The following is a 143001-nucleotide window of genomic DNA, read 5'->3' as shown; positions in this document are numbered from 1 at the left end:
GCACAAATCATACCTATTTATCACAAATCCCCCATTTCTTTTTGATCATTGTGATTCGTGCTGTATTTAAAAAGCTCTGCCCTGATATCCTTTATATTCTTTGGAGTTTTGATTTTCTTGTTGTCTCTTTTCAGCTTCAAATATTTCCAGCATCTCTATTACTGCCTGTAGTCTTTCACACTCTCTTTCAAGTTTAGTTAGCATTTCCTGGTCTATTTAAATTTTTTTAGGTTCTTGTTCTTTAACAGGGGTCAAATTAGCTTTTAATACCATTATAGATCTTGGTTTTCCTTTTTCTGCTGATTCTGAATCTAGAGACATTATTGTAATCTGCATCTCCTGAATCACTGAGTGAATTAGCCTAATAAAACACCAAATCATACAAGGCAGAAACAGTAGTCCCAGAATTGAGCATAACAACATGAATTCTGACTTTTTCCTCCAAACACTTCCAAAGAGGTTACCCCACCGATCTGCTTTCAAGATTGAATTCCACTTTTGTACTGGGCACATGAGCCACCCTTTTAATTTCCTCTGCAAGTTCTGTGATAGCTTCCCCATAATCATCAATTTCTACACAGCACTCAAATTCATTAAATCTCCCACAAATTCCTCCTTCTTTTGCCAACAGAAAGTCTAGAGCAATCCTGTTTTGGTACACAAACGCCCGCATTTGTGTATATTGCCTGGCCAACATTTTAAAAGCACCAGAGGTGTGATTTGACACCACCTCCGCTACTGCTTGGAGCCTTATTAATCTATTCAACAGGTGAACTGGGGTTCTATATCCCCATGACCCATCCTGAGCCCATCTTGCTGGGTTATAATATGCTATAATTTGTTCTGCAGGCCACTCGTCGTCCCCCCATTTTTGGTTCCCTACTGCTGTTGGAAAGTTGAGACTCAAATCTCTTTTATTCCACTGCAGGGTTTCATACAGCGCAGTTCCTAACACATTGCTCCTAGACCTTGGTAGAACAAAGAAGGAGGGTTGTATTATTCCCAAGGTACAGGTTCCACCCCATTTTTGAGGTAACTCACTGTATGCTCGTTGCCCACAAATCCAATATATCCCATCTGGGGCTTTCCATTTCTTATCAGTTTTCTCCAGTTGTTCCCAATAAGACCTCAGGCCTTTGATGGATTGGTAGGGGTTAGTTTCAGGACTTCTGTACCAGCATAAATTAATCTGTTCATCCCATTCACAATTTATTTCTTTTATTCAAATTTTTGAACGATTATCCATATTAACCACCAATGTGGATTTACAAGGAGTATGCCCTACTACTTTATTACATTTCCTTCCTTCTCGAGTTATACAAATGATTCCAATTACTTGATGGCTTAAAATCCATCCTTCAGGTCTCTTCAATGTTCCAGCAATTTGGGTGTGGTTCCACTGTAAAGATTGCTCTGGAGCTAAGCTCTCACCTTTCCTCGGCCATCTTTCAGCCATTTTTAGACCTCCACAAATCCAACATTTTGATAATCCCAATTCTGTAACAATCTCTTGCATCAATCCCACAGATTCTTATTTGAGGCTGGCAAATCCCAATCTTTGTAGTACTGTTTTAGCTGTTTATACAATTCAACCAATTCCGTGGACTCTTTTCTCCTGTTCTTTCCTCTATTCCCCTTTGATTCTTTTTCTTCTTTTATTTTCTCTTTCAATTTTTCTTTTAGTGCCCGGTTTCCCATGCCTATACTTGGTTCTTTTCTATTATCATCTCTTTCAAAACAAAAGAATCTTTCATATTGAGGGCAAATTTGATCACCATGGGGATAAGGAGCTCGTCCATTATATCACAAATTTTTCCCTACCCAATACATCTTTCCTTCCTTAATAAAAACATCTATAAAGCTGCTGTGATTGTAGCAGGCAGAACTGTTGTATGGGTGTGTCACAAACACAGATTCCATCTTGTCCTTAATCCACACAGGGTGATTGCAATAGTCACAAATATTGAATCTGAATCTACTGGGACTTAGTTTTTGCCTTGTTTGTTTCTCATTGCCAAAACTCTGTCCAGTGTGGCCTTCTGGCTTTGGCCAACTGCCCAGGGTACCAGAATGATCATAGCGAAAATAATCCTCAGGAAGTCTACCTTTTTACCATTCTCAAGGCCCCTTGGGTTGCAACCAAGGGCCGAGATGCCAGTCTTCTTGGTAGCAAAGGTAATATCGCAGGATCTAGTCACTGGTGCTTTTAGTTTCCTTGGTACTCATAGCCCCACAGAGTTTGCTTGTCTCCTTTTAAATGCCATTTCCCAGTTCTGGCTGGTTAAGAAGAAATAATTAAAAAGAACAGGGAAAAGATTAGGCCGGAATACCATAAACCTGTATTTTCCAAAATTTCAGGGATGTGCCAACCACAATAAGATTTTTCTAATTATTACCTGTTTCAAGGGCAGGGAGTGCATTAAGTCGCCGCCTCCAATAGGCACACTCACAGAGCCAATATGCCCCTGGAATGTGCCTATGATGTGGTGTAGAGACTTCTTCTCCACAACAACTATCAATTATGAGTCACTGGTCTATAATATTATGAGTTGCTTGTTCTCTTATTTATGCTATAGCCAATATAGCAAGAACCAATTAATCTAAGTTCTCTGTTAATCCAATTGCTGCTGGAAGAGTCCCGTCTCTTAGTCTCAAAGGTATCCCAAAAAAAATCACTAGCAATGTGTTCTACAGTTAGCTGGCTAAATACATAACCATAGCAAAACAAGCAAATCAATTGTCTCTCCTTCTCTTCCGTCTTAGTTACTCTCCACCATGAGTTAAAGCAAAGTGTGCAAACAATACATATCCACGGATGACATCTTAAACCATGTTTACCGCACTCCCAACATTTTACTTGTCTCTGAGCTCTTTTAACAACAGGTGTTATCAATCTCAGTTTCTGAAATTGCAATTCTGTAATCAATTCTAATAATGTTGCTGGTGGGTGACCCTGGAGGAGATCTTCGATCTTTTAGGCTGTTCCCACCAATTCAGAAAGTCTTTTATTCTTTTTCACTGGCGTTCTTCTGCCTCCGAACTCAAGGGAATTGCGGTCAGCAGCCACTCCAGGATGCCTAGTTCATTCTTAATAAATTGGGGTTGATATAAATTAACTTAAATCTCACCATATTATCACATTCTTGGAATTACATGTTCCAACAATATTTTAGCTACCGTTTGAACTGTAGCCCGAGCTGCTGGAAATGCTTCAACCCACTGACTTAATTGATCTATTATAACTAACAAATATTTCCACCAACCCACTTTAAGCAATTCTATAAAATCAACCTGGATCTTCTCAAATAGCCTGTAGGCTGTTTTGCATCCTCCAGAGGGAGGGCTCCTCAGCTTCTTCTTATTTACCTTTTAACAGGTGAGACACCCCTGGGTAATTTGCTTTCTAATTTCAAATATCCTCATACACCCATAAAATTTAAAAAAGTGATCACAAAAGGATCTTGCTCCCCAGTGTGTCCGTCTACGCAAGTTATCTAAGATCTAATGTGCCACTGGTTTTGGCATCATAATCCTGCCATCAGGAAAAACCCACTTTCCCTTCTTAAGTGTTGCTACTAATTTCCTTATAGCTGCCAGTTCTGCTAGCGGAAGGGAAAGTGTCTCCTGCTGAATTTCTATTTCTGGTAAGGTCATGATTTCAGTATCCCTTTTTTCTTAAGGTCCCTCTTTTTGCTTCTTCATCAGCCAAATTATTTCTTTCTAACTAATATTTTCTTTGGGCCCTTGAAAGCTTCAAGTATCTGAATTATCAATCCCCCATGTACTAACCCTTTCCCTTGAGTGTTTATAAGTCCCCTTTCCTTCCAAATTTTTCTAAAAGTATGTACTACACTAAAAGCATATTTGGAGTCTGTATAAATAGTCTCCTCTCACCCTTTTAATATTAATAAAGCACAGAGTAATACATAAAATTCACAGGCTTGTGCTGACCAGGAGGGACTAAGGGGAGCAGACTCCTTTAACCTAAACTTTTTCCTACTTCACCTGAATGCCAACCCATGTCATTAATTTCTAGATTATCTTCTTCAGTTAAAGAATAAATTTTAAGTTTTCCTTCACAGGGTTTTATCTGTAAATTTAAGGCTATTATTAGATCTCTGCCTAACAAATTATTCTCGGCCTCTGGTATCAACAATAAATCATTTACTCCAAATTTGTCATCTGTTTCAATTTGCACTCCTTTCATTACAGGAACAGGGAAAGCCTCTCCCGTAATTCCGATTACTGAAACTCGCTCATGACTTATCCCACATCCCTGGGGTAATTTTGTCACTGTCGACTGAGAAATTCCTGTATCCACTAAAAATATAACTTCTTTTCTCTGAGGACCTATTTTTAGCTTTATTATCAAGGGCTCTTCTGGTTGTATTTTGGTCTCCTTCATTAAACAGAACTCCTGACCTCTCTGATTCTCCTGAGTTTTCTCATCTTGCTGTTTCTTTCTGCAATGTTTTTGCAGGTGCCCCTTTTTATGACAATAAAAACAGGTAGGTCCTGCACCCTTAAAGCAGGACAAGAATTTTTAAAGTCTTTTCTTGTGGCGGGAAAAATGTACAGGTCCTGTGTTCCTAAAAATAGATCCTGACATCTGCTGTTTGTTTTTCCCTGCAGATTTTTCTGTATTCAAAGCTGCCTGCATTTCTTGAACTGCTGCCACCAAAATTCTGGCTTCTGTTTTTAGCTTTTTCTCATTTCTCTTTACAAACACCCTTTGTGCTTCTCTCAGTAACTCTTGAAGTCCCCTGTCCTGCCAATCTTCTAATTTTTCCAGCTTCTTCTGGATGTCACAACAAGATCTGGTCACAAACTGAATTTTTAACAGAACCTGCCCTACTGCAGTATCAGTATCTATACCTGAATAGAATTGCAAGTCTCTTTTTAATCTTTCTAACCATTCTGCTGGGGACTCATCTTTTTTCTGATGCTCACTCAAAGCTTTTCCTATATTATGTCCCTTAGGCGCTGTCCTCTGAATTCCTTGATTTTCTTCCCTTCGGGATTCTCATTCATCCCAAAACCGTATTATCATCCCCAGTGGTCTGTCCTGAGGAATGCTCCCCCCTCTGAGAACCCCCCTCACGGTTCTCAGATCCCTCAAACCTCTGCGAATTTTCCTACAATCTGCAGCCCCTGGGTCAAGGAACTTACTTTCTCCCTGACCCATTTCTGGCAGCAGCAAACTAAGAAATCCCCGGTACCAGGAGAGCCTTAGTTTCCCACACTCACTTCGTGGCTCAACTTCCTCACTTACTACTCTGTCACACTGCCTTTTCAATCTACCTGTTCCACTCCTATCTCTCCCTCTGCAATCTACTTGTTCCACTCCTATCTCTCCCTCTTTCTCAATCTATTAGCCCCGTCCTCTCACCATCTAATCACATACTAAATTGCCTGCTACCAACCCCTCCAAGGAAATTGAACCTATTCATTCACTCTCTTTCTCAGTCTCCCTACTGAGTCAATCCCTCCTGCTCAAGGACCCTCCCACAGGTGCCTGGACCAGGGATCCCCTCCTTCCCCCTGGATCAAAGCCTCCCAGGGTCCCCACTCGTTCACTTTTCACTTCCCTCCTTTCCTGGCCGGTCTCCTCTCAGAGGGCACGAAAACGCAGTACAGGGAGGTCCCGCTCACTTCGGGGGTCTGGCACTGCCCTGCCCCCGTCTCAGACACTCCACACACACACACACACACATACAGCCGCCCCCCGACCCAAAACCCCGTGATACTCACAGTCTCCTTTTCTCACGAGGGTCTTCGTGCACAAAGCAGTTTTCTATGGATAGTCTCTCTCCTATAAGCCGGCACTCTGATGGGAGCCTCTCTTGCGTGCTCTTAAAAACTAATTTGCTTATGCATTATTGTAATAAAACCTCTCTTTTCCCAAGGGAGAGTGGTCTAGCCTTGGGACCACTTAAAAGTCTGGTGGGGAGCTCCTTCCCAAAAACTATCCCCCTCCCCGGAGTTGAGAGAGTCACGGATGTTGGCACCAAAATTGTTATGTTTGCCCAATTATCCTATCATAAAAAACCACAAACAATATTAAAATTAGTAACAATTTTAATTGAATAGTTAAAATAAAAAATATATAAAATTGGATACAATATAATTTGATTAAAATAAGGGATAATTTGGTTCCAATAATAGTGCATAAGCAAAAGATAACCACAGGGTACAGAGGGCAGGGTTCTGGGACCCTTGCAACATCACGTACAAGCTTGCCAAGTGAAAATCACCTCTTATATGCCATGTGTCAATACCATCTCCTCCCATTTTCGGTTCGTCGTATCTCTATCTCCGCCTTCATTACCACCTTTACCGCACATGTGCCACCACTCAGTTTGGTGGTCACACAAGTCTTTGGGGGTCGTCACTGATGAAGGCTCTGTAGTCTTCTTCTGTGTCCTTTTATTCATGTTTGGGTTACACATGCGCACCAAGCCAGTACAATGTAAGCCAAGACTAATGTATCACTGCATCTACATATCAAGGCAATAAATCCCTTATAATTAGCATTTTCTGGGACCCAACCAGGTTTTTGCTCATTTTTAGCAACTGCATCTTCAGCTTCTTTCCTGTGGTCCTTGACAACATCTGCTGGGAAAGAGGGGGGGTTGGAGTCCCTCCTCTCCCTCTCTTCTTTGGCATGACAACTTCTAACTATTTTATTATTCCCAAATATTAATTACTGTATCAATATTGATTGCTGTTTCAATTTTTATCAGCACGAATCATACCTATTTATCATATATGTAAATTGCAGTTTAATGAACTTTACTTGAATTCAGTTTTGACTTCTGAAGAATTAAAAATCCGAATGACAATGACACAGCCTCACCTTCCCTTAGTGATATGTGAAAGGCCAGAACAAGAAGAGGGAATCTGGTGCCTGCTGAAATCAACATGTACTGAGAAATTATTGTTATTGTTGAAAGAACAGTTTAAATTTCAGGAGGGTCTCTTGCTTTGGTGAGCCCTCATCCCTCTGTGATACACCTCACCTCAATGTAAACTTCAGGTGGTTTGGGGTTTTCTTTTTCTTTCTCCAAAACACGAAAAGATCAAAATTCTTGGTAAAAACAGGACTTCTACTTTCAGTCAAAGGTAAAGAGAAGCTATGCAGAGCTTCTTCCTAGATACGGATAAAATACCCTGGTGATCTTATCACACCCTGTTCTCAAACTTTTGGGACCAGCTTCTACCCTGGAACACCATGACTTCCTTGTAATCTGAAAGAGGGAACAAATCAAACCTCAAGAGCTGGTCCTACCTTTAAAACCAGTGTTCCTCCCACCAGAAACTGCTTTTCCCGTTGTGATAGATGAGTCATGTGATGATTGACTCTCACAATTAATAGAAAAATATCATGTATATAAGTTAAGAAAAGTTTTATAGATTTATAGTTATGCTGCACCCCATCCCGTGGTTATCAAGGGACAGCTGGGAGGGGTGGCTTGTCACTATGACTCCCAGATGTCCCCAAGGGGTTGGGACATCTGGGAGGGCTGGCTTGTCACTATGGCCACACTTGACCCCCAATCAGGATTTAAGGAAGAGATCTCCACCACTGGACAGCAAAGAGGGGGTTGATGGACAAAACTTTGGGAGGGGTTAAAGGGTTAAAAAGGGAAAGTCTCCAGTGTGAGGGGGCTGAGCACATGGCGAGGAAAATCTTTTGCTCCTGCTGCTGTAACTTTTTTTCTTTATTCAGTCTTCTGTTGTATTTTTGATGAGGTTTAATAAACCTTCCTAAACTATGAAGAGTAGCTATATCTCACACTGTGGTCTGCAACCCTCACTCTTTATTACAATAAAATGCCTCTTTTTATTAGGTTTACATCAGTTCCATATGAACTTTTATGAGCTTTTATGCCTTTTTATCTATATATGTTTAATACCACTTTCTGCTTATTGTAACATTCCAGGAATCCCTTTTGACTCTTCTCTCCATATTCCTGCAGAAGGTCAGGTCACTGTGGATTTTACACCAATAAAAATCCAGGTTGTTCAGATCCTAGGTGTGATGGGCAGGCACAATTTCCCTGCTGACACAGGGATTGAAGACAAACCCCTCTGTTGTCACTGAGAACAAAACAAAGGAGGAAGTTTCTGCCCATTGGAAAGTCCCCATTTGCCCTGAAGGACTCTGCCTCTTCTTTCTCAGCAGCAGCTCAGCAGCCGGACGCCAAGGACAAGAGAGGGAGGGGTGGTTGATTTGTGTGACAATTTAACAGCCCTTGCAAACAAGAGCTGAGTCTGTCAGTAACATCTCTGCAGAGGCAAGTCCTTGCTGAGGATGCAGAGCTGAGTCACTTGTGTTTAGTTTGCATTGAGTTAGTGGCACGGTGGGTTTTCATGCTGCAGGTGTGGCCCCTGTGACAGCAGCCTGTTCATCCTTCAGGGGGTTTGCACCCACAGGGACAGTGCTGCTCCTGCCAGCGCACCACAGTTTGTCCTCATGCCAAAAAGTCTGGGCAGAACTCCTTAAAGGAACATTTTCCTTTTGCTCTCAAACCAAAGATTTAGATGTAATGGTATAATAGAAACAAATCTTTTCCCCTGTTGTCTGTTGGGACAGGAGGAAAATCCTGTCACATCCAGATAGCAAGGCACTGATTTCACATCTGCTCTGGAAATGACTTGCAGGAGCAAGTAAATAAAATTCTCTGCTAGAACAGTGAAGTCCTGCCACTCTAAATCAGTGTGGTGCCTGAAGGGTTTTGTAGCAGGGTTGCACCTAAGTTGATGCTCAAGAAGTTTATGAGGTCCAACACAGACGTAAGGTTTGCACAGCAGGGTTTAGGCTAACAGCTAAGGGAGCATAAATTAAATGGTCTTTCCAACCCAGAAGGCTGATGAGAATTGTTGGTATTTGTGCTCTCCTTCCTTGTTTAAAGGATAGCAACATATTTGATGAGATTTTGGAATTGCAGCTAAAAGTCATGGCCAGATTAAGTCACCTAAGTGGTTGTTGTGCATTTCTAATTGTGGAGGTCAATATCAATGTAGCTGCTTCTGGTAATACAAAAAGCTCTTTCAAGACACTTCTTAAGAGAAATGCCTTTTTTCTTTTCACTCTTAACTGCAAAGCACCTCCAGGATGAACAGCAAACAGGTTATCTAAATTGTCCTTCCACAATAACAGAAAACTTCCCCTTTCATCAGCCTGAATTGCACAATTCTCATCTGTATGAAGGAATTTCATTTAGTCTCTGCTGTAAAGAAGTGATTTCTATGCAACAGGGTTGATAAAGGGAGGACCCAAATTAACAAGAGTGGTATTTGTTAATGCTGCCATTACTCATCACACACTTTAAACAAACCACACCACCCAGCCCAAAGCTAATATGGCTCTGTGTTAAACATTTCTGAGGGATTACACATCCTTGTGTGAAGATGGAATTAGGATTTAAAGCCAGTATTTTTGCATATACAAGCATTGTGCAAGAACATTGCATCTTCAAAATGGAAACCAAATATCACCTGTACAGGGTAAATTTTGCAATAACATGAATAGACTTCTTCCATCAGGTTCACAGGCAGCTTAACCAATTCTGTGCTTGCAGATAATCTGTTCCAGCATCTTTTGGGGCCTTGAACCAGGAAAGTCACACTGAAATACTTTGGGACCATGAAAATTTCTTCAGATCCAAACCAGTCTCCAGGTGAGACAAGTGACTGCAGACATCTCCAACAACCCAGCGGAGGCCAGGTTTGCTGTGTTCTCTTTGTCATTGTGGGTTTGTAATTCAGAATCACAGAGGGGCTTGAGTTGGAAGGGGCCTTAAAGACCCTCTAGATCCAACCCCCTGCCATGGGCAGGGACACCTTTCACTAGACCAGGTGGCTCAGAGCCCCTGCGAGGTTTGGCAAATACCCAAGGACACCTTTTCTCTGTTTTGCAAGGTCAGATTTCCATGCTCACTTTCACAGATGGCTCCAGTCTCACACAGAGCATTGCTGATTGGTCACTCTTATCTCCACAGCCCAGCAGAGATCCTGTTTTGGATGGCTCTCACTGCTCCTAAGGCCCAGGGATCAGTCACTGCCTCTCCTCCTTCTGCTTTCCCTTCCAGGATCAGAGATTTCCTTCTGCTTCCTCCACGTCTGAGACAACTGGAGGAGATGAGGGGCTGAGGATGTGGCTTCTGACAGAGAGTTGATAACGCTCAGCTAAGTATTTTATTCTCCTGCCACTAAGCAATCAGGCTGCTGCTGAAATTCCTCCTGCTTGGAAAGGGCTGGTGTGAGCAGCAGGAATTGTTGCTGGCTGGAATTTTCCAAGAGCTGGACAAAAGATGCATTTTGTGGAAGGGCACCAGCTGCTCTTGGTCAGCAGCACAAGGTGTGAGGTCCCCTTTGAAGGCCATCCCTGCTCAAGGACAGCCTGGCCTTCTCCAGTGCCCAGAGCACCTTCCAGGCTTTCAGGCTGGCCTCGTCCCTCACCCCAGAGAAGCAGGTTGCTGTTGGAACTCTCATATCCACAGTTTCTGGCTGGATTGCCATGTCTTACCACAGACAGCCCTGGACACACCAGTACAGACTCCATCTGCAATAAAAGGGGACTTTGTTCCAGCTTTTCCCTTGGACCAGCGTGCAGCAAGCCCACCTGGGCCTCATTCAGGTCTTTGTGGGCTGGTAGTCAGCTGCTGCTGGGAATTTAAAGCTTTTGCCCTACTTCCCACAGCAAATAGTGGAGCGAACCCAGCTGCACCAACCCCCGAATTTCACTCTAAAAACCACAATTTTCATTTTCCTCTATTCAAGCCTTGAAGAAAACAAACTTTTCTTGAGTGAGCTGGAGGCACAGTGTCCTCCAAGATCATTCTTGAATAGGACAATATTGCAGGGGAAGATTGGCAAACCCAGAGTTTACTGGGGCTTAGGAAGCTTTGCTAAACCTTCCCACTTGCGGTGCTCTTGCACCTCCTGAGCTCCTGGAGCCCTCACTCAGCTCAGGCACAGTTTGGACAGAAGGGGATGGTTCCGTCTGTCACATGTGGGGACAGGAGGAGGGAAGACTTTGCAAACACTGCCTCAAGGGCAGGGCTGTTTTCATTGATGGTGCCAAGTGGTAGTACATCATCTTTGATTAAATGTGAGGTGCTGAAGGGCAAAAATTCTCAGTGATAAGGAGAGAGTGTCTCCACTCACACAGCAAGGTAAGTGAAGGAGAAAGAGCAGTCTGTATTTTATGGGAGGTGTTCAGTTTTTCACAAAACCTTTTCGCAGAAGACGTGCCTAGGCAGGGGTGATTCAGAGCATTTTATCAGCCTCACAGAGCATCCCCACATCTGCTTTGCCACATTTTCTCTCTTTTTTTCATTGTGAATGATTTCTCCTGCCAGGATTGCTCCTGCTTGGAGTTCTACTCTCAGTGGAGCCCCGGAGTTTTCTCAGCTGCCTCTGCAGCGAGTTCTGAGCCAACGCGGGGCTCTGCTGCCAGCCCAAATCTGCGCTTCCCCTGCCCAGCCTGAGTGCAGGTGGGGCATGTGCTGGGCATGGCCGGAGATTGGCATGGCCAAAATCCTCCAGCATTTACACCTGCTCATGGCTTTGGGTAGCACAAATGTCAGAACACCCATCGCAGCTGACAAATGGCATTTCTTGCAGATTGCTACAGCCACGCTGCTGATCCACAAATACACGAGAATCAATTTCAGTTGAAAAATGTCATTTATTACAAAGTGCTACACCCACACTGACAATACAGAACTATACTATACAAATCTCAATTTAGGTTAAAAACTGGAATTTATTAGATTATTACAACCTGTGTATGTAATAATATACAAATACCAACCTCAGTTAATTTCTTGTCAACCTCTACAAAAACTCACTGTACACAAAGATCAATTAGGCGTTTAACAACCTAATTTATTACATATTACTACAAGGATTAAGCCCATCTAGGAATAAAAAAATACATCCATAGATATGAAAATAGAATTACATACATAAACAGATAAATATACCTATACAAATAGACTTATATACCTATACAAATACCAATATTCCTATTTTAAAAGCCATATAACAAAAATCATATCAAAGGAGATACCTACACCACTGTACCCATAAGAAATAGATATTAACACAGATATAACAATATCCATGTATACAGAGATAAACTGATACACATATATGTAATTTCAAACATATATGTATATATACAAATAGAATGCATTCATAACAAAATAAATATACATAAATACAAGAATATACACATGGAAATAAATCCATATAAATAGCAACCCACATACAGAAATACAGATGTAATAATCCCTGTCTATGTTCAAGTCCATGTATCTGTAAAGAACACTAAAAGCAGAGGGATCCCAGCTGCCCCATCTTCAAAGCCTCTCGCTTGGTCTCCTCCTCCCGTGCAGAGCAGCTCTCCTGGACAGGGACAGGGACAGCAGATGGGACATCTGGGAAGCAAAGGGAACACTGAGTGAGTATGGGGACGTTTCACTTGGCAGCAGCTGCACTTCCATTAGGGAAGAGGAAATGTCAGAGCCTCCCCAGGGGGTCAGAAAGAGAAAGCAGCCGGGCGGGCCGGGCTGTGGTGAGCGCAGCTGCGGCGGGACTGTCCCGCAGCCACGGCAGAGCCGGCACAGCTCCCGGGCCCTGCGGCACAGCTGCCTTGCCCAAGGACAGCCCCTGTGCCAGCCGGGGCAGCTGCGCTGAGCAGCCCCAGCACGGGCAGGGCCCGCTCCTGCCCTGCCGGGCAGTGCCCACGGCCACAGCCCACGGCAGCCTCAGCCCCACCTGCCTCCCCGGGCCTGTGGCCTCAGCCGGGCTCTCTCCAGGCTGGAAGCAGCAGGGCCCCGTTCACTTCTCTCGCTGCTGGCCTTCAGCTCCTCCCTGCTGGCTCTTGTCAGTCTCCGGCTGTCCTCAAGGTCTTCATGGCAGCTGTGGCAAAAGCAGAGCCTCTGGAATTGCTTCCAAGGCCTGGCAGAGCTGCAGTCCCGGAGCCCTCTGTGCTCCCTGCTGGCCCCCTCCATCCCCTCATCCCCGCCATGCTCTCGGTGAAGCCCCAGCCGCCTTCAGTTTCTTCAGCCCCTCACATTCCTCTCACCCCCCTCAGTCCCTTCTGAGCCATCCCGTCCCCTGAGACCCACCACCATGCCAGCCTGTGCCACTTCCCTGTCACCTCAGTGCCACCATGGCCCTCGGCTGCCCCACAGCCCTCAGCCCCAGCAGCAGCTCAGGGTCACTGTCCCTTCAGCGCCACAGCCCCCTCAGCCCCCTCAGTCTCACCGTCCTTCAGCAGCTCCTCAGGGACAGTGCCTGGGGCCAGCGGCAGCTCCCACCGCTCCAGGGACAGCCGGGGCTGGAAGTGCTGCTCCGCCCGGCCCGGCTGCCAGCTCGGACCCAGCACAGGGACAGGGGACACAGGGGGCACCGGGGGAAAAGCAAGAGGTGAAAAAGGCAGCTGAGGGGGGAAAGAGCTACAAATGCAGCCTAGGCCTACACAAACAGCAATCCTTCCATCTGTCTCTCCATCTAAACATTCTTCTTACTATATAACTATACACATTCATAAATGTAACTTCATATATATATATAAATATTTTACTCTACACATAGAAAAATCTAACTCTGAAAATCTACAAATGTAAATATATTATAAAATATAATTATATCATATCTATACCTATATACATATCCAAATTTAACTACACAGATCTATCAATAAATGTCTATATAAATAGAACACTATCATCTATAAATGGAACTATAACCACTAATAAATAACCATAGAAATCTATAAACATATCTACAAGCAGAGGAGTTCTACCTGCCTGATGGTCACAGGCTCTCCTCTGTCTCTTCCTGCCATGCAGGGCAGCCCTCCTGGAGATGTTGGTCAGATGGCATCTGGGAAGCAAAGGGAACGCTCAGTCAATATTGGCCCTTGTGCACCTTTCCTTTGAGCAGCAATTGTCCTTCTACCAGGGGCTGTCAAAGATGGCCTGAAAGGCAGACGCTCACTTGGCACTTTGAAGCAATCTGCCCTTAAAAGAACAGGGACCATTCCAAGGGTTCAAAAGTGTGCTTCAAAACATTGAAGTATCTCAAAGATCTCTCAGCCCCTGCAGTGCAAAGGGCACCCAGGAGAGCTTGAAACACAGACAGTCTCAGCTGCCACAAGAAAGCCCAGCCTTGTTCTTTCTCTGAGCTGACAGAGAGACCTCAGTCCTCACTGAAATGGCTGAAGCTGAAGGTGCTGGGAGCTGAGTCCTGAACCAGCTCCATTACCTGCCATCTACAAACTGCCCTCTGCAGGGAGCAGCAGCTGCTCCAACTCGACCATCAGCTCTGGCAGCAAGGGCTGGGAGGGACAGAGCTCCCTACAAGGCCTGCAGGCTGCACCAGCTGGGCTACGGAATGGATCCACAGTGCTCCTTCTCACCTCTTAGGCCTCCCTAATCAGGGGTCATTCAAGCTTTTCCTTCTCATACTGGAGTTACAGTGATTTTTCAATTACTTGGCCTCTGATGTTGTGCTCCTTGTTTTTCTTGTGGGCCAGGACCAATACCAGCAGACTGGTACTACATTTAGTCAGTGATTTGGACTTCTACCCTGACTTTTTGCTCTTTTTTTTCCCCTGTTCCTTCAAGAGTCGCTCAGCCTGGCCTCCCCTGGCACCCTGCAGTAAATTTATCCACCAACTTCAGCACAAAATTGGGACACACGGCTTGGTGACACAACTTGCACAAGGTCAGGTTTATTCCCTGCTCTCTGCCCCAGCAGAGGACTCCGTGTCAGAGCCTCTGGAGAAGCGTGGAGGGCAGGGCTCAGGGAGGTTGTGCCAGCGCAGGATTTGAACTCAAGGCACCAGGAAGCACCAACCCTGCTCAGAGCAGCCATCTCACAGCTCTCTAAACCAGTGTGGGCTCTGTCCTTACCAGGCTCCTCGGGCTCCTGGGAACTGTTCCTGCAGCTCTCGGTGCCAGATGAAGCTTCCTCTGCTGCAGCTCTGTTCACACGCTCCCCTCCTGAAGAATCAGGGGCAACACCAACATTGCCCTGAGCAGAAAAACAGAAAGAAAGGAACCCAAAGATCACTCACTATTTTGCTGGAATCATATCAGGGATACAATAAGTGTCCTTCTCCACTCCTAAAGGACATGGAGCACAGAGGAGGGAACACTGCCCACATGACAAGCCTTTTAAACTCAGGATTCAGGGGGCCAAGGTGATGCCTGGAGGACACACATGGGGAAGTAGTAGAAGGCTCCAGGAAGCAGCAGCTGCAGCCCAGCCCTTGCTTTGCCTTGGCCTTCCCACCCAAAAGAGGCACAGCCCACATCTACTGCAGCTGCAACAGAGGCACCTCTGGCATGCCCCTCCCTGCACGGGACATTTGGCCTTCAGTTCCACTTCTCCAAACACTCTTCTCCTCTTTCCCAGCAAGTAAAACCTCTTCTTCATTTCTTTTTCATCCCCTCTTTTAGAAATCCAAGAAGAATTCAATACCAAGAATAATTCAATAGCTAAATAATAATGAAGTAATTTCAATTAAAGAAGCCTTTGCTTCTCAACCGTGTAACAACATTCAAAAGCTCTCAGTCCAGCCCTTTTATCCCAATCCAATGGAATTACCTGCACAGAGGGAGATCTTTCAGACAGGGACCTCCTGATCTCCCGAATCATTTTCTCTACGGCAAGGCCCAGATCTGCTGGTGGCCATTCCTCCTCCCCAGGTGCGTTCTGTGCTGAGCTGGAGGCCATCCATGCTGCACAGGCTGCACTGCCGGGTGGAGTGCTGGGCCCTGAAGTGCCCGGGGTGGCTGCAAGAATCCAAACACATTGGTCAGGCTCCACAACGTGGCTGTGGGACACAGAGCTCTAGTGCTGCTGTGGACCAAACATCACGGGAAGCACACAGCAAAACCAGGCAGAGAATCTTTTGGCCTCCTAGGTGCCCCTTCCTAGTAGGCTTGACAACTTCTGGCCGAGAATGGCAGAGCCTTGTGGGAAAATACTTCAAACGGTCACTTTTCAGGACCTTTTGGAAAAACAAGGTTATAACTCTTTTCTTACCTCGTGCGTCGTAGGCTGGGGGCTGCTGCTCCCTGTGGAGCTGCTGGAAGCTGCAGGGCTGCATGGCGAGCACCTCCCGCTCGGCCGGAGGCAGCCGCTCCCCGTAGAGCTCCTGCGAGCGGCTGCGGGGCCCCTCCCGCCCGAGCGGCAGCGGCCGCTCCCCGTGGAGCCCGAGCAAGTGGCAGGGCGGGATGCCGAGCACCGCCCGCTCGGCGGGCGGCGGCCGCTCCCCGTAGAGCTCCTGGAAGCGGCTCGGCCCCTCCCGCCGGGCCGGCAGCGGCCGCTCCCTGTGCAGCAGGTGGAAGCTGCAGGGCGGGCGCCGGGCGAGCAGCGGCCGCTCCCCGGGGTGCTGCTGGAGGCGGCCGGGCCGGGGGCTGCGCAGCTCCCGCCCGTCCGGCAGCGCCCGCTCCCTGTGCAGCAGGAGGAAGCCGCTGGGCGGGCGCCCGGCCGGCAGCGGCGGCCGCTCCCTGGGCAGCGGCGTGAAGCGACCGCGCCCGTGCCGCCCGTCCGGCAGCGGCCGCGCTCCGGGGAGCTGCTGGGAGCCGCGGGGCGGGCGCCTGCGGCCATCCCGGCCCGCCGCCGGCCGCTGCCTGTTGGCCGCGCTCCGGCGCTTGATGCGGAGCAGGAGGTCGGGGCGGTCGCGGCGAAAGCAGGGGTTGCTGTAGTGGAGCCAGGCCCCGGCATCGCCCGGCGCAGCCGAGCCGAGCCAGCCCGGCACCTTGCGGAAGCCGTAGCGGTAGAGCTGCCGCACGAAGCTGTGGAACTGCGTGGCCCTGAAGGTGTGCGGGACCGGGGCCGGCCCATGGCCACGGCCCCTGTGGGCGCGGCCCGAGCTGAGCAGCTCTCGCTCCAAGAGGGAGCGGTCGATGAGCAGCCCCTGGGCGCGGCTGTCCCAGCGCACGGAGCGGACGCGGGGGCTGTTCACCAGGCGCCAGAGCTTGGCGGGGAAGGTGCGGGCGCTGAGCCCGGCGGGCAGCGGCAGCTCCGCCATGGCATCGGTCGCCGACTGTGGCCACAACGCCCGCAGCGCAACGGCCGCGGCTGCGCCGGCGGCGCGCGGCCTGAGGGGAGCACTGCGCTCGGGCCCGCGGGGCCGCGCGCGGCAGAGCCGGGGCTGCGGGCACAGCGCGGGCGGGGCGGCTCCGGGGCTGGCCGGGCTCGGCTCGGCTCGGCTCGGCTCGGCTCGGCTCGGCTCGGCTCTGCACGGCACGGCACGGCACAGCACAGCAGGTTATCCCCACTCTGCATCCCGTGCCTGGGTCACCATCGGGGACAGAGAGGAAGGACATTGCTCTGTTTTGGCTGCGAAAAGGATGAAAAGGGGTGATTAGAAAACATTCATTTGGTCTCCTTTTCCACAGACTAGCTGGTTTTATTTCACTATGTCTGCCTGTCTTTGGCAGAGTTGGCACATTTCTCGTGATTCGGAGTCAGCTACAGCAGCAGGAATGGGAAGCAATTTTGTTAGCATTGATATCAAAGCCAAAGTGCTGCCCCATGGATGGATGTTGCTTTCTTCAAGGGATTTTTGGCCTAGAGCTGTAGCAAACTCACACTGGTGTCTTCCCAAGCAGCGTTGCCTTTGTATTTCCACAGGAATCACCTCTTCCTTTTTTTCCCCCCATTTGGGGAGAGCTCCAATGCAAATGCCTCCTGCAGCCAACACTTGTCACTGTAGACTGACAAAGGAGATCTGGCAGTGGGGAGAGACTCCCTAGAGCTGCTGTGGAGAGCTGAAGGGGGAAGCTTTGTCCCTTAGTCTTGAAGTCTTGTTGGGGAGCTGCTCGTGCTCTGGGGGACGGACACCAGTGGTGTTTATCCAAGCCTTGCAAGTTCATTCCTGTAAAGAAAGAAAGTATACGGACGCCAGACAGAGAAACAAGGTGTATGGGAGAGAGACGGGGAAAAGGAGAGGGGTTATAGAGAAAGGAGCCCTCCGCAGGCAGAGATCAATCTTCATGGAGGTAATGATCGATGCTCAGTTTATTGCAAATCTCAGGGTACATTTATATGCAATGCAGGGTTCAGCAACGGGAGAATACTTATAAGTGGTTACAAAGTGTTACGTGTAGGACAAAGAGCTAACATATCTTTGGTCAGGTACACAGATTGGCAAAAGTGTCAGCAGAACATTCTGCCCCGTATCTTCTCTTCACATCCCTAGAACATCTTGCTTCACATCTCTTTTCCTGGGGTACATCTTGGCAAACTTCTTTATATTGTTTGCCCAAGGGCAGCATGCTTCTGGTCTAAGGCAACCTATGCAGGGTTGTGCATCTTGCTTCTATCCAGTGTCTGCTCAAAATGCTCTCTACATTCCTGAGCTTCCTGACACACCACAGAGACTTTGGGGTTGGTGTATTGGCAAACAAATTTCAGTCTGGGAACTTTTTGAAGTTCCCAGTTCTTTTTATTTTTTTTCATTTCCTCCAGAAATACTGTCATAATCTAATGCTTCCAGAGAATCTTTTCCTACCTTTTGGGAAATTCCTTTTGCTGTCCTCCCAGACCAGGCCAATTCCCAGGGCTCCTTCCCAAAGTGAAGTACAGCCCATGGCCTCCACTCTCCAGCTGGAACAGAAGGAAGCACAGAGTTTGCTGTTGTGGGAGAGGAGCTTCTCTTTCTTGCCTGCTTTCCCTTTGGGAGAGGTTGGTGTGTGCTCATTTGATAAAGGCAGGTTTAAACTCTGAAGCAGTAGTGTTTCAAACTGCTCCCTTCTCCAGCTCTTCTGTGGGTATCCTTGGACAAAAGGCCTTTTGGTGGGAGCTCTCTGTGGCAGGTTAAGGAAGGAGGTTGATACTTCAGGGTTGTGAATGCTGAAAGCAGCTGGTTTCTGGAGGTGTCCAGGACTGGGAGTGGCTCCTTTTCTCACCTGCCTGCAGAAAAGGAAGTAGCAAATTGGGAATTTCATTTGTGGAGACGGCCGCCAGGGGTGTTTGCCAAGAGATGGGCTGGCAGAGAGGCAGGTCTCATGCTAAACTGGCTGTGTGTTTGTTTTGATGGTGGAGAGGGTCAGAGATGCAGACACAGACACCAGCTGAAGGAATAATGTGATTTACTGTAATGCAAAAGTGCAAAAAAGAGTCAGGAAAGGATAAGCTAAGCAATGCACCTCAGCATTATTACAATAGGGTCCTTCTGGTGATTAAGGAAGATCCATCACCAGGTAGCCCAATGGTTTCCCCTTCATCCAGAGCTGCACATCAGCTGGGGGAAGCTGTCCCAGCCCAGTCCTGCAGAGCCACGGCCGGGAACCGGGAAATCCTGCGGTGCCTCCACCTTTGGCGGCCACGAGGCTCCCGAGTGCGCTGTGAGAGTAGCCCGGCTCCGACAGTGCTGGACGAGCAATGTGCAAGAGCTTCTGCTGGGGGCACAGCTGGTGTCATTCTCCTCTTGCTTTTCTCCCCGAGCCTGCGCAGGGCTCAAGGAGGAACCAAGGCCAGGTGTGGCCTTGTCCATTTTCCTCCTGCAGAAAGGTGGAGACGTGTTTCACCAGTGAATGGATGCAACAATCCTTTTGATAATAACACTTGGTCAAGGAGCAGGTACTTAGAACATTGGCTTGGGAAGGTCACCTAGAGGGCAGCTTTGGCTCAGGTCTTGTTGTTGAGGCTTCAGTCAGGGTCTGTTGTTCAGGCCCTTCAGTATTTTGTGGTGCAAATCACATCTGTGCAGAGCTGGAAACAAACAAGTCTGTCCTTAGCACATTTGAGACAGGCAACAGGATCAGCCCTGCAAGGCCAGGCTGGGTCCAGGAGCAGAAGGCCAGCACCCTGCTTTGCCCCCAGGCAGCCCTGCAGAGCAAGCAGCCCCTCCTGCGCAGGGGCTGAGGTGCCCAAAGCTGCCTCCCCGCTGTGCAGCTCTGCAGAGCCCGCGGGGCGCAGGGTCCTGGGAAGCCAGGGCAGCCCGGCTGCCTTGGGGCACAAGGAGTGGCCCAGAGAGAAGCTGTTGCCCTTTGCTTTGGAACTGTTCCTCAGGGTTTTGTCATTAATCCACAGTGTCTGATGTGTTTTCCTTTCCTCTCCCAAGTTTAACACAGCTTTTTGAGAAAACTGACTGATGTAGCTGCTGGTGGTGGTGGTGCTTTTGTCTGCAGGTGAGGGCAGGTGATTTGGACCAAGGACGGAGTCCATTGGTAACACCCCAGCTTTGCCAAGTCAAGAAAACCATTCACAATTGGGCTACCAGTGCTGAGCAGTTTTCGTAGGTTTTGGAAAGCTACCACCTTAAGAAACCCAAGAGATTTTCCTCCAGGAGGATACCAGCAGTAGCATGATGCCAATGTTTTCCACCCCTTTTCTGTGTCTTTTAAGAGTTCCACAGTGGACAGCAGGAATGAAATAACCTGTGATAATGTGATTTGAGAGCTCTGTGTTGTTCATTGCCACATGAGTGTTCATGACAAGCTGGACACCCCACTTGTGGCTCTGTTGAGTTAAATTCAGCCCAATTCTGTGCAAACAGCAGCCCCGAGATGCTGAGAAGAGCAAGCACAGTGGGTGGGTGTGCATGCATGCACCCAGGGGCTGACTGCTGTGTGGGCAGATGGTTTTGCACTGTTGTAAATCTTCACTCTCCCAAGCTGAAAGACTATTTCAAACATATATGTTAAATAAAAATCTATATTAAAAAAAAATTGTCCAAAAATACATGTGCATTAAATTTCATGCATATTATATTGTATATATTTTGACTAATATAATATAATATAACATAATTAATAATATATAATAATATAATATAATAACATATTATAAATATTATAATATATTGAATATATGAGATCATTTTTGAAGCCATTGCTTGTGGGGAATATTAGATGATCTCCTAGTGTTTGTACATTTTTGCTTTCTGCTACTGCTGATCCTAGCAGCAACTCCCTGTCAGTTTTTCCAGGTCACTTCACACAAAGGGATTCCATCATTTCAGTGCCTGTGAGAGCTTGGCACTGAAATGCCAAGTTGATTCCCAGCTCTCCAGCCTCCTTCTGGATTTTGGGGCATCTCAGCACTTGTGTCCATGGCCCTTCCTTCATCCCCAGCCTGCAGCAGTCACAGTCGCTGCTGCCTCCCCCTTGCTGCAGCTCATTTGCCAAAGCTGGATCAGGATCCCTGCTGGCTTCTGGTCTCTGGGATGAGCTTCAGGGGGACACTTGGAGCACTTTCCTAAAGAGCTGCCCGTGGGATGAGGGATTTGTCCTCCCTGGGTGGCTCCTGCTTGGATTCTGTGCTCATGGAGCCCCGGAGTTTTCTCAGCTGCCTCTGCAGCGAGTTCTGAGCCAACGTGGGGCTCTGCTGCCAGCCCAAATCTGCGCTTCCCCTGCCCAGCCCGAGTGCAGGTGGGGCATGTGCTGGGCATGGCCGGAGATTTGCGTGGCCAAAATCCTCCAGCATTTACATCTACTCATGGCTTTGGGTAGCACAAATCTACACTTACTTCAGTTGAAACATTGCATTTCTTGCAGATAGTTACACCCGCACTACTAATGTACAAATACACAAAGATTAACTTATGTTTAAAAATGAAATTTATTTTAAATTGCAACATCTGTGCTACCAATATAGAAACACAGAAATATCAATTTATGATTAAAATCTAATTTATTCTGAGAATTGTGCCATGTAAATATATACAGATATCTGTTGTATTCATATTGTTGTATAATTATATTTCCTGAGTCTCATACCTTCTTGGTGGTTTTCTCACAGCAGATCTTCACAGCAGTGGTGTTGTTGCTTCTCGGTCAGGGCTCCTCTCCAAGGCTCTCCCTGACCACCCCGCCCCGTGGGACAATGGACTCTTGGTTCCATGAGGTTCCTCAGTCCCAATGGTCTCCTTGGATCCACAGTGTCACAGTGGCCCCTTGGCTCCATGTGGCCAGGCTGTGTCACAATGGCTCATGGTTCCATGAGGCCACACAGTTTAACATGGGACCCATGGATCCATCAGGCCGTCCTGTGTCACAATGGAGTTGTGGTTCCATGAGCTCTCACACTGCCAGCAGCAGTCTCTTTGGTTCTGCAGTGTCACCATGGACCCTTTGTTCCATGAGGTTCCGCAGTAGAACACAGTCACCTTGGTTCCGTGAGGTTCTGCAGTGTCACAATGGACCTGTGGTTCCACCAGGCCCTGCTGTGTCACAATGGCCCCTTGGTTCCAAGAGGTTTCTCAGGGTCACAATGGTCTCCTTGGATCCACAGTGTCACAATGGACCATTGGTTCAATGTGGCCCCAATGTGCCAAACTGGATTTTGGTTCCATGGGGTTCTGCTGTGTCACAAAGGACCCTTTGTTCCATGAGTTTGCTCAGTGTCACAGCTGACTCCTTGGTTCTCTGAGGCCCTGCTGTCACCAAATCTCTGAAATATCAGAATAAGGCTACCAAACACTAAATTGCTATTTCAGAGAGAATCATTTATTCAGGCTTAAGGTTCAACATGGGATAACTCCTAACCTTATGTGGACATGGAATTCTACCAGTGTGTTGCTTATATACAGTCCCTAAATGTGAATTACAACTTACCCATTTCCATAAAACCCACCCCAAGTTCCCAGATTCAGTCCTTCTTTTCTCAATCCCTGCACCCTTGAGCCAGATGTCTTCTTCTTCTCTTCCAACCATCCTTGCTGGGAAAGCAGCCCCTGCATGCCTTGTTCCTGTGCTGAAAGTTCACAGGCCGGCTAAAAATGGAATGAACCCTTTTGGTATCAGCCCCAGGCTTTGTGTGGGCAGGCAGAGGCAGGCAGGAGGCAGAGCTGTCAGCAAAGGAAGGGCCCAGCCAGGTGGGGCAGCCGGGGGATGCTGACAGCCTGCAGGGACAGAGGCACAGGGCAGGGACACCGTGGGACAGCCTGGGCTGCACAGGGCACAGGGATGGGCAGCAGCTGCAAGGCCCTGCCAGAGCCAACTTGGGCAGCACTTTGGCCATGGCTGCTGGCCCTGGGCCTGAGGCAGGAGCAGGAGACAAGTGACCCTTGCAGGGCTGGGGCCTCATTGCCTCCTTGTCCCTGCTCAGCAGCCTGGCAGGGGCCGCCCCATGCTCCTGCCCTTGGCATTGCACATCCCCACATGCCAGTGCTCATCCCGGGAAGAGCCCTGAGCAAGGAGGGAGGGACAGGATCTGCCTGGCCAGGGGCTGGGGCTCAGGCCTTGGCCCTTTGCTGTTGGAAGCGAAGGGAGACGACCCATCTTTGTTGATCAGCATCGACTCCAATTTATTGATCAAATCAGTCACTTTTTATAACAGTTTTAATTAACTTCATGCATATTGCAAAATTCGAGCTCACGATAGGCTACAGAGAAAACTCTAACCCCTCCTTTTGTTCACAATACCTGTGGCTTGTTTATTGAAACCAAGACCAGTGTTCTCACCGTGATATGAAAAGTTCTCAAAACCTTCATATCTGTTCCCAGAGCAGCTATCAGTTCCCAGAGCAGCCACGGACAGAATGTGTACCTGTTATGAGAAGACTGTCTGAGAATCTTGTTGTTTATAAAAAATGTGCTTGAGAACCTAATTATTTACAGAATCAAGCCTGGGAACTGCTGCTTTACAGCTGCCTTTTACTTTTCCATCAGCTGTATACCTTCATGGCCTTTTTCGTTAAGCCATGTTTGAACCAGGCTCTCCACACTTTGCATTCCTCAAACACATCCAGGTTTGCTCAGCACCGAGACACCTTTGCCTTGCTTGTCCCCAGCTGGCATCACTGCCTCCAACGTTCTGCTCTGCCTGGAACCTGGGGACAATTTCTCAGTCGTGTCCCTCTGTGGGACCCATTAAACCTTCAAGAAAATTTGGAGTTTAAATTTAACTTTGAGTTCTTGAGAAGTGTTTTGAAGACACTCACAAGGACTGAGTCTGATGTAAACAACAGCAAAGCCCTGAGAGGGTCATTAAAGTTTTCCTAGTCCAGTTATGGAGAAAGATTTCAAAGAGCAGTAATAAAATATACATTCCTATTTTAAAGGGTGTCTTTGATTAAATTTCTCTTTAGAGCAGAGGTGATTGCAGCATCCTGTGATTGATATTGACCCAGGGTCTCTCCTCAGCAGCTCTGGCCTGCTCACAGAAGCTGTGCCTGGAGCTCTGACCCAGTGTGGACAACCTTGCTCTACATTTCCCAGCCCCATCCTGTCTGTGCTCACTGCCCTGGGCCCTGCTGTGCTTGCAGAGCTGGCTGCACTCAGCCTCAGAGGGGTTTTCCCTTTTTGTACTTTTTGCAGCCATCTCAAACTGCTGAGTTTCCCCAGTGCAAACAGACACACTGCTCAGGTGTGTGCCAGCCCCAGGTGCCACCAAAGGCACTGCAGAGCTGCCCTGGGCCAGCTGTGAGGGTGGATCATCAGCCCAAGCTGCACTGGGCCCTGCAAGGGGCTGTGGCCATGGGCACTGCACTGACCCCACTGCTGGGTTTGGCTGCCACGGCCACCGAGAGAAATGAAACTGTCCTTGGAAACACTGGGGAGGACTGGGACATACTGGGGAAACTGGGGGATATTGGGACAAACTGGGGACACTGGGAATGCTGTGGGAGACACTGGGACATACTGGGAGTGACACTGGAGAGGACTGGGACATACTGGGGAACACTGGGAACGTTGTGGGAGAGACTGGGACATACTGGGAGTGACACTGGGGGATATTGGGACAACCTGCGAACACGGGGAGTGCTGAAGGGGAATCTCTGTGTACTGGGAATGGACTCTGGGGGTGCACTGAGACAGACTGGGACATACCAGGACATACTGGGAGTAATACTGGGGGATACTGGGTCAAACTGGAGACACTGGGGCCATTGCAGGGAGGACTGGGGACACTGGGGCATCGTGTCGATGACACTGGGGGGAACTGGGAGGGACTGGTAATCAACTCAGGTGTATTGGGAGGGACTGGGCTGTACTGGGAGGGACTGGAGAGGTTGAATGGGCTGTTCCCGCCTCCACCGCATCCCATTTGCTGAGACTCCCGCCCATCATCGCCCGAATCCAGTATCCCATTTGCTGAGACTCCCGCCCATCATCGCCCGAATCCAATCAGCGCCACAGAACGCAGACTCGGGGACGGCGCCCACGGTAGCCACAACTCCCGTCATGCCCCGCGGCCCGATTGAGCCCCCTTGGAGTTGGGACTGCAACTCCCGTCATGCCCCGCACTCCACAGAACCCCAGGATCCGCCCCCCCTTTGTCCCTTAAGTATCCCCCAGACCCTCCAGGATCCCTCAGCGCCCATTCGGGACATCCCAAAAGCGTCCCCGGACCCCCTGAGTTTTCCCAACCCCACAGATGCCCGGTACAGCCACTTCCTCTCCTCTCCTCTCCTCTCCTCTCCTCTCCTCTCCTCTCCTCTCCTCTCCTCTCCTCCCCTCCCCTCCCCTCCCCTCCCCTCCCCTCCCCTCCCCTCCCCTCCCCTCCCCTCTCCTCTCCTCTCCCAGAGCCCCTCAGAACACCGTCCGGCGCCTAAAACTCCTGCCGTGCGCTGCGTCCTAAAGAGCCCGGTTAGAGCTCCCCAAGATCCCCGCAAGTGCTCCCGAACCGTTTGCGTTCCCCCGAGGACCTCAAGTCGTGGCTCGGACGCAGAAGTTTCCCCGAAGAGCCTTCCTGCGCCTGCAAACGCCGCGTTCGAGCCACTTTCGGGACTACGGCTCCCATCATGCTCCGCGGCGCATGTCCAGTGCTGTTGGAGCCGGGACTTCATCTCCCGTCATGCACAGTGCCTTCACTGAGAGCCATTGCAGCTGCGCCTTGAACTCCCGTGATGCTCGGCGGCCATGATAAACTGCAATACACCCGCGCCTTCAACTCCCATCACGCCCCGCGCCCCACAGAGCCCCGCCAGAGCCCCCCAAGGGCCCGCCCGGACCCTGAAGGGCCCCAGATTCACCTCCCTGACCTCCAAGGGCGTCGCTGGACCCCTAAGTGCTGCCCCGGACCCCGAACTGTCCCTCGGAATCCTGAGTGCCCCTCCAAGTGCCGACCCGGCTCCCCCAAGTGTCCTCCAGACCCTCAAGTTCTCTCTGAATTCCCTCCCCAGACACAAAACTGCCCCAAATGTGCCCCAGAAAGTTCTGCACAGACCCCAAATGGCCCTTTTTACTGTGTCTGTGAAAATGATAAAAAAAATCACAGAAGGATTTTAAATGGTACTAATTAGCATAAAGAAGAAGAAATCAATAGCCACAGTGCTCAATGAATTAATGAAGGGAATTATGTTACTCTAGAACCAATGACCAATAATTTTTTTGCTTGCTAAAAAGGTATGGACTTTAAAATATAAATATTACAATTTGGTAATACAAATAAAGAATAATACTATTATAAATAGGAAAAATAATTTAAATTTTATGAATTCAGTAAATTTTCTTTTTAAGGGGAAAGGCATAATTATTTTTATGTGTTGGGATGTCAGTCTGTAAGAGATGGTCCAGAGATCCCTCATCTGCCTCACAGCTGCCGTCAAGGACGGAGATTGAAGCCCTCCCCAAGGACTGAGACTGAGACCCTTCAAATTCTAACCCAGGGGTGCTGGCCTGACTGGAGCGGGATGTCTGCCATGGGAAGCGGGATGTTTCCCATAGGAACCAGTCCTGAAACCACGGGCCCCGCTCACTGCTGGCACCGGTTTGTGCTGTTCAGAACTGGACTGTCTGTACCTGCTCCCAATGGATTTATGCTCCACTGTTCCCTCCATGTGCCGTCCTCCTCCCCTCTTGGCGGTGGATTATAAAAGAGCCCTGAGTTAACCAAAGACTTTGAGACTCTCTCCGATGTGACCAGACGGATCTATTGGCCCGACCACGAGGATTTCATCTCTCTGTTGGCAGCTATTCCCCCCTTCCTTTTCTCTGTCTCTCTATCCTTCATCTCCTTTCTAATCCTTGTGTTGCATCTGCTGTGGGCACTCCATAAAAGGTGCATTTGTTTTGGTTAATACTGAAAGTCCCCTGCTGTGTGTCTTTGCACCCTGAGATCAGTGAAACGAACCATCGTAACCCCTCTTGTACCAGGGGATTGTGGCACGGCCTGATGGGGTTGCTGCCCACAGCACGTGAACGTGATCTTCTTGGTGGCGACTGCACTGCTTCATCTGCTCTTGCTTTCTGGTCTCCCTATCCCAGAATTACCTTTGCCACCTGCGTTTCTTATATTGTGGTTCTCTGTAGTTCCTTCAATAGTCAGCCCTTCCTAAGTTCACTCTTGGAATAGGGGATTATCACCTCCCCATCATATCGAGTGCATTTGAATGCACTTGAATGCATTTGGCTGCATTCCAAATATGGTCCCTGTTTTTGATTTACTGGGGAATCCCTGTTTGTATTTTCTACCTCTGTCGAGGCTGGTATTGAAGGTACTTGAGATGATATTTCGTGTTCAGATTCAGGTGGTTTTTGTTTCTAATCAGGGACACAGCCTCACAACCATGAGTGCTGCAGCTTTTCATCTAAGGCACAAAATGGCTCCCTGTCTCTTGTTACAAGGCCTGGATGGTGCCAAGGAGACCATGGTGATACTGGGGATCCAAGGAGACCGTGGTGACACCATGGACACTCATGGAACCATGGACATTGTGACACAGCAGGGCTTCATGGAACCAAGGAGTCAATTGTGACACTGAAGAACTTCAGGGAACCAAGAGTCTCTTGTGACACAGGGAGTACTCATGAAACCCTGGACACCATTTTGAAACTTCAAGGCCTGATGGAACCAAAGGGTCATTCTGGCACTTCTGAGCCTTGAAAGCAAAGAGACCACAGTGACACAGTGGGGCTCTGTGGAATGAAGGGGTCACGGTGACAGTGTGGAGTGTCATTGAACCACCTGTCCATGTTGACACTGCAGGGCCTGATGGAATCATGGACACCATTGTGACACTACAGGGCGTCATGGAAGCAAGGGGCCATTTTCACACTCTGGGGCCTCTTGGGATCCAAGGGCAGTTGTGATACCATGGAAATTATGGCAACTGTGGCACCATGAAACCAAGGAGACCATTGTGACCCTAGAGGACCCCATGGAACTAAGGATTCATGGAACAGTGCAGGACACATGGAACCGAGGGGCCATTGTGAAGCTGTAGGACCAAAAGAGCCCATTGTGACACTGTGGGCCCCCATGGATCCAAAGGTCCATTTTGACATTGCAGGGCCTCATGGAATCCTGGAGACCACTGGGAAACTTTGGGCCCTTGTTGAATTAAGTGGCCCTGCAGGGCCTGGTGGAACCAAAGAGACTCCATAGAGCCAAGGGTCCATTGAGACCCTGTGGTACCAAGGTGTCGTGGGTTGACCCAGGCCAAATGCCAGGCATCCATGTGGGCTGTTCACTCACTCCCCTCTGCAGCTGGACAAAGAAAATTTAATAAAGGGTTCGTGGGTTGAGATAAGGACTGGGCGAGATCACTCATCAAATACTGTCCTGGGAAAACAGGCTTAGCTTAAAGATATGAAAATCATTTATTACTAACAAGGTCAGAGCAGCAAAAGGGGAAATAAAATAAGCCACTCACCTCCCTCCTTCCAGCTCTGCCTCCCACCTCAGCAGTGCAGGGAGACAGGGAATAGGGGTTACGGTCAGTTCATCACCCATGGCTTCTGGCCCTGCTCAGGGAGAGGAGTGGTTCCCCTGCTGCACCGTGGGTCCCTCCCAAGGGAGACAGTTCTGCAGGAGCTTCTCCAAGGTGAGTCCAGTTCAGGGGCAGCAGCCCTCTGCAAACTGCTGCAGTGTGAGTCCATGCCAGGGACAACAGTCCTTCCCAAACTGCTGCAGCATGGGTCACTCTTCCAGGGGATGCATTCCTCCAGGGACAGGCTGCTCCAGCCTGGGAGCAGGGCCCCTCTCTCCATGGCTCTCCTGCAGGGTGCCTGGGTCTCCAGTGCCTGGAGCACCTCCTGCCCCTCCTTCTGCAGTGACCTTGATGTCTGCAGAATTGTTCTTCTCCATGGAGACCCCATGCCAGGGGTGGTTGCCATGGACACCAGCTCAGGCCTGCAGCCACGGCCCGTTGCCATGGCAACCATTGGCAGCCCCATCCCCAGGCTCATGGGATCCCAGAACCACAGAATTGGCTGAGCTGGGAGGGACCCATCAGGATCCTCCAGTCCAACTGCTAGCCCTGCACAGGACACCCCAACAATGCCAGCCTGGGCCTGGCAGCGCTGTCCAAACACTGCTGCAGCTCCGAGAGCCCTGGAGCTGGGACCCTTCCCTGGGGAGCCTGGGCAGGGCCCCAGCAGCCTCTGAGCAAAAACATTTTCCTGACATCCAACCTGAGCCTGCCCCGACTCAGCTGCAGCCGTTCCCTCCACTCCTGTCCCTGGGCACCAGAGGGAAGAGGTTCCCACAGCCCCAGCCAGGGACCCGCTCCAAGGCTGTTGCCATGGCCACCAGGGCTGGGACCAGCTGGGATGCTCGGTGTCAACGGGCCGGGGTTCAGGAATGGGATTCCCCAATTTCCTGCCCCCACTAAAACCGCCCTGCCTTCGCTGCCCTCCTGTCTCCCATGGAAAGCAAAAAAGGCAAAGATTCTGGGCTGGCATAAGAACAATTTAGTGGAAACACCAACGAGATAAGGAACAAACAGGAACAAAAACAATATTGATAACAGAAGGGATAAATAAAACTGTTTACAGGGAAAACTAAACATAACTCACTGGGTCTTCCTGGCCACAATTTCCCAAGCCTGGAAATTTCACCCTTCTCCTCAGGGAGAGAGAGAGTCCCTTTCCTGCCCCTGGCAATGGCCTGAGGTGGGAGTAAATGTAATGACAGGGCCATAGCCAGACCCTCATGTTCTTCCATCCCACATCACACATTGGCAGGGGCAAGAAAAGGTACAGGTGTCTTCCTAGCATGGATCACAGGGAACATGGATCACCAGGGCTCTTCCCAACGTGGGTTCTCCCATGGGGGATAAAGCTGGAGCTGGGCATGAAAGTCTTCCTGCAGTTGGGGCATGGGCAGGGTTTCTTTTACTGGTGACTCCGTTCGTGTCTGGTCAAGTGAGAGCTGCTGGAGAAGCTCTTCCCACATTGGGGACACTCATAGGGCCTCTCCCCAGTGTGGATGCACCAGTGGGTGATGAGGGTGGAGTTGTGCTTGAAGCCCTTCCCGCAGTCAGGGCAGCGGAAGGGTTTCTCATCTGTGTGAATCCATTGGTGCTGGAGGAGATGAGAACTGGTGTGAAACTTCTTCTGACACTCAGGGCACTTGTAGGGCTTCTCCCCATGTGGTCATTTGGTGGATGATCAGTTGAGGCCTTCTACTAAAGGTCATCCCACATTCCCCACACTTGTATGGTCTTTCCCCAGTGTGGATCCTCTGGTGGCAGCTCAAGAGAGACTTCTACCTGAAGCTCTTCCCACATTCCCCACATTCATAGGGCTGTTCCTTGGTGTGGGTCTTCTGGTGGGAGATCAGGTTTGAGTTCTGCCTGAAGCTTTTCCCACATTCCCCACATTCATAGGGCTGTTCCCTGGTGTGGGTCTTCTGGTGGGAGATCAGGTTAGAGTTCTGGCTAAAGCTCATCCCACATTCCTTACTCTCGTTAGGCCTCTCCCCAGTGTGAATCTGCTGGTGCTAGAGGAGACTGGAGTTTGTCTGAAACCTCTTCTGACACTGGGGACACTCGTAGGGCCTCTCCCCAGTGTGGATGCGTTGGTGGGTGATGAGGGCGGAGCTGCAGCTGAAGCCCTTCACACACTCCCCACACTTGTAGGGCCATTCCCCAGTGTGGGTCATCTGGTGGCTGATCAGGGTGCTGCTGTGCCTGAAGCTCTTCCCACACTCTGAGCACTTGTGGGGATTCTCCCCATCATGAAGCTGCTCATGGACCACCAGCTCTGAGCTCTGGCTGAAGCTCTGTCCACCTTCATGGCTCAGGGTGGGTCTTTCCTCCTCAGAGCACACTGGGCTGGGTTTGCAGCCCCTACTCCTGTGGAATCTCTGACGCATTTCCTCCCAGTTGCAATTCTGCACCGTGGCCCTGCTCAAAACGGCCTCTTCCACAAGGTTCTGCCGTGGGGATGTGTCCTTCTTGGTCTCCATCCTCAGCTCCTTCTCTGGGGGAGGAATGACAAGGAGAGGATGGGATTTGCCTCCGTGCCAGAGGGAAGGGGAAGGAGATCCCCCCAGTGCATCCCCAGAAGGACGGCGTTGGCAGCAGGGTTGTCCTGCGCCAGGGGCCGTGCTGGGCTGGGAGATGGAGCAGGAGAGAGGGGGAAAGGGGCACTGACTTCCTCCTCACCTGCCTGGGTGTCCTGGGGCATCTTCCTCTTCCTTGCAGTCTCTCCCTCCATCTGGCTAAATTTTAGGAAAGGGAAATTTTGTTTTGGGAGGAAAACAAGAAATGAGCACACTAAATTTTGTACCGGATTGAAGGCAAACCAGGGGGAGAGTCTAAGTCAGAATTCCAGTTCAAAAACAAAATTAGGATCAAGGCAATGATACAGAAACACTGCCTTAAACTGACAGAGTCAGAATATAACCTGACACCCTGTTGGTCAGGGTGCTGGCTGCAGTCCCATTAAATGGTGGCTGCAGTCCTGTTGGAGTGATGAACATGATTCTGTCCAAGAAGTGATGCTGTAGAAGGGTCTGGTCTTCCTCTGAAGGTCCAGTGGTGGTTCTGGAGCTCTTGTCCTCTGGGAACCCAGTAGGCAAGCTGCTGCAAGCCTCAGCTTATATCCAGGTAGGAATTCTTGGATCCTCCCCCTGGGCGGAGCATCCCACAATGGGATGATCGAATTTTATCAGTCCTGCAGTGACACTCAATGGCCCATTCACAGAAGATATCTCCCCTGGAGGGCATTATCAGGTGTGAGTCATGGAAGAGATAAAGAACACTGCCCCACCTGCTTATAGCAGTTGATGAACATGGGGATTGAAAACATGCATTTGGTTACATCTTGCATTGCAACCTGAAACAGCGGGGTAATCCTGCTCAGGGAGTGAACACCACCCATCTTACCCAAACTGGCTCAGGTGTAAAACCCCCACCCCAGGAAGGCCACAAACACATGGGACAATGTCACACACTTGCCCTGCCCCAGGTGAGGTCTCTGTCCCTGTCACTCTCTTTCAAAGGCTGGAGGCTTTGCCAAATGTTTGAATAATTTTTCTCTTTGTCCCTGTCACCTTTGTGACAGCTACACAGAGCTTCCCCTTCCTTTTCATAATCCGTATTGGGCCTAATTTCAACGTTTCTTTCATCAGAATATGCCAGCAGCTGAGCTGGAGCTGTGCAGGACCAATGGAATTTGGATTTGCCACAAAATAGCTTCTATTGTAATTTCATAAAATTTGGGGATTTGTTTGCATTTCCATCACAAGTGACTTGTGGGAAAAGCAAATTCAAGGCATTTTATCTAGGATTAATTTTGATTTCTGACAAGAAACAACATTACTTTGTCCAGTGCCCAGGGTTGATCGAGGAGCCTCTGTGCCTGTCACTCTGGGGTGTGCTTCAGGAGGTTTTACCCTGTCCCAGACCATTCCCTAGGGGTTTTGTCCCAGTCCCTATCACCCCAGGCCATTCCCCAGGGGGTCTCCATCATTCTCACCCCAGGAAATGCCTGGGGGGTCTCCCTCCCTCTCACCCGTGTGCCAGGGGGTGCTCGGGGCAGTCTCTGTCCCTCTCAGCCCAGGGGATGCTCAGGGGTCTCTGTCCCCTCACCCTGGGGAATGCTCGGGGGGTCTCCATCCCTCTGGCCTCAGGCAATGCCTGTGCAGGGCTGGGGACCAGGGGCTCTGTGTCCCTCTCACAGCTGAGGGTGCTCGGGGCTGGGGGGACTCTCTGACCTTCTCACACCTGGGCAGGCCTAGGGGGTCTCTGTCCCTCTCAGCCCTGCTGTGACCCCACCCAAACATCATTGGGGTCAGAGGGACAGAGACACCCCCAAAGCCCCAGAAGGGCTGAACTTGTGGATGGAAAAAGCCCAGCTGCCCTTTTCTTCTGGTGCCTCCTCCTCTCCTCAGCTGAGGATGTCAAACTCCCCAGGAGCCGGAAAATTCCCATTCCCTGTTTCCTTGTAGCTGCAGCCTGGAACATCCACTCAGAGTGAAGAATTTTCTGATAGCTCTGCTGAATGACAATGGCAAGAGGTTTGTGAGAATGGGAAGAAAATGTGTTTTGATAGTAAATGAATTGTGCAAAATTATTTCGTTCTGACATATTCCTTTTCAGTCAGTTCTGGTTTGTTTTCAGAGTGCCACCTTCTCAGCTGATTGTGTTTGTGCCTTCCTTTCTCTCCTACCTTTCTTTGCCTGCTCTGTTTCTCTCTCAGCATCTCCCTTGACCCAGGGCAGCTCCCACCAAAGACCCTGCCCTGGTTTAATTCCCAATCCAGGACCGACAACAACCATGGGTGAAGATATGAAGGCTGGCAGTGAAACATCACTGTAGGCTCTTGCTCCACTTGGCTTTTGGCTCCTTCTTGAGAGCTTTTCCTTCCAGGGCAGGAACATCTTTTCCTGGCAGGGAACTGGAATTCCAGCCCCTGGGAGTGTGTGCCATGGATCCCAGAGGGGCATTCCCAAGCCTTCCAGGACACAGGGAATGGGGATTTTCCTGCTTCTGGTGAGTTTGACATCCTTGCCAAAAGGAGAGGAGGAGGCACCAGAAGAAAAGGGCAGCTGGGCTTCATCTTTCCACTTGAATTAGGTGGGGGGGAAATCTCTCCTCCTGTCTGTAGCTGCTCCCACAGGGATGTGACAGCTGATATCAGAGCCCCGAGGGTCAAAGTCAGGGCTGCCCTCAGGGAATGCTCACCTCATATTGAGGTGGGAGAGTGGGAGCACCTGGATCTTGGAGCACCCAGCTGCCCCCCCTGTGTGGAGGTGCCTGAGGAGGGCTGGGACAATGCCAGGGACATCCCGCAGTGACATCCCCCCTATCCCACTCTGGGTGAGCTCAGTCCCAAACCTGACCCTGATCCTGGTCTCAATCTCACTCCATGTTTAGACACACTCACAGTTCTGTATTTATTCTCATCCCAGTGCCAAACTTGTTTAGCCCCTGACTCAATCACAACCCCAGCCCTAAAGCCAATCCCATGTCTAGCCTTAACCCCAATCCCAGCTCTAATCCAAATCTCAGCCTCAACTCCAAGCCAAGCCCCAATTCCAGCCCCTTCCTAAATCCTCAGCCCCAAACCAAATCCCAGGTTCTGCCGTTCTGGGGGTTTGGGGGTGTCTCCGTCCCTCCGACCCCGATGATGTTTGGGTGGGGTCACAGCAGGGCTGAGAGGGACAGAGACCCCCCCGGCCTGCCCAGGTGTGAGAAGGTCAGAGAGCCCCCCCAGCCCCGAGCACCCTCAGCGGAGAGAGGGACACAGAGCCCCTGGTCCCCAGCCCTGCACAGGCATTGCCTGAGGCCAGAGGGATGGAGACCCCCCGAGCATCCCCGAGGGTGAGGTGACAGAGACCCCCGGGCATGCCCTGGGCTGAGAGGGACAGAGATGGCCCCGAGCACCCCCAGGCACAGGGTATGAGAGGGAGGGAGACCCCCCAGGCATTCCCTGGGGTGAGAATGATGGAGACCCCCTGGGGAATGGCCTGGGGTGACAGGGACAAGGACACTCCCAGGGCATGGGCTAGGGTGACAGGGACAGGGACAATCGTAAAAAATTCCTCCTGAGCGTCCCCCAGGGCAAGAGGCACAAAGACCCCTTGAGCATCCCCAGGGCACTGGACAAAATAAACTAGGCATAAATCAAACTTAATCCTACATAAAATACTTTGATGAATATTTGATTTTCCCGAGAGTCACATGTGATGGAAATGCAAACAAATCCCAAACAGGAATAAACTGACAATAGAAGAAATTCTCTGGCAATTCCAGGTTTCATTGGTTCCTGCACAGCTCCAGCTCAGCTGCTGGCAGGTTCCAATAAAAGAAAAGTGGAAATTAGGCCCAATACAGATTAATAAAAGGAAGGGGAAACTCTGTGTAGTTGTCACAAAGGTGACAGGGATGAAGAGAATAATGATTCTCACATTTGGCAAAGAACCCAAGCCTGTGAATTCCAGAGTTATTTGGGAATTAGCTACTTGAATTGCGCTTTTTGTTGGACTTTAAGGAGCCTTGTGTTCCTCACCATGGGGTGAATGAACCTTGTCAGTCTCGCTGGTAACATTTGCTCCCTTTTCTCCAGTGATTTTAACAAACTTTTCAAGGAAGGACAACAAAATATTTTCTTTTTCACTGGCCACCTCTAACAGCCATTTTCCTCATCAGTTCTCCCATAAGGTGCTCAGAGGAAGCTGTGTCCAAGTTTCCAAGAGTTCCTCCAGAGAGAACCATAACCTCCTCAGAGGAGGGAACCATGCTCTTGTCAAAGGCACTTGGGGTCAGACAACAGTGCTCTGAACCCACTATGGCAAAATAATGTCACAATCTGCTTAAGAAACTTGTTGGAGAGATTCCTCTGCCCCAATTAAGATACTAACAAGACCAAATCCAAGGTGGATTTTATTGAACAGTAAATGTGAGGTAGAGAGAGAGTTAGAAAGAAAGAGAAAAGGGGGGAGAGTAAGGGAGTTACAAGGGACAGAGGCCTCACCTGGAGCAGGGCCAACTGTGACATTGTCCCCTGTGTGTGTGGCCTTCCCGGGGTGGGGGTTTTACACCCGAGCCAGTTTGGGTAAGGGGAGTGGTGTTCACCCCCTGAGCAGGGATTACCCCACTGTTTCAGGTTGCAATGCAAGATGTAACCAAATGCATGTTTTCAATCCCCATGTTCATCAACTGCTATAAGCAGGTGGGGCAGTGTTCTTTATCTCTTCCATGACTCACCCCTGATAATGCCCTCCAGGGGAGATATTTTCTGTGAATGGGCCATTGAGTGTCACTGCAGGACTGATAAAATTCGATCATCCCATTGTGGGATGCTCCGCCCAGGGGGAGGATCCAAGAATTCCTACCTGGATATAAGCTGAGGCTGGCAACACCAGCAGCACCTTGCCTACTGGATTCCCAGAGGACATGAGCTCCAGAACCACCAGTGGACCTTCAGAGGAAGACCAGATTCTTCTACAGCATCACTTCTTGGACAGAATCACGTTCATCACTCCAACACGACTGCAGCCACCACCCTGACCAACAGGGTGTCAGGTTATATTCTGACTCTGTCAGTTTAAGGCAGTGTTTCTGTATCATTGCCTTGATCCTAATTTTGTTTTTGAACTGGAATTCTGACTTAGACTCTCCCCCTGGTTTGCCTTCAATTCGCTACAAAATTTAGTGTGCTCATTTCTTGTTTTCCTCCCAAAACAAAATTTCCCTTTCCTAAAATTTAGCCAGATGGAGGGAGAGACTGCAAGGAAGAGGAAGATGCCCCAGGACACCCAGGCAGGTGAGGAGGAAGTGAGTGCCCCTTTCCCCCTCTCTCCTGCTCCATCTCCCAGCCCAGCACGGCCCCTGGCTGCAGGACAACCCTGCTGCCAACGCCGTCCTTCCAGGGATGTGCTGTGGGGATCTTCTTCCATTTCCCTCTGGCATGGGGGCAAATCCCATCCTCTCCTTGTCCTTCCTCCCCCAGAGAAGGAGCTGAGGATGGAGACCAGGGAGGACAAATCCCCACGGCAGAACCTGGAGGAGGAGGCCATTTTGAGCAGCTCCATGGCCCAGGAATTCAATGAGGAGGATAATCCCCGGAGATTCCACAGGAAGAGGGGCTCAAAACCCAGCCCAGGGTGCGCTGAGCAGGAAAGACCCACCCTGAGCCATGAAGGTGGACAGAGCTTCAGCCAGAGCTCAGAGCTGGTGGTCCATGAGCAGCTTCATGATGGGGAGAATCCCCACAAGTGCTCAGAGTGTGGGAAGAGCTTCAGGCACAGCAGCACCCTGATCAGCCACCAGATGATCCACACCAGGGAATGGGCCTACGAGTGTGGGGAATGTGGGAAGGGCTTCAGTTACAGGTCCACCCTTGTGACCCACCAACGCATCCACACTGGGGAGAGGCCCTACGAGTGTCCCCAGTGCCAGAAGAGCTTTCGGAACAGCTCCGATCTCCTCAGGCACCAGCTCATTCACACTGGGGAGAGGCCTTTCTGCTGCCCTGAGTGTGGGAAGGGCTTCAAGCGCAAGTCCCACCTCATCATCCACCTGCACATCCACACTGGGGAGAGGCCCTACGAGTGCCCAACATGTGGGAAGAGGTTTCAGACCAGCTCAAATCTCCGTCTCCATGAGCAGATTCACACAGAGGGGAGGCCCTTCCGCTGCCCTGACTGTGGGAAGGGATTCAAGCATAAGTTCACCCTCATCAGGCACCAGCGCATCCACACAGGGAAGAGGCCCTTCGAGTGTCCCCAGTGTGGGAAGAGTTTCACCCAGAGCTCTGACTTGACCAGTCACCAATGGAAGCACTGGTAAGGGATCTTCTGTCAGTGCCCCAGCAGAAGAGCTTCATGCCCAGCTCCAGCTTCATCCCTCATTGGAGGACCCATATTGGAAAGAGCCCTGGTGATCCATGTTCCCTGTGATCCATGCTAGGAAGACACCTGTCCCTTTTCCTTCCCCTGCCAATGACATGATGTGGGATGGAAGAACATGAGGGTCTGGCCATGGCCCTGTCATTACATTCACTCCTACCTCAGGTCATTGCCAGGGGCAGGAAAGAGACTCTTTCTCACCCCAGGGAGAAGGGTGTCCTTTGCAGACAGGAGGAAATACATTGCCGTGAAGAGCCAATTGTTGATGTTTTAGTTTTCTCTGCAAATTGTTTTACTTATCCCTTCTGTTATGAATATTGCTTTTGTTCCTGTTTGTTCCTTATCTCATTGCTGTTCCAAATAAATGGTTTTTATCCCAGCTTAGGATCTTTGCCTTTTGTGCTTTCCATGGGAGGTGGGAGGGCAGCGATGGCAGCGCGGTTTTAGCAAGAACAAGAAATTTTGGAATCCCATTCCTGAACCCCGGCCCATGGAAACTGAGCATCCCAGCTGGTCCCAGCCCTGGTGGCCATGGCAACAGCCTTGGAGCGGGTCCCTGGCTGGGGCTGTGGGAACCTCTTCCCTCTGGTGCCCAGGGACAGGAGTGGAGGGAACGGCTGCAGCTGAGTCGGGGCAGGCTCAGGTTGGATGTCAGGAAAATGTTTTTGCTCAGAGGCTGCTGGGGCCCTGCCCAGGCTCCCCAGGGAAGGGTCCCAGCTCCAGGGCTCTCGGAGCTGCAGCAGTGTTTGGACAGCGCTGCCAGGCCCAGGCTGGCATTGTTGGGGTGTCCTGTGCAGGGCCAGCAGTTGGACTGGAGGATCCTGATGGGTCCCTCCCAGCTCAGCCAATTCTGTGGTTCTGGGATCCCATGAGCCTGGGGATGGGGCTGCCAATGGTTGCCATGGCAACAGGCTGTGGCTGCAGGCCTGAGCTGGTGTCCATGGCAACCACCCCTGGCATGGGGTCTCCATGGAGCTGCCAAGGGACTGACCATAGCAACAGGGGGCTGGGGATAGTTGCCATGGAAACTGACCCTAGCAACAGGAGGCTGGTGATGGTTACCATGGAAACTGACCATAGCAGCAGGGTCCTGCTGATGTTTACCTGCTAAGGATCAGATTTGTCACAGGCTTTCTGAGGTGTTCCATGGGGCCTTTTCAAGAGTCTCCAGGCTGTTCCAGAGCTGGAATATCACAGGTGGAGACAGGGGCTCCATGGAGACCTCCCAGGGCTTTCTGGTGATGGTAAACAGCCCTGTGGTCAGAGGCAGTCACAGCCATGGTGACATCCCAGGGGACCTTGGGCTGCAAAGGCACCGATCTGTCACAGGCACTCACAGGGGCTCCACAGTGACATCCCAGGAGTCCCCAGGCTGCCAAAGGGCCGGAATGTCCCAGACACTCACAGGGGTTCCTGTCATGGGCACAGTGAGAGTTTCAGGAAAAATCTTTATTTCTTTATTGGAAGAACTCCTGCTAAATCATGAGGTGGAGAAATGACACTGAACAGCCACCATGGATCCTCTAACCTATGCAGGGCCCCTAGACTTCTAATATATTTTCAAAGAGAGGAGACTGGGAGTGGCTGGATCCGATCCCAGCCCCAGACTTTGTCAAAGGTGTAAAGGATTGGACAGGTGGAATTGAACCTTTAACCCAATTTGTCCCACAGAATTAATGATGGACTACCCGATAGATTTATATAAATATTCCTCTGATTGATTCTAATAATGATTAGAAGAAAGAACTTAACCACATTCATTTACTGCACAGTTCAGGAGCTATAACAATTATTAGAATATAGCGCTCTAGGAAGCAGTTTTGAAGTCAACAGGGCCTTGCTGGGGTTGTTGGAGCCCATCGCAGGCAGAGCCTCCTGCTCCAGCAGGAACTGCCTTTCCTGTGCCATGAGCAGGGCAGGTCCCGCTGCAGGAAAAGCCCCAGGCCAGCCCCAGCACAGGGAAGGGCTCAGGCACAAGGGCAGAGTGCCGTGCTGGGAGCTGTGCCAGGGAGAGCCTGAGGCACCAAAGGCACCTTGGCAAGCAGCTGCTTGCAGGCCATGGCCAGAAGCCTCCCTTGGCAGCCCAGCCTGGTGGCCACCACTGCAGAGCTGCTACCTCAGGGCTCATTCCTGGCTGGGCTCTGAAAAGCCACTTCTGCTCCAAGAGCCTGACTGGGAAGCCATTGGCCCCAGCACCTCGGGGACAAGATATTAATGACAAAACTCTTCATGGCAGCAGAGCCAAGGCAGGGACAGAGCAAAGGGGAGAGCCAGGCCCAGGGGACAGGGCTGCCATGATGATGGCTGTGAGGTCACTGCCTCTGCAGAAGCCTGGCTGCCCTCAGCAGACATTCTAGCCAGAAGCGTTGTGAGGGCTCCCAGTATATCAGAGAACTCACAATAGGAATTCTGTCCTTGGGGATGAGAGGGTTTCATTGGGTCAGGTTGCACAAAGTTGCTGCTCTTGGACAATTCCTGGGACGGGGAATCCACTTCTCTGGAAAATCAGCTGCAGTTTCGAGCCACCCTCTTACTTGTAAAATATTTCCTCCTTCTAAGAGATATAAATCCACCCTCATGCAGTTTAAAGATATTTGCCCTTGTTCTGTCATTGCAAGATTTGGGAGAAAATAACTTTGATCACTATTTTTCCATTTTCTCAGACCTTGGAGAAGACACAAAAATCTCCCAGGATGGGGTTTGGAGGCCTCATCACAAAACTAGCTGGTAGAGTGTGATGGCTCTGGGCTCAGTGGTGTGCAGACTGAGGGTAGAATAGGAGTAGCCTGGGAGGGATGGAAGGGTGGTTTCAGAGAGGCTGGAGCTTTTTTTTCATAGTGGGAATGAGCCTAAAGAAGACATATTAGCACCAAGGGCAGCTGGGGAGGCCCAGAGTGCACACCAGGAGAAAGGAATTTCCCTGCCAGGGCAGGGCTGCGGTGCAGCATGTCCTCCAGCAGGAGCCTGGAGCAGCCCAGGATTTGTGTGGGCAGGCAGAGGAAGGCAGGAGGCAGAGCTGTCAGCAAAAGAAGGGCCCAGCCAGGTGGGGCAGCCGGGGAATGCCGACGGCCTGCAGGGACAGAGGCGCAGGGCAGGGACACCGTGGGACAGCCTGGGCTGCACAGGGCACAGGGATGGGCAGCAGCTGCAAGACAGCCCCGACAGAGCCAGCTTGGGCAGCACTTTGGCCATGGCTGCTGGCCCTGGGCCTGAGGCCACGAGGGGACAAGTGACCCTTGCAGGGCTGGGGCCTCATTGCCTCCTTTTCCCTGCTCAGCAGCCTGGCAGGGGCCGCCCCATGCTCCTGCCCTTGCCATTGCACATCCCCACATGCCAGTGCCCATCCCGGGAAGAGCCCTGAGTAAGGAGGGAGGGACAGGATCTGCCCGGCCAGGGGCTGGGGCTCAGGCCTTGGCCCTTTGCATTCCTGAAACACATCCAGGTTTTGCTCAGCATCAGGGACACTTTTGCCTTGCTTGTCCCCAGCTGCCATCACTTCATCCAATGTTCTGTTCTGACTGGAAGCTGGCGACACTTTCTCAGTTGTGTCCCTGACAGAAATTTCTTCAAATACAAGAAACTTCAGGGTTTCAATAGAACTGAGTTCTTGAGGATTTTGTGACATCAGCGAGGGGGTGGTGACATCACAGAGCTGGCTGTGCCATCACAGATTAGGGTGTGAGGCCATAGAGCAGATCCTGTCAACATAGAGGGTGGCTCTGTGGCATCAGAGAGTGGGTTGTGACATCACCTGGTGGCTATGGAATATCTTAGAGCTGGCTGTGATATCACAGAACAGATTGTGACATCACATGGACAGTGTGACATCACAAAGATAGCTGTGTGACATCACAGGTGTAGTGTGATATCACAGATATGATTATGTGATATCACAGGGCCTATGTAACATCACAGAGGGTTGTGTGACATCACAGGGGCAGTGTGATATCACAGGGGCTGTGTGAGGTCACTGGGGAGGTCACTATGCCCTGGGCCCCCTCACAGTCCCCTCCAGAGCAGTCCAACCCTGCTCGTGTACAGCGGGGTCCCCTGTCCCCCCGGGTTCCCCCGCCCCGCAGCCTCCCCCAGAGGATGTTCCACGAGATTGATCCCAGAACCTGACACGGGGACGGGGGGACGGGGCCCTGGGGGTGGCACAGGGGAACAGGGACCCCCGGCAGCGTCCCCATGTCCCCCAGGGCCAGAGCTTGGGCCAGGGCTCCTTCACCCTGTTACGAACGAGGGCTTGAGAGCGCTGAAAAAATCCCCAGCAAGGGATCAGTAAAAACCAGATTTAATATTAAGGGACAACAGCACAAAGTTCCTTGGCAAGAGTCACTCTGCTCCTGACTGGACACTTCAGGCACACCAAGGAAACAAAGGAACAACAAAACCAAACCAAATCCAGGCAATCAAACCAGAAATTACCCGAGAACTGTCGCTGTGTGTCTGTGTGTGACACAAGGACAGCGAGGGCAAGGATGAAAGGAATACTGCCTGAAAGCCTAACAGACAGAGCTCAAACTTAACAGGACTTAACTTATACATTAACCTTAACTGATACTTTCAACTTCACAATTTAGCAAAAGAGCAGAGTGTAACAGCATTTAATCTAACTCAAACCTATGACTTTGCAATTTAACAGCGGAATAACACTTTACAATATTTTGCGTAACAGATAACTTATATTAAAGGTAACAGCTTAGCAAAAGAACAACTCTTAGCAGAATTTATCTTCACTTAGCCCTTGTGACTTAACCTGACCTACAGGCCTGACTGACTCAGCTATCCAAGGCACTCAAACCCCTCAGAGAGCAGCATTTCTGCCACATTTCCTCAGCACAGGCACTCCTCTGTGCACACAAAGTGTCGGTGCAAGGCACCTGTGAGCAATTCCCCTGAGGGCAGGAAATGCTCACTGTGGATCCTTTGGCATCTCCCCAGCAGGTGAAGGGCTGAGCCTGGTGGAGTGGGGGGATCGGCCCAGGCTCTGTGGTTGTTGGGGATCCCCGGGTGCAGCAAACGGGAGAGTTCCCGGCTGGGAGAGGCCCCACTCAGAGGGAGTGGCTGGCCCAGGAGAGCTCCAAGGGCTCCTTTTGGAGCGCTGTTTGCAGGGCCCCAAGAGAGGGGCTTCAGTCCCAGCAATGGTTCATCCTGGCCGCACTTGGCACCAACAGCTTTCTTTGGCAGGGTGAGAACAGGGATGTTGTGCGACTGAGGGAACAGAAACAGTTCCCGGAGCTGCTCCTACAGAAAGCAGGAGCTGGTTGGGCAGCAGCAGTGCCTGGAGTGTTTGTGATGAGCTGCAGAGGAGCTGAGCCCAGGGGCTGTTGGCCAAGGCCAAGGCCCAAGGAGCATTTCTCAGCTGGCAGGGCAGCCTTAGAAGGGGAGGGGGGAATGCAGCAGCACAGGGCCATGGAACCAAGGGACCATTGTGACACTATGGGGCCCTGTGAGACCAAGGGAACATTGTGACACTGTGGGGCCTCATGGAACCATGGAGACCACTGTGACATTGCTGGGCCCCATAGAACCAAGGGAACAGTACTGACACTGTGGGGCCTAATGGAACCATGGAGACCACGGTGACATTGCTGGGCCCCATAGAACCAAGGGAACAGTACTGACACTGTGTGACTCCATTGAATGTAGTGGTCATTGTGACACTGAGAGACCCCATCAAACCAAGGATCCATTGGCACACTGTGAGGTCTCATGGAACCAAGGGGCCATTGTGACACTGTGGGGCACCATGGCACTGAGGGCTTCATTGTGATACTGAGGGGACTCATGGGATCTTGTGATGCTATGAGGTACCATGGAATAAGCAAAGCATTGTGACACTGTGAGGCCTCATGGAACTAGAGAGACCATTGTGACCATGGGGATACCTACAGAACCAAGAGGAACATTGTGATACTGTGGGTCCTCATGAAACCAAGAGGCCTTTGTGACACTGCAGGGCTGCATGGAACCAAAGGTCCATTGTGACATTTCAGGGCTCATGGAACAGAGGAATCACATGACATTATGGGGCCTGGGGAGCCACGGAGACCATTGTGACACTTCAGGGCCTTATCAAATGTAGGGGCCACTGTGACACTGCTGGACCCCATACACCCAAGGGTCCATTGTGACACTGCAGGTCTTCTCAAGGGACCATTGTGGGACCATTGTGACACTGCTGGACCCCATGGAATCAAGGCACTGTTGTGACACTGTTAGGCCCCATAGGTCTGGCTGGTTTGGCCTCCTTTTGACTTCCTGACTGACCCAACTGACCTTGGCATGTTGGGGGTCTCTTCTTATTAGCTGCTGAAACACTGGGGCTCCATGCTTTCCTTCTTTTGGAAAAGAACTGTCCTTCTTAGCCAGGTGCCCATGGCCAGAATTGGGATTTCCACCTCCAACATTGCCTGTTGTGAAAGACTGGAGGAGATTTTTGGCTGGAAAAATTTTGTGTGTTGGGAAGGAAGGGGCAGGTCCAGCCTTGCACTGCCCTGTAACCCCAGCCCTGCCCTGCCCTGGAATCCCAATCCCCCCAGAGCCTCTATCCCAGCCCAGCAGTGTCTGCCAGTCCCTGGCACAGCACAGGCAATGCTCCACAGCCACCTTTGCAGCCCCAGCCCAGCTCCTGAGGGACCAAATGAGCCCAAGTCCCACCTGAGGGAAGGGCCCAGGAAGACCAAGAGGTATTGAAGGCTGACAACAAGGCAAGCACACATCTTGACCCTCCCTCCTCTGGGAATTTCCATCTGAGCACTGCTGGAATCCAGGAGTTGGTAGTTCTGTGTGTTTGTTTGTGTGTATGCTTCTCTGTATCTTTTTTGTCTGTCTCTCTTTGTGTGTCTACTTCTCGTATATATGTCCTCTTCCAAATTTTGAGTGACTTAAAATTGAACAGGCTTAGAGCTTATGAAGTTGAATAGCACAAGGTAATGCTTTGAGTTGTGTTTTTTGTTGATTTAATGTCATATTAAACATTTGCAAAAGTTTCTCTGATTTTCTAAAGTTGACAATAAAGGTTGTTTTGCTCTTTTGAACTTTTTAGAGTCTCTTGTTGCTATTTCTTCAGCACATAAAACTCAGAGGACACAAACAATTGAGTTTCCTTTTAAATGTCTCCTTGAGAGAGTTGTTTGGGGGATGGGAGTCAGGGCTTGTCTGTCCTGCTTGGCACAGTCCAGGCAGGGCTTTCCCAGCCACATTCCACACTCCATTTCCCAGCTGGAGCCGCTGCTGCCTCTGAGTTGTGCTGCCCCAGCCCCAGGGACGCTCTCCTTGTCTGCCCATTCCCCCACGGTCTCTGGGCAGGGATGGCCTCAGTGGGGGCTGCTGACATCCTCAGCACCTTGGAGGCTGCTGCTGAATTTCACTGCTCCAGAGGCTTGTTCAGCCTTCAGCTCTTCAGTTCAGGAATTCAGTGTCCCAGGACTCATTAACATTGAGAACACCTCAACAAGCCAAGCCTTTGGGAACAATTTGATTTCAGTTTCCAAATAATTTGTAGTTAAGTAAATCTCAGTAGTGTATTCAAAGTGAACACATGATATTTAAAAAGACAGTGAGAAAATACTTTTTAGGTCCTGGTAATTTTGTTTTGCTGTTAATTCATTGATGTGTGCAATCTCCAATTGACACTGAATCCAAGTACCTCCTCATGCAGTTGGAATAGATATGAAAATCAAGACCCTTCATGGCTGACAATCAATCAGACTCTGTCCCTACCCCCACCCCACCATTTCCCCCATCCAAGCCCTGGCACTCAGAGCAGCCTTGTGCAAATCTGAGCTCCCTCCAGCCCAGGCTGCACCTGCAGCTTTCAGCTCCTTGGCTCCAACTCCCACCTGCTTTCCTTGGAGAAGGAGCTGCCCAAGACACAGAGGGATGTTCATTTATTGTCAGCCAACAAAGCCAAGGGAAGGCACAGCTCCATCAAATGCAAAAGTCATTCCTCTGCTTGATATTAAATCCACTTTCCATAGCAGACAGTCTCAGAGCAATGGAAAACAACTTCTGTGCCCAGCACAGATCCCAAGTTCCCCCCAAACCCTCCCTGCCCTGATTCTGCCCAGATTTGCTCTTTGCACACACGAGTCACAGGCTGAAGTCAGGAGCTCCCTCCATGCCCAGTGGGAGGAAAAGAGAGAAAGGGGATGAAGAGCTCTCCTGTGCAGAGCCAAAGTCCAAGCGCCCCTGCAGTGGGAACAACTACTCATCAGGTTTGTGTCCTTTGGGTTCAGGGACTGGTGACACTCAGAGGCATAGAAACATTTCTTGCCTACAAACACAACAGGAATATTTGAAGAGTTTAATAACCATCACAGCTCTTCCCTCAGTTTCCTGTCGTGTCCCAGCAGCATTTCACATGTCCACCATCCCGAAGGGATTTCTATACAGAAACAGTTCAAGACAAAGACATAAATAAAGGTAATTCTGAGATAGATATAACCAGAACGACATATTTAATTCATATTTATTTGAACTTCTTAAAGATTTGGCCACTCCTTGAGATTCAAAGCATGAAACCAGTCAGCTGAGAGGCACTTGAATGGCCAGAGAGCATATGGAAGAAGAAATGTGAGAGCAGCAGGAAGGACATGGATCCAGCTTGTCTAGTGAAGAGATGTAGTCAAACATGGCTATTTCAACAGGAGAGGAAGAAATACAGAATGGAAAAGGGAGATTAAATAGTAGAATGAGTATTGGTTATACAAGTAGAGTGGGAACCACCGTTTCTGGTGGGAAAATATTGCTATTTCTTAAAAGCACTCAAATGACCCACATAATAAAGATTCGCTTGTATATTATCAGATAAACACGTATTAAAACCTGTGCCCCCATCCAGGCTGACATCAGTTGTGTGCCCATGAACAGGCAGTTCCACTTGTGCCCTGAGGTGCCCAGCTGGGATTGGATCTCTCCGAGAGCACCTGAGGGAGAGCAGAGCACCCTGAGAGCTGCAGGTCCCTGACAGACCCGCAGGGCTCCTGTCCCATCAACATCTGCTCTGCTTCAGTCTGAAACAGGGCCCAGCATGGTGCTGGGATCATCAGAGAGCTGAGGTATGTTCTGGAATTCAATGCCCTCCCCATTCCACAGCAGCCCTGCATTTCCCTCCTGCAGCCTTGGTCTCCAGCACAGCCATGGAGGCTCTTTGGGCTCTGGACTATTCCTGCAGCCCCCAAGGGCAGCTGAGCTCTGCCTTTGGCACAGTCAGGCCTGGCCAGTTCAGGTGATGCTCAGCAATTGCTTGTGTGTGCCTGGCCTTGCTGTCAGCCCCGGCAGCGGCTGAGTGGCCCCTTTGTGGCCCTGTGCTGGCCCAGCCATGGTGGCCCAGCCCCTGTGCAGGCCCAGCCCAGGCCAGGAGCATTGCGGCTGGGAACGGCCCCTGTGCTGTGGTGCCCACAGCAGCCTTGGGGCTCTGTGCCCCATGGCCTCCCTGCTGGGCAGCCTCTGCCAGCTCCTGCAGAGCCCCTGGCACCTGTGGGGCTGCACAGACAGCCCTGCCCCGGGCTCTGCCGACCTCTGGGCTAGCAGAGAGGCAGCCAGGGCTGGCCATGGCTGGGAACAGGCCCTGAGCCCTGCAGGAGGATGGAGCTGGGCCACAGCCAAACTCAGCCCAGGCCAAAGCTGGGCTCAGCAGCCAGGGCTGCCAAGGGCTGGGCACAGAGGCTGGCACTGACAAATGTCCTGGGCCCCCTCCCTGCTCTGTCCATGCCACCCAGGGCTCAGAACAACCTTCTCTATGGGCCACTTGCCTGTTTGCAATGCCTTGCACAGGCGCTGGCCCTGCCCCACAAGGCCTGGCCTGAGTCCTGCCCCTGCACGCTCAGCCAGGCTGAGATGGACACTGATGGTTTCTGGGCCAGGCTCTCTGAGCCCGGCCCAGCTCCCTGCAAGCTCTGCCAGCTGCCCTGAGCTCTGGGCAGCACCAAGGGCCTCTCCCCAGCCCAGCCCATCCCATGTGGCCCCACAGCTCTGCTCAGGCCAGGCTGCTCTGGGCGCTGGCCCCACGGCCTCAGCCCCTGGCAAGGGCACAGCAGCAGCTGCAGCTGCCACAGGACTCAGCCCCAGCCATGGGGGAAGCTGCTGGGCCAAGGCCAAAGGAGGCACCCTGGCTGCCCTGCTCCTTTCTGCCTGAGGTGCTGAGAGCTCTGAAGCCCCTGCTGCCATCCCATCTGCCCAGGGCAGCACAAGAGCCATGGCCTTGGGGCCCTCAAGAGCTGCTCCTGCTCCAGGCCCAGGGCCCATGCCAAAGCTGGGGCAGCCACAAAGCTGTGCCCATTTCTGTCCATTGCTGCTCGGATGGGGATGGATCCTCAGACACTTGGAGGTTGCTGATGCACTTTATTACTCCAGATGTCTCTTCTTTCTTCAGCTGTTTCGTTCAGGAATTCAATGGAAAAGGCTCAGAAACAATAGTTCAAAACAATCAAACAAGAAAAGCCAATGGGAATAATTGAAGCTTCAAATTCTTCTGTCATTAATTAGACAAATTTCAAAAGTATATTCAAAGTGAATCTGCTATATTAAAAAAAAAAATAAAAGCAGAGGAAATTGTTTTGACAGTTATTCTTTCCTGTTCATAGACTGCTATCAGCAATGTCCAGCTGATAGTGACCCCCAGTACTTTCTAATGCAGTCTGAACAGATATGAAGATAAAGACCTTTTATGGCTGACAATCAATAATACTTTGTCCCCACTCCCTTCCTATCATTTCCCTCATCCAACCCCTAGCCCTCCTATGGATCAGGAATGGTGTGGCCAGCAGGACCAGAGCAGTGATTCTTCCCCTGTGCTCAGCACTGGTTGGGCAGCACCTCAAGTGCTGTGTCCAGTTCTGGGCCCTCAATTTAGGAAGTACATGGAGGGGCTGGAGCATGTCCAGAGAGAGCCAACAAGGCTGGTGAGGGGTCTGGAGCACAAGTGATGTGAGGAGCAGCTGAGGGAGCTGGGGTTGTTTATCCTGGAGAAGAGGAGGCTCAGGGGAGACCTCATCGCTCTATACAACCCCCAGACAGGAGGGTGCAGCCAGGTGGGGGTCAGACTCTTTTCCCAGGGAACAGTGACAGGACAAGAGAACACAGCCTTCAGCTGCATGAGGGGATGTTTAGGCTGGACATTAGGAAATATTCTCTTCACAAAGAGTAATTGGGCACTGGAATGGGCTGTCCAGAGAGATGTGTGAGTCACTGTCCCTGGAAGTGTTTAAGGAAAGACTGGATGTGGCACTGAGTGCCATAGTCTGGGTGATAGGGTGGTGTTGGGTCCCAGGTTGGACTTGATGCTCTCCAAGGTCTTTCCCAGTATGGTTGTTTCTCTGATGATTGTGACACTGCAGGACCCTGGGGAAGCAAGGGGCCATTCTGACACTGCGGGGCCTGGTGGCACTAAGAGGATCATGGTGACTATGTGTACGACATGGCAGCAAAGAGCCAAGAGGCCATTGTGACACTGTGGGGTTGGATGGAAGCAAGGAGTCCATAGTTACAGTCTGGGTCCTGGAGGAGCCACAGAGGCCACTGTGACCCTGCAGGGACTTGTGGAGCCAAGGGGCCATTGTGCCACTGCGGAACCAAGGAGACCCTTGGGAGAGCCTGGGGACAATGGAATCAAGGGGCCATTGCTCCATTGCAAGGACTCTGGGAACTGAGGGAACAATTGTGACACTGTGGCGCCCCATGTGTGAGAGTCTGTCCCAATTTTCCCTCATCTGCCTCACGATCGTCCTTGAGAGACCACTGAAGAGAAGACACCCCCTGTCTATATCTGGCTCTGAAGGAGAAAAGTCACACGCCACAGGCTCCGAGATCTGAAAGCTCAGTGTTAAGCTATTGTTTTCACAAGTATGTTTGCTGTATGCTAAGAAGAGGGCACCATGCCCCGTTTGCAACAATAGCAGCTCTGGAAGCTGTCCCACCTCTCAGCCTGGCTGGACTTCTCCTGAGTTCCAGGTGGTCTCCCACCAAAGACCCTCACCTGTTTTACAACCACCGTGACAGACAGACTGAGATGTGAGAAGCTTTTCCATCAAGGACTGAGACATGAAACTCCTAAAAAGGCTCCTCTGCTCCTTCCAAGGACTGGGACTGAAACCCCCAGCCCGGGGGAGGTGTGTGGGGAGGCAAGCTGACCGAAGCGAGATGTTTGCCTGCAGATTGTGACCACTGGACCGAGAAAACAATGGCTCTCATTTACTGCTGAGAACATAACTAGCTGTTACATCTATCAAGATCATTTACTGCTGAGAACATGGACTACCTGTTACATCTGTTCCCTCTTGTATCTGTTCCCCCCCATACACACTTTTCAGTAATAAAAGCCTCTGAGTTAGCTAGAGCCTTCAAGATCTCCCCAGCGTAGCAGGCGGACCCTCGGCTGGACTGGACCAAAGGACTTCGTCTCTGCGTTGGTAGCTATATCCCCTCTCCTTCTCTCTCTCTCTCCTCTCTCCTCTCTCTTTCTCTATCTTTTTCTCTCCCTTAATCCCTCTATTGCATTTTTGCTGTGCAAAAATGCAATAGAGGGATTTTATTTCCATTAAACTGCATTTGATTTGATCATCACTGCAAACCCCCTTGTACCGTGTTGGTGTTTTGCACTCTGAGATCATTCCTACGAACCATCAGGTCATCTGTCCACTAGGACGGACCCTGACACCATGGAACCAAGGGTCCCTGGAGACACTGCAGGATCTTGTGTCACCAGGGCTCCATTCTGACACTGCAGCACCAAGGAATTAATTGTGGCACTCTGAGGCCTCAGGGAACCAACAGGCCACTGTGACCCTGCAGGGCCTTTAAGAACGATGCAGAGCATTGTGACATCGCAGGACCTGGTGTCAGGATTGGGCCATTATGACACTGCAGGGCCCCATGGAACCAAGGGTCCAGGGCTGCTCCTCAGGGACTCCTGAAATGAAGGAAACATGTTTGGCCACATGGTGGCCCTTGGGACCAAGACGCCATCGTGACACTGGGTAAGCAAGGAGAGCATTTCTGCACTGACAGACCTCATGGAACCAATGATCCATTATAACACTGCAGGGCCCAAGGATCCAAGGGACTTTGTGACACCGAAGGGGCCCCATGGAACGAAAGGGACATTGTGATACTGAGAGGTCTCATGGAATCATGAAGACCATTGCGACACTCTGGGGCCTCATGGAACCCTCATGACACCAAGTTGGCTGGGAGTTTTAATCTGCTGGATGGTAGGAGGGCTCTGCACACGGCCCTGGACAGGCTGCATCCAGGGCCCAAATTCAACAAGGTGAGGTTTAACAAGTCCAAGTGCCAGGTTCTGCACTTTGGCCACAACAACCCCTGCAGCACTACAGGCTGGGGACAGAGTGGCTGGACAGCAGCCAGGCAGAAAGGGACCTGCAGGGACTGATGGACAGCAGGCTGGACATGAGCCAGCAGTGTGCCCAGGTGGGCAAGAAGGGCAAATGGCTCCTGGCCTGGATCAGGAATGGTGTGGCCAGCAGGAGCAGGGCAGTGATTCTTCCCCTGGGCTCAGCACTGGTTGGGCAGTGCTGTGTCCAGTTCTGGGCCTCCCAATTCAGGAAGGACATGGAGGGGCTGGAGCATGTCAAGAGAAGGGCAACAAGGCTGAGGAGTGGTCTGGAACATAAGTGGTGTGAGGAGTGGCTGAGGGAGCTGGGGTGGTTTATCCTGGAGAAGAGGAGGCTCAGGGGAGACAAGGCAGTGTCAGGGCACAGGTTGGACTTGATGATCCCCAAAGCCTTTTCCAGCCTTGCTGATTCTAGGATTCTCTAAAACCACTCTTGGAGCAGTTGCAGAACGAGCCCTGGGCCTCCTCTTCAGAAGCTCCAGCAGCCCAGGCCCCTCAGCTTCTCCTGCCAGCCCCAAAGCCCATCCTGTCAGACCTGCAGAGCCTCTGCAGCTCCTCCTCACTGCCCAGAACAGGGAGCCCCAGAGCCAGACACAGCAGCCCAGATGTGCCCCCCTGGCCTGGGGTGCCTCTGGCAAGGGAGCAGCAGGAGGCACTGCAGGAGCCTGCAGACAATTCCTGCAGCACTTGTAGGATGATCCTGGTCCCCAAGGGATGTTCCCATGGTGCCAAGTCAGGAACTGCAATGGGGAGTGGGGCCAGAGAGGAAAGGGCAAACAGGGAGGGGCTGTTTGCAGGGCAGGGAACCGGGGAGGGAAATAGGAAGAAATTTAAAGCAGGCGAAGAGTAGAGAAAGCAAAGGTGAAACCACAGAAATGCTCAGGGCAGTTTGGGGGTGGCTGCCAGGCAGCCCTGGCTCTGAGCAAACAGCATCTGCAGTGGGACAGGAAACTCCCAGCTGATGGGAACAAACTTTCTGGCTGACTGCAGAGGCCAGGACAAAGCTGAGTGGTTTCCCTGGTGTCCCCCAGCCCTTGCTGGCCCCAGGGGCTGATGGCATTTGTGCTCCCTCAGGTTCATGTCCCCACACCAACAGCATGGGGGTGCTCCTGCCTGCTGTGTGCAATGCAAACAGGGGCTGCTGAGCCAGTGCTGCCGTGTCTGTGCCTGCAAGGATGGGGCACCTGTGTGAGCTGGGGGAGAGGCCAGGGCTGCAGAGGGGGGATGTTGTTGGCAGCTCCATCAGGACGCGCGGGGACGCTGCCCTGGGCTGTGCAGAGCACTGGGGATGGATCAGCCCCTGCTCTGCTGCTCCTTCCCGTCTGCCCCAGGGCCCTTGTAGAGCCCCAGCCATGCTGTTTGCCCCCAGCCTGCCCACGGCCAGCCTGGGGCGGCTCACAGGGCTTTTCTGTGCTGAGCATTGGCCTGGCCGTGTTCTTGTGAGAGCCTGGGCAAAGAGCGTGGAGCCCCCAGGGCCTGGCCTGAGGCGTCAGTGCTGCCCCCGCAGTGCCCATGGCCTGTCCCTGCTGCAGCCCCGGCACTGCCACCCCCAGGGCTGTGCCCGGCCCCGAGAGCACTCAGGCCCTGCAGCAACACCAGGGCCACCAGGGCAGCGGGGCAGGGCCACGGCAGCAGCACTGGCAACACCAAGTGCTGCTGCTGCTGGGCACAGCTGCTCGGCCAGCACTGATGTGCCCCAGCTCTGCACACAGACATTGCTGCTGCAGCCCCAGAGAAGGCAACAAAAGGGCATCTGCAGAAAGCTTTGCTTGGAGATTCTTTAGATCCTTTAAAGCCACTGAGAGTGCAGCCCCTCATTGACATAGTCTGTGGGCACAGGGAAGGTGGAGACAAACAAAATGAGAGATGGCACAAAGAATGACATTTCTTTTTGGACCATATGATAAAACTAATATAAAGGGGAAAAAAAAGCCTCTATCAAGCCATCAATAACATTACTTTTATTTCACGTCATTTGTAGAATTTGGCCAGCCATTTAATGTCTCTGAAACTATCCAGTCATCAGTCTTCTCACTGCAGCCTTGAGCTCCTGGTTCCTCAGGCTGTAGATGAGGGGATTCAGGGCTGCAGGCACCACTGAGTACAGAACTGACAGGGCCAGATCCAGGGATGGGGAGGACATGGAGGAGGGCTTCATGTAGGCAAATATGGCTGTGCTGATGAACACGGATATCACAGCAAGGTGAGGGAGGCAAGTGGAAAAAGCTTTGTGCCGTCCCTGCTCAGAGGGGATCCTCAGCACAGCCCTGAAGATCTGCACATAGGAGAAAACAATGAACACAAAACAGCAAAGTGCTAAACAGCAAGTAACAACAAGATAACCAAGTTCCCTGTGGGAGTTAGAGTGTGAGCAGGAGACCTTGAGGATTGGGGGCACGTCACAGAAGAACTGGTCCAGGGCATTGCCATGGCACAGGGGCAGGGAAAATGTATTGGCTGTGTGCAGCAGAGCATTGAGAAAGCCACTGGCCCAGGCAGCTGCTGCCATGTGGGCACAAGCTCTGCTGCCCAGCAGGGTCCCGTAGTGCAGGGGTTTGCAGATGGACACATAGCAGTCATAGCACATGATGGTCAGGAGGAAATACTCTGCTGAGATGAAGAACAGAAATAAGAAGAGCTGAGCAGCACATCCTGTGTAGGAGATGTTCCTGGTGTCCCAGAGGGAATTGTGCATGGCTTTGGGGACAGTGGTGCAGAGTGAGCCCAGGTCAGTGAGGGCCAGGTTGAGCAGGAAGAAGAACATGGGCGTGTGCAGGTGGTGGCTGCAGGCTACGGCGCTGATGATGAGGCCGTTGCCCAGGAGGGCAGCCAGGGAGATGCCCAGCAAGAGGCAGAAGTGCAGGAGCTGCAGCTGCCGCGTGTCTGCCAATGCCAGCAGGAGGAAGTGCCTGATGGAGCTGCTGTTGGACATTTGCTGTGCCTTGGAATTTGGATCTGTAAAACAAGTAATCATGGAATATTTTTGCTTGGAGAGGACCTTAAATATCCCAGCACAGCTTGGGGACACATTCCACACACTCCCTACCCAGGGCTCTACAGCCTGGAGCTGTCCCTGCCAGCAGCTGCTTCCCTGTGCCCAGGGCTGGGCCCTGCCAGTGCTGCCAGAGCTCAGCCCAATCCTGGGGGCTCATCTCTGTCCTGCAGACCCCTCCCAGCTCTGGCACTGTCCATGGGCAGCTCTGGACCTGCAGGCTCTGATGGCAACGTCAAAGCAACCCTGAGGAGGCTGGATAAACAAGACAAGATGCAGCTTCTAAGTGGCCCTGTGCTGATTTCTGTCACTGCCTGGTTTAGCAACATCTGAGAAATGTTTTTTTTCTCATCGTGGACTGCCAGATGAATATCTGTTTGCAATTTCCCATCAAGACAACCTAGAGCAGTACTTTAAAAAAGCAGGATTTCCCCTTTTATGCAGTCCCTGCCTCGCTCCGCTCCCTGCATAATCTACTTGGAAATGTTCTGCAGTTAAGTGTTATGCTGGGAGCAGTCCTGAACAATGCAGCATCCTCACAGCACCATTAGAGCCCTCCCAAGCCTTACCAGCTGTCTCTTTTCACCCAGATCTTGTCCCCCAGTGCTGGGAGCAGCTGCCAGGGCTGGCTGAGAGCTGTCCCTGGCAGGCAGCAGAGTCCCTGCCCCTGCACAGCACCCTGGGCTGCAGGACCCTGCTCTGCAGGACAGACCAGGGCACCCCTGGCTGCTCTGCACAAGAGAAAATCAGAGAATGTACTCACAGGGTCTGTAGGCAATGGGATGTTCCAGCTGCAGGAGATGGCTCCTGGAGCTGCAGCTGCACTGTCCTGCAGCCAGAGGTTCCTGTGCCAAGGGCTGGCAGTGATTCTGCCCCAGGCACTTCTATGCCCCTTCCCAACCCTGACTGATTGAAGCTCTCTGTGCCTCTGTGCTGTGCCCAAGGTGGCTGCAGGCAGTGCCCCAGCCCTGCTGGGCTGGCAGAAGAGCTGCTCATCAAGAGAAATGTGCTTTTGAAGCTTTGCTTGGTTACCAGGAGCTGCCTCTGTGCCAGGAGCCCAGCCCAGTCCAGCAGCACAGACACAGCACCAGGACTTTAATGAGCCTCTGGGGCTTTGTGCCCAGGTCCTGAACATCAGTCCCTGAGAGGGAGCTGAAGAAACCTCTCCAGAACTCCAAGCCAGAATCACACTCCAAAGTTTCTTGGACTTGTAATGGGTCCCAGAGAGGGACATGACTTAGCAAGTGTCCCCAGGCCCCAGACAGAGCAGAGAACTGAAGACAGTGCTGACAGGTGGGGGCAAAGAGAAGCCAAGTCTTGGTGCCCTGGGCCACAGCAGGGTCTGTGCCACCAAGGGCTGTGAGGAGACACCTTATCCTGGGGCCCTGGGGCCTCCTGGCACAGCCCCAGCCAGGCTGGGCACTGTCAGCCCCTTGTCCTGCCCTCAGCATCCCCCCCTAGCCCACATCCCAGTGGCCTCAAGGATCTGCTGGAAGGAGTCCCTGGGGAGCCTTGCTCAGGAATGGCTCTGGGGGCTCCTTAATGCTCCCTGCAGGGACTGCAGGTTTTTCCCAGGACTTTGGGTTTGGCTTTTGCCTTGGAGTCACTGAGAGTTTTGTGCAATCATGGCCTCCAATTATCTGCTATAATTAGTCCCTGGAGAGGCTTTGTCAGTAACAAAACTCAGTGGGGCTCATTAATGCTTCAAGGTACTTCAGTTATTTTAAGGTACTTGGTATTTCCCTTTTGATCCAGACTCTGTGATAGTTTTGTGCAATCATGGCCCCAATTATCTGCTTTAATGAGTCCCTTGAGAGCTTTGTACTGACATTCAGTGAGGCTTATTAATACCTTGAGATACTCAAGGTTTTTAAGGTACTTTATGGATTTAAGAATACTTTAGGTACTTTTAAGAATTTTCCTTCCCACACTGAGTCTCTGAGAGGTTTTTGTGTCATCCTGGCCTCCAATTCTCTCCTCCAAGGAGTCCATGAGGAGCCTGTGTTGAGTATCTTCCCCCGTTCTGTTTTACAACAAAGATGGAACTGAAAGAATTTGTAAGACTTTCTAAGAGCATCCAAACAAACATAGGACAATTAACAATACAACAACTAAGACCCTGTTTTAGCTAGACATCATTCAACCCTCTAATTCCTAGGATTGGAAGTGTTTATTGAACCAGTCTTTTTTTTCCATGTGAAGCTTCTTGAAGCTTTTTTCCTTCAGTATCTGAGTGCTCTTGTGAATTGACTCGCTGTGGCTGGAGAAGTTCATGCAACACATGCCCTCAGAGTCTACACTGAGCCATGCCCATGTCTCAAGAATAAAAGCTCTGTTGCTGTTCTGCACGGTGGCATTTCTGATGGTCTCTATGTCTCAGAGCAGGCCACTCAATGTGAGGGAGGTTGCATTGGTTTGCTTACTTAACAGGCACCCAAGATGGTCTAATTGTCCTAAAGCTTTAGCTCGGCCATGCAAGGTAGTCCAAATAGGGGGTGCTACCATCCGATACCTGATATCTCTTTGATATCATCCAATACTTCTCAGGGGATGCCTGCTGCTTGATCATCTGTTAGACTGTGTTGTCCTTCTCCACCTAGATGGTCGATTGTCAATTCCACCCTTGCCTCATTATTAGCACAGTCTGCTATTAATTGATTTAGTAAACACTTCCATCCCCCTTCCCACAGGGTATATTCTGTAGGTGACAACAACATGGTCATAATATATTTTAAATCATAGGGAGTTAAGACATGTGCTGTAAACATGGCCCTCATTAGGCCATTAAAAGAAGCTAAGTCTCTCCTATGGTCTTCAGCTGCCCTATACAGATCATTTGATTTCCCCATAAACCAATGGCTGATACCTGTGATTCTGTCCCCTTCTTTCATAATATATAGGGGCCACGAGGAGTTTCGAGACTATTTGCCAGTCTCCTTCCTTAACTGCCTTTTTCTGGATCCTTTTCTAAGGATCTCCTGGGGTTCAGGGGCAAGGTGGCTCTGTGGAATCCAAGCTGTCTTCTGAGGAATTGACTCAACTTGGAGCAGAAACATTCAGATGAGAAACATTGTAACTGTTGGGCTTAGTATCTTTGATCATGGGGTTATATTGTTGCTGGAGGGTAAGGCAAAGGGTACTGCCATTTTGTCAGGTGTTTGGGAGGAAGGGCCTTGATTTATGATGGTGGACTTCCAGGGTGGAGTTCTGGAGGCATGGCCTAGGGTGGAGGTGGAATGATTGACAGTGGGGCATGACCCGCAGTTGTGGGGGTGTAGTCTGGAGGTTCATTCAGGGCGGAACAGAAGGTTGTGGTAGCAGGAAGTGGAGAAGCCAAGATGGAGGGTGGATGGTCAGTCTCCTGAGCCACATTCAGGTTTCTTCCATCTTGAGTCTCCAAGGCATGATGCTCCAAGACCACGTGGCCATTGCCATCTTGGACCATTGTGGAAGGTCTGAGAAAGGCAGGTTTGAGGGGAGGTCTCGAGTTAGGAGTGACCAATGGATCAAGATTTCGAGACACTTGTTGCTGGTGAAGGGTCTCAAGGATCAGTGTGTGTCTGACCAGGAATAAGCAAAGCAGGCTCCTGCTTAGAAATAAAGAAAACTTTATTAACTAAACTACAAGAAAAGAAGAAAAAAAATCCATAAGGGAAAAAATTAAAACCTTACAAAAGCATTTTCCTCCTCCCCCCCCACCAAATTTCCCAATGCAATACATTCCCCGAAATCACCAACTCTCACTCTGGCACCACCCTTTAGAATACTCAATCTTCAGTTCATGAAGAGGAGAGGAGTCCTTCTTGCACCATAGGCTTCCCCTGGAAACACGCTGTGTGCTTCCCCTGGAAACCTCGTGTGCTTCCATGTCACTCAGCACCACCTGGAAAGTCCTTTGCCATCGTGACACCTTTCCTTCCATGCCCAGTGCTCTCACCACTGTGCATGGAGCAGACCCTGTTCTAGGGTTGTCTTTCCAGGATGCCTTTTCTCACTCCAAAAAAGGCACATTCTCTCCTTCGGGACATCTGTGCCCCCCAAGTTTTCACCTCCTGGGACCGAGGGGTAACCACACTGAACCCTCCTGGTTCTGAGGCACTGCCTCCCCCTAAATGCAGTCTCTGTGTCACAGGAAAAACAATGGTTCAGTCTATGGCCACACAAAAAAAGTCCAGCCAGAAGGCCACTCCGTCATCTCTCCCCCCACTCAAGAGTCTTCTCCACTTCCCTCGTGGCCTATCTCTTGTTATCTCATCTCTTATCTCTCTTCTTATTCAGCTTCAGGAGGATCAGCATTTGCAAGGTTTCTGTCATGCAAGAAAAGGGTTAAAAATTTCAGTCTCTGCATGTCTGAGAGCTCTGGAACTCCCACGTTGCCCTGCCGGGCACCTTCTCGCTTGCACTCTCCCCTCTTCTCCTTCTCAGCTGGCCGCTATCAAATTCAGACGCCGGCTCTCGCTCTCTCTCTCCTGGGGGGGGGATGGCTGCCCGATGGCTGTCTCTTGGGGCTCCTCCACGCTTCCATCCTCAAGGGCCTCCTCACCTCCCATCTCTGTCCAGGCCCAGGCCTACCGCAGGCTGCCCCTCCCCTGCCCAGCAGCAGCAGCTGAAGAGGGGAGGGAGATCCGACCTCTTTCCCTTGAAGTCCCAAGAGAGCTTCCCGGGGCAGCAGCTCTGGTTTTTACCCCCTGTGTGTTCTCAGAGGTGTGTCCAAACATCAGTGGCTACAGCAGGTGCCAATATTTAAATCTGAGCACCCATTGGTTTGACTACAGCATCCCAGAATTCCCATTTTCCGGTCAAACCAGCACACCCACTCACCCTTTCTGTGAAGAACTTCTTCCGATTGTCCAGCCTAACCCTCCCCTGGTGCAGCTTAAGGCTGTGTCTTCTTGTCCTGCTCTCCAGCAGATCCACACTCACACCCAGCTTGGTGCCATCTGCAATTTGTGAATGGTGGACTCGATCCCCTCACCCAGATCATCAGCGAAGATATTAAACAGGACTGGGCCCAACACGGATCCCTGTGGGACACCATCAGTGCCTGGATACCAGGTGGGTGCAGCACCATCCCCACCACTCTCTGGGCCCAGCCTCCAGCCAGCACTTAAATCTCCCAGCAAGGAGGGAACCTGCCCAAGCCATGGACTGCAGCTTTTCCAGGGAATCCTGTCAGAGACAGAGTCAAAGGCTCTGCTAGAGTCTGGGCACACAACATCCAAGCCTTTCCTGCATCTACAGGTGGGTCACCTGGTCACAAAAGGAGACCAGGTTGGTCAGGCAGGACCTGCCACCCCTAAATCCACGTTGGCTGTTTCTGATCCTTCAGCCATCCTGTGGGTGCCCTGTGATGGCACTCAGGGTGATCTGTTCCATAACCTTTGCGGGCACCCAGGTCAGGCTGACAGGCCTGGAGTTCCCCAGATCCTCCTCCCAGCCCTTCTCGGGGATGGGCTCACACTGGCACCTCCAGTGCTCTGGGACCTCCCTGGTGAGCCAGCACTGATGGTAAGTGATGGAGAGTAGCTTGGGAGCTCATCCACCAGCTCCCTCATCCCCTTAGGATGGATCCCATCTGATCCCACATCCCTGTGCCCGTCTGAGTGGCTCAGCAGGTCACCAACTGCTGCTTCCTCCTGGATTACAGGGGGCTGTTCTGCTCCCTGTGCCCATCTGCCAGCTCAGGAGAACAACTGTCCTGAGGACAACCTGTCCTAATATTGAAAATTGAGACAAAAATGGTATTAAGTAGCTCAGCCTTTTCCTTGTCTTTAGTTTCTATATCCTCCACTGCATCCAATAAAGAGTAGACGTACTCTTCCCTCCTTTTGCTATACGCTTTTTGAAAAAAACATTTCTTTTTTTTACAGAATGGGCCAGGTTAAGTTCTGATTGAGCTTTCACCTCTCTAATTTTCTTTCGCATAACCTAAGGACATCCTTAAACACTTTCTGAGTTGCCAGTCCTTTCCCTCCTGAGTTCCCACAAAATCTCCATGGGCAGCCAGGCCAGTCATTTTCGTCTCTAGCTCATCTCTTGCAACACTGGGACAGGCTGCTCCTTCCCCCTTAAGATTACTTTCTTGAAGCGTGTCCATCCTTCCTGGACTCCTTTGTTTTTAAGGGCTGTTTCCCTTCAAAAAATCAGGACCCAAAATCAGCCCCACATCTGCCACCAGCCCTTCTCTGTTTGTGAACAGCAGAAGACAAAGCTTGCCTTGGCAGTGGGAGTGTTACCAAAAATTTGGTAAAACAGAAAACTCCTTAACCCCAGTGTAGCATTAAGAAGCAGCATTCTTTATTCAGCTGGATGCATGGGGGATAGCTCCTCCCAAAGCCATGCATGCTGAGTGCAGGAAAGTTTCTGTTTATTTTCTGTATTTTGCACACATATTCATTGATTTTCCCTGACTAAACACACATATGATGATCATTTCCCCAAAATCTTTAACATATTTCCCCTCCCCTTTACCCATGTGTTCTTCTGTCCTGGGGGTCTCTGTGATGGTCCCTGGTGGTCATGGACCCCAATGTTCCAGTGGGCCTGGCTGAGCTGCCAGGACACTGAGGCTGGTGAACTTCCAGTTCCCTTTCTCACACAATGGGCACTGTGTGGTTTCCATAGGCCTGGGATTTTGGAGAACAAGCTCCAGGTGTCGGCTCACCTGGTGTACACAATTGATCATCAGGAAACATGAGGTCACAGAGTGGGCTATGACATCACAGAGTGGGTTATGTGAGGTCATTGAGAACTATGACCTCATAGATTGCATCTGTGACATCACATGGCAGAGATCTGATATCACAGAGAATGCTGTGACATCGCAGAGTTGGCTGTGACATCAGAGACCAACTGTGTGACATTAGAGAATGGGCTGTGACCTCACAGAGCAGGCTGTGACATCACAGACGGGCTGTGTGACATTCCAGCAGGGCTGTGTCAGGTCACTGGGTTGGTCACTCTGCCCCAGCTCCCCCTCACAGTTTCTCCCAACAAGTCCAATGCTGTTCATGCCCAGCAGGGTCCCTGTCCCCTGGGATCCCCCTGGCCTACTTGGAGCCACAGCCTCCACCAAAGGATGTTCTCCAGGAGGAGCATCCTGATACAAGAACTTAATTGTGTTTATATATATTGCCACATTTGTCTAAAATTACTTTTAGTATGGAAATCACTTGTGAATGGTGGACTCATCAGACACTGCTGGGACATTGCACATAGCTCAGGGAAGAGTGTGATTGTTATTAAATTGTGTCCTGTTCAACTGTGGTCTGTTGGCCATGAAGAGAAACTTTCTGTGCCTCAGAGTCCCACCAGTTCCTGACCCCCAAAGGACACAAACCTGATGAGTTGTGGTTCCCACTCCAGGGGTTGCACTTGGACTTCCCTCCACCCCAGAACAGCGCTCCCTTGTCCCAGAGAGTCCCTGGCAATGCAGGGATGAAGGAAACAGGACAGGCTGTGGGGATAAGGGATTTGGGGTGGTTGTGAGCCCAGGGCAGGACTCGGCCCTTGGTCTTGGTGAACCTCATCCAATTGTCCTGGGCCCATGGCTCCAGCCTGGCCAGATTCCTCTGCAGAGCTTCCTGCCCTCCAGCACAGCCACACTGCCACCCAGCTTGGGCTCACCTGGGAACTGACTGTGGGTGCCCTCGATGGCCTCATACAGATCAGCAATAAAGAGATTGAACTGACCTGGCCCCAATTCTGAGCCCTGGGGACACCCCTGGATATGACTCCATTCCTCAGCTGCTCTGAGTGCCAGGGGTTGGATGAGGGAAATGGTGGTGCAATAAATGAATAGGATTCATGCCAACAATGGTAACTGTATCGATATTTTAGAAAAGTAATAGAGGAAAAGAAAAATAATTAGTGTCACAAAACAGATGTTTACAGATGTTCATGAGATTATAGGATCCAGGATGTAGATTGAGATAAGTAGCATCCAAAAACGGAGTATGTCTTAGGATAATTAGAGAATCAACCTTGAAATAAACAGAATTGAAATTATTTCAGGTGTCTATGAAACGAAAAGGTTTTCTTTTGGAATATAATGCTGGCTTCTACATGACTTGGGGTGCATCTGCAACATAAGGGGTTGTTCAAAGAATAGTGACGATGAGGAGAAGCCTTCATTGGATGTGACCACCAAAGAGCCAAAAGACCCCTTAGCAACAGTGGGAGCATGAACTGTGCAGTACAGTGACATAGATTTCAAGAATCAAAAGAGGAAGAGATTTACGGGAAAATATTGATGAATCTGTATTAGCATACAGTATATAAACTTGTGTTTGGGTTCCTGTGCTTTTTGTACAGGAGGATGAGAAAAACCCTCCCCATATCCTGATTGATCAGTTTTGCTTATGCTTTATCAGAACCACTGAGAAATTTTTTTGTATCTGTTAGACTTTATTTGACTGTAGTATTTTATATAAAATTGCTGCTCAGTTAAAATTGCTGCTAAATTCAACTTTGTTGTTTATTGAATTAGACGTGTAGAAATTCTTTCATAACAGTGGGAAAGAGGTAGGGACAAAGTGTTATTCATAGCAATAAAAGGTGTTGATTTTCATATCTATTCTGACAGCATTAGAAGGTGCTTGGGGTCAGTATCAAGTGGACATTGCTGATACCAATCTATAAAGAGGAAATAAGAACTTAACAAGACAAAACAATTCTCTCCTAATTGTTTTCAATACAGTATATTCACTTTGAATACACTTCTGAAATTTGTCTAATTAACCACAAAAGAATTTAGAACTTAAATGATTCGCAGGGGCTTTTCTTGGCATTTTGGGCAAATGTTTATGAGCCTTTGTCTGTGAATTCCTGAACTGAAGAGCTCAAGAGAGAAGAGGCCTCAGGAAGAGTAAAATTCAACATCAGCCTCCAAGTGGCTGAGGATCCATCCCCATCAGAGCAGCAATGGACAGAAATGGGCACAGCTTTGTGGCTGCCCCAGCTTTGGCATGGGCCCTGGGCCTGGAGCAGGAGCAGCTCTTGAGGGCCCCAAGACTCTTGTGCTGCCCTGAGCAGATGGGACGGCAGCAGGGGCTGCAGAGCTCTCAGCACCTCAGCCCGAGGGGAGCAGGGCAGCCAGGGAGCCTCCTTTGGCCTTCGTCAAGCACCTTCCCCCATGGCTGGGGCTGAGTCCTGTGGCAGCTGCAGTTGCTGCTGTGCCCTTGCCAGGGGCTGAGGCCGTGGGGCAGTGCCCAGAGCAGCCTGGCCTGAGCAGAGCTGTGGGGCCAGAGCCGGCTGGGCTGGGCTGGTCTGGGGAGAGGCCCTTGGTGCTGCCCAGAGCTCAGGGCAGCTGGCAGAGCTTGCAGGGAGCTGGGCCGGGCTCAGAGAGCCTGGCCCAGAAACCATCAGTGTCCATCTCAGCCTGGCTGAGCATGCAGGGGCCATCACAACCCCTGTGATGTCACACAGCCACCTGTGATGTCACAAAGGTCCTGTGTTGTCACACAGCCCCCGTGATATCACGCAGCTCCTGTGATGTCACAGAGCCCCCAGTGGTGCCACACAGCTTTTTTTGCAATTTCACAAAGCCACCTGTGATGGCACAGCCCACTCTGGCATGTCACATAGCACCATTGTGATGTCACAGAGCCAACTCTGGGATGTCAGCCTGGAATGTCATGCAGTTGCACTGTGATGTCACAAAAGACTCTGTGATGTCAGAAAGCCACAATGTGATGTCAGAATTTGTTCTGTGATGTCACAACCTGCTCTATTATGTTACACAGCCAGCCAGTGATGTCACAACCCATTCTCTCATTTCACAGAGCCACCCTGCATGATGGCAGGATCTCCTGTATTACCTCACACCCTACTCTATGATGTCACAGAAACTGTATGATGTCAAAACTCCCTCAATGATGTCACAAAACCCACTCTGTGATGTCATACTGTTATGAGTAGAAAAGTTGCCCATATTATTAAAAGGTTGCAGAGTTGACAGGTTGGGCCAGTTGCTGCCAGGATGGACTTTTAACTGTTTGTTGTTGTAATCACGGCTTGTTAATAGTTTTTCGTTAACTACCTGTTGTTGATGGTAGAGAATTCCCCTTTTTGTTGAGTGGCACCTTGCTGCTTCCTGGAGGATGGCACCCGGGATGGTGAAGAGGAGGGGACAACCAAGTTGGCATGCAAATGACATTGGGGTTGGCATGCAAATGAGGAAGCCCCTCACCAAACCCCTAAAAACAACCTACCAACATGGAATTGATGGATCAAAGTGATGTCTAGATGTGAAGAACAGAATCCAGTGTCCACTAAGACCCTATTTACCCCTCATTCTAACTTAAAAACATGTTGGCTGGAAAGAGGACCTCAAATGTCAAACCAAAATACTGGGAATCACCTGGTGCTCTAGTGAGAAAGGAACTCCCAGCTCTGCCTGCAGACAGGTGGACAAAGCTGCACTCTTTCTCCTCCTCTGTGCCACTCCTGGGGGCAGCGGCAGCATGAGACCCATCAGACCGCCCCACCTGAGTTGATTTTTAATGAAGATATTAAATAGGAGAAAGATCTCCTGCCCGATTTATTTAGTTTATATTTAAAAAAATACATTTTTAGGAACCAAAACCATTCTTGGTCGTTGGTTCTAAGTAATACAATTCCATTCATTTGTTCAATAATCTCCATTGGCTATTTATTTATTCCTCTTTATGGTAACTAGTAATATTTGAGTCTTTTTGTCATCTTTTTTATCATCTTTTTCTCAGAAAGGGTCAAGGGAGGCTCTTTAGGGTCCATGGAGACATTTCTGCGAAAAATTTGGGGCAGTTCTGGGTCTGGGGAGGGAATTCAGAGAGAACTTGAGGGCCTGGAGGACACTTGGGGAAGCCGGGTGGGCACTTGGAGAGGAACTCAGGGATTCTGAGGGACAGTTTGGGGTCTGGGGCAGCACTTGGGGGTCCAGGGGGGCCCTTGGAGGTCAGGGAGAGGAATTTGGCGACCTTCGGGGTCCGGGCGGGCCCTTGGGGGGCTCTGACTGGGATCTCTGGGGTGTGGGGGTTGATGGGAGTTGTAGGCTCGGGTAGCATATGGTTAAACGGGGCCACGGAGCATCACGGGAGTTCAAGACGCAGCTGCAATGGCTCTCGGTGGAGGCGTGGGGCATGATGGGAGATGAAGTCCCGGCCGAAACAGCGCTGGACATGCGCCGCGGAGCATGATGGGAGCCGTAGTCCCGGAAGTGGCTCAAACGCTTTGTTTGGGGGTCCGGGAAGGCTCTTGGGGGACACTTCTGTGTCCGAGCCGCAACTTCAGATCCTTGGGGGAATGTAAACGGTTCGGGAGAACTTGCAGGGAGCTCAGGAAGCTCTAACTGGGCTCTTTAGGGTGCGGGGCACGGCAGGAGTTTTAGGCGCAGGACTGTGTTCTGAGGGGCTCTGGGGCCATGGGGGACGAGAGGAGATGAATTCCCAGAAGCGGCTGTACCGGGCATCTGTGGGGTTGGGAGCACTCAGGCCTCCAGGGACACTTTTGTGGAGTCCCAAATGGTCTCTGAGGGGGCACTGAAGGGTCCTGGAGGATCTGGGGGACACTGAAGGGACAAAAAGGGTGGCAGATCCCAGGGTTCTGTGGAGCACAGGGCATGACAGGTGTTGTAGTCCCAGCTCCAGTGGGGTTGAATCGGGCCTCGGGGCATGACGGGAGTTGTATGCAAAAAAATGTTGGTGCCAGTATCAGGCAGCGCTTTCGAGATCCTAAACCAGGTGCTGATTGCCTTTGGGCAGTGATGGGCAGAAGCCTTGGCAAATGGGATTCGGCAGAGGTGGGAACAGCCAATTCAACTTCTTCAGTCCCTCCCAGTACATCCCCAGTACACACCAGTATAACCCCAGTAGAACCCAGTTCATCCCAAGCAGAACCCAATACACCCAGTGTCCCTCCAGTCCCTCCCACTACATACCAGTGTAACCCCAGTACAGACCAGCACAATCCCAGTACAACTGATCCCAAGTAGAACCCAGTACAACCCCAGTGCCCCTCCAATCCCTCCCGGTAAAGCCCAGGCCCTCCCAAGACACCTGAGTTTATTCCCAGTCCCTCCCAGTTCATCCCAGTGACATTCACAGGATGCCCCAGTGTTCCCCAGTCTTCTCCGCAATGGCCCCTGTGTTCCCGAGTACGTCCCAGTCCTCTGAAGTATCCCTCCCAGTATTTCCCAGTCCTCCCCAGTGTCACTCCCAGTATGTCCCAGTGTCTCCCACAGCGTTCCCAGTGTCCCCAGTGTGTCCCAGTCCTCCCCAGTGTTTCCAAGGACAGTTTCATTTCTCTCGGTGGCCGTGGCAGCCAAACCCAGCAGTGGGGTCAGTGCAGTGCCCATGGCCACAGCCCCTTGCAGGGGCCCAGTGCAGCTTGGGCTGATGATCCACCCTCACAGCTGGCCCAGGGCAGCTCTGCAGTGCCTTTGGTGGCACCTGGGGCTGGCACACACCTGAGAAGTGTGTCTGTTTGCACTGGGGAAACTCAGCAGTTTGAGATGGCTGCAAAAAGTACAAGAAGGCAAAATCCCTCTTAGGCTGAGTGCAGCCAGCTCTGCAAGCACAGCAGGGCCCAGGGCAGTGAGGACAGACAGGATGGGGCTGGGCAATGTGGAGCAAGGCTGTCCACACTGGGTCAGAGCTCCAGGCACAGCTTCTGTGAGCAGGCCAGAGCTGCTGAGGAGAGACCCTGGGTCAATATCAATCACAGAATGCTGCAATCACCTCTGCTGTACAGATAAATAAAATAAAAGACACCCTTTAAAATAGGAATGTATATTTTATTACTGCTCTTTGAAATCTTTCTCCATGACTGGACTAGGAAAACTTTAATGACCCTCTCAGGGCTTTGCTGTTGTTTACATCAGACTCAGTCCTTGAGAGTGTCTTCAAAAACCTCCTCAAGAACTCAAAGTTAAATTTAAAGTCCAAATTTTCTTGAAGTTTTAATGGGTCCCACTGAGGGATACAACTGGGAAAGTGTCGCCAGCTTCCAGTCCGAGCAGAACACTGGAGGCAGTGATGACAGGTAGGGACAAGCAAGGCAAGGTGTCTCTGGTGCTGAGCAAACCTGGATTTGGTTCAGGAATGCAAAGGGCCAAGGCCTGAGCCCCAACCCCTGGCCAGGCTGATCCTGTCCCTCCCTCCTTGCTCAGGGCTCTTCCCGGGATGGGCACTGGCATGTGGGGATGTGCAATGACAAGGGCAGGAGCATGGGGCGGCCCCTGCCAGGCTGCTGAGCAGGGAAAAGGAGGCAATGAGGCCCCAGGCCCTGCAAGGGTCACTTGTTCCCTACATGGCCTCAGGCCCTGGGCCGGCAGCCATGGCCAAAATGTCGCCCAAGTTGGCTCTGGCAGGGCTGTCTTGCAGCTGCTGCCTGAAATAAACAGGTCAAAGACACTTTTTCTCCTTTTAATGCCTTTATTAAAAAGTGATCAGCTCAGGATTGGGCAGCTCGGACAGGTCTGCAGTCTCCCGTCGTCTCTCCCACAACAACTCAGCGAAGGAGGATATGTGCAGCTTTGTCCACTAGGGGCAAAGCTGGGGTTCTGGCTCTCGTGGGAGCCCTTCAGGCGTGGTGACCCCTTGCGGATGTTACTTTTCCCCGTTCCTTCCCGTCCGCTCCCGGCGTCGGGACGGCTCCCTTGCTCAGCGTGAAAGGGACTCCGAATGTGTTCTGCATCTCTGCAGGCTCAGCACTCCGTTCGTGATGTCCAGACATCACTCCAATCTCTCAACTCTTAGGTGGCTCATTGTTTTTTGGGGTCCTTTTTAGCAAGCTAGAAGCAGTAGTTTCTCATGGCATGCTGGTCCTTGGAGTCACTTTGCATAGCCCCTCCCACCCTCTCAGGTCTCTTCACCATTCTGGGGAAAAGTACAACTTAGCCTTGGGCAAGGCTCTGCTAATACAAAAGGAGCAATTAGCCACAACAACCCGTGATTACAATAACAAAATAAGCAGAACTTCTGCAGCAACAGTGATCTGGCTGATTTTTGTAACCTTTTCTCACAAAAAAAATTAGCAGAATTTTTGTTCATAACACTGCCCATCCCTGTGCCCTGTGCAGCCCAGGCTGTCCCACGGTGTCCCTGCCCTGCGCCTCTGTCCCTGCAGGCTGTTGGCATCGCCCGGCTGACAGCTCTGCCTCCTGCCTGCCTCTGCCTGTCCACACAGAGTCTTGGGCTGACACCAAAAGCTTAGTTCAATTTTTCCCCTGCCTGTGAACTTTCAGCACAGGAACAAGGCATTCAGGGGCTGCTTTCCCAGCAGGAATGGTTGGAAGAGAAGATGAACACATCTGGCTCAAGGGTGCAGGGATAGAAAAAACAAGGACTGAATCTGGGAATTGAGGAGGGTTTTATGGAAATGGATAAATTCTAATCCACATTTAGTGACTGTATATAAGCAACACGCTGGCTGCTGGCCCGGGGCCTGAGGCCACGAATGGGACAAGTGACCCCATTGGAGCCGGGATTACAACGCCTGTTGTGCCCGGCGCTCCACAAAACCCCCCTGGGATCCATCCACCATGTTCCATAAGTGTCCCCCAGACCCTCCAGGATCCTTCAGTTCCCCCTCAGTGCCTTTCCAGCACCCCGCAAAAGCATCCGCAGACCCCTGAGTGCTCCCAACACCATAGATGCCGAGTACAGCCACTACAGGGAATTCATCTCCTCTCCTCCCTCACGGCCCCAGAGCCCCTCAGAACACAGTCCCGTGCCTGAAACTCCTGCCGTGCCCCGCACCCTAAAGAACCTGGTTAGAGCTTCCTGAGCTCCCTGCAAGTTCTCCCGAACCGTTTACATTCCCCCAAGGATCTGAAGTTGCGGCTCGGACACAGAAGTGTCCCCCAAGAGCCTTCCCGGACCCCCAAACAAAGCGTTTGAGCCACTTCCGGGACTACGGCTCCCATCATGCTCCGCGGCGCATGTCCAGCACTGTTTCGGCCGGGACTTCATCTCCCGTCATGCCCCACGCCTCCACCGAGAGCCATTGCAGCTGCGTCTTGAACTCCCGTGATGCTCCGTGGCCCCGTTTAACCATATGCTACCCGAGCCTACAACTCCCATCACCCCCCGCGCCCCAGAGATCCCAGTCAGAGCCCCCCAAGGGCCCGCCCGGACCCTGAAGGTCGCCAAATTCCCCTCCCTGACCTCCAAGGGCCTCCCTGGACCCCCAAGTGCTGCCCTGCTCCCCGAACTGTCCCTTGGAATCCCTGAGTGCCCCTCCAAGTGCCCACCCGGCTTCCCCAAGTGTCCTCCAGGCCCTCAAGTTCTCTCTGAATTCCCTCCCCAGACCCAGAAGTGCCCCAAATTTTTCCCAGAAATGTCTCCATGGATATAGTGGCCCCTTTTACCCTGTGTGATAAAAATAATTAAAAAAAAGATTACAAAAGTTCTGCAAATATTACTAATTACTATAACGAAGAAGAAATAAATAACAATAGAGCTTAATTAATTAATTAAGGGAATTGTGTTACTTGGAACCAATGACCAATAACTTTTTGCTTGCTAAATATTATAGATTTTTTTAAGAACAGCATAAAAAATAAGTAATAAAACTCCAGAATAATATTTTTATAAATAAGAAAAATATAATATAATTGTATGAATTAATAAATTTTATTTATAGAGAAAAATGAATATTTTAAAAAAATTTTTTAATGTCTGTCTCAGATGGGTGATGTCAGACATGGTGAGGCTGGGGGTGAGGAGCAGCTTGTCCAAGCAGGGTCAGCCTGCAAGGGGCTCCTTCTTCTCTGTGCCCAGACCTCCTAAGGAGACATTCAGCATCAAGATCACCTGGGGAATGCTTCTATTAGCTCTTCTCTGAAATGAAAAGTAAAAAAATATTTCCTTGACTAAAACCAAAAATTACGAGGTGCACTTTGGAATCTTCCTCCTGAAGAGAACTCCAAACTGACTCAAATCAATACGCAAGCCCTGGAGACTCAAAGACAATGGAAGGGAGACTCAAAGACAATGGAAGAGCTCCTGAGGGCTTTCTGTATTTTAATCAGCTGCACGGTGGACTTGGGGCTGAGTGCAGGAGCCTCAGGCACTGAGAGAAGGCTGAAGAAGCTTCTCAAGGAGTCAGCAGCAAAACTCCAAGTCCCTTGAAGCATCACTGGGCCCCAGTGAGGGCAGGGAGTGCCAAAGGCTGCCCAGGGCCTGCTGAGAGCATATCCTTGAGGCCAGGATTGCAGGGAGCCAAAGGCTCTGAGCAGGGAACTGCAATGCTGAGCACGGCCTGGGCTGGCTGGAGGAAGCAGAAAGGCCAAGCCCTGAGCCCAGCCTGGGCCAGCAGGGCCTGTCCCTCATGGGTGGCTCGGGGCTGTTTGTGGGCCAGGGGGATGTGAGGGGCAGCAAGGAAAAATGGCATCAACCTACACCCCCTGCAGCCTCCCCAGGGAGGCCGAGGGAGAAGCAAAGTCCAGCCCCTGCCAGGAAAGTTCCTCCTGTGGGGCCTCCAGAGGCGCTGCCTAAGCCCAGGGCACAAAGGCTTGGGTGTCTGTGGCCTTGCCAGCCCTGCCCAGCCCTTGGCCATCTGTCCTGCAGGCTGTGCCCCCTGTGCGTGCTGCTCCTCTGCCCTGGCCGGCTGCACTCGCCCATCTCGCTGTGCCCCAGCATTTCTCACCCAGGGTTTCTGTGCCCTCCCTGGGCTCCCTGCACCCAGTGCTGGCGGCTCCTGGCACAAAGAGCCCGGCCATGGCCCAGCCTCACGCTGCCACACCTCCAGCACCAACATTCTGCCCTGCGAGGGACTTTGCTTTCTCCTCAGCTCCAGGCTGAACTTTCCAAGCTGCACTTTGGGGACGTTTCCTGCAATTCCCATTGCCAAGGAAAGCTCTGTCTCCTGCTGCTCACAAGCAGAGAAGGGCTGGTGGGAGATGTGGTCAGAGGCTGTTTGGGGCACAGTGATGTTATGTTTGCTCAATTCTCCCATCATAAAAAAATCAAACAATATTAAAAGTAGTAGCAATTTTAATTGAATAGTTAAAATAAAAAAATATAAAATTGGATACAATATAATTTTATTAAAATAAGGGATAATTTGGTTCAAATAATAGCACATAAGCAGAAACAACCACGGGGTACGGAGTGTGGGGTTCAATGACTCTTGCCACTTCACGTACAAGCTTGCCAAGTGAAAATCACCCCTTATATGCTATGTGTCAATTCCATCTCCTCCCATTTTAGGTTCGTCATATCTCTATCTCCGCCTTCATTACCACCTTCACCACGCATGTGCCACCACTCGGTTTGGTGGTCGCACAAGTCTTTGGAGGTGGTCACTGATGAAGGCTCTGTAGTCTTCTTCGTTGTCCTTTAATTCACCTTTGGGTTACACATACACACCAAGTCAATCCAATGCAAGCCAAGATTAACATACCACTAGATCTACATATCAAGGCAATAAATCCCTTATAATTAGCATTTTCTGGGACCCAACCAGGTTTTGCTTCCTTTCTGCTCATTTTTAGCAACTGTATCTTCATCTTCTTTCCTCCTGTCCTTGTGAACATCTGCTGGGGGGGGAGGGGGGGGGGGGTGGAGCCCCTCCTCTCCCTCTCTTATTTGGCATTACAACTTTTAACTATTTTTATTATTCCCAAATATTAATTACAGTACCAATATTGATTACTCTTTCAATTTTATCAGCACAAATCATACCTATTTATCACAGTGACCATGAAATTATTGAGTCTTTAAATATTCTGGTAAAGGTGGAGTATGAAAAACTTTTCTACATTGGAGTTACAGAGAACAGAGTTTGGTCTATTCAGGATTGATTTGGGTAGTACCACATCAGATACTGATTTCTTATACGGAAACAGCCCTTAAAAACAAAGGATTCCAGGAAGGATGGACACCCTTCAATAAAGAAATTTAGAAGGGGCAGCAACAGCCTGTCCCTGTGAGACAAAAAGTAAGCTGGCAAGGAAAATAATTGGCCTGGCAGGGCATGGAGGTTTTTCCAGGAACTCAAGGGAAAAATTAGGGTGCATAACCTTTGGACAGAGGAGCAGGAAACTCAGGAAATGTTTAAGGATATTGTTATGTTATGCAGAAAGTAATATAGAGAGGTGAAAGCTCAATTAGAACTTAACCTGGCCACTTCTGGGAAGGATAATAAAAATTTTATAAACATATTATGCAAAAGGAGGGACACGTACAACTTCCATTCTTTATTGAATATGAGGGGGAATACAGTAACTATAGCTGAGGAATAGGCTGAGGTACTTAACACCTTCTTTGCCTCAAATTTCAAAAATCAGACAGGTTATCCTCAGGACAAGTGTTCTCCTGAGCTGGTGGATGGGCACAGGGAGCAGAACAGCCCCCTGTGATCCAGGAGGAAGCAGCTGGGGACCTGCTGAGCCACTCAGATGCTCACAGATGTCTCTGAGAGCAGATGGGATCCATCCCAGGGGGATGAGGGAGCTGGTGGATAAGCTCCCCAAGCTGCTCTCCATCATTTACCATCAGTCCTGGCTCAGCAGGGAGGTCCCAGAGGGCTGGAGGTGCCAATGTGAGCCCATCCCCAAGAAGGGCTGGAAGGAGGATCAGGGGAGCTCCAGGCCTGTCAGCCTGACCTGGGTGCCCGGCAAGGTTATGGAACAGATCACCCTGAGTGACATCCCAGGGCACCCACAGGACGGCTGCAGGATCAGAGCCAGCCAGCGTGGATTTCAATGTCTGCACTGGTGATCTGCATGAGGGGACTGAGTCCAACATCAGCAAATCTGCAGATGACACCAAGCTGGGTGTGAGTGTGGATCTGCTGGAGGGCAGGAGGGCTCTGCAGAGGGACCTGGAGAGGCTGGATCCAGGGCCCAAATCCAACAAGGTGAGGTTGAACAAGACCAAGTGCTGGGTCCTGCACTTTGGCCACAACAACCCCTGCAGTGCTGCAGGCTGGGGACAGAGTGGCTGGACAGCGGCAAGGCAGAAAGGGACCTGGGGGCACTGGTGGACAGCAGGCTGGACATGAGCCAGCAGTGTGCCCAGGTGGGCAAGAAGGCCAATGGCTCCTGGCCTGGATCAGGAATGGTGTGGCGAGATGGAGCAGAACTGCGGTACCGCCCCTAACCTGCCCCCAGCTCTGCTCATAGACATTGCTACTGCAGCTCCAGAGAAAGGAAGAAAAGAGGGATTTCCAGGGAAAACTGCTGGGAGATCCTTTAGTTCATTTAGTTCATTCACTGAGAGCACAGCTCCTTATTGACACTGTCTAGGGCTACAGCAATGATGGAGAGAAACCAAAAATCAGAAGTGGCATCAACAATTTTTTTGTGGACTAGATTAATAGACTAAAACAAAAGTAAAAAAACCACCACAACCAAAAAAAAAAGGAACTATCAAAGATGACTTTTTTTACAAGTGATTTGCAGAAACTGGCCAGCAGTTTAATGTTTCAGAAACCATCCATTCATCAGTCTCCACACCGCAGCCTTGAGCTCCTGGTTCCTCATGCTGTAGATGAGGGGTTGCAGGGGTGGAGGCACCACCGAGTACAGAACTGACAGGGCCAGATCCAGGGATCGGGAAGAGATGGAGGGGGGCTTCAGGTAGGCAAAAAATGAGGTGCTGACAAACAGGGTGGCCACGGCCAGGTGAGGGAGGCAGGTGAAAAAGGCTTTGTGCCGTCCCTGCTCAGAGGGGATCCTCAGCACAGCCCTGAAGATCTGAACATAGGAGAAAACAATGAACACAAAACAGCCAAACAACAGAAAAGCACTAACCACAGTAAGTCCAAGTTCCCTGAGGTAATGTGAGTGTGAGCAGGAGAGCTTGAGGATCTGGGGAATTTCACAGAAGAACTGGCCCAGGGCATTGCCATGGCACAGGGGAAATGAAAATGTATTGGCCGTGTGCATGAGAGCATGGAGAAAGGCACTGGCCCAGGCAGCTGCTGCCATGTGGGCACAAGCTCTGCTGCCCAGGAGGGTCCCGTAGTGCAGGGGTTTGCAGATGGACACGTAGCGGTCGTAGCACATGATGGTCAGGAGGGAAAACTCTGCTGCAATTAAGAAGAGAAAGAAAAAGAGCTGAGCAGCACATCCTGTGTAGGAGATGTTTCGGGTGTCCCAGAGGGAATTGTGCATGTCTTTGGGGACAGTGGTGCAGATGGAGCCCAGGTCAGTGAGGGCCAGGTTGAGCAGGAAGAAGAACGTGGGCATGTGCAGGTGGTGACCGCAGGCTACGGCGCTGATGATGAGGCCATTTCAGAGGAGGGCAGCCAGGGAGATGCCCAGCAAGAGGCAGAAGTGCAGGAGCTGCAGCTGCCGTGTGTCTGCCAATGCCAGCAGGAGGAAGTGCCTGATGGAGCTGCTGTTGGACATTCCTTAACTGTGGGCATGGTGGACTGTTGAAACAAGTTGACCAAGTTGAGACCAATTGACAAGTTGAGACCAAGCTCTTGGAAACAATCCTATGGGGTTATTTTAGGAATTCCCTCAAAACTACTTCTCTACCTGTAGGGAAACTTCTGTCAATATTTTATTTTTGAGCTTGGGTTTATGCTTCTGAGTTACTGATTCATCTTCAGCACTGCTCTCAGCCTGAACCCTGGGGAAGCCCACAGGGAAAACAGCACTCCCTCAGCCCCATTGCAGTCAGACCTGCTGGTCCCCACACAGGTGCCCTTTGCCCATTCCCCCTCCTGTAGTTCAGGGTGATCTAACATAAACCAAGCTTGAAAAATTAGGTCGAGTTTTTAAAGACTCCGGTTTAAAAGTAAATTTATCTAAGCCCTTCTCTCTCTCCCTGTGCAGCTGGACACGTTGGGATGCCAAGGGTTGGTCTGGCTCTCTGCTGCCCGGAGTTGTGCCTACTGGGAGCTGTTGCTCTCTATGCAAGCTGTGTCCCTGCCAGTGGTGCCAGAGCCCAGCCAAACCCTGGGGCCTCAGCTCTGCCCTGCAGACCCCTCCCAGCACAGGGCACTGCCCAGGGGCATCTCCCTGGCAGCAGGGCCTTAAGGGCAGGCCAGACAAACAGAGATGCTGCAAGCCAAGGTGCTGCTGCTGCTGGCTGTAGGGAGAGGAGGCTGAGGAGGCACTTTGTGAGGGAGATCTGAGGCCCATCTGCTGATGCCCAGGCTGACAGTGCAGGAGTCTCAGTGACACAGAGAAAGCTGACAGCCCCCTTCCCTTCCCTTGAGGAGAAAGCTGAGAGTAACCCTGGCCATGCAGCACCATCTCCAGAGCAGGAGGAATCTGCCCTGATGGGGGTGGCCCCTTCCACCTCCAACTTCTCCCCTGCAGTGTCCATGGGGAGCTGCCAGGCAGGCTGAGAGCTGCCCCTGGCAGGTGGCACATGCCCTGGGCTGGCCAAGAGCCCTGAGGGCTGCAGGAGGTGCTCTGCAGGACAGCCCTGGGCAGCCCTGGCTGCAGCCCCAGCTTAGCCCCTGCAGCCGTCCCTGGCAGCAGCAGCCATCCTGCCCTGTCCGTCTGACAGTGCCCAGGGCAGCCCCGCCCTGCAGCACATCCTCCTCCTCATCCTCCCTCCTCCTGTGCCACAGAGAAACTGGGAGAGTCCTCCTGACACATCCCCCAGGCTGTGGGATGTGCTGGCTTCAGGAGATCCCTCCAGGAGCACAGGGGACACTGCCCTGCACCCACACACTCACCATGCAAAGGACTGTGAAGATGTTTCCCCAAGTGAAGTCTCAGCTGAATGTCTTCCCATTCCTGATTGCCTTCAGCCTGACTCTGCCTGGCTCCTGTCCCCTCAGTGCCTGAAGGCAGAGCCCTCAGCCCTGCTGGGCTGGGAGAGGAGCTGGTCCTGGCAAGAGCTGTTCCTTTGAACCTCAGCAGCACAGACACAGCACAAGGACTTTAATGAGCCTCTCACGGATTTGGTGTTGTTTACATCAGACTCAGTCCTTGAGAGAGTTCATAAAACTTCTCAAGAGCTCAAACTTAAAATGAAACTCTGAAGTTTCTTGAAGTTTTAATGGCTTCCACTGAGAAAGTGTCTGCAGGTTCCAGTTAGAGCAGAACACTGGAGGCAGTGATGACAGCTGGGGTTCAGCTGGGTCCAGCTTCCCTTGGTCGAAAATATAAATCCTTGTGTTGATGTTCATCTTCCTTTCTCAAGCTGCTTTTCTCTGTTTTGTTAGGGTGTGAGATAAGCAGGTTTCCTTTATATATATTCCAAAGCTATAGTTTCAAGGATACAAGCAATATTGTAAAATTATTCTTCAAAAGGTTATTATTGCAGAACACTTTAAGGATTAACTACAAGCAAAGAGCAACCTCCTTAATGCTTTAATTCAAATGCTCCTCAATCAACCAAGGTTAATTGCAAACAAAAGATAGGTTCAAAGGCCTTCTTCCATGCTTTACTTTCCTCAGTTATTGTCAGAATTCGCAACTGTCCCATTATCGGTCTCCACACATATTGCAATCACAAATACACACATTGCCTGTTTGTACCTGACAAAAAACACAGCTTTGTATTTCACACGTGTCACAGCTGGCACTTGAAACACTGCATGTCCTCTGGGCAATACAGTGTGGGCGATATTCCACCATGCAAAGGCTGCAAGATCAGCTCTGCAGGACATGGAGGACTCGAAATTGTCTGTCGGGGCTCAGCTGGCTGCGCTGCTGGAGCTCTGCAGAGAGTTGATCCTGGAGGCTCTCTCTGCTGGGGCAAACCTGAGCCAGGGGGAATATTCCTTTTCTTTAAGATTTTTCTTTTCTTTTCTTTTGAAATTTTTATCTCTATTGGAAGAGATAAAAATAAATAAATAAATTACAGCAAATACATAATTCTATGTATTACTATATATTATAGATTACTGTAAATAAATAAATTCTAGAATGCGTTATGATACACAGACTCCCAGGAGCTTTCCTTTGCTGCCCAGGGTCTGCAGGGCAAGAGGCAAGAAAGGGTGAAAAGGCAGCTTGTGCTCAGCAGCACAGCAGGCTGAGGGGTGGTGAGGCCCTGAAGGGGGAAAAGGGCGCCATGGCTCAGCAAGCTGCCCAGGTGTGCAGTGTTGCAGGGAAAATGGTCAGAGGCCCCTTGGCCTGTGGTGGTTCTGCTGAAGCCTTTGTGCTGCCCACAGAGCGGCTGGGCAGGGGCCGGAGCTGCGGGGATCCCTGCCAGAGTGGTGCCTGGAGATGGCCACAAGCCCTGTGCCAGGCAGGAAGCGCCTTCCGTGTCCTCCTGCCCGTGTGCTGCTGGCTGCAGTGCTGAGGGCTCCCCGGTGCCTCTGGATGGGGCTGCTCTGGAGCTGCTGTGGGGCTGCAGCGCTGCTGCCGGGCAGCTTGGCGGGGCTGGGGCAGCCCATGAGGGGCTGGGGCACTGGCAAGCCCTGAGCAATGGGCTGTCAGAGGCCACAAGCAGCCCCCCGGCAGCCGCCTTGTTCCTACCAGAGTTGACTTGCAAGAGGGACCCTGGGCACTCTGGAACTAACAGCATCAGTGTTGTTGGAAACCCAAATGCAGGGAAATCTCAGACCTTTGGTCTTGTCAGCAAAGCTTAGAATTAAACACAGGATTTGATGGGAGACCTTGGAAAGGGCTTCCAAAGCTAGGTGCTAGAAGCGAGAATGTGGATTTCTAGTTTATTATAGCAGAGACACGGGGAGGAAGGTTGAAGTGAAGGAAAGTTTAGAGTTTTAGGGCTGAAGATCTAGAAAAAAAATCAAAGTAGTTACAATGGTAAACAAGAAGCTTAAGATGCAGTGCTGTAGGTTTGTGTGTCATAACATGATTGGCTAAGGAAGCTTACACTGTAGCATGAGTCCATAAGACAAAAGATTGAAGGGTTGGCTCCAAACTCCAAATATCCTTGTTGGCAGTGTCTTCTTGGCCAAGAAATCCTTCAAAGCTCTTGTAACTATAAGTCTTGTGGCCTTGTGAGCCATGCAGTGCAGATGTGAGCCAAACTCACCCTTCCTGTCTGTGTAGAAGAGAAGAAAAAGCAATGGCATCATCTAAAAAACTCGGAGGTCTGCTCTCTAGCTTGTTCCAAACTCCCTCAAATCCCCCAAAGTGGCATTTAGCTGCAAAGAGATGACAGGGACTCTTAGTGCTGGCTCTTTGACTCCACAGCAGCTGCTTTAGAATCTTTCACCTAAGCCTGTGTAGTTATGTGCCAGAAATGGATCATTTGAAGAAACTTTCTCAACTGACTTGCATGGAGGTTTGTTTGAAGGGTATTTGAGGAGAAAGGCTCCCAGCAGAGGTCTGGGCTTTGGCCTAGCTGTGTCCCCTGCTGATTGTGAAGTGTGCCATCAGCTGCAGGGCTTTCTGGGCTAAAAATATCATCCAGTCCCTTGGACTTGCTCTTTTAGGCCTCTAAGAGCTGGACCCAATTTCGGGCACATTTGGAGACCTCATCTGTGGGTGGATGGACCACCTAGGATTTTCCCAATTGCTGGGAAAGGTTCTCCGGGTCCCTGGTGTAAAACGGGGCTCCCCAGCAACTGCGCATCTGCAAGATGATAAACAATCGTCTCGGTTTGAAGAGAGAGGTGTCTGCTAATGAAGGCAGAAGCCTTCTCTGAAGTGGAAAATGTAAATCTCCTCCCTTGAAATTATTCTAATTTAGAAATTCAAATGCTCTCAGGGAAAGATATGGGGATAGGACTGAGCCCACAGAGCAGGGCAGCGTTTGCTGATGGTCTGAGCCCTTCCTAAAGATCCTGTTGGGCTGTCTTAGACACCTGGGGCCAGTCATTCCTTCCAAGCTGAGCCACTATGGCTGGGCTGGGGGCAGCCCCAGGGCAGTAGGCAGCGTGTGCAAGGGCCCTGGGTTGCACGCTGCAGCACGGTCTCTGTGCCATGGAACGGAACCCGGTGACCAAGGGCCCTTTGTGACACGTGGGAAATAGAAGCTTTCCCAGCTGCTGGGAACACACAACGGGGCAGAAGGGGACAGAGCGGTGCCGTGAGGAGCCCCTGCACAGCACACTCGGTCCTGTCTGACCTGGAGACTTTCCAAGGCATTATTCCTGCAGCTGAGCTCACGGCCAGACCACAGGACTTGGTGACCTGTGGCCTTCCCAAGGCTTCTCTTCTGCGGGTGCCCTAACAAATCCAGTCATTTTCATGGAGCAGAGACCCCTGAAAAGCGCCCATGGTGGCCTGGGGGGAAGAGGAGGAAGAAGGCCCTGGAGCTGCCCCAGCACATGAAACCAAAGCAGTGGTGCTGTTTGAGCTGCTGCAGGAGGGTGAGTGGCACAGCTGGGCCACAGGGTTGGTGCCTGCAGCCAACTTTGCGCCATCACATCCCATCCCATTTTATCCCATCCTACCCAATCCCATCCCATGCCCATGGACAGGACAGAAGAGGGGCCAGGCAGACACCCCGCAGTGGCAGTGCTCCATCCCCTGGGGCATCTCGGGGCCGTCCCTGCCTGGGAAGCGCAGGGCAGAGCTGTGTTCTCTGGCCTCTCCCGCAGCCCCTCAGCTCTGGCTGCACTCGCTCTTTGCCAGGTGCAGCCCTGCAGCGCACACAGGAGCAGGACCCCGCCCGTGGCCTCTTCCACAGCACAGCCCAGGTACCTGCAGCCACCCCCACCTGGGCTGGGCCTGCTGGCACCGCACTTGGAGCATTCCCTGCAACATCCCTGGCTTCTTGCCCTTCTCCTACAGCTGGTTTGCAAATTCATCAAGAAAATTTGGCAGGAAGAGACCAGCACCATGGGCACTGGGCTCAGAGCATATTTGCACATCTTCAAAACCAAGACCAGTGCTGCACCGCTGGATATGCTCGCAGAGGAAGGCTTTTCCAATCTAAAGCAAGTAAGCAGCCTGTGGCCAGGGTTTGATCCTCCCAGGAATTGCTTGGTCTCCCAAGCCACGCCTGCTGGTCACTGTAACTCTTTGAGGCCATGGCAGTGTGGTGGGAAGGGAAGCACTTCTTTAGGGAAGCTGGGGACATTCCTTCCCTCCGGCCGCTTTCCAAGTCTTCCCGTGCATTCTCCAGGTTCCTGCCCTGGTCAGGTACATCCACCAGTGGCTCCTGGCCAATCAGTTTGCTGAGCACAGGCTGAACAGGACGCTGCTGGATCTCACCGAAGCACAGCCTGCTGACGTAGTCATGACGCTCCTGCGTGTGGCCCCATCCTGTGACAGGTATGGCGCCAAAATGTCCAGAGGGCTCAGGGCTCGCCAGCCCATCAGCCTGTACAGCCTGGCCCAGGTGTGTGACAGCAGGGCCTTCTGGCTGCTCCCTTGGCCAGCCCCGGCACGTCAGCCCCCGAGCCTGCTGCCGTGCTCCCTCGCTGCCCCACAGGGGCCTGTCCCCACAGCGCTGGCTGCCTGGGTGTGCTGGCGAGTGGCAATGGGCACAGGCAGAGCTGGCAGCCAGCTCAGGTCCCCACTGCTGCCCAGGCCATGGTGCTGTGTCTGAGACCCTCCTGAGACAGAGGTCTAACCCCACAGAGCTGCTTTGACCATGTGGAAGAGCATCATGTGCTCACCCAGGACTGCAGAGCCAGCACTGCTGACACTCCTGGATGTGCTGGGGAGCTGGCCTGAGCACAGCATGTGCACCTCGGATGGGGACAAAACGGGTGTCTTTGTCCTGGCTGTGAGTTTCTGTAACTGGCCTTTGTTGGCCCCATGGCTGCCTCTCCAGCAGCTCTCCATCCTCCTTCCCCCACTGCATCTCCCTGCCTCAGATGCTGGGTTGAAACCCGGCCCAGCCTGACTCGGCCCAGGGGCAGCTTCAGGCCCACCAGGCCCCGTGCTCCCCCTGCGTCTCTCTGAGCCTCTCCCTCCCCTGCTCGGGCCCTGCCACACGGACACCTCGGCACTGAGCCCTGTCTCGGGGGGCTTTGTCCTTTGCAGGCAACTGTGGTGATGTGGAAGATCCTCCAGGTGCCCTGTGTCCCACATATGGTGACATTGTATTTCCCTCGCTTCTTTGTAAATCTTCTCTTCCAAGTGTCCTTGAGCACTCTGGATATGCCAGAGGAGGTCGATGCATTCTGGAAGGGATTCCAGGATGAATACAGCCTTGGCACCAGCCCCAACAGGAGCTCCATCCCACTCGTCCTGTCTCTGCCATGTCCCTGGGCAGGAGCCAGTGTTCCCAGCGTGACCTGGGCTTTGCTGTGCACTCAGGTTTGCAGTGAGGACCCTGAAGTCCCTGCTCTGCCGAATGCAGCACAAGGATGTGGTGGTGGCAATGGAACACAATTGTGGCTGGGACACGCTGCTGTGCGCTGACACCCACCACTATGCTGTGGGTGTGCTGGCCAGGTGAGACCTCCTTTTCCCCACTGCCTCTGACATTTGTGCTCTGTACCCAGGGAGCTCCACACAGTCCCCAAGGTCGTGGGCCAGAGGGCCTTGTCACCGAGGGATGGCCAAGCAGATTGGAAAAGGCGGGAGAGGAGGGTGCCCACCAGGAGCTGCCTCCCAAATAGCCCAGAGCCCCTTGCAGGATGCTGGGGAAAGACCAGACCTCTGTGTGTCAGTCGTGGCAGAGGTTTGTCCCCCTGGCCCACAGTCTTGGTTCCTTTTCCTCCTGCCAGGGAGATGTGCTGCGTCTCCATCCCCTTGTGTTCCCGGATCGCTCGCTACCTGCTGCGGCTGCTCAGAACACAGGAGCCACGCTGGGAGCTGCCCGCCATGGCGTTCCTTGCAGAGGTGAGCCTGATGGCCAGCGCTGCCTGGCTGAGCTGCCTCCCAGCTCTCTGCCCTCTCGGAGCCGCAGCTGCCTGGCACGGTGCCCGTGCCCTGTGCTGCTGCCTGGGCCCGGCCCCGTGCGGCTCCGGGCTCCTGCTGGGCAGGTCCCTGTCACTGCCCTGTGCCTTGCAGGTCCTCGAGTGCCTGGACTTGAGTGAACGTGGTGCTAACAGAGTCCTGCAAATCTTGTCAAGGCAGCTGCAGAGCGAGTGCAGGGAGAGGCATTGCCTGGCGCTCAGGGCCCTTGTAGAGCTCATTGAGGAGCCCTCCATGGTGAGAAGGGGGCAGTGGCTGAGGCTGAGCTAGGGAATGCAGTCGCTTGGGCTTGGCAGGGCTTTGGGTGCTGGGGCAGCTGCTCCCACCTCTCCTGCCTCCCAGTTCAGCTGCCCGAGTGCTTTGGGACAGGCTTTTGGCCTCTGACCCCTGTGTCCAGGTTTAGAGCAAATTTGGGGATGAATCCCCCAAAGGAGCTCTGGTGGGAAAAGCAGATCAAATCAGCCCCTCCTCCCCAACTGGTCCAGGAGGAAAAAATACCTCCTTGGAGAAAGGTGGAAGAAAACTGTTTATTAAACAGTAAAACCAAAACAATATCAAACAATGAGACCCCTTGCCACTCTAAAAGAGATGACAAACTGAAAAAACCCCGTTCCCAGGTTGCATCTCACTCAGTCTCTGATCAGTCCCTCCGGTGCTGGAATTGTCGCAGGCCAGGCCCAGCCCGGTGGGCCAGAGATGTGCGCTGCCAGTGCTCCCCTGGGTGTTCAGTCCAGAGCAGGTTTCAAGAGGTCCAAAGAAAAGGAAGAAAACACTGTCTAGGGAACTTCTTTGCCTCAGCTAGCTAACACTAACTGAAAAGCAAAAGAAGAGCTCTGTCCTGCTGTCTGTCTGCAGACAACAACAGTCCAGGAGGAGGAATGTGGGGGAGTGAGAGCAGTGTCTGGAAGAAAAAAAACCTGCACTTCTCTGCCCCCTTCACTCACTGCAATAAGTCTTAAAGGTGCAAAACTTACTATTCAGCATAAACAGAACAAGACGATTGGGGATAAAAGCATCATACAGCCAACCCAGGACATTCTACCCCTTATCCCCATACCGTCTGCTTACTACTAAAACTAATATAAATTCTAACTCTACAAACACATACAATATACATCCATTATACAGCTATACACAGACAATGGTTATAACATTCAGTAAACAGTGGTATTTACACAGGTTTTATCCAACAATCAGATCTCCCTGAGGTACACATTGTGTTCTTCCATCTTTTTGCATTATCCACCATGTGCAACCTGGTCCCTGAGCAAAAACAACCCCACGAATGGGTTTGTCTGTATTCGAGGCAGAATTAATCCAAACTGTCGTCCCTAACAAACCTCTGACATGTACCACTGGGACTTGGTCTCCATCTACTCTATGCAAAGGCTCAGATTGGGCAGGGTCCACTCAGTTAGTAGAGCTTCGGGTGTTAACTAACCAGGTGGCTTTTGCCAGATGCTGCTCCCAGGTTTTGAAAGTTCCCCCACCTAATACTTTCAATGTGGTTTTTAACAGTCCATTGTACCTCTCTACTTTGCCTGCAGCTGGTGCATGATAGGGGATATGGTACACCCACTCAATGCCATGTTCCCTAGCCCAGGTGTTCATAAGGCTGTTCTTGAAATGAAACCCATTGTCTGACTCAGTTCTCTCAGGGGTGCCATGTCTCCACAGAACTTGCTTTTCCAAGCCCAGGATGGTGTACCAGGCCATAGCATGAGACACAGGGTGGGTTTCCAACCATCCAGTGGTGGCTTCTACCATGGTCAGCACGTAGCGCTTGCCCTGGTGTGTCTGGGGCAGTGTGATGGAGTCAATCTGCCAGGCCTCCCCATACCTGTACTTGGACCACCGCCCACTGTACCAGAGGGGCTTCACTCGCTTGGCCTGTTTGATGGCAGCACACGTCTCACAGTCATGGATAACCTGAGAAATACTGTCCATGGTTAGATCCACCCCTCGGTCTCGTGCCCACTTATAGGCGGCATCTCTGCCCTGGTGGCCTGAGGCATCATGGGTCTATCGAGCTCAGAATAACTCTCCTTTATGTTGCCAATCTAAGTCTATCTTTGACACCTCTATCTTTGCAGCCTGGTCTACTTGCTCATTGTTTTGGTGCTCCTCATTAGCTCTACTCTTGGGAATGTGAGCATCCACATGGCGGACTTTCACAGGTAGCCTCCCTACCCTGGTAGCAACATCTTTCCACTCTTCAGCAGCCCAAATTGGTTTTCTTCTATGCTGCCAGTTAGCCTGTTTCCACTTCTCCAGCCATCCCCACAGAGCATTGGCTACCATCCATGAATCAGTGTAAAGGTAGAGCTTTGGCCACTTCTCTCTCTCAGCAATGTCCAGGGCCAGTTGAACAGCTTTGAGTTCAGCAAGTTGGCTTGATCCACCTTCTCCTTCAGTGGCCTCTGCCACCTGTCGTGTGGGGCTCCATACGGCTGCTTTCCACTTTCGGTTCATTCCCACAATGCGGCAAGAGCCATCAGTAAAGAGAGCGTATTGTGGATCTTCTGCTGGCAGTTGGTTGTATGGTGGAGCTTCCTCAGCCCGTGTCACTTCTTGTTTCCCTTCATCAGCGAGACCAACGTTTTCACCTTCTGGCCAGTTTGTAATTATTTCCAGAATCCCAGGGCGATTCAGGTTTCCAATACAGGCACGCTGTGTGATAACAGCAATCCATTTGCTCCATGTAGCACTGGTGGCATGGTGCATAGAGGGAACCTTTGCTTTGAACATCCACCCCAGTTCTGGTAGTCGGGGTGCCAGGAGGAGTTTTACTTCAGTGCCTGTTACCTCTGAGGCAGCCTGGACTCCTTCATAAGCAGCCAAGATTTCTTTCTCTGTGGCAGTGTAGTTGGCTTCAGACCCTCTGTAGCTACGATTCCAAAATCCTAGTGGTCGGCCTCGAGTCTCCCAGGCACCTTCTGCCAAAGGCTCCAGGACAAGCCATGATTCCCGGCTGCAGAGTAGAGCACGTTCTTCACCTCTGGTCCTGTTCTGACTGGGCCAAGGGCTACTGCATGAGCAATCTCCTGCTTGATCTGTGCAAAGGCTTGTTGCTGCTCAGGGCCCCAGTGGAAAGTGTTCTTCTTACGGGTGACCAGGTAGAGAGGGCTCACAATCTGACTGTATTCAGGAATGTGCATCTTCCAAAAACCTATGGCGCCTAAGAAAAGTTGTGTCTCCTTCTTATTGGTGGGTGGAGACATTGCTGTGATCTTGTTGATGACATCGGTGGGAATCTGACACCGTCCGTCTTGCCACTTCACTCCCAGAAACTGGATCTCTCAGGCAGGTCCCTTGACTTTGCTCTTCTTGGTGGCGAAGCCAGCTTTTAGGAGAATCTGGATGATTTTCTCCCCTTTCTCAAACACCTCTGCTGCTGTCTTCCCCCACACAATGATGTCATCAATATATTGCAGGTGTTCTGGAGCCTCACCCTTTTCCAGTGCAGCCTGGATCAGTCCATGGCAGATGGTGGGGCTGTGCTTCCACCCCTGGGGCAGTCGGTTCCAGATGTACTGCACTCCCCTCCATGTGAAGGCAAACTGAGGCCTCAATTCTGCTGCCAGAGGAATGGAAAAAAATGCATTGGCAATGTCTATAGTGGCATACCACCTTGCTGCCTTGGACTCCAGCTCGTACTGGAGTTCCAGCATGTCCGGCACAGCAGCGCTCAGGGGTGGAGCCACTTCATTCAATGCACGATAGTCCACCGTCAATCTCCATTCTCCTTCAGATTTATGCACAGGCCAAATGGGACTGTTGAAGGGTGAGTGGGTCTTGCTGACCACCCCTTGGCTCTCCAGCTCTCGGATCATTTTGTGCATGGGGATCACAGCATCTTGATTCGTTCGGTACTGTCAGCGGTGCACTGTTGAGGTGGCAATTGGTACTCGTTGCTCTTCTACCTTCAGGAGTCCTACTGCAGATGGGTTTTCTGACAGTCCAGGCAAGCTGTTCAATTCCTTGATACCCTCTGTCTCTACAGCCGCTATTCCAAATGCGCATCTGAGTCCCTTTGGGTCTTTTAAATACTCACTTCGAAGGTAGTCTATGACCAAAACACATGGGGCCTCTGGGCCAGTCACAATAGGATGTTTCTTCCACTCATTTCCAGTCAGGCTCACATCAGCTTCCACCAAAGTGAAATCCTGTGATCCCCCTGTCACACCAGCAATAGAAACAGACTGTCCCCACATGTCTCGATGGAATTAATGTACATTGCACACCAGTATCAGCCAAAGCTTTGTACTCTTGTGGTTCCAGTGTGCCAGGCCAAGGAATCCACACAGACCAGAAAACACGATTTTCCCTGGCCTCTACCTGGCTAGAGGCAGGGCCCCTCTAAGCCTGGTTATCCTTCTTTCCCTGGGCATATGTCTTGGATGTTCCTTCAAGGGGATCAGACATGTCATCATCATCATACCTGGCCATTTGGCTACGGCCAACTGGAGCTGCTTTCCTTCTGGTGGCTTCCTTCAATTCACACACCCGTCGTGCCAGAACAGCAGTAGGTTTTCCATCTTACCTCCCCATGTTTTCTCCACAATCATGCAGGTAGAACCACAGCTCATTTCGTGGGTTGTACCGTCTCTCATCATCTGGGAGATGTCTGCCTTGAATACCAGAACCTCTGATCTGTACTGCGGAGATTTGGAGAAGGTCTTCTTTAATCTCCTCTCTGAGCTTCTTATGATTCTCCTCTATCTTGTCCTCTAAGTTCTGCAGACGTGTTTCTACCGCTGCGATTCTGGCATGTGTTGGGCCATGTACAGAATCTGCATATGCTCGGAGCTTCCTTGCCATGTCAAGCACAGTCTCATCCCTCTCATCCCTCTTCATGATGGCTAAGGCAGAAGCATACTCATGTGGCCCAAGTCGTACAAGTTTTCGCCACATTACAGACGTGCGTGGTACTAAGTCTGGGTTCCTAGTTGTTACATCATCTGAGAAGATAATCTCTGCCATGGCCATTTCTCTCAGGCGTTGGATCCCTTGCTCTATGGTCTTCCACTGAGTTTGTTGCATATAGAGATCATCTGCACACAGGGATCTTTGTGCAACACTGTCCAAGACCCGTGACCAGAGGCTGCGTGGATTAGCCCCCCTCATCATTCCTTGGTCAATAACAGGATCTTGTGACAGTGATCCCAAATGCCTCGCTTCAGTGCCATCCAGAATTGTAGCCTCGCCTGCAGCATCCCAGAGACGGACCAGCCAACTAATTATGGATTCATCAGGTCATCGAGTGTAACCCTTCCGTAAGCCACAAAGGTCCTTCAGGGAAAAGGACTCAATATTTGCATCTGATCTTGCACCTGCTGCTTTGACTCCTGATTTTATGTCAGGAGGCATTGAGGTTACTTCTCCTTCATCACCATCATCATCATCATCCACTGGTTGATTGGTCTTGTCCGTGCATTTCCCACTTCTAGTGCTGGTAGCAACAGCCATGGGTTTAGCTGCTGGCTTAGGCTCACTATCTGGTTTGTCTGCTGACTTTGAGCCTGGGGTGTTGGCTGCAGCCTGAATCACTGGGATAGCTGATTTATCTCCCTGCCCCCTGCCTCTGTCTCCTGCCCTTCAGTATCAAGCAGTGTGCGATAAGCATATGTCAGGGCCCAGCTCACTGCAATGACCTTCCTCTCCTTAGGCTCATCCTGGTACTTCTCTTTCAGGTATTTTCCCACCTCAGCTGGGTTCTGAATTTGTTCATGGGGAAAATCCCAGACTATAGGGTCAGAGAATTCCTTCAGGATTTGTCCCATATCCTCCCATCTCCCACACCACTTAGGATTTTCTGCACCTGGGTCTGTTCCTGGGTTAGGGGTCTCATCAGCCCGTCTAGAAATCTCAGCCCTCATTCTAGAGAAGCTGCAGGCTGTATAGAGGAAGCTTACCAGACTGAATATCAGAAAGATGGTCTCTTTAACATTCAGGAGAAACTGAACATTCTTCAGTAGTGATGCAAACGATTCATAGGAGAAGAAAGAAAGCAAAGGCTGAAAGGCTTCATCCCCTGCTCCTCCTCTAACAAAGTGGGTGCGTAACCATAGCCATGAACCATTCATACCTGGAGCAAACTCCAGCATGTTTATAAACTTCTTACAAACCATTACCACCAAGCCCAGCAGGAGAGATCTTCTGGTCACAGCCCCTCTGCTGTGAAAACTATGTATTAGGGACAATACTAAAGCTATTTCTGGATAAGAAAATAAGCCTAGGGACCATAGAGGTATTAAGATCACAAAAAAACCTAGGGACCAGAAATGCATGCAAACCTTTACCCCAATAGACATTATGAATTCAAAAAGCATGGCTATTAGCTGATTTAAATGAACACATAGTAATGGCAACCAAAATGCAGTCAAAACAGGGTTTTTCCACTCTCTCTCGAGCACCACGAGTTGGGCACCAAGATTTTGTCCTGGTTTAGGGCAAATTTGGTACAGAATTTCCAAAGGAGGGCCCCTCCCCCCAACCGGTTTGGGAAGAATTTCTCAGAGAGAAGGGGAAAGAACCTGTTTATTTAGGAGGCACTGCAACCCCCAGGACACAGAGTTAACAATATGGGGTGACACCACTCTGAAAAAAAGATGACAAATTCAGAGAGTCTCTCTTTGGGGTGGTCGCTCTGTCATCAGTCCCCCCGGCACTGGGGCAGCTGCTGCAGCTACAAAGTGCAAACTCTCGGTGTTCCCAGGTTCCAGTCTGGAGGTTCGAGATGGTCAAAAAAAAGGAAAGGAGAAACAGCCCAGGAAGAAATTTGGACTGTTTAGCTAAACTAGCTAATGAGCAGAAGCAAAAGCAAGCAGAAGCAAAGCAGAAGCAAGAGCGAGAGATAGAGCAAAGCAAAAAATCAAAGCAAGAAAGCAAAAGCAGCACCATGTACTGCCCGTCTGTGTCCCGCCAGGCTGATAAGAAAACCCAAACAAAACTTTCACTCTTCAGAACCAGTCCTAAAGGCACAGAACATAATATCCAGCATTAACAGAACACATGAATGGTGATACAAACATCATAATGTCACCCTAGGACACATGGGGACCACTGTGACACAATGGAATCTCATGGAAGAAAGTGTCAGCTGTGAACGCAGCATGGCCTCACAGAACCCAGGGGCAACGGGGACCGTGCTGTGGCTCGTGGGAGCAAGGGGCCATTGTGACACAGCGTGGCCTCCTGGAACCCAGGAGAACATTGTGGGCCCATGGATTCTCATGGAAGCACCGCCCCTTTGCGAAAAAGGGCAGTGTCACAATGGTCTCCTGGGTTCCATGAGTCCTCACTGTGTTTAGAACTGACACTTGGTTCCCCAAGATTCCATAGCATCCCTCTGCTCTCTTGTGATTTGAGGCTGTGCTGTGTCACAATGGACACTTGCTTACGCCAAGGCTGGAGATGTCCCAGTGGCACTGGGCTTCCATGAGGCCATGCTTTGTCACAATGGGGCCTTGGTTCCATCAGGTTCCATTGTGTCACAATGCCCTCCTAGGTCCTATGAGGCCTTGGTCTGACACAGTGGTGTCTTGTTCCTACAAGGCCTGACAATGTCCCAGTGGCACCTGTGTCCCATGAGGCCCACCTTGATCAAAGCAGAGCCTTGCTCCCATGAGATTCCACTGTGTCACAATGTTCTGCTTGGTTTCATGAGAACCTGATGTATGCACAACTGATCCTTGGATCCTAGAGATTCCATTGCATCCCAACAGTGTCCTTGGTTCCATGAGGCCCAGCTTTGTCACAACTGGACCTTGGTTCCATGAGATTCCATTGTATCACAGTGGTGTCCTTGGTTCCATGAGGCCCTGCTGGGTCACAGTGGAGCCTTTGTGACATTTGTTTCGATGGTGCCACAATGGTCTCCAGCATTCCATGAGGCCACACAGCAAAAGAGTGGACCCTTGAATCCATGAGTTTCCATTCCATCACAACGGTCTCTTGAATTCCATGAGGCCACGCTGTAAAACAGTGGACCCTTGGATCCATGAGTTTCCATTCCATGAGGATGATCACTTGCATTCCATGAGGCCCTGCTGTGTCATTAAGGAGCCTTTGTTCCATGTGTTCCCATTGGGACACAATGGTCTCCAGGGCTCCATGAGGCAGAGCCATGAAATTCTGGGCACTTGGTTCCATGAGATTCCACCATGGTGTCACCATGGCCTCCTGGGTCCTGGAACAGTTCACACTTGGTTCCATGAGATTCCACCATGGTGTCACCATGGTCTCCTGGGTTCTGTAACAATTCACACTTGCTTCCATGAGATCAGTGCTGAGAATTTTGGACTTTCTGAGCTGAGAAACACAAATTCTCAGCAGTCAGGTTTCCAACAGGAAACAATGTTCTCTTGTGTTCCAGTAGGTTCCATTAGGCCCATCTCTGTCCCCATGGACACCTGGTTCTATGAGATTCCTTTGGGTAACAATGTTCTCCAGTGTTCCATTGTTAATAATAACAATTTCAAAAAATGATTAATTAATTAAAACAATATCATTTGTTTAACAATTTCAAAATGATTAAAACAAATCACAAATAATCAAAACAATTTCCAGCAATTATGATGGAGGTGGCTTTCTCATGGAAGGTACCTTCCACCTTTCTGCATGTTACCACAATTGACTCACCAACCGTTCCCGTCAGGGTTCTCATCAACTCATTCTGGTCCCATCTCCACTCATTCGGGTGGTACACCTTGGAGTCATGCTGCACTAGGGTTGCCAGGCTTGGGTAACGTCCCTTGGGATAGGTTCCAAGAACATTGGTGTGCTGGACAATGGCTTCAGGCCACAGCTGCTCACCAGGGGGTTGTCCATGAAATTGTGGTAAAATGCAGAAAAGTATTAGCAAGGTTATCATGTTTTCAGATGATTCTCATGTCCCTCGGGGTTCTCCTGTAAAAGCAAGAACAACAAAAAATCCTGCCACTGAGAGGCAGAAAGGAGTTTAAAATGAGGGGATTATCCAGCGTGTGTGTATGCAGTGCTTTATTCCAAGAGCGTCAGAGGCTACCCATGCATATTTATTCAGAGGGGTTTTCAGCACAGATGGTACCTCGCCCACCGTGGGGAGGTCCACTAAGGCAGGTTGTCCAGGGTAATGTGATGGATTGTTTGCATCGTCGAGACCTTCCAGTGAAGGGATGATGCTTGGAGGTGTGGGGTAAAAGGCAGTGACTTTGGGGCAGCCATTCACTCCCCACCTGCTATTTACCCCTTTAACAGCCTCCCACAGCTGACAGTCCCAGCTTGCTTTCTGGGGCTTAAGGAACCGCTTTAAAAGGCCATTTGTCCTTTCCACGATCCCGTTAGCCTGAGGGTAGTAAGGAGTATGAAAAGTCCACTTTATGCCTTCGGCTCTGGCCCAATCCTGAACTACCTTGGCAGTAAAGTGAGACCCATTGTCAGACTGGATTTCTTGCAGCTTTGGAAAAGTTCCAAACCACCCCTGCAAAGGTTTAACTGTATTATCACCTGTGGCCCTTTTAAAAGCATCAGCTTGTACTAACCCAGATACAATTTCCACTCCTACTAACACAAAATGTTTACCTCCTGATTTCTTAAAAGGACCAATATAATCTATCTGCCACGCATCCCACAAGCCTTTACCTTTCCTCAAATGCAGAGGGTCATCCTCTAAAGGATGCCTTTCCAGTCGCTTGCGGCACTGTTCGCAGGCCGATATGCATGTTTTACACATTTCCCTGGTGACTGGCCAGCCGCGGGCGTGTGCTTCCTGGTACAGATCTTTGGCACCTGTGTGCTGCCTTTTTACATGTAACCATTCTAACAGTTGATTCCAGTCCTCTGAAATAGTTTCTTTTTTCAGGGGGCTAAGCCTTGCTAGTTCATCAACTTTGTTGTTCCATTCACCTGCTTGATTTCCATCTGTTTGATGAGAAGCTACCCAACCAACCAGAAAGTTTCCTTTACTGGCGATTTCTAGGATTTCTTTCCACTTATCTTTCTGCCACACTGGGATTCTGTTAACTTCCCAGCCATTCTGTTGCCAGAAAGGGAGACACTCAGTGCAGCCTTTGTATACCGCATATGAACCAGTATAGATGTAAACAGGAGAAGTGTTTTGTGCCTCACGCTGGAAAACACTCCAGAGGGCTATGAGTTCTCCTACCTGAGCGCTGCCCTCCCCTTCTGTGATAATCTTTTCACCAGATGAAATATGTAAGGCAGCCGCCTTATATTTCCAAATTTTTCCTTCCCGCTTTGAGGAAGCATCTGTAAACCAACAGTTTGCTGCTATTTCAGGTGAGAATGGTGGTGCTATTTTTATTACAGAAGCAGGTTTGTCTTGGCTACTATCTAGGCTCTCAAGTGTCTTGTATGGCTAAGAATTTTGCAGCACCTTCTGTGACAGAAAAACTATTGCAGTAATACTCTATTTGAGCATACCATTTTCTGACTGATGATTTTTGGGCTATGCTGTCAGGTGGAGGGGTCCCATTTGTGACAGCTTTAATTACCTTGAAGGGACCTCTCAAGATGATAGCTTGCTGCCGTGTGATTTTTTCTACTTCAATGAGAGCTAAGCTAACAACAAACAATCCTTTTCCCCAGGTAGTGTATCTTTTCTCAGCATCTTTAAAACCACGGGAAAAGAAGCTGACAGGCCTTGTTGGACCCTCAGGACCTCGCTGCCAGATGTGTATTGATAGCCCTGAGGAGGCAAATCCCCATTCCACTTGGAAAGGGTCTTTAGGGTGAATGGGCCCCAATGCCTGATGTGCAGTGGCTTCAAAAATCAATAATTGCAGTGCTTCCTCCTGCGAAGGAGTCCAATCCCATTTGATTCCTTTTCTTAGTAAATTGTAAAGGGGCCTAGCAATGATTGAGAAATCTGGGATATGTTTCCTCCAGAATACTAACAGTCCTAAGGCTTGCTGGAGGTCTTTTTTGTTTTCAGGCATTTTCATCTGCTCTAAAGAAGTTAAAGTGTCAGGTGGGATGCATGTGCTACCAGATCGCCACCAAATTCCCAGGAATTTTACTTCCTGAGAAGGCTTTTGAATTTTCTCTGAGGGAATCTTTAAATCAAGGCTCTCCAGATGAGAGATTATATTCTGCTGGATATCCCCCACCTCTTTACTTTCCTCTCCTTCTACTAAAATGTCATCAATGTATTGGTACACAGCTACAGTGTCAGGTTTAGGTATTTTTTCTAATCCTTAGCTAAAGCATGGTGTGCTTGTGTTGGAGAGTGTTTGTATCCCTGAGGGAGCCTGGTGAATGTGTACTGTTGTCCCTCCCATGTGAATGCAAAGCAGTCCATGTCCTCTGGCTGTATAGGTATCATGAAGAACATGTCTTTAACATCTATGGTTGCCATGACTGTGTGAGCTTTTTCTTGTATTGATTTTATTAATTCAGCTAAATTTGGCACTGCTGCAGTCAGAGGGTCAGTGTTGGCATTCAGCCTACGGTAGTTGACCGTAAGCCTCCACTTCCCGTTGGGCTTTTGGACTGGCCACACGGGTGAATTGTATGGGGAGTGTGTGTTAATAATTATTCCTTGATCACGCAATTCCTGAATAACTGGTGTGATGCCTTCTCTAGCTCCAGAAGGCAAGGGATACTGTTTCACATTGATTGTTTTACTGTAAGGCAGTGCAGGTGGGGTCTGAATCAGCCTAATGTTAAGTGGCAGAGAGCCAAAAGACCACAGAAAACCCTCAGTGTCTTCCCACTGCCTTCCTGCAAGGACATCCATCCCTAGCATTCGGGATGTCCCCAATTACCATTTTGGCAACCAATTGATTTTCTTCTCCAGGGAGTGTTACTTTGACTAAAGCAACATTCATGGGTTCTATGGTTCCTAAAGCATTAAGAACGCAGCATTGCCTTTTTCTTGGAACAACTCCACATTTCTGGGCATCTCTATGTGTTAATGCAGAGATCTGGGCTCCCGTATCAACAATGTAGGTTACCAGAACATTTTGCGGCCTGTAATTGCTGTAATTAACATGTCTCCTGATTTATTTTTTGTGAGCATTCATACGTAAACCCAAACTCCACCCCTTCACTCACCTGTAAGCAGCGGAGATATTAGTTTCCCGAAAGCTCTGTTGGTGAAGTTTCGTTGTTTGTGATTTGGGGCACGGGCGGGTGGGCAGTTATGTTGCTTAGATTCTGTGAAAGAAGTTGCGAAAGAATTACTTCCGGCTTACTGCCGGTGCTTTTCAGGAGACACGCAGCCAGGGTTTCACTGTCCAAGTTCTGTGAAAGAAGCTGAGAAAGAGTTAATTTTGGCTCGCTGGCTGTGTTCTGTGGGAGAGGCTGAGATGCAGCCTCACTGCCCCAATTCCGAGGGAGAAACTGGAGAAGGGTTAACTTTGGCTCATTGCTTGTGTTCTGTGGGAGAGACTGTGATGTACTGTGTGTACTGAACTGTGTACTGGTAGGAGTGTTTATTAGTTTCTGGTGAGGGAGGGGGATCGGTGCACTATGCTGGGTGTTTGATCTCCTAAAATTCCAGTTAGTTATGATTTTCTGCAATTTTTCAAGTGGTAAACCATCCATTATGTCCCGGGGAACCCCTTTCTTTATTCCCAGCATCCACCAGCGTTGTCTGTTGGAAATTTGTTTTCCTGGTTCTGTGTTTTCAGTGTTAGGGGTTCCCATAAACCGGACACCTTTTGTTTTTTCTGATTTTTCTTCCAGGGTTTTTACAGGCCCATACTGCCTACGATAGTTTATTAAATCAACTGCTACCTCACCCTATGTCCAAATCTTACGGCTGCTACTAGGTGTATCAGATGGTGTGGTGGCGGTCTGTGTTGGTGTATAGGGTGATGGTGCAGTGTTGGTGGACTCAGACTGATCAGTGGAGTTGTTAAGAAATCTATCCAGGCCATCTATTGGGCTTAAAGCCATAATTGTTTTTTGAATAGTGATTGCTGTTGATTTCAATGTTTCTGGAAGCCCACAAATTAAAGGGGTCATAATTTCAGGCTTCACAGGCAGTTGCACAGGGGATTCAAAACCAGGAATTAATTTTTTCTCATGAATCATTTGCAAACATGCAGCTTTTTGTACACTTCCTAGGATCTTGTCGGGGGTACTGACAATTGCCAGGGGATCACCCCTTTCCAAGGGATTTATTCCCCCAGCCCAATAGGCTGCACGTTCTGTTAGAGACCAGGAGTCACGCCTATCTCCTGTTGTTAGGAAAACACCGTGTCCCCAGTAACCACTGGCTTCTTGTTCAGTTAACTTAATCTGGTCTCCGCCAGTGAGGGACACACGGAACACATATTCTGTTTCTGATTCGTGGGGGAGGCGACCGAATTCCTTTTTCAATTTAGCTAATTCGGTAGCGCTGAATGGTGTTTGTTTGGTTGTTATGTGGGGATCTAGGTCTTCATCATTAATATAATTATATTCAGTTTTAATAAAAGGTCTCAAATGAGGACAGCAATTTTCCCCACAATTTTTAACTGTTTCAGATTCTTTGTAAGAATAGTTTTGTTTTGCTGCCTCGAGTTCTTTGTAAGGATAAATTTTTTTAATGCAAGGTGTTACTTTTTCTTCCTCCTCTGTAGAGGAGTTGATTTTGTATATGTTTTTGGTTTGTTCTTCCCTAAGGGCAGCTCGCAGCATGTAAATTTCATTTCTGTCCTCATTTAACTGTTTTTGCAAAATTTCAACTAAATTTTGAAGTGAGTCTTGTCTATAATTATAATTTCTTCACTTCTCCGTTTACAGTGGTTTTCTATGGCTGCAGTAAGACATCCTCCGAGGACTGAGCAAAGAATATTTCTATTTTTGCCCATTTTGAATTTTGATTCATGTTGCAGAAAACATATTCTATCAATGACATTTTCCAAATTAAACCAATTGTTCTCTGCCCAAGTTTCTCCACCAGATGATGGTTTTGCATTGTGTTTAGCAAGCAACGAGTAAAAATCAGCTTTTGCTTTAGGCCTCATGGGACCTGGGAGAGCACTGTGACACAATGGAACCTGATGGAACCAAGGCCCCATTGTGACACGGCAGGGTCCCATGGAACCCCTGTGCCACTGGGACATTGCCAAGGCTCGTGCAAGCAAGGTTCCACTGTGACAAAGGCAGGCCTCATGGCATTGAGGTGATCATTGTGGGACAATGGAATCCATGGAACCAAGGCCCCATTGTGACAAAGCATGGCCTCATGGAAGCCCAGTGCCACTGGGACATCTCCAGCCTCGGTGGAAGCAAGTGTCCATTGTGACACAGCACAGCCTCAAATCACAGGAGAGCAGAGGGATGCTATGGAATCTTGGGGAACCAAGTGTCAGTTCTAAACACAGTGAGGACTCATGGAACCCAGGAGGCCATTGTGACACTGCCCTTTGTCACAATGGGGCCGTGATTCCATGAGAATCCATGGGCCCACAATGTTCTCCTGGGTTCCAGAAGGCCCCGCTGTGTCACAATGGCCCCTTGCTCCCACGAGCCACAGCACGGTCCCCGTTGCCCCTGGGTTCTGTGAGGCCATGCTGCATTCACAGCTGACACTTTCTTCCATGAGATTCCACTCTGTCACAGTGGTTCCCATGTTTCCATGAGGTTCTGCTCTTTCACAGTGGACACCAGGTTCCACAAGAGCTGGCAATGTCCCGCTGGCACCTGTGTCCTGTGGGCCCCACTTTGCCAAAGCAGAGCTTTGGCTCCATGAGATTCCAGGCTGTCCCAGTGCTCTGCTGAGTTCCATGAGGCTGTGCTGTGTCACAATGGACACTGAGTTCCACCTGCCCTGGCAATATCCAAGTGGCCCCTGGCTTCCATGAGGCCCCGTTGTGTTTGCAGGTGACACTTGGTTCCCCAAGATGTCATTGTCACGCCGCTCTCCTGGGTGCCCTGAGGCCTTGCTGTGCAATAATGGAGCCTTGTTCCTACCAGACCTGGCAATGTCCCAGTGGCACCTGTGTCCCATGAGGCCCCACTTGGTCACAGGAGAGTCTTGCCTTAACCACTGACCCTTGTGTCCTTGAGATTCCATTTGTGAAAAAAGCATTCACTCTCCTGTGAAAATGTAAAAGGTTTAATAAAAGACAATGGGAGACCAGGACCATGGAGCAAAGGTTATCACGGCCGGGTGCATCTTGGCACTCAGCCAGGAGCACCCTGTTACCTTCGGGGATCCCCCTGAAATACCCTTCCCCTTCAGCCTCTTGCATATTCATAGACCCTCATGCATATCCATAACCTACTTTACATGTTCCAGGAATGATTTTACATGGCGCCTCCTTGGGTCTGCCTTTTCAGAGCATGTGTGTTTCTTGGCTGTGGTTTTGGCTCCTTCTCTTTATCACCTCCAGCTTTTGGGCCTTGGTGAACTCTGCCTTCAGATGGGGAGTGCTGATGGTTGGCAGATCTGTACACGTGTCCTCATCCTGTGTGCATTGGATGTTATCCCATCCAAGCAGGCAGTTTAACACAAGCAGCTATTCCACTGAGCATAAATAACAACAGAAATAAAAACTATAGAACAATATTACTTAAACAAATGGACCCAGCCCATATTTGCTCCCAGTCTGTGTCATCCTGATCCATATGGTCCCACTCCCTAGGATCCCAGCCCAGTCTGTGTGGTCCCAGTCCATACAGTCCCAATCCATATTTGATCCCATTGCAGGCTGTCCTAGTCTGGAGGGTTCTGATCCACGTGATCCCAGTCCAGGTGATCCCAGCCCATATTTGATCCCAGTCTGTGTGGTCCTGCACACACTCCCAGGGTCTGGAATTCCAGTTCCCAGCCAGGAAAAAATGTTCCTGCCCTTGAACTTCCTTCCTATCATCTTAAAAAATTAGGATGAAATCATAAAGAAAAAGATAATTATTAAAATGAAATAATTATAATGAAAATGAAATATAGTAATTTCAACTCTTACTTACAATACTCCAATAATGATTCAATCCAAAACAATAACTATTACTATAACATGACCAATAAATATAAATAAATTATGTACCAAGAAATAACTTTTGAAAGTTTTAACTTGACGACTAATACAGTTGAGATAAAAAATATCTAAAAAAACTCACATGCAATCTAACACAACTTGGTAAACCAATTTATATTACAAATACACTGAACACAAAACCAAACACCACTCTAATTTCTCAAACATTTTAACTAAACAATTAAACTTCAATAACATCCTTAAGTACTCTTGAAAAATTAAAATTATTTTTAAAAAATTGTGTGTGGGTGGTTTTATTTGGATATTGGTTTTTGGATTGTTTGGGTTACGTGATTTTAAAAGGGGGATTTTTATAGAAATTGAATCAGCTGAGAAGGCAGCACTCTGCAAACAGAACTGACTGAAAATGAATGGGACAGAAACCATACAGTCTGAAAGTTTTATTTGCTATCAAATGCATCCCACACACCCAGCCCAACCCACACAATCCCCATAGCATTGCTCCAAATTGAGATCCCAATTCTACCAATCTCCTCCCAACTCCATCTCACCCTGGCAGCTGTGCAATGGAGAGTTTGGCATGGGAATGAGATTTTTGAGGAGGGAACAAGCAATCTGAGGTGGAATTGAGCCCTTTTGGGTAAAATTCAGTTATTTTCAGTGGGATTTGAGTGGTTTTGAAGTGACAGATTGATCCCTCTTGGCTTCTAGAGTGGAAAAACAAGGAGAAGAGAAAAAAACTAAGGTTGAACCAAAAGGAAAACCAGACAGGTGTGTTGCCAACATGGATCACAGGGAATTTGAGTGACCCGGGCTGTGCCCAAAGTGCCTGCTCCAGTGGGGGATGGAGCTGGAGCAGCGCACGAAGCTCTGCCCGCACTCGGGACACTCGCAGGGCTTCCCTTACCGGTGCCTCCGTTGGTGTCGGGTCAAGTCAGAGCTGCTGGAGAAGCTCTTCCCACACTGGGGACACTCGTAGGGCCTCTCCCCTGTGTGGATGCGCCGGTGCTTGACGAGGGTGGAGTTGTGCTTGAATCCCTTCCCGCACTCGGGGCAGCGGAAGGGCCTCTCCTCTGTGTGAATCCGATAGTGTTGGAGGAGATGGGAACTGGTCTGAAACCTCTTCCTGCATTTATCACACTCATAGGGCCTCTCCCCAGTGTGGATGTGCCTGTGCCTGACGAGGGTGGAGTTCCACCTGAATCCCTTCCCACAGTCGGGGCATTGGAAGGGCCTCTCCTCTGTGTGACTCTGATAGTGCCGGACAAGATGGGAGCTGGTCTGAAACCCCTTCCCACACTTGGAACACTCGTAGGGCCTCTCCCCAGTGTGGGTCCTCTGGTGCGAGATGAGGTGGGAGCGCTGGCTGAAGCTCTGTCCACACTCCCCACACTCGAAGGGCCGTTCTCCAGTGTGGATCCTCTGGTGCTTGATCAGGCTGGAGCTCCCACAGAAGCTCTTCCCACACTCCCCACACTCATAGGGCTTCTCCCCAGTGTGGATTCTCTGGTGCTTGATCAGGTTGGAGCTCAGGCTGAAGCGCTTCCCACACTCGCCACACTCATAGGGCTTCTCCCCAGTGTGGGTCCTCTGGTGCAGGATCAGGTCGCAGTTCCACCTGAAGTTCTTTCCACACTCCACGCACATATGGGGCTTCTTCCCATCATGGAGCTGCTCATGGAGAACCAGCTCCAAGCTTTGGCTCCATCTCCGGCTGCCTTCCCGGCCCAGGCTGGCTCTTTCCCCCTCAGATCCCTGCCAGCTGCGTTTGCAGCCCCTCCTCGTGCGGCATCTCCGGGGCTTTTCCTCCCCGTTGGCTTCCTGCGCCGTGGAGCCGCTCAAAACGGCCTCTGCCACCAGGTTCTGCCGCGGGCATTTGTCCTCCCTGCTCTCCATGCTCAGCTCCTGCTCTGGGGAAGGAAGGACAAGGACAGGATGGGATTTGCCTCCGTGCCACAGGCAAGGGCAAGGAGATTCCCCAGGGCTGAGCTGCAGCTGGGGCCGTGTTGGGCTGGGAGATGGAGCAGCACAGAGGGGAAAGGGGCACTGACTTCCTCCTCACCTGCCTCAGTGTCCCGGGGCATCTTCCTCTTCCTCGCAGCATCCCAGGGGTTGGCAATGGGAAATCCTGGTTTGGGGAAAACAAGGGATGAGCACGTTTGTAGGAGCGTTGAGGGGTAGGATGGTCGGGACGGACGGAGACAAGAGATCTCTGAAGCCAGGTCGTGGAACTTGCGGTTTATTGCAAAAGGCCTGGGTGCAAGGCCCTGCTTGGAGCTGCCAGCCACAGGTCGGAGTGGGCCCGAGAGAAGAGAGGGGTAGAGAGGATGAGAGGGTGAGAGAGTAAGAGGGGAAGAGAGTAAGAGAGTAAGCTTCCCATTACAATACAATAAATCTTCTTCTCTGTTGAATATTCTATTTCTCACTAACCAATCTAGTTCAAGATACAAATCCTAGAGCATTTACATACAGCCTGTAAGAATCATTACATCATGACACTGTGTTACATTTTAAACCCTGAAAACACCACTTTGGACCCCTTCTGCTGAGCTAGTAGGGTCTGCCCAGACCCTTGGGTCTGTCTGCACGCAGAGGGAATTGTTTCAGCAAAAGGGGATTACCTTTAGTCAGGCCACACAATTGTTTTCCAGTTGTTCACTAAGGTATCTCAAAGCTTGCTTCCATCTCAATCTTGCTTAGAGTTTCAATATTCTCAAATTCTTTTGCCAGACAATCATATTTATGAGGCTTCCCTGTTTCATCTTCCTCAACACATGTTCAGTTTGAATGTCCCTCTGCCTGAGTCCGTCTCTACAAGTCACTGGCCACGTGGGCTCCATAAAAACCTCCCAAATACCAAAAGATTCAGCCTAGGAAAAGCCTCCCAGGAGTTCCCTGTCCCTGGTCCCTCCCCTCTGGTGTTCGGGGGTTGCCCCCTGTCCCAGCTGCTGGGGTCACGCTTGGATTGGGGGTGCCCCTTCTCCTCGGTGCCCGCCCTGCCCAGGCTGCTGGCAGTCCCAGCAGTGCCAAAAGCTCCCCCCCTCTTGGCTCTCCCCATTTCGGGATGCCGAGGCTGTTTGGGCTCCCGGGCTCCCTTCTCCCCTCATTCTCTGCTCGGGGCTGCAGCGGCTCCAAGGAGTCCCCCCTGTCCCTCTCCAGGCTCTTGAGGCTCCCGCCCATGGCGGCGCTCCCCCCTCTCTGGGCTCCCCACTTTGGGCTCCTGGGGCACACAGGGCTCTGCTCCTCCAGGCTGCCCCTGCCGGCACCGCTACCGGCACCTCCCGATGTCCCCCCGAGGGGCCTTTTCCGCTCAGCCTTGGACTGCTTCATTCTCCAAACATCCCCCCAAAAACACAACCCAGGGACCCCCCGGGATGTCTGGGCCGGGCTCCCGCTCCCCGCTAACCGGCGCGACGGGGGGGGGGGGGGGGGGGGGGCACGATGGTCCCACGGGTGGGGGCTGCGAATTCAGGCAGGGCTGCAACGCGGTTCCTTCTGTTCAGCCTTGATCAGCCTTTGTCCCGCCTCTTCCTCCCGCTCCTTCTCTGTCTTATCCCCACCTCCTTCTCCTCCTCCATCCCTCCTCCCTCTCCTCCTCCCCTGTAACCCCGCCTCCTTCCCTCCTCTTTCTCTTCCCGCTCCTCCTCTTCCATCCCTCCTCGAGCTCCTCTGTGTTATACCCACCTCCTTCACCTCTTCCATCCTGCCCCTTCCATTCCTTCTCCTCCTCCTCCTCCCTTACCCCTCCTCCTCCTCCCCCCTCATCCCTGCCCTTCCCTCCCCCCTCCTCCTCCCCCAGCAGCAGCCATACCCTCAGTACCCATTCCGCAGCCCTCGCAGCCCGCGGCAGGAGCGGGGATGGAGCCGGGACAGGTCGGGATGGGCAGCGCGGGGCTCTCGGCTGCTCCCAGCCGCTGGGGACGAGGGGAGCCCGGCCCGGGCCAAAGGAGAGGCAAACTGGGCAAACTGGGGGCTGCACATCCCAACTGGGCCTTGCTGGGGACCCTGCCTGGCCACTGCCAGCCCTTGGGGCTCCTCTCGGCACATCCGCCAGGGGGGAACACACACAGGGCTGGGGGATCCCAGCAGTGGCAGCACTGCCAGGGACTGGGCTGCACTGGGATCGTACTGGGAGTGACTGGGACTGTACTGGCTTTGTACTGGGATCATACTGGGATCGTACCGGGAGTGACTGGGACTGTACTGGGTTTGTACTGACATCATGCTGGGATCATAGTGCCATGTCAGGCCAGACTGTGATCGCACTGATGGAGACTGGGATCATACTGGGATCATACTGGGAGTGAGTAGGAGCCTGCAGGGAGCAATTGAGACCACGTTAGGGAGAAATGGGATAAACTGGGAGTGACAGGGATGGTGCTGAGTGTGACTGGGAATAGCTGTGAGTAACTGGGAACATGCTAGGAGCAAGTGGGAGGAACTGGGAGTGACTGGGTGCATGCTGGTGGTGATTGGAAACTGTTGGACTTCAACTGGGATGAACTGGGATCATGCTGGAGGTGACTGGGATAATACTGGCAGTGAGTGCCACTACACTGAGGCTGACTGGGAGTGCTTGTGAGCAAATGGGATCATACTGGAAGGAACTGGAAAGACGGTGGAGGAAACTGGGGTACACTGGGAGATACTGGGAGTGACTGGAACAAAAGTGAGGGTGAAAGAGAGCAACTGGAACCATGTGGAGCACAACTGGTTCACACTGGCAGGGACTGGGAGCACACTGGGCTCATCTTTGGATCATACTGGCAGGGACTGGACTAATACTGGGAGTGTCTGAGAGCGACTGGGAACACACCCTGCACATCATCCCCCGTACTGGGCCTGACTGGGAGCAACTGGGAGCATGCTGGGAGCAAATGGCATCATACTGGGACTGACTGGGCTGATCTAGGAAGCAACTGGGAACCATGCTGGAGGCAGCTGGGGCCATACTGGGAGAAACTGGAAGCAACTGGGATTATACTGGGACCACACTGGGAGGGCTGGCATGTGACTGGGATCAAACTGGAGCTTACTGGGATCATATTGGGGTTGAATGGGAGTGACTGGGATCACACTTTGGGCTACTGGGAGCAAGTGAGGGAAACTGGGATGATGCTGCAAGCAAACTGGAGGAACTGGGAAGGACTGGATGCATGCTGGAGGCAACTGGGATATACTGGGCATGACTGGGGGATCATACTGGGAGAACCGAGACCTTACTGGGGCCACTAGCAGTGCCTGGAAATGACTACAGACATGCTGGGGGCAACTGGGATATACTGGGAGTGTCTGTCACCATACTGGGGGGACTGGAACCACACTGGGAAGAAGAGGGACCATGCTGGGGAGAACGGGGCCCACACTGGGGGCAATTGGGAGTGAGTGGGTATAGCAGGAGTCCTAGTAATATCTATGTATTGTATAAGTGGCCGTGCCCTGATCCTAATTGTAAATGGGCTGCAGCTGTGATGTCCTTAATTGGGTGGCTGCTGTGGCTAATGAAGATAACTGGGATAAAAGGGAGTGGGTTGGCTGTGCAGGGAGAGCCTTGGAGGAGCCCTGACCAAGAAGCAGGAGCAACACTGCTGTGAAGAGCTGTGTGTGAGAAGAGCACCCTGAAGGTACGGGACTCTAGAAATATAACAACAGCAATAGAAGATAGGACAGCCGAGAGCTGTGGCAGCCTGAGAGCTGGGACTCCAGAAATATAGTAACAAGAACTGGGACCATGCTGGGAGGGACTGGGATCATCTGGGGAGTAACTGGGACCAGAGCAGGGACAACTGGGTTCAACTGGGACCATACTGGGAGTGTCTGTAACCACAGTGGAGTGATGGAAGCACACTGGGAACAGCTGGGCCCATGCTGGGAGCAACTGGGATCACAGTGGGGGCACTGGCATCAGCGTGGGAGTGACTGGGAGCAACTGGGATTAGACTGCAAGTGACTGGGATCATACTGGGAGTAGACTGCAATCATACTGGGATTACACTGGGAGTGAATGGAACCTGACTGGGGGTTACTGGGAGCTACTGGGCCCATGTTGGGAGGAAAATGTGACACACTGGGAGCAACTGGGATCAGCTGGAAGGTTCTGGAACCATGCTGAGAGCACTGAGACTATAACTGGGGCAACTGGGATCATACTGGGAGCAACTGGGGCCACCCTTTGAGTACAGATGGAAACTGGGATTGTGCTAGAGGAAACTGGGAGCAACTGGGAAAGACTGGGATCATTCTGAGGAAACTAAAACCCACTGGGAGTGTCTCTAACCATACTGGGGGGACTGGAACCACACTGGGAACAGCTGGGATCATGCTGGGAGCAACTGGGACGATGCTGGGGGAAACTGAATCTACCCTGGAGGCAACTGGGCATGACTGGGACCCTGCTGGGAGGGACTGGGACTGTTATTGGGGCAACTGGGATCATAATGGGAGGAACTGGGAACATCCGGAATTATGCTGGGAGCAACTGGGATCACAGTGAGAGCAGCTGAGTCCATACTGGGTTACACTGGGACCGCATTGAGAGCGACTGGAATCATACTGGCATTGACTGGGAGTGGCTGGTTTTGTGGATTTTGGGGTGGTTTGGATTTTGGGGGATTTTATTGGCATGTTGAGGGGGAGTTTTTCTGGGGTGTTTGGGGGTTTATTGAATTTTTTGTGGCTTCTTTTGAATTTTGTTTGTTTTACTGAGATTTTGTTGGGATTTTTTGGGATTCCCAATGATTCTGAGGGTTTTATTGGGATTTTTAGGAGATTTTGGGGCATTTTATTGGCATTGTGGAGCCATTTAGTGGGGTTCATTGGGATTTTGGGTTTTTTTGGGATTTTTGGTGGGATTTGATGGGTTTTGTGGGGTTTTTTTGTGTGTTGCCAGAATTTCTTTGGATCTTGGGGGAGATTTTGTGGGACTTTTTATGGTTTTGTGGACATTTTTGGGGGACTTGAGGAGTTTAGTCAGGATTATTGGGATTTCAAAGGATTTTGTGGGCTTTTATTGGGATTCTAGGGTGTTCTAATGAGATTCTGAGAGATTTAATTGGGATTTAGTGGGTTTTATTTGGACTTTGGGAGTTTTAAGGAGATTTTGGTGCCTCTCAGCTCTTCCCCACACCAAGGAATGCCCCAAAAGCCCCCCAAAATTCCATGAAAATCCCACAAAATCCCCCCTAATTACAAGAAAACCCTCGAAAACCCCAGAGAATCTCTGAAAATCCCAGTGGAACTCACCAAGATTAAAAAATACTCCAAATAATTTCAATAAGTCCTTTCTCAAGAAACCCCTCACAACCCCAATAAAATCCCCCAAAATACAAAAGCCTGAAAATCACGCAATTCTCGCCCAATTACATCCCAAAACCTCAAATAATTCCTTAGAAACTGACAATAAAATCCCCCAAAGCCCAAAAAAGTCACCCCAAAATCCCCAAAACCCTCGCAAAATCCCCACAAACCCCCCCAGAATCCCCCAGACTCAGTGGGCCCGTCCTGGATCAGGGGTGTGAGAGGCAAAGCTGTGTTTTGTGTCAGGTACAAACAGCTGACGTGTGTACTTGCGAATGGGAAATGTGTGGACATCAACAACGGGATAGTTGTGAATTCTAATAATAACTGAGGAAAATAAAGCATGGAAAAAGGCCTTTGAACCTCTCTTTTGTTTGCAATTAACCCTAGCTGATTTAGGAGCATTGGAATTAGGGTGTTAAGGATGTTCCTTTTTGCTTGCATTTCATCCATAAAAAAGCTCTGCAATAATAACCTTCTGAAGTATAATTTTAGAATTTTACTTGTATCCTTGAAACTATAGCTTTGGAATATATATAAAGGAAATATGCTTATCTCACGCCTTTTTGAAGCAGAGAAAAACACCTTGAGAAAGGAAGATGAACATCACCTCAAGGGTTTATGGTTTCAACCAAAGAGAAGCTGGACATCACTGTAATGAGATTTATGGTCTCTGCAATTAAAAGGTGGACACACATCTGTGGAGCTGGACCCCACCAGATGGGATTCGTCTTTCTTCTTTTGGAAACTAGACCATCAACATCTGGAGATACTCCTTTGAGATACAACCTGAGAAATTAAAATCACAATAGTGTATAGAATTGTGATGTAATAATTTGGAATAAAAATTGATGATGAGTAAAAGATTAGAAATAGAAACTACTGAAAAAAGCTGATGACTACCCCTACAAATACCTGTAACCATCAATTATCGGTGTGCAGTTGAAGGGAAAACTTCCCCCACTGTACCCAGCCCTGTATTGCTCATACTTTACCATAATAAATAATAAATTGATTGCTGCTTGAATATTGGCCTAGTCAAGCTTCTTATTAATAACGGGGGGCACCGGCCGGTGGAACAGGAGCCACTTCAGAGGGCCCTCGGAGCTTTTTGGGGAGGGGGCACCATGGGAGACCCCCAAAAACCGGGGGGGGGGGGAACCCCTGCTGTGCCCCCTCCCCCTGAAACCCCCAGACCCCGGTTCAGGGTGGGCCTGGGACCCCCGAGACCCCCAAATCTCCCCCGGGACCCCTCCAGGAACCCCAAACCGCCCAGAGCCCCCCCAGGGTTGGCCCAGAACCACCCTGGGCACCAAAACCTCCCCAGGACTCTCAGACCCCCCCCATTTCCCCCCGAAATTCACCCCAGACCCACCTGAGACCTCCCCCGCAAATCCATCAGACTGCCCCAAATCCCCCTCAGACTCCTCAATTCCCCCCAAAACCCTATGAAATCCGCTCAGAGTCCCCCAGATTTCTCCCCGGACCAACCTCGCAACCCCCCAGTTCCTCACACAATCCCCCAAAATCCCCTCAGACCCTCCCACTTCCCCTCAGATCCCCCTAAACCCACCTCAGAACGATCCAGACTCGCTCAAGCCGCGTCCGCCGACACCCCTAGCCAAGAGCGGCGCGTCCCGCCGAGCCGACCAATCACCGCGCTGCGCGGCCCCGAACTAACGAATCACGACGCAGCTCCCTCAGCAAGGCCCGCCTCCCCGGCGCCGGCCCAGCCAATCAGAGGCGAGCCAGAAGCGGCGCCCTGTTCCCCGCCGCCGCCGGGACCCGCCGGGCTCGGGACAGGAGCGGGAGGGGCCGGAGAGGGGATCGGGGGGGCGGGGGAGGGTCCGGGGGGGCTTTGGGGAGGGGCCCTGGGGGGTCTGGGGAGGGGCCCTGGGGCATTGAGGGGGGACCTGGGGGGCGCGGATGGGTCCTAAGAGGGATCACGAAGCGGGGTGGTCGTGGGAGGGTCTGGGAGGGTTTTGGGGTGGGGTCGTAGGAAGGTCTTGGGAGGGTCTGGGGGTGTTGGGATGGTCCTGCGGGAGTTTGGGGCGGGCTCTGGGGGGGTCCTGAGGGTGTCCTGGGAGGGTTTTGGAGGTTTTGGGGAGGGGCTCTGGCAGTGTGATAAACAGGGCCAGGAGAGCAGCTCCTTTCAAAAGGCCTTTATTAAAGACAGCTCTGGGTGCGGAACCCGAGGGGTCGCGCACAGCGCCGCTGCTCCCACAGGACCGCGCTGAGCAGGAGGAGGAGCAGCAGCAGCAGCAGCAGCGCAGCTTTGTCTCTCGGCACAGCCGGGGCTTCCGTCCTCACCAGAGTCCTTAGGAAGGCAACGTTGGCTCGGAGCATAGGGGGATCCTCCAAGCTGAGCACTATTAAAATTATGGGGGCAGGACAGAATCCGGCTCTGCTCAAGGGTGGGTGATTTAGTGCGGTTCTGCTGGGGTAAAGTCATCGTTTATGTGCTGGTTTGTTGTTCGGAGAGGGTTCATGGAGTTCCCACAGCGTCTCATTTAAATTCAGTCTGGGACGGGAAGGGATACAAATCTGGGCTGAGGCGGAAAGGGGCACAAATACAGAGTATGCCGGGGAGAGATACAAATACAGGGAAAAATGGTAACACTGGATAGCGGCAACTAAAGGCAAGTCCTAGAACTGTAACGTTCAATGTTTAACAACAGACCAACACTTCAAATTCAGACCCTATCAACTTCATTAACATCAACTAGCAATTACTGCTCTGAAAAAGAGCTCTCATCCCCAGGGTTTCATTTCTCAAATCTATTGGAGCAAAAATGAGCAATGTGCCCTGCTGGTGTTTAGATGTTCTGAATCCCTCAGCTGAGTGTTGGGTTCCTGTGTTGTCCTGCCTGGTGCTTGCTGGATGTGCTGGAACAAAGAGCTTGGGCCCTTGATGAAAACGACCACAAATTACTTCATTGAGATTTACTGGGCTCAGAGTAAAAGGGACGAAGCTCAGGTTTGATCTAGAAAATGCTTCTTCCCTGTCAGGATGGTGAAGTCCTGGCTTCACAGATTGCTCAGAGAAGCCAAGTAAATAAAGTTTCAGAATTCTTCATTTCTGTCCCATTCTTATTCCATAAGCCCAGGTTTGGTTTTCAGAGTGCCACCTTGTCAGCTGGTTGCCATTTGTGTCCTGCCTTCTTTCCTGCCTTCCTTGGTCTGCTCCTTTTCCTTTCCAGGGTCTCTCTTTACCTGTGGCAGCTTCCAGCCAAAGACCCTCCCCTGATTTTTTTTTCCTTCCCCATCCAGGTGCTCAAACAGCCCTGGATGAAGTTATAGAGGCTGGCAGTTAAATGTCTGTGTAAGATCTTGCTGCACTTGTGTCTTGGGCCCTTCAGAATTTGGCCTTGAAGGGCAGGAGCATCTTTACCTTGCTGGCAGCTGGAATTGCAGCCCATGGCAGTGTGTGCCAGAGATGTCAGAGGGCGATTGCTGAGGCTGCCAGGGCGCTGCTCCTGCCGTGCCTGCCAGGGGAGCTGTGCAGGGCAGGGTCAGGCTGCAGCAGCTGGCTGGGCTCCCTGAGCAGACAGCAAAGGCGGCTTTGCTGCACATTCTGCAGCTGGGAGCAGAGGGAAGAAGGGCAGGGAGTCCCTGACAGAATGCTGGAATGCCCGTGCCTGGAAGGAACCTGCCCCCAGACCCCAATCGGGCCCAGCCCTGGATGTCCCCTGAGACCCCCCCAGATCCTCTCCCCAAACCCTTCCACAGCCCCCAAAGCCCCTCCCCAAAACCTCCAGAACCCTCCCAGGATGTTGCAATGTGTTGTAAACTCCCTTCCCCAGGTGTGCCAATACCTCTCTTCCCCTTCCCCCTCGCCCCCTGCTGTGCTGTCAGTCAGGTTTAACATTCCAGCAAGGTGTCCTGTGGTTGGTCAAGTTCAAAGGATGCCCCTCAGGCCCGGGGGCCATTGGCCTGTCTGGGTGTCATCCCCCCCTGAGACCCTGCCCCTCTCACCTGGTTGGTGGCTCACCTGTTCCCTCCCCTTCCACTGTCCCTGAGCTTAAAAAGGTGATCAGACGTTTAGGCCGGTATTCTGTTGGAGCAGTTGCCTATGTTCTGACATCTGTAACCTTGGAATATACCTCTGGATATAAACTCTCCAGCAGAATCCATCTCTTTTTCTCTTCACCATCGCCTGAAGCTCTCCTCCTGAGGTAAACTGAGTTCCTAACAAGCCTGGACTTGTTCAGTGCCCAGCTGCAACCACCAGCAAGCCAGGGTATCTCTGGGGTGACACACCACAGTTGCTGCCTTTGGCCCAGCAGCAAGGGTCAGACTGGCCCAGGCACAATATAACTGGTAATATTGGGATTCTTATTCCAATACCAGGACACCCTCAGGAGCCCCCAGAACCCTCCCCAAACTCCCCCCAGGACCATCCCAACACCCCCAGACGCTCCCAAGACCTTCCTACGACCCCACCCCAAAACCCCCCCAGGCCCTCCAAGAACCCGCCCCCCCCCCCCCCCCCCCCCGATCCCCTCTCAGGCCCCTCCCGCTCCTGTCCCGAGCCCGGCGGGTCCCAGGAGCGGCGGGAAGGGGGGGGCCGCTTCCGGCTCGCCTCGGATTGGCTGGGGCGGCGCCGGGGAGGCGGGCCTTGCTGAGGGGACCGGCACCGTGATTGGTTGTTTCGCTGATGTACCGCGCGGTGATTGTTTGGTTCGGCGGGGTGCGCCGCCATTGTTGGGAGCCCGTGCGCGCGGTGGTGGCGGGGGATTGTGAGGGGAGACCGGGGCTGAGGTGGGGACGGGGGGGGGAAACTGGGGGGTTTGGGGCGGGTCTGATGGGAAGTCGGGGATTTTTGGGGGCATCGACGGAAAATAGGGGGGTGTACATGGGTTTGGGGAGAATGAGGGGTTCTGAGGGGGCTTTGGGGAGCTTGGGGGAAACTTGAGAGGGTCTGGAGCATTCTCAGGTGGGTTAAGAGGGATCTGAGGGGAATTTGGAGGGTCTGAGGGGATTTTGGGGGATTTCGAGAGAAACTGGGGCGTTGTGAGTGGATCAGGGGGATTTGAGGTGGCTCTGGAGAAATGTGGGGGATTGTGAGGGGATTTCATAGGGTTTGGTGTGGATTGAGGAGTCTGAGGGGGATTTGGGGCAGTCTGATGGATTTGGGGGGGAGTCTCAGGTAGGTCTGGGGTAAATTTTCGGAGGAAATGGGGGGGGGGGTCTGAGGGTCCTGGGTAGGTTTTGGTGTTCAGGGTGGTTCTGGGCCAACCCTGGGAGAGCTTTGGCTGGTTTGGGGTTCCTGGAGGGGTCCCGGGGAAGATTTGGGGGTCCCGGGGGGTCCCAGGCCCACCCTGAACCGGGGTCTGGGGGTTTCGGGGGGGGAGGGGGCACAGCGGGGTTCCCCCCCGGTTTTTGGGGGTCTCCCATGGTGCCCCCTCCCCAAAAAGCTCCGAGGGCCCCCTGAAGTGGCTCCTGTTCCACCGGCTGGTGCCCCCTGATCCAGGACGGCCCCACTGAGTCTGGGGGGTTTGGGGGGATTTGGGGGGATTTTGGGGTTTTGGAGGGTTTGGAATATTTCGGGATGGCTTTTTTGGGCTTTGTGGGAATTTTTGGGGAGAATTATTGGGTTTTGGGAGGGTTACATGATTTTGGGGTGTTTTGTTGATTGGAGGGTTCTGGATTTTAGGTGTTTTGTTTGGGTTGCAGGGGGGTTTTTGAGGGGGTGGATTTATTGTAATTTTTAGCATTTATTTTGAATTTTGGTGAGTTCCACTGGGATTTCTGGAGATTCTCTGGGGGTTTTGAGGACTTTCATGTAATTTTTGGGGGTTTTTGGGGTTTTTGTGAAATTTTAGGGGGGCTTTGGAGCATTCCTTTGGTGTGGGGAAGAGCTGACAGGCACCAAAATCTCCTTAAAACCCCCAAAAGTCCCAATAAAACCCACAAAATCCCAATTAAATCACTCAAAATCCCATTAGTACTCCCTAGAATCCCAATAACAGCCCACAAAATCCTTTGAAATCCCAATAGCACCAAAAATCCTGATTAAAATCTGCAAATCCCCAAAAAATATCCCCAAAACCATAAAAGGTCCCACAAAATCCCCCAAGATCCAAAGAAATCCTGGCAACACACAAAAAACTCCACAAAACCCCCCAAATCCCAAAAAACCCCAAATTCCTTATGAATCCTACTGAATGTTACCACAATTCCAATAAAATGCCCCAACATCTCCTAAAAATCCCAATAAAACCCCCAGAATTTCTGAGAGTCCCAAAAAATCGCAACAAAATCCCAGTAAAACAAACAAAATTTAAAAAAAGACACAGAAAAATTTCAATAAACACCAAACTTCCCCAGAAAAACTCCCCCTCAAAATGCCAATAAAATCCCCCAAAATTCAAACCACCCAAAATCCACAAAACCAGCCACTCCCAGTCACTCCCAGTATGATTCCAGTCGCTCTCAATGCGGTCCCAGTGTAACCCAGTATGGACTCAGCTGCTCTCACTGTGATCCCAGTTGCTCCCAGCATAATTCCAGATGTGCCAAGTTCCTCCCATTATGATCCCAGTTGCCCCAATAACAGTCCCAGTCCCTCCCAGCAGGGTCCCAGTCATGCCCAGTTGCCTCCAGGGTAGATTCAGTTTCCCCCAGCATCGTCCCAGTTGCTCCCAGCATGATCCCAGCTGTTCCCAGTGTGGCTCCAGTCCCCCCAGTATGGTTAGAGACACTCCCAGTAGGTTTTAGGTACCTCAGAATGATCCAAGTCTTTCCAAGTTGCTCCCAGTTTCCTCTAGCACAATCCCAGTTTCCATCTGTTGCTCAAAGGGTGGTCCCAGTTGCTCCCAGTATGATGCCAGTTGCCCCAGTTATAGTCTCAGTCCTCTCAGCATCGTTCCAGAACCTTCCAGCCCATCCCAGTTGCTCCCAGTAACCCCCAGTCAGGTTCCATTCACACCCAGTATAATCCCAGTATGAGTGTAGCAACTCCCAGTATGATCCCAGTCACCTGCAGTCTAACCCCAGTTGCTCCCACTCACTCCCAGTCTGATGCCAGTGCCCCCAGTGTGGGCCCCGTTCTCCCCAGCATGGTCCCAGTTGTTCCCGGTGTGGTTCCAGTCCCCCAGTATGGTGACAGACACTCCCAGTATATCCCAGTTGCCCCCAGCATGTCTGTAGTCATTTCCAGGCACTGCCAGTGGCCCCAGTGAGGTGTCAGTTCTCCCAGTATGATCCCCCAGTCATGCCCAGTATATCCCAGTTGCCTCCAGCATGCATCCAGTCCTTCCCAGTTCCTCCAGTTTGCTTGCAGCATCATCCCAGTTTCCCTCAACTGCTCCCAGTAGCCCAAAGTGTGATCCCAGTTGCTCCCTTTCAACCCCAATATGATCCCAGTAAGCTCCAGTCCCAGTCACATGCCAGCCCTCCTAGTGTGGTCTCCGTATAATCCCAGATGCTTCCAGTCTCTCCCAGTATGGCCCCAGCTGCCTCCAGCATGGTTCCAGTTGCTTCCTAGATCAGCCCAGTCATTCCTAGTATGATGCCATTTGCTCCCAGTGTGCTCCCAGTTGCTCCCAGTCAGGCCCAGTATGGGGGATGATGTGCAGGGTATGTTTCCAGTCGCTCTCAGATCCTCCCAGTATTAGTCCAGTCCCTGCCAGTATGATCCAAAGGTGAGCCCAGTGTGCTCCCAGTCCCTGCCAGTATGAACCAGTTGTGCTCCACATGGTTCCAGTTGCTCTCTTTCACCCTTACTTTCCTTCCAGTTACTCCCAGTATCCCTCAGCGTAGCCCAGTTCCCTGCAGCATGTTCCCAGTCACTCCCAGTTGGGTTTTTGGGGGGATGTTTGGAGAATGAAGCAGTCCAAGGCTGAGCGGAAAAGGCCCCTCGGGGGGACATCGGGGGGTGCCGGTGGCGGCTGCCGGCAGAGTCAGCCTGGAGGAGCAGAGCCCTGTGTGCCCCAGGAGCCCATAGTGGGGAGCCCAGAGAAGGGGAGCGCCGCCATTGGCGGGAGCCTCAAGAGCCTGGAGAGGGGCAGGGGGGACTCCTTGGAGCCGCTGCAGCCCCGAGCAGAGAATGAGGGGAGAAGGGAGCCCGGGAGCCCAAACAGCCCCGGCATCCCGGAATGGGGAGAGCGAAGAGGGGAGGGAGCTTTTGGGATCGCTGGGTCTCCCAGCAGCCTGGGCAGGGCGGGCACCGAGGAGAAGGGGGACCCCCAATCCAAGCGTGACCCCAGCAGCTGGGACAGGGGGCAACCCCCGAACACCAGAGAGGAGGGACCAGGGACAGGGAACTCCTGGGAGGCTTTTCCAGGGCTGAATCTTTTGGTATTTGGGAGGTTTTTATGGAGCCCACGTGGCCAGTGACTTGTAGAGACGGACTCGGGCAGAGGGACCTTCAAACTCACCGTGCTTATCCCTTGTTTTCCCCAAACCAGGATTTCCCATTGCCAACCCCTGGGATGCTGTGAGGAAGAGGAAGATGCCCCAGGACACTGAGGCAGGTAAGGAGGAAGTCAGTGCCCCTTTCCCCTCTGTGCTGCTCCATCTCCCAGCCCAGCACAGCTCCAGCTGCAGCTCAGCCCTGGGGGGATCTCCTTGCCCTTCCCTGTGGCACGGAGGCAAATCCCATCCTGTCCTTGTCCTTCCCCGCCCAGAGCAGGAGCTGAGCATGGAGAGCAGGGTGGACAAATGCCCGCGGCAGAACCTGGTGGCAGAGGCCGTTTTGAGCAGCTCCACGGCACAGGAAGCCAATGGGGAGGAAAAGTCCCGGAGATGCTGCACAAGGAGGGGCTGCAAACGCAGCTGGCAGGGATCTGAGGGGGAAAGAGCCGGCCTGGGCCGGGAAGGTGGCCAGAGATGGAGCCAGAGCTCGGAGCTGGTGCTCCATGAGCAGCTCCATGATGGGGAGAAGCCTCACACATGTGGAGAGTGTGGGAAGAGCTTCAGGCGGAGCTCCCACCTGATCAGGCACCAGAGGATCCACACTGGGGAGAAGCCCTATGAGTGTGGGGAGTGTGGGAAGAGCTTCAGGGAGAGCTCCAGCCTGATGGAGCACCAGAGGATCCACACTGGAGAACGGCCCTTCGAGTGTGGGGAGTGTGGGAAGAGCTTCAGCCTGAGCTCCAACCTAATCAAGCACCAGAGAACCCACACTGGAGAGAGGCCCTACGAGTGTGGGGAGTGTGGGAAGCGCTTCAGGTGGAGGGGCGACCTGATCAAGCACCAGAGGATCCACACTGGGGAGCAGCCCTTCGAGTGTGGGGAGTGTGGGAAGAGCTTCTCACAGAGCTCCCACCTGTCCTCGCACCAGAGGACCCACACTGGGGAGAGGCCCTATGAGTGTTCCAAGTGTGGGAAGGGGTTTCAGATCAGCTCCCGTCTCATCAGGCACTATCAGAGTCACACAGAGGAGAGGCCCTTCCAATGCCCCGACTGTGGAAAGGGATTCAGGCAGAACTTCCACCTCGTCAGGCACCGGCGCATCCACACTGGGGAGAGGCCCTACGAGTGTCCCCAGTGTGCGAAGAGCTTCTCCAGCAGCTCTGACTTGACCCGACACCAACGGAGGCACCGGTAAGGGAAGCCCTGGGAGTGCCCGAGCGCGGGCAGAGCTTTGTGCGCTGCTCCAGCTCCATCCCCCACTGGAGGAGGCACTTTGGGCACAGCCCGGGTCACTCACATTCCCTGTGATCCATGTTGGCAACACACCTGGCTGCTTCTCCTTTTGGTTTCGCATTAAGTTTTTTTTCTTTTCCCCCTCTCTGCTGTCTAAAAGCCAAGAGGGATGGATCTGTCACCTCAAATCCCAGTGAAAACAGCTCAGCCTTAGACTCAGAGAACTCAGGCCCACATCAAAAGGGCTTTTTCCCACCTCAAAAAAGCTCTACCTCTTCACAAACCTACTCGATTCCACAGCCACCAGGGTGAGATGGGGTTTGGAGGTGATTGGGAGTAGTAGGATCTCAATTAGTTTGGTGGGATGGAGATTCTGTGGGTCAGGGTTTGTGGGATGTATTTGATAGCAAATAAAACTCTCAGACTTACTGATTTCTTTCCCGTTCATTTTCAGTCCATTGCAGTTCTGTTTGCAGAGTGCCTCCCTCTCAGATCATTATGCTTGTGTCCTCCTTTCTCTCCTGCCTCTCTTTGCCTGCTCTGTTTCTCTCTCAGTGTCTCCCTTAACCCGGAAACCACCAGAGACCCTCCTTTGATTTAATTGCCCCAGTGACCGCCAAAGACCCTCCCTTGATTTAATTGACCCCTGCCCTGTTTTAATTGACCCCTCTGTCACCCTGGTTTTTTAAGATTTTCTAAGCCTTCTGATGTTGACATTCTTGTAGCGAACTTTCTCACACACTTTCTGTAAGTAACTCATTGTTTTGCATTCCTTAATAGAGGAGGAGAAATTGATGGACTGTTGGTTTGTCCAGTGTCGTTGGAGAGGTGGCACTGTCACCTTCCAATGCGCTGTCACTTTTGGAAAACTGTAAATGTTGGAGTCAGAAAATAAACTTCCCTTTTTTCCTTCACCCTGAGAACAGCAGTGTGCGCTTCTGTTCTTCTGTGTCCTATAGTGTCCCGATCCTCAGCTGTTTTTGATGGCCTGGAAAGGCTCGGGATGGTCTTGGGCAGCCCGCGCTCCAAAGGATGAAAGGAGTCTTCAGGTTTTTCAGTCTTCAGTGTTGTTTATTAATTCTTATCTACAATATTTTCTCCCGGCCCAACAGAGGTCCGCACAGCAAGTCAGCCATGAGCACACTGAGAGCCCCCGGGGCGGTCACTTATCTTTATACCCAAAACTACGTATAAGATATTTACCTTTTCTCCCCAATACCTTTCACCCTTATTGACAAGTGCACATTCAGTAAGAACCAATCCCAAAGTGCCACCACCACCACAGAAGATGGACGACAAGAAGAAGAAGGACAGGACACGCCCTAATTCCTCCATCTTGTCCCCCTAGAACCCCCCTGTACTGAGATTCTAAAACCTGTGTTTCACACTATAATTAACCTATCCCTTCACCATTTATCCCCGTGTGATCCTCCCATCCTCATACAGGTGTTGTTTCCCGTGCAGGATCGAAGTCCAGCCACCAAACACTTCTGGCAACGTTCCAGGACCTCCGAGCCCCCCAAGGGTGGTCTCGGTGACTCTGCACATCAGGACTGCTGTGCTGAGATCCCACACTCTAGTGACATCGGGTGACTGCCAAAGTGTAGGCTGAGACACAGAGTCCGGATTGCTGGTGAGGTTGTGTTGTCCCCCCTCTTTGGTGCTTTGCCTGCTCTTCTGGTGGTGATGGCAACCTCTGCGAGTTTCGAGGAGGATTCCCTCATTTTGGACCTCTGGAGGGGGGTCCTGGAGTGGAAACAGGTTTCTGTTTCCTGGGATGATTTTGAGCGATTGTTTCTGTGCGCCCGAGAGCAAGGGCTCTTTTCGGACTCTGCAGAGCCATTCTCCAAGGAGGAGTGGTCTCTCGTGGGGGTCCGCCACATGGTCGCCCTCTTTGATGATTGCACCGCAGACGTGGGATCGCTGCTGGTGCAGTGGAAAAAGTGTGAGGAGCTTTGGCGGGGGTCTGGTTCTTGTACCCCCGGGAGTTCCCAGTGGAGCCCTTCTGTCTCCGACGTGGACCAGGGGGAGTTTGAGTTTCTGTGTGATGTGGAGCTCTCTCCCCCGCCCCAGGACGGTGTGCTGGGGGACAGATCCAACTGGGGGATTGTGGAGAGTTTTGTCAAAGAGTGGCTTGAGGAGAAAGGACACAGCCGAATTAATTTGGTAAAGATGTCCTAACTAGGGCAGAGGCCTTTTTGCAGGCAGGGTGTCTGTTGGGAATGTAGCTGACTAGAGAATGGAAAAGTACAAGACAGTGGTTAATTCCAAATCTTGCACCTGCAAAGATAATGTGTCCTTGGGCCTAGCGGAGGATGATAAAGAAATGGACAGCGAGGTGTGAGAAGTAGAGAACGTAGGCCCAAAGGAATGAGGAAGAGTTAATGGTATAGTTTAACCAATAGATTGCTTGGCTTACAGAATATTCATGAGCTTATTATTTGCTGTATAAGTGTTTGATGCTCTCTTTAATAAACTGGACCTGTGATGAACCATCTGGTGTCCTGGTCTCCTTCCTTCGACACTGCCGGTGCTGCAGGGGGTGCAGGGGCGAGTGGTGTTGACCTGGCTCCCATCAATCATCTCCTCTTGTCCCTGTGGGGCCCAAGGACCGGGACACAGCAGGTGCGGTGGCTTTGCCAGGGGGTTCCCAGGCTTTCCCTGTGCTCAGGGGTGTCACTCACAACACCCATGAACCCCTTTCATATAAGCTGGAGAGAGAAGTCTGTGATGTGGTTGCTCAGCATTGTTACAAATAAGAAGCTTGACTCGGCCAATATTCAAGCAGCAATCAATTTATTATTTAATATGCAGGCTCATGGACTGCAGGTGGCTCCAGAAAAGGTTCAACAACAACCGCCTTGGAAGAACTTGGGGGTCAAAACTCTGGAATGGATGATCCGTCACCAGGAGGTGCAATTTGTGCATTCTGTGAAGACACTGAATGATGCTCAGAAATTGGTGGGTGTCATCACTTGGTTACATCCGTTCTTGGGACTAAGCGACGCACAGCTGTCTCCTCTGTATGATTTGTTGAAAGGAGACTCTGATCTTGATAGTGGGGCCCTGGGAAAAGTTAAAGATAGAATCTAAAATGTTGGGCTTTGACTTTTCCCAGATCAACTGCACTTGCGTAAGCAGAATGATAAATTATATAATTGTTAGATGTGATGATTGTTTAGAAATTAAATATAATTATTATATAACCATAAGAAGAATAATGAGAAATTATGTTGGTAATTCAGAGGGGGGCCAAGCTTACTGAAATCTATGTATACAATAGAACAATATAAGTTTAATAATTAACATGAAAGTTATATAACGATAGAGTATAAAAACATGATCATCTTGGATGTATGGTTGGGATCAGATTTGGGTAATACCCCGATTCCCAGAGCTCTTTAGTAAAAAGCACCGCATATAATTGCTCTGTGATTATGTGTTTCTGAACGCTAACAATCTAAAGTCACCTCGCACACTGACCCCTGAGGCGCGTAAGGCGTTGGTGGTGGCTCAGCAAGCTGTTTCAGCTTGTCAGGTTTATCGCATTGATCCCTCCGTTGATGTCACTCTGTTCATCACCACTCCAGATTCGTATCCCATGGGCATCATTGGCCAAAGGAGTGACAAATGGTCTGATTCCTTGCACGTTCTGGAATGGGTTTTCCTGCCCCATCAGCCACAGAAGACGGCAACTACATTGTTTGAGCTGATTGCTCGCTTGGTAATCAAATGCCAGAAACGGTGTTTGCAATTGATGGGTGTGGATCCCGCAAAGATCACACTCCCGGTGCAACGGGAGGATTTTGACTGGAGCTTTGCAAACAGTGTGTCCCTGCAGAGTGCTCTGGAAAACTTTTCAGGGCAGATCACTTATCATCTGCCCTGCCATAGGCTACTGCAATGACAAAATTCACACAAATCTCTTTGCGGCCCAAGAATAGTCAGGAACCCGTGCAAGGACCCACCGTCTTCACCGACGGTTCAGGGAGAACAGGAAAGGCCATTGTTACCTGGAGGGACGGATCTGGGTGGCAGGTTCTGGAAGCTCATGAGGATGGGTCAGCCCAATTGGTTGAACTGAGGGCTGCTGTCATGGCATTTGAGAAATTTTCCCAGGAACCTTTCAACTTGGTCACGGATTCCGCCTATGTGGCTGATACCGCACAGCGGTTGGGTCATTCGGTTTTGAAGGAGGTCAGCAATCACAGAATCACACACAGAATCACAGAATTTCTAGGCTGGAAGAGACCTTTAAGGTCATCAAGTCCAACCCATGTTCTAATACCTCAACTAGATCATGGCACCAGGTGCCACATCCAGTCTTCCCTTAAACACATTGAGGGATGGTGACTCCACCACCTCCCTGGGTGGATGATTCCAGTATTTGACCACTCTTTCTGTGAAAAACTTCCTCCTTAATTCTAGCCTCTATCTCCCTTGGCGCAACTTGAGACTGTGTCCTCTTGTTGTTGCCTGGAGTAAGAGACCGACCCCCAGCTCACCACAGCCGCCCTTCAGGAAGTTGAAGATCCTGCCTTGTTTCATTTACTGAAGACCTTGTGGTGTGCCATCCAGGCCCGGGTTCATCCATTCTATGTTCTGCATGTGAGGAGTCACACCGATTTGCCAGGTTTTATAGTGGAAGGTAACACAAGGGCTGACAAGTTGGCTAACCCAGCGTGGGTAGCGCCTCAGCCTGATGCACTCACGCAGGCCGAGGCATCGCGTGGGTTTTTCCACCAGAACACACATACCCGGCAGAAGCAGTTTCAGCTGACGCCAACTGAGGCTCGTGACATTGTCGAGTCGTGTGATGACTGCCATGCACTTGCTCCGCCTCTACCAGCAGGGGTAAACCCCAGAGGCCTTAGGGCCTTGGAGCTTTGGCAGAGCGATGTCACCCAGATTGACGAGTTTGGCCGGCTCAAGTATGTGCATGTCACTGTGGACACGTTCTCCTCTGCGATGTGGGCTTCGGCTCGCACTGGGGAGAAGGCCCGTGATGTCCTTGCCCACTGGAGGCAAGCCTTTGCCGTTCTGGGCATACCTTCTGCAGTAGGAGTAGTAGTAAAATCTATGTATTGTACAAGTGGCCGTGCCCCGATCCTGGTTGTTCTAAATGGGCCGCAGCTGTGATGTCCTTAATTGGGCGGCAGCTGTGGCCAATGAAGATAACTGGGATAAAAGGGGGTGGGTCGGCCCGTCAGGGAGAGCCTTGGAGGAGCCCTGAAGAAGAAGCAGGAACAACACTGCTGTGAAGAGCTGTTTGTGAGAAAACCACTGAGAAGGTATGGGACTCTAGAAATATGAAAACAACAATACGAATACAACAATTGGTGACCCCGACGTGATAGAAGATAGAACAGCTGAGAGCTGTGGCAGCCTGAGAGCTGGGACTCTAGAAATAAGATAACAACCATATGAATACAACAATTGGTGACCCCGACATGATAGAAGATATGACAGCCGAGGGGTGTGGCAGCCTGAGAGCTGGGACTCTAGAAATGTGATAACGACAGTTGGTGACCCCAACATGATAGAAGATAGGACAGCTGAGAGCTGTGGCAGCCTGAGAGCTGGGACTCTCAGGGATTTGCGAGCAAACCACCCCAAACCACCCCAAAATCCCCAAATTTTGTTGTCAAATCACCCCCAAGCCACTCTAGAAATGTGATAACAACACCTTCTGCTGTGAAAACCAACAATGGTCCTGCCTGCGCATTGCAGAAGGTGCGGCAGTTGTTGCAGTTGTGGGGTGTCTCGCACAAGTTTGGTGTCCCTCGTTCTCCGACTGTTAGTGTTCAGAAACACAGAATCACGGGGGATTATATGCGGTGCTTTTTATTAAGAGCTCTGGGAATCGGGGTGTATTCAACCCAAATCTGACTCCAACCATACATCCGAAATGATCATGGTTTATATTCTATCGTTACATAAATTTCATGTTAATTATTAAACTTATATTGTTCTATTGTATACATAAATTTAGCCTCCCTCTGAATTTCCAACATAGTTTCTCACTATTCTTCTTATGGTTATATAATAATTGCATTTAATGACTGAACAATCATCACATCTAACAATTATATAATTTATCATTCTGCTTGTGCAGGTGCAGTTGATCTGGGAAAACACAAAGCCTAATATTTTAGATTCTATCTTTAACTTTTTCCAGGGCTGCACTATCACAACTGGTCAAGCTCTTGTAGAACGCGCTCGTGGTGCTCGGGAGCGGCTCCTTCAAAAACCAAAACGGGGAATGCAGGGTGAAACCCCGCACGGCCGGTGGGCAAAGGCTTTGTGCACAGTCAGTCATCTCACTGTGCCGCAGAATAATAAAATAAAAATCATAATATATTCTTTTTGATAAAAATCATCAAAAAATCAATTTATCAATTTTTTTTTAGTATTTGTATTTGTTACTATTATATTTATATTTATATTTATATTTATATTTATATTTATATTTATATTTATATTTATATTTATATTTATATTTATATTTATATTTATATTTATATTTATATTTATATTCTTGTATTTGTATTAATTATATTGTTATTATAATTATAATTATAATTATTATTTTTTGAATATTTATTTGTATTATTATGTTTTGAAATTTTTGTATTATTTTTTCATAATGATAACCCTCAAATCATCCTGTGATTCTGAATCCCCATCTCTCGTTGCAGGCTGCGGATGAGGCACAAGGTTTCTTTTTCATATTGTTAATTTTCTCTTTTTTTTCTTTTTTAAACGGAAAAGGGTGGGATGTCGCCCTGGTTTTTAAGATATTCTAAGCCTTCTGATGTTGACATTCTTGTGGTGAACTTTCTCATACACTTTCTGTGAATAACTCATTGTTTTGCATTCCTTTATGGAGGAGGAGAGAGTTGAAGGACTGTTGGTTTGAGCAGGGTCATTGGAGAGGTGGCACTGCCACCTTCAAGTGCGCTGTCACTTTTGGAAAACTATAAATTATAAATGTGGGGGTCAGAAAATAAACTTCACATTTTGTCACTTTTGGAAATCTATAAATTATAAATTTCGGAGTCAGAAAATAAACTTCACATTTTTTCACTTTTGGAAATCTATAAATGTGGGAGTCAGAAAATAAACTTCACATTTTTTCACTTTTGGAAATCTATAAATGTTAGAGTCAGAAAATAAAGTTCACATTTTTACACTTTCGGAAAATTATAAACTATAAATGTTGGAGTCAGAAAATAAACTTCACATTTTGTCACTTTTGGAAAATTATAAACGTTGGAGTCAAAAGATAAACTTCACGTTTTTTCACTTTTGGAAAATTATAAATTATAAATGTTGGAGTCAGAAAATAAACTTCACATTTTGTCACTTTTGGAAAATTATAAACTATAAATGTTGGAGTAGAAAATAAACTTTGTCCATGTGAGACCGCGTGGGCCAGGGTGCAGAGCCGGCCCGAGACACTCAGAATTCTTACCCCAAACCAGCCCAAAATCCCCAAATTTGGGGTCAAACCACCCCAAAATCCCCAAATTTGGGGTCAAGCCACCACAAATCCACAAATTTAGGATCAAACCACCCCGAACCACCCCAAATCCCCAAATTTTTTGTCAAATAACCCCCATACCACTCCAGAACCCCCAAATTTGGGGTCAGACCGCCCCAAAATCCCCAAATTTGGGGTCAGACCACCTCAAGAGCCCCAAATTTGGCTGAAATCCTGTCCCAAATTACCCCCAAAGCCCCAAATTTGGGATTAAAACATCTCAAACCACCCCAAAAGCCGCAAATTTGGGGTCACACCACCCTAAACCCCCCAGATTTGGGATTAAACCACTCCAAAACCCCCAAATCCCCAAAATTTTTTGCCAAATCACCCCATAAGCCCCAAATTTGGGGTCAAACCACCCAAAACGCCCAAATTTGGGGCCAAGCCACCCCAAAACCACAAAATTTAGGATCAAACCACCCCTAGAACACCCAAATTTGGGGTTACACCATGCCAAACCCCCAAATTTGCGAGCAAACCACCCCAAAATCCCCAAATTTTGTTGTCAAATCACCCCCAAAATTACCCCCAAACCCCCAAATTTGGGGTCAAACCAACCCAAAATCCCCAAATTTGGGGTCAAGCCACCCCAAAACCCCCAAAATTTGGGGTCAAACCACCCCAAAACCCCCAAAATTTGGGGCCAAGCCACCCCAAAATCCCCCAAATTTGGGATTAAAACACCCCAAAACCTCCAAATTTTGTTGTTGTCAAACACCCCCAAATCCCCAAATTTGGGATCAAAGCACCCCAAGGCACCCCAAAACACCAAATTTGGGGTAAAAATTTCCCCCAAAATCTCCAAATGTTTTTGTCAAACCACCCCAAAATCACCCCAAAATCCCAAATCTGGGGTCAAACCAGCCCAAAATCCCAAATTTGGGGTCCAATTAAAATTCCTGGAGCATTTTGGGTTCATCCGAGACCTTTTATTGCTCTGGGGGAGACAGCGAGGGACAGAGTGACCACTGAGTGACCACAGAGTGACAACAGGGTGACCACTGAGTGACCACTGATTTACCACAGGGTGACCACTGAGTGACCACAGAGTGACCACTGAGTGACCACAGAGTGACCACAGAGTGACCACTGAGTGACCACTGAGTGACCACAGAGTGACCACAGGGTGACAAATGAGTGACCACAGTGGCCACAGGGTGGTCAGTGGTCAGCAGGAGGTCAGCAGATGGTCAGCAGATGGTCATCAGGAGGTCCATGCATGGTCAGCAGCTGGTCAGTGGATGGTCAGCAGGAGGTCAGCTTGTGGTCAGCAGTCCATGGGTGGTCAGCAGGAGGTCCATGGGTGGTCAGCAGCTGGTCAGTGGATGGTCAGGAGGTGGTCAGCTTGTGGTCAGTGGTCAGTGGATGGTCAGCAGGAGGTCAGCAGGTGGTCAGCGGTCCATGGGTGGTCAGCAGCAGGTCAGTGGCCAGAGGGTGGTCAGCAGATGGTCAGCAGGAGGTCCATGGATGGTCAGCAGGTGGCCAGAGGGTGGTCAGCAGTGTCCAGCAGATGTCCAGCAGGTGTCCATGGATGGTCAGTGATGTCCATGGATGTCCATGGGTGGTCAGGAGGAGTGGTTGGATGGGGTGTCCAGCAGATGTCCATGATGTCCAGCAGGTGGTCAGTGGGTGTCCAGCAGGTGTCCATGGTGGTCAGCGATGTCCACGGGCGGTCAGTGGGTGTGGTTGGTTGGGGTGTCCAGGGGATGGTCAGTGATGTCCAGCAGATGTCCATGGATGGTCAGTGATGTCCATGGGTGTCCATGGACGGTCAGTGATGTCCAGCAGATGTCCATGGATGGTCAGTGATGTCCATGGATGGTCAGTGATGTCCATGGGTGGTCAGGGATGTCCATGGGCGGTCAGGGATGTCCAGCAGATGTCCATGGATGGTCAGCAGAAGGTCAGGGGTTTCCATGGATGGTCAGGAGGTGTCCAGATGTCCACCTCTCAGTAGGCGTGGTTGGACACAAACAGGGACTCGCTGGCTGCCGCCCCCGCGGTGCCACTGGGGGTGTACTTACCCTGGCATGCCAGGGAGTTGGCCTGGGGACACAGGGAACACGTTGGGGACATCAGGGACAGCTGGGGACACTGGGGACACTGCGGACATTGGGGACACTGCGGACATTGGGGACACCGAGGGTGTTTAGGACACTGAGAGTGTTGGGGACACTGGGGACATTGAAGATGTTGGGGACATTGGGGGTGTTTATGACATTGGGGACATTGGGGACATCAGGGACAGCAGGGGACAGAAAGGGACACTGGGGACATCAGGGACATTGGGGACATTTAGGATGTTGGGGACATTGGGGGTGTTTATGACATTGGGGACACCAGGAGTGTTGGGGACACTGGGGACATTTGGGGACACTCAGGGTGTTTGGGACATTGGGGGTGTTGGGGACATTGGGGACATTGGGGACACTGGGGGCGCTGCTGTCCCCCAGTGACCTCCTGGGCCACCCTGTCCCTGTCCCTGTCCCTGTGTCCCCACGAGGTGTCACCCCCAAATCTCCTCCTGCCAGCCCCACCACTTCCACACCCTGAACCCCTCAATGTCCCCAAGGTGTCCCCAAGGTGTCCCCAAGGTGTCCCCAGTGTCCCCAAACATCTCCACCTCACCCTCTGAAGCCACCTCAGATGTGGCTCCTCTGCTCCCATCTCTCCCTGGTTGACCCAACCCCAGGAACACCCAACATCTCAAAATCTTGAAGTCCCAATGGTGACCCCAATGTCCCCAAGGTGTCCCTAAAGCCCTCAAGGTGTCCCCAAAACCCCAAAGTGTCCCCACCTCAGCCTCTGAACCCTCCTTAGATGTGGCTCCCATGTCTCCATGGTCAACCCAACTCAAGGAACACCCAACACCCCTCATGTCCCCTAGACCCCCATGGTGTCCCCAATGCCCCCAAGGTGTCCCCAAGGTGTCCCCAGGTGTCCCCAAGACCCTAAACATCCCCACCTCATTCTCTGAACCCTCCTGAGATGTGGCTCCTCTGCTCCCACCTCTCCATGGTTGACCCAACTCAAAGAACACCCAATGTCCCCAAGACCCCTCAATGTCCCTGAGGTGTCCTCAAGGTTCTCGAGGTGTCCCCAATGTCCTCAAGGTGTCCCCAATGTCCTAAAGACCCCAAATGTCCCTGAATTGTCCCCACCTCAATCTCCGAACCCACCTCAGATGTGGCTCCCACCTCTCCACAGCCAACCCAAGGAACACCCAACGTCCCCAAGACTCCTCAATGTCCCCAAGGTCCCCAAGTCCCTGAGGTGTTCTCAAGGTCCCCAAGGTATCCCCAATGTCCCCGAGACCCCAGACATCCCCACCTCACCCTCTGAACCCACCTCAGATGTGGCTCCTCAGCTCCCATCTCTCCACGGTCAACCCAACCCAACAAACACCCCCAAGTCCCCAAGACCCCAACGGTGTCTCCAACGCCACCAAGGTGTCCCCAAGGTGTCCCCGGGTGCCACCTACCAGGGCTCTCTTGACGTACTCCTCCTGGGCCGCCTTGGTGTTGTCCTTCTTGCCGCCCCAGGCCTTGAGGGCCGAGGCCTGCAGGGCGCGGCCGTACGAGAAGGTCAGCGCCCAGGGACGCGGCAGCAGGCAGCGGTTGATGGTGTTGAGGTTGATGGAGGCCTCCTCCACACTCTGACCGCCTGAGAGGAACGTGATCCCTGTGGGGACATCGAGGGGACACTGTGACATCACTGTGACATCACTGTGACAGCATGGAAACATTGGGATAAAGCAGGAATGGCACAGAAACACCCCTGGAACACTGGGGACATTGGGGACAGCGGCTGATGGCGTTGAGGTTGATGGAGGCCTCTTCTTCACTCTGGCCACCCGATAGGAATGTGATCCCTGGGGGGACATTGGGGACAGCACTGTGACACCAGCCTGGGGACAGTGACACAGCTCAGACACAGCTCAGGGACACTGGGGACATTGGGGACAGCGGTTGGTGGCGTTGAGGTTGATGGAGGCTCCTCTTCACTCTGGCCACCCGACAGGAACGTGATCCCTGTGGGGACATCGAGGGGACATCATCAGGACAGTCAGGGGACATGGGGATGGCTCAGACATAGCCCGGGGACATTGGGGACAGCTGTTGGTGGCGGTGAGGTTCAGAGAGGCTCCTCCTCACTCTGACCCTCCGACAGGAACGTGATCCCTGTGGGGACACTGAGGTGACACTGAGGTGACACTGACCTGGCACGGCGGGTGGTACCGTCCTCCTCAGGGCGGTGACCGTGGCCATGGCACAGTGACAATGACACAGTGACAATGGCACAATAACAATGACACAGAGGTGACAATGACACACAGGTGACAGTGACACACAGGTGACAGTGACACTGACCTGGCACGGCGGGTGGCACTGTCCTGTGCAGGGCGGTGGCTGTGGCCATGGCACAGTGACAGTGACACAGTGACAATAACAGTAACAATAAACAATAACAATGACGCAATGGCAATGACAATCACAATGACAATGACACACAGGTGACACACGGGTGACAGTGACCCTGACCTGGCACGGCGGGTGGCAAGGTCTGTCGCAGTGCGGTGACCGTTGCCATGGCACACAGTGACAGTGACAGTGACAATGACAATAACAGTAACAGTAACAATAACACAATAACAATGACACAATGACAGTGACAATAACAATAACAATGACACAGGTGACACACAGGTGACACAGAGGTGACACTGACCTGGCACGGCGGGTGGCACGGTCCGTCTCAGTGCGGTGACCGTTGGCATGGCGATCTCCTCGGGGCTGTACTTGGTGGCACAGGCATGTCCCGCTGTCACCATGTTGGGCTTCAGCAGCGTCCCCTCGAGGTACACGTGGTGGTCACTGAGCGCCTTGTACACGGCTGCCAGCACCTGGGGACATTGGGGACACATGGTGACACACGCTGACACATGGTGACACATGGTGACATCCCTGGTGTCCCCTCGAGGTACACGTGGTTGTCACTGAGCGCCTTGTACATGGCTGCCAGCACCTGGGGACATTGGGGACATTGGGGACATTGGTCACTGAGGGCCCTGTACACGGCTGCCAGCACCTGGGGACATCACAGGGACATTGGGGACATTGGGGACATTGGGGACATTGGTCACTGAGCGCCTTGTATACGGCTGCCAGCACCTGGGGACATTGGGGACATTGGGGACATTGGGAACATCACTGGGGACATCGGTCACTGAGGGCCCTGTACACGGCTGCCAGCACCTGGGGGTGACACTGGGGACATCACTGGGGACAATCCAGGGACATCGGGGACAGCACTGGGGACACAGCAGGTGCCACCAACTCCTCTCCAGGTGCCACCAAACCCCCTCAGGTGTCACCAAACCCCCCAGGTGCCACCATCCCCTGTCCAGGTGCCACCTCCTGGCGTCACCAACCACCACAGGACACCAGGAGGTGACACCGGGACAGTTTGGGGACACCTGGAGGGGACTCAAAGCCACCCAGGTGCCACCAAACCCCCTCAGATGTCACCTCCAGATGCCACCAAACCCTCTGGAGACGCCACCAAACTCCCTCAGATGCCACCTCCCGGTGTCACCCCGCCCCTGGGGACACTTGGGGACACTTGGGGACACTCTGGGGGTGGCACCAACCTTCTCGGTGACGTACTGGCACGTCTTGAGGTCGTGGTCACCGTCTGGGAGGATCTCGGGCTCCACGATGGGGACAATGCCGTTCTGGGGACACCGAGGGGACAATGGGGACATGTGAGACAGGGGGGACACTGGAGGCAATGGGGACACTGGGGACACGATGGGGACATTGGGGACACGATGGGGACACGATGGGGACACGATGGGGACACTGGGGACATTGGGGACAATGCTCTTCTGGGGACATCAAGGGGACATTGGGGACATGTCAGCAACCAGGGGACATTGGGGACACAATGGGGACACGGTGGGGACAACAGGAGGGGAGCCCAGGGCACTGAGGTGCCACCAAACCCTGTCTAGATGCCACCAAACCCTCTCCAGATGAACCAAACCCAGCCTAGATGTCACCAAACCCATCTAGATGTCACCAAACCATCCCTAAGTGTCACCAAACCCTCTCCAGGTGTCACCAATCCCTCTCTAGATCCATTAAAACCTCTCTAGATGCCACCAAACCCTCTCTAGATGCCACCAAACCTGGTCCAGATGCCACCAAACCCCCTCTAGATGCCACCAAACCCTGTCTACATGCCACCAAACCCCCTCTAGATGCCACCAAACCTGGTCCAGATGCCACCAAACCCCTCTAAATGGACCAAACCCAGCCTGGATGTCAGCAAAACCTCTCCAAGTGCCACCAAACCCTCTCTAGATGCCACCAAACCAAGCTTAGATGCCACTAAATGCTGTCCAGGTGTCACCAAACCTGGTCTAGATGCCACCAACCCCTGTCCAGGTGCCACCAAATCTTCTCTAAATGAACCAAACCCTGTCTAGATGCCACCAAACCCATTCCAGGTGCCACCAAACCAAGCCTAGATGCAACTAAATGCTGTCCAGGTGCCACCAAACCCTCTCTGGTGCCACCAAACCGGGTCTAGATGCCACCAAACCATCCCTAAGTGTCACCAAACCCTCTCCAGATGCATTAAACCCCCTCTAGATGCCCCCAAACCCCCTCTAGATGCCACCAAACCTGGTCTAGATGCCACCAAACCCTGTCTAGATGCCACCAAACCTGGTCTAGATGCCACCAAACCCCCTCTAGATGCCACCAAACCTGGTCTAGATGCCACCAAACCCCCTCTAGATGCCACCAAACCTGGTCTACATGCCACCAAACCCCCTCTAGATGCCAGCCACCATCCTTCGATGCCCCCATTCCCAAGCCCAGGCCCCTTGGGGACCCTTGGGGACAGTTGGGGACAGTGTGTGACCTGCTGGCAGATGCTGGCGTAGCGCGCCAGCATGTTGGCGTTCTCCATGGACCTGAGTCACCTCCTTGTGTCCCCAAACCCAGCCTAGATGGCACTAAACTCTCTCCAGAAGCCACCAAACCTGGTCTAGATGCCACCAAACCATCCTTAAGTGCCACCAAACCCCCTCCAAGTGCCACCAAACCCTTCCTAGATGCCACCAAACCCCCTCCAGATGGACCAAACTCTCCAGATGCCACCAAACCCCCTCTAGATCCATTAAAACCTCTCTAGATGCCACCAAACCCTCTCCAAGTGCCACCAAACCCTCTCTAGATGTCACCAAACCTTCTCCAAGTGCCACCAAACCATGCTTAAGTCCCACCAAACCCTCTCTAGATGTCACCAAACCTTCTCCAGATGCCACCAAACCCTCTACAAGTGACACCAAACCCAGCCTAGATGTCACCAAACCCCCTCTAGATGCCACCAAACCCCCTCCAGATGCCACCTCTTGGTGTCACCTGCCCTGCAGCTCCCTCCCCGCCCCCTGGGGACAGTTGGGGACAGGGTGTGACCTGCTGGCAGATGCTGGCGTAGCGCGCCAGCATGTTGGTGTTCTCCATGACGGTGAGGCGCGTGGGCGTGTGCGCCGTGATCTTGAGCACGCAGCGCCACTTGGCAAAGCCAGCGCCGTCCTTCTTGTACTGGGCACAGCGCTCCATGAGGCCATCGAGACCTGGGGACAGACAGGGGACATCATCGGGGACATTGGGGACATTGGGGACATTGAGAAAAAATTTGGAAAAAAATCGGAGAAAAAACAGTGAAAAAGCGAGAAAAAATGATGAAAAAATGAGGAAAATCTTTGGAAATTTGAGAAAACAATGGGATTGGGGACATTGGGGACATTGAGAACAAACGGTGGAAAAACGAGGAAAAATGGTGAAAAACTGAGGAAAATTGGTGGAAAATTGGGAAAAATGGGATTGGGGACATTGGGGACATTGGGGACACTGGGGTCGTTGGGGACATTGGGGACATTGGGGATGTTGGGGACATTGAGAAAAAATTTGGAAAAAAATTGGAGAAAATTTGAGAAAAATCGGTGAAAAAACGAGAAAAAATGGTGAAAAAATGAGGAAAATTGGTGGAAATTTGAGAAAAAATGATGGAAAATTGGGAAATAAATGGGATTGGGGACATTGGGGACATTGAGGACACTGGGGACATTGGGGACATTGAGAAAAAATTTGGAAAAAATTGGAGAAAATTTGAGAAAAACTGAAAAAATGAGAAAAATCAGCAGAAATTTGGGGAAAAATTGTGGAAAATTGGGAAAAATGGGATTGGGGACATTGGGGACATGGGGGACATTGGGGTGAATGGGGACACAGGGGATATTGGGGACATTGGGGTCAATGGGGTCAATGAGGACATTGAGATCATGGAGGACCTGGAGAGCGTTGGGGACGCTGGGGACACTGGGGACATTGGAGGTGTTGGGGGCACTGGGGACATTGGGGACACTGGGGACACTGGGGACACTGAGGACGTTGGGGACGTCGGGGATATTGAGAAAAAATTGGAAAAAAATTGGAGAAAAATCTGAGAAAAAACGGTGAAAAAAAGAGGAAAATTGGTGGAAAATTGGGAAAAAATGGGATTGGGGACATTGGGGACACTGGGGGCATTGGGACATTAAGGACCTTGGGGACACTGGGGACACAGGGCACTGAGGGAGCTCCAAGAGCCTGTCCAGCCTTGGGGACATCGGGGACATCATCAGGGGTTGGGGACATTGGGGACATTGAGAAAAAATGGGGGAAAATTTGAGAAAAAATGGTGAAAAAATGAGGAAAATCGGTGGAAAATTGGGGAAAAATGGATTGGGGACATTGGTATAAAATGGGTGGGGAAAGGGAAAAGTTGGAACTGGGGACATTGGGGACATTGGGGACACAGGACACTGGGGACATTCTGGGACATTTTGGGACATTGGGGACATTTGGGGACATTGGGGACATCGTTGGGGACATCATTGGGGACATTGGGGGACATTGGGGACATTGGGGACATTGGGGACACTGGGGACACTGGGGACATTGGGACATTGGGGACACTGGGGACACTGGGGCATTGGGGACACTGGGGACATTGGGGATATTGCGGACATCATTGGGGACATTGGGGGACATTGGGGACATTGGGGATATTGGGGACACTGGGGACATTGGGGACATTGGGGACATTGGGGTGTTGGGGACATTGGGGACACTGGGGACACTGTGGACATTGGGGACATCGGGGACACGGGACCCTGGGGTGGCACGGGCTGGGCTGGGAGAGTGACACAGCAATGGGGACACTGGGGTGGCACTGGGGACACAGCTGTGACACAGCAATGGGGACACTGTGGTGCCATTGGGGACACAGCTGTGACAGGGACGGGGACACAGCGGTGGCATTGGGGACAGGGCTGTGACAGGGATCGGGACACAGCTGTGACAGGGATGGGGACACAGTGGTGGCATAGGAGACACAGCTGTGACAGGGACAGGGACACAGTGGTGACACGGGGATGGGGACACCATGGTGGCACTGGGGACACAGCTGTGACAGGGACGGGGACACAGCGGTGACACAGGGATGGGGACACCATGGTGGCACTGGGGACACAGCTGTGACAGGGACGGGGACACAGCGGTGACACGGGGATGGGGACACCATGGTGGCACTGGGGACGCCATGGTGGCATTGGGGACACGGCTGTGGCAGGGACAGGGACACTGTGGTGGCATCAGGGACACGACAGTGACACGGGGATGGGGACACAGTGGTGGCATCAGGGATACATTGGGGACACCGGGGTGAAAAAGGAACAGGGACCCTGTGGTGGCCTTGGGGACACAGGTGTGACACAGGGATGGGGACACAGTGGTGGCACTGGGGACACAGGTATGACACAGGAATAGGGACACTGTGGTGGCCTTGGGGACACATCGGGGACATTGCTGTGACAGGGACAGGGACACTGTGGTGGCATCAGGGACAGGGCTGTGACAGGGACACAGTGGTGGCACTGAGGACACGGTGGTGACACGGGGATGGGGGCACCATGGTGACACAGGGATGGGGACACTGGGGTGACACAGTGGTGGCACTCAGGACACAGCAGTGACAGGGACACAGCGGTGACAGGGACATGGTGGTGGCACTGGGGACACCTTGGTGGCCTTGGGGACAGGGCTGGGACTGGGACAGGGACAGGAACAGGGACACCACAATGGCACTGGGGACACAGCTGGGACAGGGACACAGCGGTGACAGAGACACGGCAATGGCATTGGGGACACCATGGTGGCCTTGGGGACACAGCAGTGACAGGGATGGGGACAGGGCTGGGACAGGGACAGAACGGTGGCATTGGGGACACAGCTGTGACAGGGATGGGGACACGGTGGTGACAGGGACAGGGACACGATGGTGGCACTGGAGACACCATGGTGGCCTTGGGGACAGGGCTGTGACAGGGACAGAATCGTGGCAATGGGGACACAGTGGTGGCACTCAGGACAGAGCGGTGAGAGGGACACAGCGGTGATGGGGACACAGTGGCGGCATTGGGGACACCATGGTGGCCTTGGGAACACGGCTGTGACAGGGATGGGGACAAGGATGGGACAGGGACACAGCGGTGGCCTTGGGGACAGGGCTGGGACAGGGATGGGGACACAGCAGTGACAGGGACACAGTGGTGGCCTTGGGGACACCATGGCGGCCTTGGGGACAGGGCTGGGACAGGGACAAGGACACCACGATGGCCTTGGGGACAGGACTGTGACAGGGATGGGGACACAGTGGTGACAGGGACAGGGACACAGTGGTGGCACTGGGGACACCATGGTGTCCTTGGGGACAGGGACAGGGACACCATGATGGCCTTGGGGACAGGACTGTGACAAGGATGGTGGCACTGGGGACAGGGCTATGACACGGACAAGGACACCATGGTGGCCCTGGGGACACAGTGGTGGCCTTGGGGACAGGACTGTCACAGGGACAGTGACACAATGGTGGTCTTGGGGACATGGTGGTGGCCTTGGGGACAGGGCTGTGGCACTGGGGACCCAGTGGTGGCCTTGGGGACAGGGTGGTGATAGGGACAGTGACACTATGGTGGCCTTGGGGACAGGGCAGTGGCCTTGGGGACACGGCGGTGGCCTTGGGGACACCATGGTGGCCTTGGGGACAGGGCTGTCACTCACCCTGGGTCGTGGTCTCGCCGTTGGTGCCAGCCAGGGGCACCACGCCCTTGTCCACCTGGGGGACAGTGACAGCATCACAGGGACACTGGGGACACCGGCACGGCGCCAATGGCCCCGAGTGTCCCTGGTGTCCCCAAACTGTCCCTGATGTCCCCAAGTGTCCCTGGTGTCCCCAAGTGTCCCCGGTGTCCCCAGAGCATCCTTGATGTCCCCAAATGTCCCTGATGTCCCCAAACTGTCCCTGATGTCCCCAAGTGTCCCTGATGTCCCCTCAATGTCCCTGATGTCCCCAAATGTCCCCTGATGTCCCCAAACTGTCCCGGATGTCCCCTCAATGTCCCTGGTGTCCCCAAGTGTCCCTGATGTCCCCAAAGTGTCCCTGATGTCCCCAAATGTCCCCACGTCACTCCCTAAACCCACTTCAGATGTGCTGGTCTTATGTGTGATGATGTGTCGGATAAAAATGCTGGACTTTATTTCAGGAATGTATGGATTGTTGTTATGGCTGTGTACTCAGTTTGTTTGGGGAGAAGAAGGGGAAGGGGCTTTTCAGCCTTTGTCTTCCTTCTTCTCCTCCAAATTGTTGATGTCTCTATTAGAAAATACTGAATTTCCCCTGAGTTTGAAAGAAACCAACTTTCTGGCATTTAATTTATTAAGCCTTTTCTATACTGTCTGGAGTGTATATAAAATGAAAGCTGAGATTTCTAGAGGGGTTAGAGAGACTCCTGACTCAGGAGTAAAACAAAGCAGGAAAAATCTTGACTGGAGTGGGAAATGGGAGGATATGGGCCAGACTTTAAAGGAATTTTCTGATCCTATAGACTGGGACTTTCCATCTGATCAAATTCAGAACCCAGTCGAGGTGGCAAAGTATTTGAGGGAGAAGTGCCATGGTAATACTAAGGAAGAAAGGATTACTGCAGTGAGCTGGGCCTTGGCGTTGGTTTACCGTACTCTGCTAGATACTGTGGAGCAGCAGATAGCAGAAAGGGAACAGGGAGATAAGTTAGTTATTATCCCAGTGACCCAGGCTGCAGCTAACATCGCAGGCTCCAGGCTAGCAGCTGAATCAGACAATAGGCCCCAACCCATGGCTGTTGCAGCTAATACAAGAGGTGGAAAGTGTAAAGGCAAGACCAATCGAAAGGTGGAGGATGATGATGATGATGCAGGAGAAGGACCCTCACCAAAATCAGAGGCCACATCAAGGGGCACAGAATCTGGAGCTAATATTGACTCCTTTTCTCTGAAGGACCTCAGAGGCCTAAGAAAGGATTACAGACGACAACCTGACGAATCTATAATTAGTTGGTTAGTACACCTTTGGGATGCTGCAGGGGAGGTAACGATTTTGGATGGTACTGAAGCGAGGCATTTGGGATCCCTGTCACATGATCCTGTCATCGATCAAGGTATGATGAGGGGGGCTAACCCTCACAGCCTCTGGGAACGGGTCCTAAGAAGCATAGCAGAACGATACCTGTGTACGGATGATCTCTATATGCAGCAGACACGGTGGAAGACCATAGAACAGGGGATCCAACGCCTGAGAGAGATGGTGGTGGCAGAGCTCATTTTCTCAGATGATACAACAACTAGGAATCCGGACCTGGTACCATGCACACCTGTAATGTGGAGGAAACTTTTGCGACTTGGGCCACCTGAATACGCTTCTGCCCTAGCAATAATGAAGCGGGATGATACATATGAGACTGTGCTTGATATGGCAAAGAAGCTTTGAGCGTATGCAGATGCTGTGCATGGCCCAACTCATGCCAGAATTGCAGCAGTGGAAACCCAACTGCAGAAACTAGAGGACAAAATAGAGGAGAATCATAAGAAACTCCAGGAAGAGATTAAGGAGGACCTTATTCTTATCTCAGCTGTACAAATTAGAGGCCCTGGTATCCAACGCTGGCGCTCCTTTGATGGGGAGAGAAGGTACATCCCACGGGCTGAGTTATGGGTCTTTCTGTGTGAGTCTGGAGAAGACATGAGGAGATGGGATGGAAAGCCCACCGCTGCTTTGGCACAACGGGTGCGTGATTTGAAGAAAAGAGGAAGTATCACCAAAAGGATAGCAGCTCCGGTCGCTCGTAGCCGAGATGTTAAGTATGATGATGATGATGATGATGATGACATGTCCGATCCCCTTGAAGGAACTTCTAAGGCATATGCCCAAGGAAAGAAGGACAATCTGGCTTAGAGGGGCCCTGCCTCCAGCCAGGAAGAGGCACGGGAGAACCGGGTTTTTTGGAAGGTGTGGATCAGATGGCCTGGCACATCAGAGCCACAAGACTATGAAGCATTGGTTGACACTGGATCACAGTGTACCTTAATGCCATCGGAACACGTGGGGACAGAACCTGTTTCCATTGCTGGAGTGACGGGGGGATCACAACAGTTGACTTTGTTGGAAGCTGAGGTGAGCTTGACTGGGAAGGAGTGGCAGGAACATCCGATTGTGACTGGTCCAGAGGCTCCGTGTATTTTGGGCATAGACTTCCTCCGGAATGGCTATTACAAAGATCCTAAGGGATTCAGGTGGGCTTCTGGAATAGCTGCAGTGGAGATAGAGGGTATTAAACAATTGAATACCTTGTCTGGACTATCAGAGAACCCATCTGCAGTAGGACTCTTGAAGGTAGAGGAGCAACGAGTGCCAATTGCCACCTCAACAGTGCACCGCAGGCAGTACCAGACAAATCGAGATGCCGTGATCCCCATCCACAAGATGATCCGAGAGCTGGAGAGCCAAGGGGTGGTCAGTAAAACCCACTCACCCTTTAACAGCCCTATCTGGCCCATGCGAAAATCTGACGGAGAATGGAGATTGACTGTGGACTGGACTATCGTGCCTTGAATGAAGTGACTCCACCACTGAGTGCAGCTGTACTGGACATACTGGAACAGCAGTACGAGCTGGAGTCCAAGGCAGCAAAGTGGTACGCGACCATCGATTTTGCTAACACGTTTTTCTCCATCCCTCTGGCAGCAGAATGCAGGCCTCAGTTTGCTTTTACATGGAGGGGAGTGCAGTATACCTGGAACTGACTGCCCCAGGGGCGGAAACACAGTCCTACCATCTGTCATGGACTGATCCAGGCTGCACTAGAAGAGGGTGAGGCTCCAGAACATTTACAATATATTGATGATATCATTGTTTGGGGGAACACGGCAATAGAAGTGTTCAAGAAAGGAGAGAAGATCATTCATATTCTCCTGAAAGCCGGATTTGCCATTAAGAAGAGCAAAGTCAAGGGACCTGCCCGAGAAATTCAGTTCTTGGGGGTGAAGTGGCAAGACGGACGACGTCAGATTCCTGCGGATGTTATTAACAAAATCACTGCTATGTTCCCACCAACTGATAAGAAGGAAACACAAGCTTTCTTAGGTGCTATAGGTTTCTGGAGGATGCACATCCCTGAGTATAGTCAGATTGTGAGACCCCTTTATCTGGTTACCCGCAAGAAGAACCACTTCAATTGGGGCCCTGAGCAGCAGCAAGTTTTCGTCCAGATCAAGCAGGAGACCGCTCATGCTGTAGCCCTTGGTCCAGTCAGGACGGGACCAGATGTGAAGAATGTGCTCTACTCTGCAGCCGGGAGCCATGGTCTGTCCCGGAGCCTTTGGCAAAAGCTGCCTGGCGAGGCCCGAGGCTGACCATTGGGATTTTGGAGTTGGAGCTACAGGGGGTCTGAAGATAACTATACTCCAACAGAAAAGGAAATCTTGGCCGCCTATGAAGGAGTCCAAGCCGCCTCGGAGGTGATTGGTACAGAGGCACAACTCCTTCTGGCACCCCAACTACCGGTGCTGGGATGGATGTTCAGAGGAAAGGTTCCCTCTACCCACCATGCCACCAATGCTACTTGGAGTAGGTGGATTGCCCTCATTATGCAGTGCGCTCAAATTGGGAAGTTAAATCACCCTGGGATTCTGGAAATAATTACAAATTGGCCTGAAGGTGAAAGCTTTAGTGTCGTGGATGAGGAACAAGAGCCAGTGACCCAGGTTGAGGAAGCTCCACCATACAATCAGTTGCCAGCAGAAGAAACACGTTACGCTCTATTCACTGATGGTTCTTGTCGCGTCATAGGGATGAAACGGAGGTGGAAAGCAGCTGTATGGAGTCCCACTCGACGGGTTGCAGAGGCTACTGAAGGAGAGGGTGAATCCAGTCAATCTGCTGAAATCAAAGCTATTCAAGTGGCCCTAGGTATTGCAGAGAGAGAGAAGTGGCCAAGGCTCTATTTGTATACCAATTCTTGGATGGTAGCCAACGCTCTCTGGCGATGGCTGAAGAGATGGAAAGAGGTGAACTGGCAGCGCAGAGGAAAACAAATTTGGGCTGCGGAAGAGTGGAAAGATATAGCTACTCGGTTAGAGAAGTTACCTGTGAAGGTTCGCCATGTAGATGCCCATGTCCCCAGAAGCAGAGCTAATGAAGAGCAGCAAAACAACCAGCAAGTACGTCAGGCTGCAAAGATAGGGGAGTTGAAGATAGATCTCAACTGGGAGCATAAGGGAGAGTTATTCTTAGCACGATGGGCCCATGATGCCTCAGGCCACCAGGGTAGAGATGCCACCTATAAGTGGGCACGAGACCGAGGGGTGGATCTAACCATGGACAGTATCTCTCAGGTTATTCGTGACTGTGAGACGTGCGCTGCCATTAAGCAGGCCAAGCGGGTGAAGCCCCTGTGGTACGGTGGGCGATGGTCTAAGTACAAATACGGGGAGGCCTGGCAGATTGATTACATCACACTGTCTCAAACCCGCCAGGGCAAGCGCTATGTACTAACCATGGTAGAAGCCACCACAGGATGGTTGGAAATCTACCCTGTGTCTCATGCTACAGCCTGTAACACTATCTTGGGCCTTGAAAAGCAGGTCCTTTGGAGGCATGGTACTCCCGAGAGAATTGAGTCGGATAATGGAACTCATTTTAAAAACAATCTTATTAATACTTGGGCTAGGGAACATGGCATCGAGTGGGTATACCATATACCCTATCATGCGCCAGCTGCAGGGAAAGTGGAAAGGTACAATGGATTGTTAAAAACCACCTTAAAAGCATTGGGTGGGGGGTCTTTAAAAAACTGGGAGCAGCATTTGGCAAAGGCTACCTGGTTAGTTAACACGCGAGGTTCCACCAACCGAGCGGATCCTGCTCAGTCTGAGCTCCTTAATACAGTCGATGGCGATAAAGCCCCCGTGGCCCATGTCAGAGGTTTTTTGGGAAAGACAGTATGGATCAACCCTGCCTCAAGTACAGACAAACCCATCCATGGGATTGTCTTTGCTCAAGGACCAGGTTGTACATGGTGGATAATGCAGAAAGATGGAACAACACGGTGTGTGCCTCAGGGAGACCTGATTGTGGGATGAGACTCATATATGAATGCCATTGTTTGTTGAATGTGAGACAGAAGGAAACTGTGTCAAAGGTCTGAGCAAGTAAGATGAGAGGAATGTGTAAGTGTCAAAGGCGTGAGTAAGTGAAATGAAAGTTTTTTATTGTATGTTCACGATAAGGGATAAGGGGTGGAGTGTTGTGGGGTGACAACCTTTATCCCAATATCGTGTGTTGTGTCTGGCAGCTGTGCCTTTTCTCTCTCCCCCCCATCCCTGGCCGTCTTGCCACGGCGGGGCGGGGAGGGAGGAGTGAGTGTGACCGGGCACTTTCGCTTTTGGCTTTGGCTGCTTGGCTTGGCTTGCCGCTGCTTGCTTGCTTGCTTGCTTGCTCCTGCCTCGGCCCCTAGCTGATGGATGCTGTTTTGCTGCTTTCTGCTTTCTGCGCTGTTTTTTTCTTTTCTTTCGTTCCCTCTTTCTTACCCTACCCTGAAGATACTGGACCAGCTCCCGACCTGACCTGAGACGTCCAGGACCCCTGGAGTCTGGGAGAGAAGCTCAGTGCCCTCCACAACACTGCCTGGTTTCTTTTCTTTTCTTGTGTTGGGGAGTGTTCTTTTGTTACTTGTCAATAAATAGGTTTTGTTTTCCACTTTGCTCCTCCGAGAAATTCCTTCCTGAACCCGGTATTGGGGGAGGGGTGGTTGGAGGTTTGTTTTTTTTTTGGGGGGGCTCCCTTTTGGAGATTTCCCCTAATTTGTCCTAAACCAGGACACTCTGGAATGAAAAAAGGCTACAGATAAGACGTGTTTAATTCCTTTCAGAATGCTATCAGTAATTGTGCTAACGTTATGGTTATTAATATCTTTGGGATGTGGAATGCAAAATGATCAACTAACCACTCTTCATTCTAGAATGAAGAGAGAGGTACAAACGGAAACACAGGTGATAAAGGTTTCTAATGCAGTTCGGGCTGAGAATGTAATGATTGGATTAGTCAAAGATTTTGCCAAAATGCAAAACACCAGCCGAATAGCTGCCTGCCTGCCAATACCAAAGGCAGCAGGAGACCCAGTAAATTGGGGAATCATAACATCAAAACTACCTGAAATACAAAAGAACAAAACAATTACATGTAAACTGGTACCCGAATCGAGGCAAGTTACAGAAACAACTCTGGTATGGAATGTGAGGCCAAGGATAAGAAAGATCAGATAGAACCTTGGGACAGTGCGTGGTCTGTGAGTATTCTTCAAAGATTCCAATATATGGCAAACACCCCTTGGTGTATTAAGTGGGAAGGCCCTGAGAACGAAACAGATCCAGCAATAACGAACACTGACACTAGTAGCAGAACGAGGGCAGACAAAGTAAGTTGGTGGGCATGTAATAAAACTTACGACTGCACTTCAGATGATGAAGAGATAAAACAGATGCCACCCCTGGCAATAGCCCTACAAATTGATTGTGCTTGCAGAGGGATCAAACATAAACAAGGCAGAGTGAATTATAAAGCAGTTATAGGGTGTACCAGGATTACAATCCGAGGTCCAGGACAATTTGTATGGGCAGCAAGTGATGGTACCTGGACAACACATCTGCCTGTAGACGGGAAAGTAAAGGAGATTACTTTAGGCCTCCCAACCTTATGTCCAATTTGGAAAAAAGTCCCCATTTAATGGAGAACATGAACTTCTGCAGATAAGAGCAAGACGAGAAGTTCTAGACAATGAAAATCCAGATGACACTTGGCAAGAACCCTCTAGTGGAGTGAAATTTGGATGGGCCCTAGAGTCATTGCTTGGTCCTATAGCAAACTATAAGAGCAGAGAGATGCTGTACAAACTTACAGGTCAGGTAGGTAGACTGGCAAGAGTCACCCGGGAAGGATTTAAAGAATTAAATATACAGTTACAAGCCACCACAAAAATGACTTTACAAGATTGATTGGCCCTAGATATGTTACTCCTGAAAGAGCATGGAGTATGTGGATTTTTAAAGGGACAAGTTGATCATTGCTGTGTTCATATCCCAAATGTAACTGCAGATGTAGAATATGACATCAATCAGTTGAAACAAATAGATCATGAAGCACAAGAAGAGCAAAAGGATTTGGCTACAAGCTGGTTAAGAAAAATCTTTAAATCTTTTTAGGGTGGAATGTGAGTTCATGGATTAAATCTATCATTGAGAGTGTGATAATCTTACTAATTGTATTCTTAGCAATTTGGTTAGTTTACAGCATCTTAAAGGGAGAGATACAGAAGAAAACATCCTGGAACCAGAGGATAATAAAGGCACTAACACGAGATCCACGCCCACCATCTTCTGGTTCTCCAGTTCATAACAGCATCCACGATCAACCCTGGATTTGAAGAACCGAGTACAAATTGAGGAATAAAGGACTGTATCAAGTGAAAACATTTACACTTATAGTGAAGTGAAAATGCTTTCAAAGGGGGGAGAATAATAGTGGAACCCTGGAAAAAGTTAAAGATAGAATCTAAAATGTTAGACTTTGTGCTTTCCCAGATCAACTCCACCTGCGTAAGCAGTATGATAAATTATATAATTGTTAGATGTGATGATTGTTTAGTAATTAAATGTAATTATTATATAACCATAAGAAGAATAGTGAGAAACTATGTTGGAAATTCAGAGAGGGGCTAAATTTATGTATACAATAGAACAATATAAGTTTAATAATTAACATGAAAGTTATGTAACGATACAGTAAAAAACATGATCATTTCGGATGTATGGCCAGAGTCAGATTTGGGTATATTTGAATATACCCCGATTCCTAGAGCTCCTTATAAAAAGCACCGCATATAATCCCCCGTGATTATGTGTTTCTGAACGCTAACAGTTGCAGGGGCTGATCTGTAAGCTTTGCAGCCTCCAAAGGCCCTGGGCTCTGCTTCCCAGCCTGCTCTGCACTGCCCTGAGCCCGCCTTGTTCAAGAGACAAAAGCCAGGCCAGGGCATCCTCACCCTGCCCGCATTCCTGCTGCTGGCAGCAGCCACTGGCCCCTGAGCCCCACTCGGGTGACAGCTGCAGGGACAGGGCAGGCTGTGCTGGGCAGAGGGCACGGGGCTTTGGGCCCTGGGGCTGCTGCTGCTGGTGGGGGCCATGGGCCCAACAGGGCCCCAAGCTCAGTCCCTGCCCGGGCAGCTGCCCCCAAAGACCCACACTCCCCGAGCATCCGCATCACAGCTGCCAGGGGTAAATACCAAGGGATTCAGGAAAAAAATTCGACATAGTGACTAAACCAAGGGGTCCAAGGGTAAAGCCAGCATCAGCTGATGTTTACCCACCTTGACAAAGGTGGCTGCTGAGCAGGTGAGATCTCCAGGGTGTCTGGCAGTGCTTGCTCTGCAGGTGAGGCTGTTGGGCTGCTCCCAGCGGGACACAGCAGCAGGCTCAGGCCAGCCCTCAGCCCCTCACAGCTGATCCCAAGGAGCAGGCTCAGAGAGCAGTTTCAGACCACTTCCTGTAGATGTTTCAAAGGACTACATGTCATTCAAGGAAGCCACCTTGCACATTTAGTTTTGGTGTTGTGTCATGAGGAGCCATGAAGGTGCCTCTGAATGTGCGCTCAGGGCACCTTCCACTGCCATCCCAAAGGGAACACAAAGGACAGGCCTCAGCTTTCAGCACTGCTAAACTCCTCACCCAGCAATGAAATCTCAGGAAGATGTAGGAATTACGTGCACCAGGGCACCTGGCCTGAAATAACAGGCATAAATCCCTCAGGGCACTAAACCCAATGACTTGCATGTGTGTACTTCTTTTGTCCTTCTCTCATCGGTCATGTCAATTTTCTCAAAACCTGCCATTTCACAAATGGTCAAGGCATGCACCATTAGGGCATCCGTACACCGTGATGCCAGCCTAGATAAGACTACCAGTCAGGGTGTAGTAGAGGTGCTAATACCCTGTAAGTTTCCCACCCACAAACATATGAGAAAGGACCTTCCTTTATATGTGGAGAGATGGGGCATTTTTAACAGAAATATAAAAATAAAGGCTATTACTGGAGACCTTCTAGGCATCACAATAACTGTCCTCACTGCCCCCGTCGTCCACACATTTTCCAACACCAGCAAAACCGGTGGTCTGCAGGAAACCCCACACAGACACAGAAAGGCCCTGTGCGATGACACCACATGCGAGGCTGTTCTGCCCTACTCTCCCCAACATCGTGGAGAACCAGCACAGCAACCTTCTCAGATCTAGCAGGACAGCTCGATCGCTGCAGAAAACTCGACAGAACACAGCTCTGCCCTGGAACCCAAAGGCAGCTAGTAACTGCCTTTTCATTTCCAATCCACGATATTTATGTTCACCATATTCCAACAGGCAAATACAGGCCAGAAGAATGGCCCAGAGGCATTTTGATTTTAACCAACACCAGGGAAGGGATGGAGACACTCACTACATTACCTCAGGTGCTCGCCTTGACATCTTTGCAGGAGATAACTGTCCAGGCTCTATGCTTAGACCCTCCCCTTTTCATTCCAAAAGGAAGAGTTAGAGCCTGAGCCATCCTCCT

General features: G+C 51.0%; 3 protein-coding genes, 1 long non-coding RNA gene and 1 pseudogene across 4 annotated transcripts; 2 read left to right on the top strand and 3 right to left on the bottom strand.

Annotated features, from left to right (window-relative positions):
• Positions 1-30239: 30239 nt before the first annotated feature.
• LOC134433420 (zinc finger protein 154-like) lies at positions 30240-30939 on the bottom strand (annotated as a pseudogene).
• A 3511-nt stretch (positions 30940-34450) lies between these two features.
• Positions 34451-114309, top strand: LOC134433404 (zinc finger and SCAN domain-containing protein 2-like; the record flags this gene model as incomplete). The annotated part of the gene is made up of 4 exons (XM_063182258.1): positions 34451-34477; positions 36863-37388; positions 113597-114137; positions 114222-114309. Coding segments are annotated over exons 1-4 (1182 nt in total), but the record flags the coding sequence as incomplete, so codon positions are not given.
• LOC134433416 (zinc finger protein 239-like) lies at positions 98309-99695 on the bottom strand. The gene is made up of 2 exons (XM_063182263.1): positions 99541-99695; positions 98309-99388 (listed from the first exon to the last, which is right to left on the bottom strand). The coding sequence occupies exons 1-2, from the start codon at positions 99560-99562 to the stop codon at positions 98382-98384; spliced, it is 1029 nt and encodes a 342-aa protein (XP_063038333.1). The 5' UTR covers positions 99563-99695; the 3' UTR covers positions 98309-98381.
• LOC134433421 (uncharacterized) lies at positions 106914-107850 on the top strand. The gene is made up of 2 exons (XR_010031551.1): positions 106914-107188; positions 107536-107850. It is a non-coding gene; the product is annotated as an uncharacterized LOC134433421 (long non-coding RNA).
• Positions 114310-123861: 9552 nt separating the features above from the next.
• Positions 123862-142649, bottom strand: LOC134433403 (fructose-bisphosphate aldolase A-like). Its single transcript, XM_063182257.1, has 7 exons — positions 142638-142649; positions 133089-133143; positions 129399-129559; positions 127562-127645; positions 126640-126814; positions 125393-125592; positions 123862-123957 (listed from the first exon to the last, which is right to left on the bottom strand). The coding sequence occupies exons 1-7, from the start codon at positions 142647-142649 to the stop codon at positions 123862-123864; spliced, it is 783 nt and encodes a 260-aa protein (XP_063038327.1).
• Between the last annotated feature and the right edge of the window lie 352 nt (positions 142650-143001).

The sequence above is a fragment of the Melospiza melodia genome, unplaced genomic scaffold (assembly GCF_035770615.1).
Source record: "Melospiza melodia melodia isolate bMelMel2 unplaced genomic scaffold, bMelMel2.pri scaffold_18, whole genome shotgun sequence".
NCBI lineage: Eukaryota > Metazoa > Chordata > Aves > Passeriformes > Passerellidae > Melospiza > Melospiza melodia.
The sequence above is the reverse complement of the archived record's forward strand: the minus strand, read 5'-3'. Positions and strand labels throughout refer to the sequence as shown.

Bases quoted from the DNA above. Each gene is read 5' to 3' on its own strand.
- LOC134433403 (XM_063182257.1), bottom strand. The intron at 129,560-133,088 runs GTGAGTGACAGC...GTCTGTCCCCAG, and splicing joins CGGCGAGACCACGACCCAGG to GTCTCGATGGCCTCATGGAG. The intron at 123,958-125,392 runs GTAGGTGGCACC...CTGTGTCCCCAG, and splicing joins AGTACGTCAAGAGAGCCCTG to GCCAACTCCCTGGCATGCCA.
- LOC134433416 (XM_063182263.1), bottom strand. From the start codon at position 99,562: ATGCCCCGGGACACTGAGGCAG. The intron at 99,389-99,540 runs GTGAGGAGGAAG...TTCCTTCCCCAG, and splicing joins GCCCCGGGACACTGAGGCAG to AGCAGGAGCTGAGCATGGAG.